Source organism: Helicoverpa armigera, chromosome 19 (assembly GCF_030705265.1).
Source record: "Helicoverpa armigera isolate CAAS_96S chromosome 19, ASM3070526v1, whole genome shotgun sequence".
NCBI classification, from domain to species: Eukaryota; Metazoa; Arthropoda; class Insecta; order Lepidoptera; family Noctuidae; genus Helicoverpa; species Helicoverpa armigera.
In genome coordinates, this window is record NC_087138.1 from 5989088 (window position 1) to 6133266 (window position 144179).

At 37.6% G+C, this 144179-nt stretch overlaps 13 protein-coding genes and 5 long non-coding RNA genes across 20 annotated transcripts in view; 6 read left to right on the forward strand and 12 right to left on the reverse strand.

Annotated features, from left to right (window-relative positions):
* Positions 1–8548: 8548 nt before the first annotated feature.
* LOC135118163 (uncharacterized) lies at positions 8549–11324 on the reverse strand. The gene has a single exon (XM_064039387.1). The coding sequence runs from the start codon at positions 11056–11058 to the stop codon at positions 10150–10152; it is 909 nt and encodes a 302-aa protein (XP_063895457.1). The 5' UTR covers positions 11059–11324; the 3' UTR covers positions 8549–10149.
* Positions 11325–16871: 5547 nt separating this feature from the next.
* Positions 16872–23369, reverse strand: LOC126055728 (uncharacterized). Its single transcript, XM_064039381.1, has 2 exons — positions 20966–23369; positions 16872–17334 (listed from the first exon to the last, which is right to left on the reverse strand). Exons 1-2 carry the CDS (start codon positions 22292–22294, stop codon positions 17173–17175), a joined length of 1491 nt encoding a protein of 496 aa, XP_063895451.1. The 5' UTR covers positions 22295–23369; the 3' UTR covers positions 16872–17172.
* On the reverse strand, positions 22775–25153 carry LOC135118242 (zinc finger protein 862-like). Its single transcript, XM_064039566.1, is given in 4 exon segments — positions 22775–22817; positions 23380–23870; positions 23873–24654; positions 25084–25153. Coding segments are annotated over 4 exon segments (1386 nt in total).
* An 11391-nt stretch (positions 25154–36544) lies between these two features.
* Positions 36545–38921, forward strand: LOC126053535 (uncharacterized). The gene is made up of 2 exons (XM_049835810.2): positions 36545–37052; positions 38012–38921. Exons 1-2 carry the CDS (start codon positions 36736–36738, stop codon positions 38886–38888), a joined length of 1194 nt encoding a protein of 397 aa, XP_049691767.2. The 5' UTR covers positions 36545–36735; the 3' UTR covers positions 38889–38921.
* A 2386-nt stretch (positions 38922–41307) lies between these two features.
* On the forward strand, positions 41308–48559 carry LOC135118162 (uncharacterized). The gene is made up of 2 exons (XM_064039385.1): positions 41308–46907; positions 47728–48559. Exons 1-2 carry the CDS (start codon positions 46473–46475, stop codon positions 48364–48366), a joined length of 1074 nt encoding a protein of 357 aa, XP_063895455.1. The 5' UTR covers positions 41308–46472; the 3' UTR covers positions 48367–48559.
* On the reverse strand, positions 46916–49670 carry LOC135118161 (DNA translocase FtsK-like). Its single transcript, XM_064039384.1, has 3 exons — positions 49171–49670; positions 48554–48679; positions 46916–47731 (listed from the first exon to the last, which is right to left on the reverse strand). The coding sequence occupies exons 1-3, from the start codon at positions 49417–49419 to the stop codon at positions 47006–47008; spliced, it is 1101 nt and encodes a 366-aa protein (XP_063895454.1). The 5' UTR covers positions 49420–49670; the 3' UTR covers positions 46916–47005.
* Positions 49671–62353: 12683 nt separating this feature from the next.
* Positions 62354–63564, reverse strand: LOC126055522 (uncharacterized). Its single transcript, XM_049844992.2, has one exon. The coding sequence runs from the start codon at positions 63541–63543 to the stop codon at positions 62491–62493; it is 1053 nt and encodes a 350-aa protein (XP_049700949.2). The 5' UTR covers positions 63544–63564; the 3' UTR covers positions 62354–62490.
* On the forward strand, positions 63544–64364 carry LOC135118243 (uncharacterized; the record flags this gene model as incomplete). Its single annotated transcript, XM_064039567.1, has 1 exon — positions 63544–64364. A coding segment is annotated over one exon (684 nt), but the record flags the coding sequence as incomplete, so codon positions are not given.
* Positions 64365–70268: 5904 nt separating this feature from the next.
* On the forward strand, positions 70269–72115 carry LOC135118218 (uncharacterized). The gene is made up of 3 exons (XR_010277435.1): positions 70269–70507; positions 70642–70840; positions 71120–72115. It is a non-coding gene; the product is annotated as an uncharacterized LOC135118218 (long non-coding RNA).
* Positions 72116–72150: 35 nt separating this feature from the next.
* LOC110380315 (putative nuclease HARBI1) lies at positions 72151–72963 on the reverse strand. Its single transcript, XM_064039569.1, has one exon. It carries the CDS (start codon positions 72910–72912, stop codon positions 72151–72153), a length of 762 nt encoding a protein of 253 aa, XP_063895639.1. The 5' UTR covers positions 72913–72963.
* A 2032-nt stretch (positions 72964–74995) lies between these two features.
* Positions 74996–76820, reverse strand: LOC135118244 (uncharacterized). The gene is made up of 2 exons (XM_064039570.1): positions 76727–76820; positions 74996–75565 (listed from the first exon to the last, which is right to left on the reverse strand). The coding sequence occupies exons 1-2, from the start codon at positions 76733–76735 to the stop codon at positions 74996–74998; spliced, it is 579 nt and encodes a 192-aa protein (XP_063895640.1). The 5' UTR covers positions 76736–76820.
* Positions 76821–80589: 3769 nt separating this feature from the next.
* Positions 80590–82453, reverse strand: LOC126053577 (uncharacterized). Its single transcript, XR_010277422.1, has 2 exons — positions 81466–82453; positions 80590–80715 (listed from the first exon to the last, which is right to left on the reverse strand). It is a non-coding gene; the product is annotated as an uncharacterized LOC126053577 (long non-coding RNA).
* A 12578-nt stretch (positions 82454–95031) lies between these two features.
* LOC135118229 (uncharacterized) lies at positions 95032–96456 on the reverse strand. The gene is made up of 2 exons (XR_010277446.1): positions 95992–96456; positions 95032–95912 (listed from the first exon to the last, which is right to left on the reverse strand). It is a non-coding gene; the product is annotated as an uncharacterized LOC135118229 (long non-coding RNA).
* Positions 96457–99484: 3028 nt separating this feature from the next.
* On the reverse strand, positions 99485–102431 carry LOC126054855 (uncharacterized). The gene is made up of 2 exons (XR_007511150.2): positions 100781–102431; positions 99485–99591 (listed from the first exon to the last, which is right to left on the reverse strand). It is a non-coding gene; the product is annotated as an uncharacterized LOC126054855 (long non-coding RNA).
* Positions 102432–102982: 551 nt separating this feature from the next.
* LOC110382559 (uncharacterized) lies at positions 102983–105922 on the reverse strand. The gene is made up of 2 exons (XM_064039542.1): positions 105712–105922; positions 102983–105492 (listed from the first exon to the last, which is right to left on the reverse strand). The coding sequence occupies exon 2, from the start codon at positions 105490–105492 to the stop codon at positions 103480–103482; it is 2013 nt and encodes a 670-aa protein (XP_063895612.1). The 5' UTR covers positions 105712–105922; the 3' UTR covers positions 102983–103479.
* A 17225-nt stretch (positions 105923–123147) lies between these two features.
* Positions 123148–125373, forward strand: LOC126054789 (uncharacterized). The gene is made up of 2 exons (XM_064039465.1): positions 123148–123282; positions 124408–125373. The coding sequence occupies exons 1-2, from the start codon at positions 123150–123152 to the stop codon at positions 125286–125288; spliced, it is 1014 nt and encodes a 337-aa protein (XP_063895535.1). The 5' UTR covers positions 123148–123149; the 3' UTR covers positions 125289–125373.
* LOC126054780 (uncharacterized) lies at positions 123275–125859 on the reverse strand. 3 transcript variants are annotated; one of them, XM_049841505.2, is made up of 3 exons: positions 125387–125859; positions 124040–124254; positions 123275–123826 (listed from the first exon to the last, which is right to left on the reverse strand). In XM_049841505.2, the coding sequence occupies exons 1-3, from the start codon at positions 125857–125859 to the stop codon at positions 123345–123347; spliced, it is 1170 nt and encodes a 389-aa protein (XP_049697462.2). In that variant the 3' UTR covers positions 123275–123344. The 3 variants fall into 3 exon arrangements, with proteins under 3 accessions (XP_049697462.2, XP_049697461.2, XP_049697463.2); XM_049841504.2 differs by having other exon boundaries at positions 123275–124254; XM_049841506.2 differs by lacking the exon at positions 125387–125859 and adding an exon at positions 124323–124460 and having other exon boundaries at positions 123275–124254.
* Positions 125860–141759: 15900 nt separating this feature from the next.
* LOC126053968 (uncharacterized) overlaps positions 141760–144179 on the forward strand; it is a 3239-nt gene continuing 819 nt past the window's right edge. The window contains exons 1-2 of the long non-coding RNA XR_010277409.1: positions 141760–142486; positions 143086–144179. The exon at positions 143086–144179 is cut by the window's right edge and continues 819 nt beyond it. This is a non-coding gene — a long non-coding RNA (uncharacterized LOC126053968). The remainder of the gene's footprint in view (positions 142487–143085) is intronic.

The following is a 144179-nucleotide window of genomic DNA, read 5'->3' on the forward strand; positions in this document are numbered from 1 at the left end:
CACGGCTTGGCGCTTTTAGAAATATTTTTTTTACATTTGATATCAAAATATCCACATCATTATATTCCATTCGAATTTGCTCAGAAACACGATGAAGTGCGTGAGCAAAACATGTTACATGTTTTAATTGTGGTAAATAGCATTTCAATTTTGCCCTGCAGATATCATATATGCTACACTATCAGTACATAGTATTAAAATATTATCAACTTTTTCTTCAAACGAGTTTTGCCATAGATTTTCAAGACACTGTATTACAAAGTTGGCAATGGTTTGTCCATTAACCACCTCTAACATCTTGCAGGCAATTAAATATGGCCGATTTGAGATATTCTCATGCAATGGTTTTATCAAAAAATGTACAATATTTCTACCTAAAAAATCTGTTGTCTCGTCTAATGATATCCACAATTTTTCAGTTTGATTTTTTTCATAAATTGTTTTGATTTTGTTAGTAAAAACTTTATCTAAATATACTTTTCGTAACAGCGACTCATCGGGTACTTTACGACTAGTACAAGTACAACAACAAACAGTACAGATATATTTCTGAAAAAACTCCTTGAATGCTGGATTTTTCATCTGCGACCAGGAATATTGCACAGAACCAGAAACTTGATCAGGTCGGAATAAAATTCCTCCGGAGGCCGTTTAAACGTTCCCTTGTGCACGGCTCCTTCGACATGTCTATTGATGTTACATTTTTCGCCGTTATATGGCTCTCGCACTTCGAGCAATATATTGAACGACTAGCGTGGTCGTATAACAGCTCTGGATATTCGGATATCCACTTTTGTACTGTTTCTTCCTTGATATTTGGCATTTTTGGCTTTTCTTGTTTATCGCCCTAAAACAATAGTAAACAGTTAAAATCTTTCCAATAAATAGTCGAAATAAAAACGGTGTGAAAAATTCACGAAAAATTGTTCCACACACAGTTGCACAATTGCACAGTAAGTATGAGATACATAATTCAAATGCATTTTGTTAGCCGATTAAGACAATCAGATAGAACACTGTCAAGCTCATGTCCGAAAATATTTAGGTAAGAGCAGTCAATAGCCAATGAAAATGGTTATTGTGGGAAAACGCGGTACTTGAAGGGGTGTGCGAGGGGGAGGACTTAGTCCACCTTGTATTGTAATTGACTTAGCTTTTAACACAAGATTATATTAGAAAAAAGCGGTCAGGTGCGTGTCGGATCACCTACAAGGTGTAGGGTAGCGGAAGAGCACAATTTACGTAAACAAGTTCCCTGCTACTCAGGTCACTAACGAAAAATTCCACTTCAAACTTTTGTATATCAAAATTGGCTGTGACAAACAGACGGACAAGGCAAAACTATAAAGCTTCCTTTGGAACTTCGGAAGCCTGAAAAAATATGTATTTAGCAGAGGACAATTACTTTACTTTTTCACTAAATGTCCTTTGTAGATATTATAAAAATAAAAAACACTTACCCAAATGTGGTAGGTAAATCAAATAAACAGTTTCAAATGTATCCAGTCCGCAAAAAACAAATCAAAATTCGTAAATCCAAGCCAAAGTATTCGTGTTAGTAAGATTCCAGAAACCAGTTAACAAGCCAACGTCAAATAAAATAAGGAACACAATAAATCACACGTGCGCACTCTACAAGCCGAAACAAAGAGTGAGTGAAGCCCGCTGTACCTGTATTTGTATAAGTGAGACAGCTAATACTTTAGACGTTTTAAGATAGAAAGAGACAAAAAATAAGCGACGAAAACAGCGCTTACGACGGGTTGGCAACATGGAGCATAAACATATAATAATAAAAGAGAGATAAATTGGTTTGTTCTTGATGTATCGATAACTTAGTGTAGCAGGAGCTGGTCAGGAAAACTCGTAGACTGATTTGACAATTGTGTATTACATTAATTACAATAAATACGAAATAACAAAATGCGGCGTCACCGCCGTGGTAAAATGAGAAGCGCCGTCTCGCTCGCAGCGGCGCAGGCGAGCGCTCGTGCCCGCCGATCCCGCGCCCCTCCCGCTGCCCGCGTAAACCCGGCGCTAGCACTCCTCGCTCCCCTCAGCCGTCGCGTACCTCCAGCCGGTGGCAGCGATATTATCTTTTTCTATTCTGTATTGTGTAGGCATTTAATATTTCCTTGTGCAGTAAAGTATATTTAGTATCGTTTCTAACAGTTTTACTTAATTAATTCATATTTCACGAAGCTACCTCTAACAACGTTCCAGGATCCCTGTGTGTGTTTATAAGTAAGTATATACTGTTTGGGTGCTCACCTACTACCTGCTCATAACTGCCCACTTACCCATATTAACTCACTTAAATCAATCGACAATTTCAAAATCCCGGGATTTCAGAGGCATGTCCATGTTAATATCAATGTTTGCGGTCATTCACCCCAAATAGCTCTACCTATTCCGACCACTGATAATAACGTACAAAATGAAAAGTAAAATTTGCGTTCTTTTTCATGACACCAGTAATTTAGGAATATTGGGATTCAATTTTAAAAGCCGCGACAAAACATGTGCCATAAACAGGGTGGGACAACGGTAGAAAACAGCATTGCCAAGTTCAAATAATTAATTTTCGTATTAAATTTATCGTAAAAGATTCAAGTAGGGTTTTAAAACATTGTCCAATATTTAAATTATCTTATAAAATAAAATATAATCTGCTTAAAAGTTACAGTCACACGTAATTAAAAAAATAAAATGTGGGACAACGTCAAATCGCTACCTAAAACTAACTAACCTAACTTTTCTAAAATTGCCCTTATAAGCTGTGCAAGCATCTACTTTTTTTAATGCGCACCACTTGCAACGTGACTTCCTAACATTTGTCTTAGCAAGGAAGTGGCTGGTTATTGGGAGCGGTTGTTCTATTTTTGGCGGGCGAAATCTCTATATGATTTCATCCGCCAACAACAGCCGAAATTGCCGCTGTGCCATTTTGACTGTCCCTGATTTTGAGAACATGACAAAGGCGTTGTGGATGGACACGTTGAGAAGCCGACGGAAAAGCTTCTTGTACCAAATTGAATTACGAACCCTTTCTATTGGAAACGCCTGCAAAAGTTGATCCTTTTTGTCGACGCCTCCCATAGCCAGGTTGTAATCTAATACTACTTTCGGTTTATACCGAAAATAGCCGTACTTCTCTTTTCTCCGCCGACCTCTACCTTATGGTATGTTGATATTAGTGATACCACATTCGTGTCTTTCCACACCGTAATAGTCATGTCCCGTGTCTGGCTAAATGCCACTTCATCAGACGGCATGTTTGCCTTATTTTTGTGGCGCAAAATGTCAGGCACAAACTCCCGATTCAGACGCAGGGTGCCCATTACGTCCGTCTTCTGGGCCTTGACCGTGCGTGCCAGTAAAGGACTGTTATAAAAGTTGTCCATTACTGGAGTGTGACCTCTATTAAGTAATGGACGAACTAACTTTACAACAGTTCTTGACGTCGCACCTTCAGGCTCAGCCTCGTTCTCATTACTCTCGACATTATGGCGTTCCTTCTTCCCAGTATATATTATCATCTGCCAGAGATATCCCGTCTTGGACTCACAAAGTTCATAACTTTATACCTACCTGAGTAGCTTTAGTTGCTATGAGCTGAGAAAAAGAGAGTCTGCCTTTCCACAGCATCAGCGACTCGTCTATAGCAATGTCCTGCTCGGGTAGTTATAAAGACCTAAATTTAGTGTTGAGGTGGTCAATTACTGGTTGAATCTTCATGAGCTTCGTCGGGATACCTCTGCCACACAAAATATTGTCTACAAAATGTAGACATCCCTTTATGAGCGAAAAACGATGGAACGCCATAATATCGGTGAATTTGCCCAATTTTAAGTAAGGCAAACAGGGGAACCAGTATTCCTTCTCCACAGGGAGTGGGATGTGACACCATTATTACTTTATTGGTGTCCATTTTCTCATACGAGAGAATTGTGGAATGGACGAGGAGACCAGATTCGCTGCATATTTGTTGGTCTCATCGACGATGAGGTTGATTATGTCTCCGTCCCAAATTTTCAAGAAAATTTGGAACAGAGACATACCCTCAATGGGGAAAGTTGGCCCCGCTGGTCCCGTAAAATTTTCTCGCACCCCAAAAAAAACTTGGGGATCGTGAGACCAATCAAATATCAGCAAATCCTCCTGACTCGATTCTCGTAGAGCACAATCATCCTGCCTGTCGACGGATCCTAAGACCTCGCGGAGCTCGCTGGACAAGTCTTCCACGGCGAATTCTCCAGCGTTCCTCCTGGAAGATCGAATACCATCCAGGCAATCCTCCTTCTCAACATCACTGCCAGGATTCAGAACCGCAGAGTGTTCGCACTGCAGAATTTCTTCCTCCGGATCCTCTTCGTAAATCGAAGGTTCTAAAACCAAATTATATGAGCCTTTATTTAACTATCAGCTGCTTTGAGCCCCTAGATGAGATGAGTTCATGACGCAACTAGATTATCATCACAAACAACATTGTTATTACAACAGAAATAAACATATAATATACCTGAGTGCCTAGTGTTTTGCAAGTTAACTTTCTCGATGCGTAAATTATCATACAACTTAATTAAGTAGTTTTCATTTTTGACATGTTTATTTCATAAAGGCTGTCATCGGCACTTGGTCGTACTACAAACGCGCTCACTTGCGAAATAGTAAACATCATTATCCGGAAAAATTAATGAACGTACTATATTCTAATCATGTCATGTAGCATACGACTCTTTACTTCAGCCAGGTTATAATTACGTATCGAGCGCGTAAACTTACAAAACTCGAATCAGCACTCTGGTCTTGTGAAAGACGTCAATGGCCCGGGCGGGAACCCAACCATCTCAATGTTGGCATCGACCAACATGTGCTCGTCCTCCTCTTGGCCTTCATCTAGGATAATTACCCCCGTGGAATGGGGTAAAAACCTAACTGATTTTCCCTGTGAAACATCATAATATTAATTCAAATCCTTTTGAATGTTTCGAATAAGTCAGGAGATTAAGTTCGAACTTACTTCGAGGGTGGCGGTGTGATGGCACCTTCTTCCACGAACTCAAACCTCGAAGGCCCACTTGCGTCCAACGCTGGATAAAAAGGATTAAAATATATAGGTTGGATCAGTCAATAAGGGATACGATATCCGGCAGACAATTTACACACCTGACTTCTGCAATTCCCATTGTTGAGGAATACGCGGGGGCGGCACTGCTGGGGTGCCCTGTACCAAAGGGCGACACTTTTCTGGAAATATAATATAATTAAAACATTTGTCGACCACCACCACGACTGCCGTTATTTTTAGCTGCTTCCATTTCTAAATTGTTAAAAGCAAAGCAAAGCTCGAAAACTCAATAAACTAAACAAAACAATATTAAATAATTGTTAAGCAATATTAAATGTGGGAATGTCTTCGTGATAACCCTCGGTAAACCTCCAGACAAGATTTGGTACCCTCGTGAAGACCCACAGTCAACCTCCAGGTGCATTGTATTATTATACTAAACCCAGTATAAAAACCAGTAAAAATATTATTATAACTCACCTGATTTTTTCTCGGAATCCTACGATGAATAAATTGCGACGCGATTTCGTGCCTCTTTCTGGCGAGATTTCTCTTCCAGTTTTCTGATTTTGCGTATGTAACGCTCAATTTTGTCACTGTTATCACAATGCTTTCTTTTCGGCATATTGTTGAAACAAAAACAGCACTCCGGTATGTAAAACGACACGAAAAAACAACTTTAAGGTTAGAATTATGTGCGTGCGCTGCCTCGCACAAAAAAAGAATGACGTTTGGCGGCCGTACTGCTAGGGATGTAGTACTAGGGAAAACTTTGTGGTATCGACTAAATAAATCGATATCCCTAAAATATGTGCGATGTGTGCCTGGTAGGTTGAAAGGACTACATGGTTAACTTTATATCTTCGAATGAAGCGACGAAGTATAATTGTAATTATTTTCAGCACACCATTCAACATACAACTTAAACATTCTCGAAAAAGATAAAGAAGGATCTAAATATTTTTTACTAGTACGTTTTCTAACGTAGTGAGACACGACAGGGGTGAAAGAATTAACTATGACAGTCTGCTTCATTTCATTTGATTTATGGTTTTTATGCCGACCTCTGTCATCAGTAACATCAGTAAAATCATTTATTTCTTGGTTTTTTCGTATTGCGGTATAAACAAAATCTTTACTTATATCGAACGTGTTCAAGAACATTGTTTTACAAACTTTTTGTAATGTGACGCCATTGTCAGAATTTATGTGAAGATGAAAATGCAAAGTGTGTGATCGACGACTAGATTCGCTTTCAAAATTAGTGATTTATTTTTTGTATCACATATTTGGCTATAATCTCCCATTGTTTCGCGTGATCACTAGTACTACTATTATAGTACTGCAGACGGCAATTGACACAACTGACTTTAATATTTCTTGCTGGTTTAGTTTTTCCTTTAGACGTGGAGGTTGGAGTATACCAATCCTATATTACACAAACGTTTTCTCTTTCTAGCTATCCATTCATTTTCATGTTTAAGACGTTTGAGACCCACATCATTCCTTTTTTTAGATCTGCGGTTAGTATTTTTTGTTGTTGAAGTTGAAGAATAGTCAATATCATTGAACGTTGCAAGCGAGGAAATTGAATTACATGAAGTTGATATTGCCGATATTGAATCTGTATTTATGGTGAGGCTATTATCCACATGCGAATCAGGAAGACTTTCCGGGGCGGATGTACCGATTTCAGGTGTCAGTGTTCTATCTTCAGTCTCTTCGAAGCAAGAAGTGGGCACCAAAGTATCGCTTAAACTTTGCGAAGATTCCGAAAAATCACAATAGGGTGAAGGTACGGGGGTATTATCTAAGCTGTCAGATGAATCATTAGTGATGACCGAAAACAAAGGTTCAATACTTGCTGGTTTTATTGCCAAGGGAGAAGGTTTTTGGATAAGAGACCTTTTACATATTACTTTTAATTTACCCACTCCTATAGCTTCTAAATTAACACCATTGTTAGCTGAACATATTCTAATAGGCACCTTTAATTCAATCTTCTTCTTTCTCCTGCCCTGTTCCCAAATTTTACTTGGGGTCGGCGCAATATGTCATTTTCTTCCATTTTCTTCTGTCACTCGTCATACTGACACTCACTCCCTTCCTATTCATATCATCTTTCAGGCAATCCATCCATCTTTTCTTAGGTCTTCCTCTTCCTCTCCATCCATCTACATTCATACTTAGCACACACTTTGTTGCATGCGTATCATCCCTCCTCATTACATGTCCATACCACGACAATCTTCTACTTCTCATCTTTTCTGTAACTGGCGCTACTTTCAAACTTCCTCTAATGTATCCATTCCTCTGGCCCACTCTCCCCCACCAGAACAATGTCATCGGCGAAAAGCATACACCAGGGTGCCTCCTCCTGTATATCTGCCGTAAGCGCGTCCATTACAAGCAGGAAGAGGTACGGGCTGAGAGCCGACCCCTGATGTAAGCCAACACCTACACTGAAGCTGGCGGTAGTGCTCGCTGCGGACCGGACTTCTGTACTGCATCTGCCGTACATCGCTCGGATCAACTGCACATACTTCCCTACTATACCTTTCACCTCAAGGGCCCACCACAAAACCTCACGAGGCACCCGGTCATATGCCTTCTCGAGGTCAACGAACACCATATGCAAGTTTTTGTGTGCACCCCTGTACTTTTCGCACAATTGGCGAATACAGAATATAGCGTCCGTTGTACCCCGATCAGGTATAAAACCGAATTGATTTCGTGCGATATCACTCTTTTCTCTCAGCCTCCTTTCAATAACTTTCTCCCACACTTTCATACTATGTGACATTAGCTTTATTCCTCTATAGTTGTTGCAATTCAACACATCACCCTTGTTCTTAAAAATGGGCACCAGGAAACTATTGCACCACTCGTCTGGTATAGTTTCCTCTTGCAACAACTTATTGAAGAATAAAGCCAGCCATTTCCATCCATCCATCTTTAATAATTTCCACACTTCCACTGGTATTCCATCTGGCCCTATCGCTTTTCCATTTTTCATTCCATTCACTGCTAATCTGACCTCATCCTCACATACATTTCTTACAAGGCCCTCGTTCACCGCTTTATGATGGAGCACACCGCTCCACTTATTTTCTTCATTCATCAGTCTTTCAAAATATTCCTTCCACCTACCTTTAATCTCCACATCATTCGAAAGGACCGTTCCGTCTCCATTCTTTACACACTTTATCTGCATACATCTTGTCATTTTTCCTAGATTTAACCAATCGGTAAAGTCTTTGACCCTATCGAGTCATACATTCTCGTGCGCTTTTGCCCTTGAAACAGCCACAATCTTTTCTTTCTTACATTCATCATATTCAGCCTTTTTGTTTCACTATCATCATTGTCTTCCGTCCGCTGCCATTCCTTGAATTTCATCTTTTCCTTTAATACACTCTGCACTTCTTCCCCCACCAAGTTTCCTTCTCTATCTCCATTCCCTTTTGATTCTCCTAGAATGCTTCTTGCCGCTTCCCTTTTACACGTCGCCATTCCACTCCAGCAATCATTCACATTCTTTTCATTCATTTCTCCCATTTCAATCATCTTATCAACCACTACTTATCTAAATTCCTGGGCTAATTCAGCCTTCCCCAACATAGCCATTTGATTTCGGGGGGCCGTCTCTCTTTGGCTTTTGGCCGGGTAGTTAAAATCACATCCATAACTAGGGGTCGGTGCTGCGAGACTACAGCTTCGCCTGGTATCACCTTGCAGTCTTTGATGTTCTTTAAACTGCTGCGTCTGACCAAAAAGTAATCTATTTGTGTGTATACGTGGTGACCGCTTTTATAAGTGATCAGATGTTCGATGTTCTTTTGGAACCACGTATTTACCACTGCTAGGTCAAACGCAGTAGCAGCCTGTAGCAGGGCTTCACCCTCGTCGTTCTGGCAACCGAACCCCCACCCTCCATGCACTCTTTCATAATTCCCTCTCATTCTGCCAACATGGCCATTAAAGTCTCCTCCCACAAATACCTGTTCATTCGTCGGCACATTCATCATTACTGCATCGAAATCCGTCCAAAATTGTTCTTTCACCCTGTCATCACAACCGACTTGAGGAGCATACACACTTATAACATTTATTATCAAACTTTCTCTAACTTAACTATCATTCACTCTCTTTACATCTATCACACTTTCTTTCAAGTTCTTATCTAACACAATGCCTACCCCTTTACTTTACCTTTAATTCAATATATTCTGTAAAATAATCTTTTGTATTTATTTTATTTAAACTATCAGTACATCCAGAATCAATATAAAATTCTTAATCTATAATATAAAAATGAATCGCAAAATGTGTTGGTAAGCGCATAACTCAACAACGCCTGGACCAATTTGGCTAATTCTTTTGTTGTTGTGTTTGTTATTGTCAGGAGAAGGTTCTTATGGGAAAAAAATAGGGTAAAGTAGAGAAGTCAGTTGACGGGAGCAAAGCCGCGGGCAAAAGCTAGTTATTAATATTATCGTGAGACGTGTTACCTTGCAATGCATTGCTCATGAATGCATTATGATCATAACCTGCTAAATTTGCATCACTCTGTTCCCTGGTCCAGTTGTCTCTTCTATTGCCATATCCTCGTCCTCTTCTGTGTCCATATCTCCAATGATTTCCTCTTCCTCGTTGTCTTGTGTCATGCCTTGCTTTGTATTGTCTTCTTGTCCGGTGTCCTGTTGTCCTGTACTGCTTCGTCTTCCTTGTCCTCGTCCAGTATGGTATCCTCCACGTCCTCTGTTTCTCAAATACTGGAACTTTAACGGTAATAATACGTACTAAATAAAACAAGAGATTTTTTATCCGCAACACCTGCGTATTTTATTTTATAATTTTTTGGCTTTACACAATTGTTTTCATCCTTTATTCTCCTATTTAATAAACTCTTAAAATACAATAACATTTTTATTTTAATCTTTGACAATGCAATTATAAATGGAAACCCAACTGAAATTAAACATTTTACTCGAAATAAAATCATATTTTAACAAAATTAAAAAATAATCAACTATTAATCAAGTAAGTATCTAAGTAGGTCTATAAAAACAATTCGATTAAAATTGCTGCTCCTCTGTCCATGGGTTTGCTAGCCACTCAGATTCTTTCATCACTGGCATCTGAAGCGCAGACGAAGACGGTGCTGGAATTGTTAAGACACTTGCATCAACTTCGTCTTCGTCGAGCCAGTCAGCATCCTCAGACGATGTTTCATAACGACGCATAATGCAGAGAAGCTCATTCGCCCTTCTGGCAGCAAGGCGCTGTGGCTGTACTCTAGTTTCACAATGGTCTGGGACAGTTTTGTCATGCACGTAGATTCCACAGGTTGGACATACTTTTTTCTTCAGGTCGAATTGTACAGATGGACAAAAGAAATCGTAAGGCATCTGCTTAAACTCTTCTAGAGGAGGTGACAGATCAACGGACAACCTCACAAGAAGTGGCGAAAACTTGGATGTTCCTTTGTCTAATAAACTGGGTACTACGAGCTTGCTTGGAGTTTGAAGTATTGGGCAAGGTGGAGGCATGAAAGTATCCGCAAGCACAGATTTAAATGCACTTCTCGGTGGTGAACAGCAGGATTCATTCGCGCATTTTATAACCTTGCGGCCGTTGGTGAACCTGGTAGTCAGGCTGGCCGACAGGTAGGTAGGTAGGGGTCCAAATAAAGTACACAATTTGGTAGAAATTGAGACTTTATTTAAGCCAACTTCTGTTGCCCTAACCACGAATAGATCTTGAGGTAGAAGGTACACTGGGAACACTGGCCTGAACCGTGGTGTAGCTCCAACGACGGCCCAGCTCCTTCCCAGGTTGCACTTCCAGGTCTCCAGCAGGACCCACGTAGTTCCAGACAGGATCAGGTCTGGTCTTTCACTCACCGCCAGGTAAAACGTTGCGTAGCAAGGATTTAAAGTAGAACGTAAAAAAAAATCCTGGAAGCGCAGAGACAAGGCTAGCATTAGCAGAGCTTGGGCCACGTTGCCGGGTCCAAAGGTCACAGTGTCCCAGCAAACAAAGTGAACTAAGAACAGCTGCTTTAGACAGAAATTTAGCAAGAAGAACACCTTACAATAGTATTAAAGCAATGCATGGAAACTTACCCCAGCGGGATTTCCGATTATAATTTGTCTAGCACAAATAAGTAGAAATTAGGCAGGTACGCAATAATTGAAGGTCAACTAAAAAAACGTGTGACACAGCTGTCACGTCTGATGCAATTTGGTCGTCTGCCTGCGTCTCCGGCCCGAATGCACTCGAGGCACCACCGTCGCAAGCGGCGAAACCAGTTCACCCGTTTAGAGATGCGTAGGCGCAATAGTTACGAGGACCTTTGTGTAAATAATTAATATTGGGTTCCGTATATGAATTACGTCAATTTGAATATTAGATTAGTTGTATTTATTTAGTTTAATTTAGACTTATTAATTTTAGAATAAATCTATTGTGATTATTTGTATTTTTTTTAATTTCTAACCTATTCTTAGAGCTAGCAAAGTACAACGTTACAACCTGTAAGAAGTATTGCGATTCACGGACGTGAACGCTATATCACGCCAGATTTGGTTCTGCTGGATCCTGCATGCTATCTATAGTCCGCCGAAACGTCGTAATTAACAATTTTCATTTCTCTCCACACTTCTGCAAGTATTTCCCCAGCGTGCTGAAAATTGCGTTTTTCCAAATCAGCATCCGTAGTCATTCCTTTGTCGTCGAGATGAGAACCAAAATGTTCATGAGGCAGAATGACGCCTGCCTGTCGTTTGCTGAGGGGAGCCATCCGACGCTCAACTCAGTTATATGCGCTCCGCCCAGGAGCATTAGTCGCTATAAGCAAGGCGTCCAAGTTGTATTTTTTAAAGTGTTCAATCGCAAAGTTCTTGACTTTACGATAACGCGGATATTCTGTCAATTTTGTCATTGACACCGACGTTTGTGTGTTTCGGCGCCGAATTTTAAACGAAAATCTAATTTGTGTGTTAAGGGGTCTACACACCAAAGCCGCTGACCCGGCGGCACAGCCCGGCGGCACGACTGCCGCGGCATGTGGTGTTCTAGTAATTGTTAAATACTCTATGAAAGCCGGCGGCATGGTTGTACAAAATACGGCCGGCGGGTTGGGCCGCCGGGCTGTGCCGCCGGCATCAGCGGCTTTGGTGTGTAGACACCTTTACAAAGAACGTGCGGTCATCATACAAGTGTACTGAGAAAAATGTCGGGACTTCATCATGTCGGACAAATTGTTCTGTTTAAAGGAAGCTAGGACTTAGGAGGCTAGAACTACTTGTTCTCGAGCCTTCATTTTTTCTCCTTGTTTTCTATCTGTTTTTCTGCATCTAGTTTTAATCGATATTTTTTTTTTGTTTTTCTCATATAGTTAGAAGATTTTTTAATCCTTTCTTCCTTTTTTTTAAACGTATTATTAAGTTTAGTACACTTTATTTTTAAATATTTCAGTTTTGAAGTTTCTGCCTTGACATTATCTTTTTTTTGTAATTCACTAGTTTCGTCTTTTTTTTTTTACTGCGTCCACTACAACAGCTTTTTGTTTTTTACCACGTTGCTTACGTTTCTGTTTAATCCACTGATCTCTCTGACTTTTCAATTATTTTTTTTTTCAAATTCTAGTGTTTGTCTGCAGGGAGGATCGATTTGACGAATGCCACGTCTTCATTAAAAGCAAGATATCTTGTTACAATGAGCTGAGGTTTGTAACGGTTTCCTTTGCAATTCTGTATCGGAATAGAATTTCAGTGTCATCCCATAAAAATGATCTTTGCGAATATTGAACTTTTTACGTCGACGCGTTAAATAACTAACGATAATTTCATCATCAGATGAACTTGAACATTCGCTGAACGACGACGAAGCTCGTGGTAACATTTTATACCCACTTTAATATCAATAGATAATTAAATAAACTCTATAAATAAATGCTGTGAAGGCAATGAAACACTACAACTTTGTCAAAATGACAGGGTTAGCTTTTACAGCCCCCTAACGAGCATTTACTTTTTGGCTTTACTTTGATGAAGAAACTGGCTGTAAATGTTTTATGTTGACTTTTATCTCTTCTTTTTTATGAAATATTAAGAAAACTTAAATAAATAGACCTATTCTTTGCTCTTCCATCTCTTGACCATGACAATTCTCAATTTCTCCTTGGGGTAAATTATTGTCCCTTTCTAATAAATTCCATTCGTCACTGTAGTGTTTTTTAAAAGATTTTGGACATTAGTCAATTATAGAATAGAATAGAAAGTTTATTTATTCAAGTAACATGACTCATAATGTTAGTAAAAGACTTAATTTTATGTTAGTAAAAAAAAAAAAAAAAAAATTATGCCTGGGCTACAGAAACTCCACAAGGCAAACGTTCTGGCTGTAATTGCGTTATTCTTTTACCACGGGCTAAAATACTTTTAGATGTTCCAGTGTCACTATTGTATGAGATTTCTCCTCTCACCAACATATTTGTGGACGTCCTCGACCGTATTATTATGATTCTCTTCACTGTACTGATTTTGAAATGCAGTTTATCTGGTTTTTTTAGAACATTTTCTGTAGCAGTGCGCCAATCAAAGACGGGTACTTCAGTACCCAGATGGCGTATTGTCTCATGTTCAGAAATATCTTGAGGGTTAGTTATATTTTCACGAGCACGGCATTTTTTTCGATGTAGGCAAAAACCCGATCTGGAGGCATAAATGAATGACCGATTACTACTACTACAATGATATCAGCTCTACTCGTTTGAACCACTTCATTAAAATACCAACATACCATCATTCTGTTTCTGAGAGGGTAGCTCCTAAAAAAATGAATTATATTATCTATGAAGAGACCGCACGGAGAATTATTTTGACCAATTTATTTTTCTAATTGCTCTATGGCGATTTTTTCATTAGCAATGCCGTGCTGCACCGACGAGACATGACTTAATTCTTTTTTATATAATATGTCTTTGACAAGGTTTTTAGCGCTCGTATTATCTTTTCTTTTTATTATTCAAGCAAAGTTTGAAGCAGTGATGAGACTGCGACGCAACTCCAACCATTCATTCGAATCCCTTTGCAAAATGGTATTTCTTTGAACTATCGCTTTTTCTTCACTAGTTCTTTCCAAACCGTTGAGGAATTGGTCTTTACATTTTTCAAAACAACTTCGGGCATGTCGGGTTTTTAGCAGTTATCACCATAGAGCCTATCCAAGTTGGACTTAGGAAAAAGGCGTCTCTTACTTTTCTTTTTATTTATGTTTTTGCAACGGTTTGCCTTTCGAGATTCAAGTAGTACTTTCGTACTTGGACTTCTGACTAACTTTCTTGAATACGATAACATTTTATTGTCGAACTGGTATCAGTCAATGCATTGCAGATTTTCCCGTCATCCTTTGTTAAAAACAGTTTGTGACGCATAATACTGCGACCATTTATTTCGTATGCAGTTGGTTACAATAAGAATTTGTGTATTAATATGGTCAAGTTCAGTTGTCTCATGAGTAAATTGAAATTTAATCGGACGACAATATCTTGTGGATGAAGGCCTCGGGTTACTCCAATACACAACTTGTTCTTTTACTGGGCCCTCGGGATCGCCCTATATAAGTCTCAGAGGTACAACTGATTTTTCCCACGCTATGCTAGCGAGAAGAAAAACACAAACAAACTCGCTAGCTAGCTCTGAGTTTCCGGCCTGAAGGGCCACTAAACCTAACTTCCCAGATAGGATTGCCTGGGGATGTGTGTGTACCCTCCCCGCCGGGTGTGGCCAGGAAGGTGAGTACCTAAGCTTGTAATCCCTCTGGTTGTCTACGTAATTATGGGTCAACGGAATCATAGCGCGATCAATATGGGATATAAAAGTTAAAAGTTTACACATAACCGCGATAGATGGCGTTGTTACTTTCTGAATCGCGCTATGGTTTCGTTACCGGCGATAGTATGGATGTCGGAGAATTTAATTTTTTGGTGTGAGCAGCAAGCACTGTGGTTTACTTTATTATACGCGCTTAATTAGTATCCCAGTGTTTTAATTAATCACCCTCTCCCAAGTCGACCTTCGTTCATGTTTTTTTTTTTTTTTTTCCTTCAAGGACTGTTGCTCTGTTTTTAGTAAATCAATCTATCTTTGACGTATTCCCCGACTGAGTCTACACGGGCCTCTCCTATTCGTCCTCTTTGACGCTTGATAACTCTTGAGACAACGGGTGGGACTTCGAACCCGTTTCCCTTTAAGAGGGCAAACCATGTGGATGGGTCTCTCCCGGTCGTGTCCAGCCAGATCTTATCTTCAGGGGTCAGTTCAAGAGGTCCTTGATCCTCTTCATCGTCTAATCCAGTTGAGGTCTGTTCAATATCTTTACCATAATCGACACCCCTTTCTTGGAACTGAGGGTTAAGTTCTCCTCCACGAGCAAATGCCCAGCATAGGACCACCGCATTGAGTCCGATATCCGCAACATTACCTTCGAAATTGAATCTAGCGTTAATTGACCGCTTATGACTCATTAATGACCCGAAAATATGAATCCAGTGAAAGATGTACGGATTAGCATTTGATGAATATGCCGATCTATTCACCAAATGGAAGTCTGATTGATAGGGGAAATACGACTCAGGGGACCCACTCTCTTGCCCTTCATGGGTCATCCTCATCATCTCATCTCCCATAGTTTTCACAAAGATCCAGTCTATCAAAGCACCTGCCTCTATGTCTAAAATGGACATAGCATAAGGAGAGGAGACCCGCGCAATCTCGGAATCGACTGCCTAATGAACCGAGGCGTAGTATACCATCTTCATGACTGCTGAAATGGTAAAGGAACATATCATAAGCTGCCTCAAGCTTAAGATAATTCCGGTCACTCACCCAACCTGCATACACCAGGGTAGCTCCGCTAAGCTTCATCCCACTTCCCCCCCTCAGCAGTGAGTTGCTGTTCCATTTTGGTTGTTAGCAGAGTTACTCCTGGTTCGTGATCCTCAGCAGACGATAAATACATAGGATGTATAATACAACAGTGTTGCCAGATGGTGATTTAGCATTCTCCCCAAATCTCACCCAAAATCCCCCCAAAGTTTTGAGAAAAAACCCCCAATAATTAGAAAAATATTTATAACAATTTAGAAATTTCTTCCATTACTGGATCAGCATCCTCACTTGCGTCGTCGGCTGCAGTTCCGTACATTTTTTCCAAGTTGAATCTCTGGAGCATCTTTGGAGTGACTTTAAAATTACTACATCCTTCCGGCATTGAATACCTTATTCTTAAAATAGATTCGGCCGTGTTGATGGCTAATCTATTTCTTAATTTATCTTTTATAATTACAACTTGCGAGAAAGCTCTTTCCACAACCGCGTTAGAAAAAGGCAACGACAAAATTCCTAATGCCAATTTGCTTACATGTCCGTAAGTTTTATCACCGACTGCATTTTTGAAGCCATACACTTCAACCCAGAACTCTTCAGTGTTCTGCGTGGATTTCCAGGTTGTTCGATGTAAAGCATTCCACTCTTGTACCACTGAATCGACATCATTGCAGACGGTCTTAAAAGATTTGGCTAAATTAGTAATGTCAGGTTTCATTTGAGACGTCGCATTTTTTGGGCTCATTAGCTTGCAACTTTCTAAAATTTTCATGTTATTTGGTAGTCTCATCTGTATTTGCTTGCAGATTTCTATAAGAAATTCTTTGCACCTTTGCTTCACATCTTTTAATTCGTGAGCTGTTATGCCTTCTGATGTTTCATTGAATGCATACTGAGTATTCTTCAATGAGGCACAGGTATTCTTGTTAAAACTTGTATTATAGGATTCAATAAATGGATTTACAAAATTGTGTATAAATGTGGCGACACGACGTCTTGTAGCGATGCGTTCGTAGCGTAAAAAGGAAAGTGTCATGGCGGCGCACTCGCCGCTCGCTGTACTCCCCGGCGCGGACACCGGGCCTTTGGCACGGCACTTGCGTTAACAAGCTGGCCCCCTTGGAGCAGGAGCAGCATCCTGGTCCAACGTAATTGGTAGTGGGCAGAGTCTATTCCAAGCTCTGCGTAAAGTTCCTGAAGTTGTTGCTACATCTGCCACCCGGTTGACACCATCAGCGCCAGGGTAGACGGTGGTGACACGGCCCAGCAGCCATCTGTTGGGAGGCAGGCGGTCGTCCTTGATGAGGACCATATCTCCTGGCTGCGGTTGTCCCTTATCTGTGCGCCATTTATTTCGGATCTGCAATTCTGAAACGTACTCCTTGTAATATCTATTCCAGAAATGTGTTTTTAAATACTGTAGCCTTCTGTATCTGGTAAGCGTGTGAAGTGGAGCCTGGTCAACCTGGGGAGCAGGTGGCATAGTTAATGTCCGTCCAATTAAAAAATGCGCTGGTGTGAGTGGAATTAAATCTGATGGATCAGATGAAATTGGAGTGAGAGGTCTAGAATTCAGTATTGCCTCAATCTGAACCAATACAGTGTTCATTTCTTCGTAATCTAGATGAGCCATTGACAAGATGTGATTTAAATGTTTTTTAATTGACTTAACCGACCCTTCTGCTACGCCGTTAAAATGTGGGCTATAGGCCGGGCTAAATTTGAAACTGATTTCATTATCAGCAGCATATGAAGTAATATCTTTAGATTGATTTTTTAGAAACTTAGCTATTTCGTTGCAAGCGCCCACAAAATTAGTTCCATTATCTGAATATATTGTCGCTGGCTTACCTCTGCGAGCAACAAACCGATTTAAGGCTGCAATAAAGCCTTCAGAACTCAAATCGGTTACGAGTTCTATGTGCACTGCTCTCACTGCTAGACAAACAAAAACAGCTATGTATGCTTTCTTTAACTGACAGCCACGACCCTTTCTGTTCGCTATCATGATGGGACCAGCATAATCGACAGCTGTATTACTGAAGGGATAGTCTGCTTGCAATCTTTGTATAGGTAGATTGCCCATGATAGGTTGGTAAGTTTTCCCTGCAAATCTAAGGCAAGATATGCAATCTCGAGTTGTTTTTCTACAAAGATTGCGACCATTAACTATCCAGTATTTATGACGTAATGTTGATAACAACAGCTGTGGTCCAGCATGTAATAGTATTTTGTGATAGTGTGCAACTAATATTTTAGTTATGTGATGTGATGCGTCAAGTAAGATAGGGTGCTTTGTGTTATAGTCGTAGTGTGAGTTTGATAATCTGCCTCCTACTCTTATAACATCTGCCTGATCAATAAATGGATTAAATTTTAAGAGTTTGTCTTTAGGAGACAATGGGCGTTTCTGAAGCAATTGTAAGTATTGTTTGCAATATGAATCACGTTGTACTTGCTTGCATAATACTTGTAAAGCTGAATTGAGCTCTTTGACGGTCAATGGACCTGTCATTTTATTGCTAGTATGTTGACAATTAAAAATGAATCTTTTGGCGTAAGCTACAGTTCTTTGTAATTTACCGAAATCAGAAAAATTCATGAAATAGTTAACGTCATGACCGTGTGATTCATCTGTGGACAAATGACATTGATGTTTAATTTCTGGCAAACTAGTGATGTTTAGATTTTTTGGTTGTGTAGGCAACTGCATGTTTGTTTGGTGTAGGAAGTGGGGACCTCCCCACCACAAAAGTGAAGATTGTAATTGTGATGCATTGAGCCCGCGTGAACCTATGTCCGCCGGGTTCATTTCTGTGGGAATATAATTCCATGAATTAGGATCAGAATTATTAGTAATCTCATGAATTCTATTATAGATAAATTGTTTTAAGTTTAATTTGCATGATTTAAGCCAGCCCAGCACAATAGTTGAGTCACACCAATAAAATTTTGAGTCAATTTTTAAACGTAATGAATTAACTACCTTATCCATTAACCTCGTAGCTAGAAGGGCGCCGCAAAGCTCTAACCTAGGCATAGTAAGCTTATGTTTTAGTGGCGCCACCCTGCTCTTTGAAAGTAGCAGTTGAACTTGTACATTCCCAGTATCGGAGACTGTACGTACATATACACAGGCAGAGTAGGCCTTAATGGAGGCATCGGAAAATGCGTGTAATTCGACCTTAATGTATGAATCACACAACACTCTACGAGGTATTTCAATTTTAGTAATTTCTGGTAAGTGTTCAATAAAATCATGCCATTGTGACTCAACTTCTGCGGGTAACTGGTCATCCCATGTGATGTTTTTAGCCCACAGTGTTTGTAGAATGAGTTTTGCCTGTAACATGCAAGGATTAATTAAACCAAGCGGATCGAACACTTGGGCAATAGTGGATAGAATTGTGCGTTTGTTTATGTGTTTATTTTTTGAAGTATTATTTACTGAGAATAGTAATGTGTCTTTCTTACAGGTCCAGAGTAAACCTAATGTTTTTGCACGATCAACCTTGTTTAGGTTTGCTACATCATCTGGTTTAGTGATTTCACTAGAGGTAATTTCATCAACAATAGACGGTTTATTAGACCGCCATTTGCGTAAATGGAAATGAGCGCCCTCTAACACTTGAATGACGCCTTTACATCTTTGTATTAATGTGTTTTCATCCTCATGGCCCGCGACATAGTCGTCTACGTAGAAGTCGTGTAAAATTGATTCACGTACATCTTTATCAGTGCATTCTTGGCCCAACTGAACTAGGCATCTAGTTGCTAAATACGGGGCTGACGCCATTCCGTATGTGATAGTATTTAACTTGTATTGTTTGATTGGCTGGCTAGAATCTGATCGCCAAAATATTTGTTGTAAACATCTTTGAGTATTATTTACATAGGCCTGCCGAAACATCTTCTCTATGTCTGACGTCACTACAAACTTATACTGTCGGAACCGAATTAATATGCTAAGTAAATCGTCTTGTACAGTTGGCCCAATATGCTGAATGTCGTTCAATGACTTGCCCGTGCTTGTCACGGCTGAACAGTCAAAGACGGTGCGTAATTTTGTGGTGGAACTATCCTCCCGCAGCACACCGTGGTGTGGCATGAAGTATGAAATGCTATCGCTATGTGGAGTTGTGTTTTCTGACATGTGACCTAGAGCTAAATATTCATCAAGAAATTGTGTGTATTTTTCTTTGAACTCTGGATTGCGTTTGAATTTACGTTCCAAAGCTTGAAACCGTATTAAAGCTTGCTGCTTGGAGTCGCCTAAAGATTCAGGTGATTCCTTGAATGGTATTGTGACAATGAATTTGCCATCTGGGTGGCGCTTCGTAGTTGTTTTAAATATTTGTTCACACTCACTCTCACCCTTAGTATGGACTTGTTGAGTAGTGGGAACTGATTCTGTTTCAAAAAACTTGTCTAATTTCTCTTCGATATTGTTTAAAAAGTGGCAATGGACTGTATGTGATTGGTTGATATTATTGTTAGATTTATTTGATTGTACTGAGCCTGTGACGAGCCACCCTAATGTTGTTTCAATCAAGGTTGGCTTGTTTTTACCCAGGGAAATGTGATTATTTAGGAGGACATCCCAAAAGATGTCCGCTCCAAGCAACATCTGCACCTCTGACGGGGTTGAGAAATTTGGATCCGCGAGGTGGATGCGAGGGGGAATGGTAAAGGAATTGCAATTAATTTGTGATGTAGGTATCAACTGGGTGATATGTGGCACAACGAAACAATTGATGTCAGTTGTGTAACCACTGGTTGTGAGTGACGATATAGTGACGTCACATCTTTGTGTAATTTCTGAGGATTGATTGTTCAATCCTTGTACTAATAGAGAAGTGGAATAACTGGGTATCCCTAATTGAACTCGCAATGTTTCTGTGATGAAACTAGATGTGCTTCCATTGTCAAGTAGCGCACGAACCTTGTATGTGTGACCATGCAAATCTTGTATATTAATCACTGCAGTGGATAAGAGTACTTGACAGTGGTGTATTGATGAGAGTGTGACACTGCTTGATTGTGTTTGTGTTTGTTCCTGTACTGTGGGTAAAACTACACAACCTTCTGATGAAGTTGAAGCCGTAGGAACAGTAGTATTATTGTGTAACATTGTGTTATGACGCTGCGTACAGAGCCTGCAGGAACTAAGCTTACAACGCTGCTCATCATGTCCTGAACGCAAGCAATTTGTGCATAAATTTAATTGTTTGACTTGTTCAATGCGTGTCTCAATCGGCATTGATTTGAACTTTGTACATTGGTAAATAGTGTGATGACCCTTGCACACAGGACACTTAAAGTGCGCTTGCCTTTGTGTTTGGCTAACTAGGAATGTCTTAGGACGATTGTGAGTGATATCGCCTTGTCTACGCTGTGTCTGTTGCTGTTTTTTGTGTGTAGTTGATTCTTCCACGGTTTCTAGTATGTCAGCACGATTTTTTAGAAATGTATTGAAATCATGTAAAGTGGGTAGGTGTGTAATGTTGTTACGTTCCTTTTCCCAATCACGTATTGTAGATGGATCTAACTTACTAGTCACCATGTGTATAATAATCATGTCCCAATGTTCAGTAGGTAACTTTAATGTTTTTAAAGCCCTCAAGTTTTTATTGACTGAATCTATTGTGTTTCTTAAGGCCCTTGAAGATTCTTCAACTACTGGTTGTATATTAAATAATTCTTGTATGTGATTGTTAATTAAAATTCGATCGTTGTGATATCTATTGCATAGTAAATTCCATGCAACATCATAGTTATCCGCAGAGAATTCTAATGATTTAATAATTAAAGCTGCATTATCCTTTAATGAATTTCGCAAATAATGAAATTTATGAATTTTGGGTATAGTTGTGTTGTCGTGTATAAGTGATTTGTAAGTGTCGTGGAATTCTAGCCACTCCTGATAGCGTCCAGAGAAGATCGGCAATTTGATAGTAGGTAATTTAATGTTTGGCCCACCCGGCTTTCCAGCGCTGTCACTAGAACCCGTCACCGATCCGGTCTCCTGCTCTGCAGAGGCAGCACTCAACAGCTCCTGTGCAACAGCCACGCAGCCGAAGTAGCTTGTTTCAAATATCTCCCGTTCCTTGTGCTCTTCACCTGGAATTTCCACAAGACTTTCAATGTCCGTTTGAATAGCATCAAACTCACTGTATAATTCCATTATTTTGTTTAGACGAGCTGTTGTTTCGAGAACTTGTACTTTATTTATAAGTTTATTAGGCAAAAATGATTCTATGTATGATTTAAATATGGTAAGCTTTGCTTTATGACTAGCTCTGGTTTTCTTTAACGATTTAAGATCCATTGTGCAAACAAGTCAATAAGTGCAATGAAACCAGTCTCAAACAGCCCAGCTGAAAGCAAATGATCATAACCCGCGATGAATTGAGTATAGTGAAAGAATAATGTTGTGCAATACTTAAATTTTTGATATAGCAGGCAAGAAAATGTTTGCAGGCAAGCAGCGGCAGAAACTGTGCGAAGCAGAGAGGGTGGGTATGTATGACGCGTGCGTCGCGAGTCACGTAGGCCGCGCGCTGTGGACTTGACCGCCCTCCGATCCGCTGGAATGTTGAAAACTGTTAGAAATTTACAATGGCTTGCACTGCATTGGCACAAACTGACACAACACAGTAAATCAGACCTCTGAAAAGGAAATTCACTAGCACATGATTGCGATGTATGGAAATTGTCTACGTGAAATTTTTTGGAAATGAAATGTTCTTGGAAATAAGTCGGCACACTATTACAATTAAATCAGTGCATGTGCACCGTTTACATTCATCTAGGTTATACTAGATGACGCAATATTGGACGTGGATATTTCTCTGTTGAGAAAGTGGAAATGGTTTTTGCCAGTACCAGGCATTAATTGACAGCGCTATTTTAAATGATTGGAACGGACTCACTTATACCACACAGCAAACCCTTCCTGGCCTTTTTTTTTCTCTCGATTCATCCTTGGAAACTCTTCAAGGGTTCTTAGTTGAATACAGCAGAACAGCACAGCGATTTTCTCAATTGTGTCCCAGCTAGCACCAGATGAGTCTCGCCTTGTTCGTTGATGCGCCACGTGTCAACCTGTGCCCGTGGAACTCCTCGTTAACCCTCCGCCTTGTCTTGCAATGTCGTAATAATTTCCCAAAGCGGCAAGGATCCGGCTCGAAACTTGAGTATTCTTCAATGAGGCACAGGTATTCTTGTTAAAACTTGTATTTTAGGATTCAATAAATGGATTTACAAAATTGTGTATAAATGTGGCGACACGACGTCTTGTAGCGATGCGTTCGTAGCGTAAAAAGGAAAGTGTCATGGCGGCGCACTCGCCGCTCGCTGTACTCCCCGGCGCGGACACCGGGCCTTTGGCACGGCACTTGCGTTAACACATACCCAAAATTCATGTACGATGCGTCCATGACGTACTTTTCAAAATCATAGTTACACAAACTATGTTTTTCTGCCTTTTCCAGTTGAGCTGGAGGTATTAAAATGGTCAAATAGGTCAGCAATAAATTATTAACATCTTCAAGTAACTTCAAAGGGTCTGCATCAGTGGCTTGAAATAATTTATTTGCCATGGTAATAGGTTTGAGATAAGTCCCAAGAAAAGTCATGTATAACAGATGTGCCTTACATTTGAGCATAGTGCTCAATTGGTCCGCAGTATAACAGCGTTCTCTAGACTTCGCCATGTCAAAATGTAGTTTTAACCCTTCCCATTGCTCTGAAATTTTGACAACAGCCTCGTACCTGGACAACCATCTAGTGCCAGCTAATTTATTTATTTTTAACGGTTTTTTTCCTTCATATAGCAACTTGTATATTTCCTTGTATTCAATCTGTCTTTTTGTACTGTTTGAAAACCAGTTGTGGATTCTTTGATAAGAAAATCCAAAAACCGGGGAAGCGTTTTGAATGCATTTTCAGCTGCCAAATGCAACGAATGACAGACGCACTTTATAGTTATCAGTTCAGGGATTGATTCCTTTAAAATAGAGGAAAAGGAGTGATGTTCACCAACCATGACGTTAGCGCCGTCGACTCCTATACCCAAAAGTTTGTCTGGGTTGAGGCCATCGGCAATCAGTTGTGCTTTGAATACATCAGTTAATGAAGTTGCATCTGCAGATTCTATTTCGATCAATCTGTAGAACTGAGTAATAATTTTATTCTGTTTTTCGCTGAAAAATTTGATAATCATACACATTACTTTTTTCGTGTCAACAGTAGTGGTTTCATCGACGATTATTGAATAACGGATGTCTCCAACTTCTTCCAATAACTCTTCTAAGTAGCAAGGAGAAATAACATTTCTAATCAAAGCAGTGCATTTTGATCTGTGTAACTTCAGATCCTTTAAAACTGGAGAGGTTGGGTCTAAATCTTTTATGAGTATACCAAGATGATCCACAGATTTGATACTTGAATGCTCAGCTACATATGCAGCAATTTTTAACTCTGCAACCTTTCGTGGCTCTTTTAAGGGCTTTTCGAAAAAATCTGACATTTTACTTGAGTGACCAACTATGTTAGATCGTTTTAGAGATTGGTCATGTTTTTTAGTTTTGGAGTGTTCTACCAAATCCTTCTTGTGGGCGACCAACGTGCACTTGCAGGCCTTGCACCACGCTTTTGTATCGTCGCCGATGCAAACTGTAAGCCACCCTGAAAATGGGGAAAAAAAGTAAAATGGCAACCCAAGTTTTGTGTACACACACATTCAAATCGTGCACGTGTGTTTCCAAAAACAGATCACATCCAACAAGCTTAAAACAAGCAACTGAGCACACAAGCACCCATCAAAAACGTCCACAATACAAAACCAAGGGATTGAATGAAATCATGCGATGCCACACGATAAATTAAGTGCACACAAACCCAATCCCAATTATAATGATAATGGAACTTACAAATTAGTGTATTCATATATTCTGATTAATACCTATTATATTATTTATTACATACGTGTTGATGTTTGAATCGTTGGTCCAAGTGGTAACGTTGGAACTATAAACATAAACTATTGTGAGACATGATTTCACTTAGGTTATACCTACTACAATAGATAATTACTCGTAGTCTCGAATTACATACCTTTTAATATTGGGTCACTTTCCCACTCCTTTCTATACCTTCTTACATAATTTTGTTTTGACAGTGCCATTATCTTCAGTGGCGGTAAAAACCTGTTTATAGTTATCGGCGCGGATAATATAATGAGCTCTCTCTCGGGCCTCGGCGAAAGAGTGGGGTTCGCTTTGCGCACTGTACACTTAAGGCATTACTGTCCCCCCAAAAATCCCCCGTGGACAGAAAATACCCCCAAATTTGGGGGGAATCCCCCCCATCTGGCATCACTGTAATACAAGGGATTTCGGAGTCCAAGTCGAAATGTCAGTCTGTGGTTGTGTAGACATGGGCATCACTCCCCCACCGGTTTACTCAACTGGCTGATACATCGTGCCCTCTGTGACATCGACCAGGTCCCAGGGAGTGATATTCTCGCCCCTCAGACCTATGGTGACTCCGAAACTGATCCAGTCTGCTTCACAGCTATCAATGAGGAGTTTCCCATACTCCCCATAATTCCCCCTCTTGCAGCTTTGTAAATCTCCTCTGGGGTGCAAACGTAATTATATGTCAACGGAATCATAGCGCGATCAATATGGGATATAAAAGTTAAAAGTTTACACATAACCGCGATAGATGGCGTTGTTACTTTCTGAATCGCGCTATGATTCCGTTGACCTATAATTACGTAGACACTGGTGAATGCATTTGTGTTATGTTGTACAGTATATATTATTTGTGTTAATTATGCATTATCAAATCATGTTTATGTCAATTAAATTAAATTAAATCTACACGTTGATTGTCTAACACTTCTTAATTGTTTCTTCTTAGTTTAGTGTTCAGTGGCTTCTCCTTATAACAGATAGGTTTCCTAGGCCTGAGCAAGCGTCCCCGGCGCCGGCATTGCTGTCGCAGCTGTGCTGACGGCTTTGTAGGCTATCGGCGTTCTGGCTCGGTAGCCTGTGGTGGGGGCTTTCGAGGCCACCTTGAGTGCGTTCGGAGTTTCCGCTCGCGACTTTTCGTACGCGTTTCAGACGGCCTTTATTCGCACCTCTATCACTCGAAGCCTGAGAACTGTGGCTTTTACAATAATTCACTATTTGGGGTTGTTCTACTGCCTAGTGCCTCTTCGGTAAGGGAACTTGATTCTGTCACTATGGCTTTTGAGACGGTGGTGCCCTCGGAGTCTGGTGCGTTGTAGGGCAGCGGTGACCGCACCCGGTTGGCCGAAGACCCGTCATTCAGGTTCATAATTTGTACTGGCACTTTTGTGCGCTCGCTCCGCTGCACCGTCGGAGAGGACTCCGAACTGCTCTCCGAATCTATAGTATCCAACTGTTTACAAAACTTGTTGTTTTTAAGTAACGCAACGTTGCTAGCTACCTCAGTTTTAGCATTGAAGACATGTTGAACAACATTCTCACTCAATTTATGATGTGCATAATCCAAGATGTCTGCTAGATCAGCTTGAATTTTTAAGAGCCTGCTTATTTCTGATCTTAATTCGTTCCTTTCTCTCAAAAAGGCCTGCTTTTCTTCATTTCACTGTTCAGCCACCTTTTTCCAAAATCTTATTTCCTTTGCTATTTCACGGTTTTGCCTCATGAGAGTTTTCATATCGCCTTTGCAATGCGCTCTTCCACAATCCATCCTTTTTCATCAGCAGTCAGGGAAAGGAGACGTTTCAAATTATTTACATTACAGATTTTATTATTTATCTACCCACAATATTCACGTGTCTTCACGTCACTTGACGTGGTCACAAACGCTACGAATCATTTCATCGACAAGTACTATTTTGTGACTCTTGTGACGACCTCGTTGATCCTCTTCCACGACTGCAGTACCATCATACTTTGACCAAGCAGTTTGTAATACTCTGCCACTTATGCCAAGAGTATTTAAAAACATTGTCTTACATCATACAATATCTATTTTAGCGCAAAGAGATTCGGACGTTATAACAGGAAGAAAATATTTATAAGTAAACTTACGATTATTTGGCTCGTCACTATTAATACAGCGTCAGTCATCTCCCACATCTGCCAACTAATTTCCTCTGTAGGAATGAATTCTTCCGTGTTATAATTCGGGGATTTAGTTTTACAGTCTATACACTATACATAAGTCGTAACAGTAAATGTCACAGACAAGTGAGTTTAATAGATCGGTCATATATCGGTCGGTAGTAGTTAAATACATTTGCTCTTTTTAAACTATGAAATTTAAAGTCAATGTTGCTATGTTTTTCGCACAAACAAGTGTCTCTATTTTTAACAGAGGGTGATAGAACCAAAAATGGTTTATATCTGCAAAACGAAGAAAATGACACCAGGTTGCCTTCTTGTTTAAATTTGTCATAAAGACATTTCAATGAATTATTAAGATATCTGATTTGCTTTTTCGTCTTATGTAAAGTTCTGCACTCTCTTTGGCCAGCAGTAGATCGGCTTATATCGTCTCTTAAGAAGAATTTTTCAATAGAATTCTTTATTCCCAGTATTTTGGCTGCCTTTTTTCGTTTTCTTATTTTTCCTTTTAAGCCAAGAGTTTTCTGAATGAATGATGACGCTCATTGTTCCGGCTCCATACATGTTCTGCCTAAGAACCGTTCGAATGGAAAGTGACTTCTATAAACTCTTAAAATTATATGGAATCCTATGAAATAAGTTTTCACGAACGGACACTTCAGGAAACTAAAATAATTACGAAAAAAGTTAATATTTTGAGGTTAAAATTACGTGAAAATCGAAGGCGGGGAAAACAGTATGGCGGTGAAACCCAAATCGTATTTCAATTAAATCCCTGCTGATGATATTCCGTTAGACACCAATACCCACTACAACTATTTGCAGCAATAAAGCCCACGTACCTTGTGAATCCAGGGACCTCACTTAGAACCAGCGAGATGTGAAGATGCCTCGTTCCAGGGCGCGTGGTCGTGGTAAGGGCTGCCGGCCGGCGAGCTAAATTTATGTTCATCCACCGGTGGACTGGTTAAAACTCGTGAAATCAGCACTGCCCTATAAGTCCACAATGTCTTCTAGCAGCAGGTTCAATTATTACACGAGAATCTTCAGGAAATCACATATAGGGAAATAATGACGCGGAGCGGTGTGTATTCGACACAATGCAAATGGCGGCGGGAGAAGTACTACGTCCGTCCTTGGCGGTGGCCAGACGCAACACTGGCTTGATGTGAGTATCTTCTAGAACACTCGATACGAACCAATGGGCGCTGCGGTAGCTAGTATTTTCGTTCGGATATCATAACCAGAAACTCAATTGGGTTATCATAAATATGAAAATGATCGAAATAAAGTTTTAAGTTGCGGGAAAAATAACTTATGTATTTAATTTATTATTGAATAAATATTTGCATTAAAAAAAGACATTGACGCTTCACCATATTCAATTAAAGGTTTTTAATCATCAATATTTCTCAATAATATATTATCTAAGAAATGAGCAGGGGGTTCAATTGAATTTTGGTATCTCGCCCAGCTTAAGTACCAGATAATAGTCATTATGTGGGCACAGCAGCCCACTGTTCTACGCCCAACGATACAATTGCAACAGTAATGCCTTATAGCCTCCCTCCCCACCTGTGAATTGTCAATTAAAATATAAATAAAATGTATTTTTCTTGATATGTGCCTGCTTTGTATTTCATTTTTGTAGGAGAAAATTATACTTCGTTTATTTCTGTGATGCTCATTATCAGTTCTCAAAGCAATAATTTGATGATTTCGTTTGCGTGATGGTAGGAGCTTCTTACAAAGTACACAATTGCGTCCAACAGTACAATTACGAAAACTATAATACTCGAATGCCAAGCTAGAAATTCGCGATTTAGCTTAAAAAATATAGAATACAATTTTTTTTCTAGCTAGTCAGTTTAGGTATTTAAATGAATAAAGTGTTACCAACTAATTTTAATAACCGACTTCGGAAAGGAGGTTCTCAATTCGATCCGTATTTACCGAAGTCGCGAAACCTTCCGAGACTGGCAGCACTGGCTGACGGAAAACATTTTATAAGGCATCAATAATTGTGACCCAACTTTTTATTTGGAATTTATTTATTTGAAGTGTCTGTGGAATACTAAAATATGTTTCAAACAATATAAAAATAAATGAAAATTATATAATTTATATTCACATTGGTTCTTAGGCCAAAATTGAACAATGTCCTTTAAATTATGAAAATACAGCCCTACACATGAGTATGATTAGGAAAGTAAGTAGATGTATCTACCTGTTGCATATAGAACGCCAGCAATATTCTTCCATGCTTGATCTATTTTATTGTGTCGCTGTACTTTGCATCACCAGGATCGTAATGGCGGCTGTACACACTCTTCGAGAGTCTCGGCCGATGAGTCTCGGCGAGAGCGTACGTGTACACACTCGCGTTTTCATTTGTACGGAAGATTTCTGTTGTTTGCCTTTGTGCTGTGAGTGCTGTATCTGTTGGTGGGCTCACAATCTCATTAGACAAAAGTATGGTATTTGTATTGGAAACGGCTGAAGAAGAACAAGTTGCTGACATGTCTGGTTCTGAGTATAAGGTACATGACGATTTAGGCCGTACGTAATATTATTGGTGATGTATTAGGATGTGATGAATCTGAATACGATGAGTAAATCGGCGAAGGCCGTGCAGAGTAAGTGGGTGTAGTATTTAAACACTTAATAAATAATCCATCAATTTCATACATGATTTTTAAGCTTTCTGATTCAGATAGTTTACGAAGCTTATTAGCAAGAATCTTGCCATACCGATCGAAACCGTCTTCTATCACTTTTGGTTTATTTAAAACTTTATGCAGTGAACTTATGGCTTCCTTCATAGTCTTGCCAGCTTCTTGTAGTTCAACCGGATTCTTTCGGCGCCGCGGTACAGTTGGCAATGGAGATAATGCAGTAGGTTCTGATTGATGATAATTTTGACCTAGATCATTACTGGCAATTCCACTGTCAGGCGTAGGTCATCATCATCATTTATCGTCATCTTCGGACGAGACAAGAATGAATAATGGACCTACCGACTATACCTTTATGTAAAAGTGGCTGTACAAAATCAAAAACTAGTTTTGCTGTTGCATTCGGTTTGAAAGTCAGACAAAGTTTGTTCCGTCTTGTTCAGTCTGTTCAATGTTATTGTCATCATCGTTGTCGTTATTGACATTATTGATTGTCGTCTTTGATTTGCCAGCATATACCATAAACTTCCAAAGATATCCCGTCGATGATTCGCATAATTCGTAACTTTTTAACACGAGGTTTCATAATAGGTGAGATTTTAAATACATACTGCGTTCGTCTCTTCCGCGGAGGCGCGTCGGGTAGAAGAACGGGTTTTGATTCAACCACCCGTTTCCGCTCCTGGTATTCTTTTTTTTGAGATTGAGATTATCGCTGCAAAAATAATCAATTATTCTAGCAAAAGGTTACTGGCAAGGGAAACAAGAGTTGATTAAAATATTTGTATTTTTTATGCGTAGCAGCTGATGCGGCTAGTGACAACTATGCTTGTCACTGAAAAGCTAAAAATAATAGTTTTTTTTTTTTTTATTAAAGGCAACGACACCTGCTTCACAACGAGCTTTGTATGCTCGTTTCAAAGAAAAGTTGACACGTTTACCGCCTACGAATTTCGCAACTATGCTATTGAAGCATTCTACACGGTTGCTGTCGGCATCGTTGATTAGGCTGCGAGATTTGGCAGCCACGGCAGTTACGATTGTTTTGATCCTAAATCAAACAAGTTTTTAGAGTCAAAGTTAGGTCTTCGCTGCTCTGGCAATAATAATCTTTTCGGGATTCGTGATCTCCAAAGGCATGATTCATTGAATTCATCACCGTAAAGATTGTTGATTTTATTGCGACTTTCGACTATTGTGTCTTCTCCTATCAGACCATCAGGGGTAGCTCCTGAAAAATGTATTACATTATCTATAAAGAGACCGCAAGGAAAAATTTTCTGACCAATTTGTTTTTCTAATTGCTCTATGGCAATTTTTTCATTAGCAATGTCGTGCTGCATCGACGAGACATGACTTAATTCTTTTTTATATAATATGTCTTTGACAAGGTTTTTAGCGCTCGTAATATATTTTCTTTTTATTATTCTAGCAAAGTTTGAAGCAGTGATGAGACTGCGACGCAACTCCAACCATTCACTCGAATCCCTTTGCAAAATGGTATTTCTTTGAACTATCGCTTTTTCTTCACTAGTTCTTTCCAAACCGTACATTACATTTTTCTAAAACATCTTCGGGCATGTCGGGTTTTTGGCAGTTATCACCATAGTGCCTATCCAAGTTGGACTTAGGAAAAAGGCGTTTCTTACTTTTCTTTTTATTATTTATGTTTTTGCAACGATTTGCCCTTCGAGATTCAAGAGTCTTTACTTTCGTACTTGGACTTCTGCCTAACATACTTTTCTGCAAATTATAAAGCGGTTTTTTGTATTAAATGCAACGACACCTGCTTCACAACGAGCTTAGTATGCTTGTTTTAAAGAAAAGTTGACACATTTACTGCCTATGAATTTCTCTATTTCATCTATGCTATTGAAGCATTCTACACGGTTGCTGTCGGCATCGTTGATTAGGCTGCGAGATTTGGCATCCACGGCAGTGACGATTGTTTTGATCCTAAATCAAATCGAACAAGTTTTTAGAGTCAAAGTTAGGTCTTCGCTGCTCTAGCAATAATAAATCTTTTCAGGATTCGTTATCTCCAAAGGCATATTTCATTGAATTCATTATATCACGGTAAAGATTGTTGATTTTATTGCTATTATCACTGTTGACTATTTTGTGACTGCACAGTTTATCACTTTTCTTAGTGCTATATTTTTTATTATATCCTTTCTGTTTTAATTTTTCTCATTTCTGTTGAAATCAACGTTTATGAAATGAAATTATTTATTTGCTATGAATGTAGGTACAAAAATATGGTGTTAAGTGAAAGTAGAGTCCAGTACATTCTACCATGAGGCATGCAAAAATTTTATAAAATATAATTTAAAAAAAAAATGCAATTATTTGTCTTAAATCAAATTGTGTTAAAATATTGTCCAAAATTCAATGTATAGTTCAAAAGTTCAATATATATTATACTGTATTAATTTACTTAAAATTAAAAAACCCGATGTTACACCGGGTTACTCATACGTCTACGCTATCGAGCTGAGTATGGAACGCAGGCGCATTGCGTGCCCGGCTGCAGCAGCCATATTTTATTTTGCTGTTTTCGACGCTTATGTTGTGCACGATGTCTGACGAAGATTGGGTATATGGACCTAGTAGTTCATCTGACAAGGAAGACGCAATATTACTACTATTGTGCCAGAATACTTCTGCGTGTGCAAAAAGAAAATGGGTCCATGATATAAATGAAAGAAGAGAAACACATAGTGGATATCACAACCTTTGCTGTGAACTCGAATCGTATGAGGATCGCTTTTACTTGTATTTCCATATGTCAAGAAGTTCTTTTGAAGAATTGCATGATTTAGTGAAATCACATAATATTTAAACTAGATACCAACTACAGAAAGGCGGTTGCAACAAGAGAAAGACTTGCAATTTTTTTTTAAGGTAGCTTTTACTTTTTCATTAAAATCTTTTCGTTAAATCTATGGCTAGAAAGACATCATCTTCTTGAGGTGGTTCAAGAGAAGTTTCTTCCGCTATCGACACAGGTTGCATCGGTTGTTGTAAATGCTCTCCTGTTGTTAAAACGTTTTCAGTAGATCCATCAGACGTTACAGAATATGCAGGTGAAAGGTACATTAGCGACGATGGTTGCTGGCTAGTTTGGTTTCGTCCTTCATTTGTTGAATTACTCGTATTTTCAAATTCGTCCAATTCAGCATTAGCAAACAATTTTGCTAATTCTGCTTTTATATTACCAGAAAATTCGCTATTCCGATTATTTGATATTAGTGTCAACTTTCAAAAACGAATGGTAGCCTTCGTATTTTATTTGAAATGCGTTCATGATTCAACTGCTAGCAATAGTGTGAGGGAATAATTTATTTATGTGGGACACATATAAAAAATAAATTATTAGTTTTTCCAATAAATATATAATAAGTTTAAATAATACAGCTACTTGAATATGATTCGAATGATTTTTGTGCTTTTTTGGTAAATGAAACTTAATAAAATTAGTACTTGGGACACAGTGAGGGAATGATATTAGGAATATTATGGTTAGGTACGCATTTTTATTTATTAGTGTTACGGCCTGCGCCGCCTGGCAACACAGTCGGGCGGCGGGGCAAAATGCTGGGGAAGCGCGGTACGCACTCCCTGCGCAATATCAATCATCAATCAATTTCAAATATTGAATTCCGCGGCTCTTCATTTTTTCTTATGGGTCCCCGCGAGACTACGTGCTTGACAATTTCACTTGACGAGGGACTTGACGCGACTTGAAGATCAGACAAGTCCACATACCGCAGTCGTTTACCTTCCTGAACTCAGGAAAGCGGTCGTCGCAGAAATTACAATGGTTTCCAAAAAATGGTTTGTTGAAGTTGGTTCTTAAAGCATTAATTTTTTTCTTCAATAAATCTTCGGTGTATGCAGGTTTATATACTCGAAGTGCTTTGACTATGCTTGATAAAGCAAGCGACCTTTTGTTTTTATCCGCATCTTCCTTACTTTTAATTTTCCACAATGCAGGATAATCTCTATAGAGAGATATTAATAGAAAGACAAAATCACGCTCGGTAATTTGGTCGGCGCTTGCCGCTTCGGTTCGTCGTCCGCCATCTTCGATGTTCCGGCAGCAAATGAATAAAACTTGTCAAGTCGCGTCAAGTCGCATCAAGCGCAAGGTAGTTCAAGTGCCGTCAATCAAAATTTTTGTCAAGTATGCTCCAGCCCGTAGATACTTGACGGGACTTGTCAAGTCGCATCAAGCGCAAGGTAGTTCAAGTGCCGTCAATCAAAATTTTTGTCAAGTATGCTCCAGCCCGTAGATACTTGACGGGACTTGTCAAGTCAACGCTGTAAAAATAAATTTAAAAAAAAATGAAAATATTCACTTATAATACCACAAGAGTGATTTTTCCTGAAAAACTTGACGACTTTATTTGTTTGCAGGGAACCTTGAGGGAAATGCCAGATAATTTTGAAGCTCGTGTGGTATTCGGGGGATTATTTTTCCGTCCCAAATGTCGGCCACAACCTGTCAGTTTGACGTAGCAACGACCAGAGAAAATATTCAAAAAAAATTATCAGTATAATACCATGTAGGTTGTACCACGTGACGTCGAATGGTGCAATTCTATTGGTCGATATTTGGGTCGGAAAAATAATCACTTCAATTAAAAAAATTATGGCACTCGTGTTGGATGTGCCTTGGTCACACACTGTGGCTAAAACGGTAAATCGAATAAGATGTAGCTGTTTTATAATTTTCATTTATTTGTGCGGCCAAAATTTCTTTTGGTGGTTTTGGTCATTAAGGCAGTTTGGAACGAGATATTTGACGACAGTTTTAATGCTTTTTGCAATCTCATTTTATATGAGATATTTTTTGTCTTTAATTTTTTAATCTCTTTTGCCAAATTTTGTTAATTGTTGCTGTCAACCCATTGTTTGGTAATTTCTGAAAACAAAAGCAAGCATTAACTTATGAACCAACAATGTGGATAAGGATTACAATAGTGAAGAAATTTCGTTCCCCGGAACAGTCAGGTTGGCGACTCACTTATCATTGTAAATAACTCCGATTTTAAAGAGGTAGATTGAATTTATTTACAGGTACTAACTAGTACATTAAAGGTATATTTATAATATAATTACTGAATCTATTTTTATACTCATACACCCGCCATTCTGACGTACACAAATGGTGGCTGTAAAATAATAATCTGAAACTGAAACCATAACCCTTCACACCTGATGATTAAATAAATTTACATTCAGAATATTTACATTACCTAATTCTTTCTTACACTTTATTAGAAAAGCAAGTAAATAATTTAAAACCAAAACAAAATACCACACCAGTAAAGTAAGTAGACTTAGACCACCCACACCAACCTTTAATATTATTCTTATGTTTAATAGATTCCGCATGCTTTTTCAAAACTCTTTTACCTCCGCCACATTTCAAGTCACACTTACAGACATTACAATAACAATAGTAATCTCCTTTGTTGCTTTTTTAATCCAACTGGAATAATTTTTGTCTTTTTCCCATAATTGTAAGTATTTTTGTTCATAATGCAGCTTTCTTTTTTTAGTAGGAGTAACATTCTGCTCTTCCTCACTGTCACTGCTTATTTCCATAATTGAATCCAATTAAATTGAGCGGGAAGTTGAAAAATAATATTTTTTTAGGTTATGCAGATTCACTTTGACACTTTGACGGTCACGTCACATTTCATTTTTTTTTATAATTTATGGCTCCTCCGTTTCAAATGAATGTCGCGACGTGTTGAGTGGCGAGGCGAGGGGTGTGCGTTAGTATGAAACGGAACGTTTATTATTATTTTTTTTTGCGAAAGTAAAGGTAATTATGCCCATTCAGTCTATTTTGCAAATTTGAACAATTTTGATAGGAAATACGTAGATTCTGGGACAAAAGTTCGTAGGTTCGCAAGAAAGGTTTAAAGTACGTAGATCTACGTAAAAAGTCGTAGAGTTGGTACCACTGGACAGCGGTCCGGCGAGCGGTAGGCATTTATCGCGCGCAATACGTCGAGGCCTGGTGATACCCTTTGACGGGCGGGGGAATACGCGGGCGCGCGGGGCTGTAAGCGCGGGCGCGCGGGGTGGTCAGCGCTGGCCGCTTGTTTTGTTCAATTGCTGACGATACTTGATGAAGCCAATGATTTTGCGTAGCGTCGTGATGCACCGTGCGGCGCCTCGAGACGCAGCCTACATGTACCGACGGGCGCCAATCCGTGAAAATAAACTTTTAATATAATACTTACCATATACTTTTTTATTTGTCTCATCCAAATTTTCAAAATCTTTATTTAAAATACCACATATTTCTTCCCATGCTTTGAGCGTTAAATTCTTGTACTTATATTCTTCTAAGCTCTTATCCCATAGAACTGGCCTTTCTTGCACCAAAGTAATAAGCATATCGACTTCAATATCCATTTTAAGTTTGTCGAACGTGACACAACACGTCCGATGCCGTAGGTCACTGGTGCAAAATAGCGTTGGATTTCTTCCCCGTCGCCCGCCGCCTCTGCGCCAACGCGATCGCCGGCCAATCGACCGCAGAGCGCGCGGGCGCAACCCGCCGAGGCTGCGGGTGACCGCGGCCCGCGCGATTCTACTAGTTGCCCGCCGGTGCAGCGGGACCCGCAAACAAACGCGCAGACTGCGGGCGTAAATCGCGTCGTGAAATCTGCTTTAATTTTTTACATGTATATCTGCATTCTACAGAAGCTACGGGCCCGCAGCCGCGGCGGGCACGGTTAAAAATCGCTCCGTGAGTTCTTAGAGCCCTCGCACATTACGGCCACCAGTCGCCGCCACTAAACGCGACCACCAGTAGTTCGGCTAGACCACTACACGCCGCCACCAGTGGCAGCCACTAGTGGCCGCATCAAGCCACCAGTGGCTGCCACTTGCGTCAGACACTAGCTGCAAGTATCTCGACAGAGGTAGACGTGTGTTGCCCAAGAATGGACGCACTCTTGATTTCGCTATTGTTGCTTATTATTCTAAAACGTAGAAAACGGCGCCGAATTCAGAACCATCGACGACCAATTCATCGGCGTCACTGGGTACATCCAATTCTGACATCACGCAATAAAAATGGACAGCACAAATTGCTGTTCGAAGAGTTAAAATGTTATCCAGATAAGTTCTTCAAGTATTTTAGAATGAGCGTGAACTCATTCAATGAATTACTTAGCGTTTTGCACGATGACCTCAAACATCAAGATACACGCATGAGAAAAAGCATCTCTCCAACAGAAAGGCTGGCTATAACTTTAAGGTAAGTATCATTCATTCGTATCATTTTGCTTCTATTAGTTTGCGACTCACGTGGATTCTAGAACGTAAAACAAACAATTAAAAAAGCCAAATTGAAATAGAAATTATTTATTAATGAGAATTGAAAAATCGCAAACTAAATCAAGTTACATATCGCAGATATACAGTTTTTATAACAAATACACATTTACTTTTACATAGTCAGTTGTCAAAAAGATGTTCATTTATATCATCTGACAAAACAGAATTCATAGTATTATCAGATGCAGATGGCGAGCTAACGGAAAAGTCATGCTCAAAATTTGATTGATATCCCATAGAAGGTGGACGCGAAGCCGATTGATATCCCAAAGCAGATGGACGCGGAGTCGGTTGATAACCCGAAGTAGATGGTTGCATAGTATGGTATGAGCGTGGTTCCTGAAATGATGATGTGAAATATCCATGTTGTTGATTCTGTGATGTTCGCATATACTGTTTATATTTTTTTAGTACCATCAATACATCGGTTTGAGCATCCAATTTAAATTCATTGGGTATTTGTTTAAAGTGCGGGACCAAGGACAAAGCAAAGTTATGGTCAGCGTCTTCTTCATGCTTGTTAGAATGACGAGATTGTAATTGTTCTGAAATACTAACAAGTATATCAGTTTCTGCTTGAATGTCTTCATTATTTGTCTTGTTCTTTTTTGGCCTTTTTCTCTCAGTCGCATCGTGTACCTCGTTCGGTAATGGGCTGGGATCACGTCGTGTGTCAGCCAAGTTTTTTAAAAAAGATAGTTGTTGATAATATATATACGGCTTGCGACTCGATGATGCAGATCCACTTTTAACGCTTATTTGTTTAGAGTGTTCTCTTTTGAAACAGTCACGAAGGCTTTTCCATTTTCGCTGCAACTGGGATGCTGAAACATAAAAATAACATAATCAAAGGTTTCTAATCTGTTCTTTTTGTTGCAGGTACCTTGCTACTGGTTGTTCATTTGGTGATTTTGAATTAGTATATCGATGTGGTGCGTCAACTGCGAGATTGATTGTAAAAGAAACATGTAAATTGATCTATGCATCACTTCAAGATATCTGCGTACCACAACCAACTGAAGAGATGTGGAGTAAAATAGCTAAGGGGTTTGAAGAATATGCTAACTTTCCAAATTGCTGTGGTGCAATTGATGGAAAACATATAAGGATTATTAAGCCTCAAGATAGCGGATCCTTATATTATAATTATAAACACTATTTTTCCATCGTACTTCTAGCTATCTGTGACGTGAATTATAAGTTCACATTTATTGATGTCGGCTCTTATGGGAAAGCTTCAGATTCGACTATCTACAAAGAATCGAAATTATTCAAAAAATTGGAAGACCAATCCCTGAATTTACCTGCACCAAAAGCAATTTCTAGCAGTTCTGGTCCTGTAAACTACTGTTTTGTTGGTGATGAAGCTTTTGGTCTTGCAGAACACATGTTGAGACCTTATTCAGGAAAACACTTGAATATTGAAAAAAGAATTTTCAACTATAGGCTTTCTCGAGCCAGGCGTCATATCGAGTGTGCCTTTGGGATATTAGTGAATAAGTGGAGAATACTACATCGACCATTGAATGTGTCAATAGATTTCGCCGAAGACATCGTGAAGGCCTGTTGTATACTACACAACTTTGTTCGTCAGAGAGATGGATTTAATTTCCATCATACATTGACTGTACCAGGACTTCACGATATCGATAACGCCCACGTGCAATCTCGTCGTTCATTAAACACCAGAGATATATTGAAAGATTATTTTATTAGCAACGAGGGAGCTGTACCTTGGCAAAATAATAAAATATAATAAATATATAATAATAATGTAAAATAAAATTGTCCAAAACTTACCTGCTTTGTTTTTCCGCTACATTTTTTTCACTAAAATTTGGAATAAATTTTAGGCACAATTCCTCCCAAGCTTCAGTTTTCTTACCCCTGTCGCTATACAAATCTGACTTTAAATCCCAAATAGCGGGTCGCTCTTCGACATCGGAAATAAAAGCGTCTACATCAAAATGAGGAATCGGATCCGTGGACATCATGCACGTGCATTCAGTACGCAGCTTACAACAAGACTAGACCCGGGAGACGGGATTGGGGAGCGGCGCGCAGGGGTGGGAAGAAGCCGGCAACTGTGGCCGTGTATGCGCACGAGTCGAACGACAAAACGCAGCCACAAGTAGCGAGCGCGCTCGACTCTCGCAGCTTGTGGCTCGGACGCGGCCACTCAAGCGCTCAGTGTGCGCCGATTCTATATAAAATGTATGAAGAAACGCGTCCGCAGGTTGTGACGGCCACTAGTGGCTGAAGCGTGGCCGCCACTAAGTGGCCAGTGTGCGGGGGCTCTTAGCCTAAAAAGTTACTTCCGAGCGGGCGGGCGGCGGGTCGCGAGTCGCGACTCGCGACTAGCGAGCGGTCGCGGGCGGTCGGCTGGCGCCTGCGACGAACGGGATAGTGCGGGTGAGGGGTAGGGTTGCCAACATTTCATCAGCGAAATATAGTATATTCCAAAATAAGGTGTAAAAAAAATATAGTACATTTTAAAAAAATATAGTATTTTATGGGAAAAACAAAAAAGAGACAAATATATATTTGTTAATTATTTATTTTTATAAAAACTATATTTTTTTGCACTTCTTGCACTGTGTAACAGTTTTTTGTTTAAAATAAAAGTGTCATATGCTTTGTCACACTCAATTTTTAAATTAACATAAATCAAAAGCTCATTTTTTATTAATGATATACTACTTCTGTTTCTTTCTTCTCGCCACTTCGAATTCATAACCGAAAATATCCTTTCTGTGAATGCCGAAGTGGCGGGAATAGAGAGCAGGAATGATATTACTTTAAATAAATTTGGTAAGTCATTTTAAGTTTTTTTTAAATATACTGCCATTTTTGGCCTGTAGTTTTGTCAGTAAAGTCATTACAGTCTTTTTCTTTAGCAAAGATTTTATTCAATATCGTGATTTCAGAGTACAGGTCGTCCATTTTGATACATAATTTTTCTTGTAAATTTAGAACTTCTAATATTGTCTCACAGTCATTAAATGAAACCTCCTTTTTTAAATTTATTTTTTGGATTTTACATAACCAATTGCTATCACCAAAATCAAACCATTTATTAAGATAGTCTAAACATTTATCAATAAATAACAAAAAATTCTTTTAATGAAATAATTGCATAACTTTCTGTAGGGGATTTTGCTTCTAATGACATGAATGGGTGGGGGCGCGCGGTGCTGCGTCTGTCGTCAACGCGCAGCCCCGCGCGCCCCCACCCTCACCCGCACTACCCCGTTCGTCGCATGCGCCAGCGCCAGGCTGGCGGGGCTGCGCGTTGACGACAGTCTGTCTAGCCGCCGCGCGCCGGCGCCGTCTGATAAGTATGGCAACAGCGTATGAAAGGCGCCGCCGCGCTTTTTGCGAAATAAATTGAAAAGAATTCGGTGCGGAGCGGCAACGCGGTAACTCCACTGGATGGATGGTTTTATACTAATAAATTAAGTCAAATTTATACAAATTTTGTTTTTGTATGAAAAAAAATATGACAAATAATCAATTATTTATCTTTACTATTGTGATCTATAAACGCAATACTACCCCCCATTCAAGTCCTGGCAGGTAATATTAAAGCACCTTATATAAGAAGGAGAAGCAGCATTACAGAGCCAGGTAATGATTCTTCACCATACTCTTGAAAACAGCAAGAGACTGTGCGCGTCTGATGGTCACCGGCAGTGCATTCCACAGACGAGTTGCCTGAACAACAATGATTTGCAATAAAAAGACTTTTCAAACTCATCGAAGAAGGCATCTAAGTCAGTTTAGTTTTTTAGTTTCAAATTTTCAAGCTTATAACGCTTTATTTGTAGTGATGTCGAGCCCTTTAAATACAACGAGTCAAATTTTGTAATGATATCGTATGCCGTTTCACATTCAGAAATGTATTCTAATTGTTTATTTGTAATGGCCCCATAAATATAATTCTTAGCTTGCACATCCTTTTCAACTCATTTGTCTTGGTCATCTGTACTTTGGATTTTTCGCATTATAACCTCTTGGCACTTTTTATACTGTAAATACTTCGTTAATCTGATCTTCCAATTGGCGTATTCTTTACCATCGAATATCGGTATCATTATTTGATTAGAGGCACGCTCCATTTTGATTTGGTTTCACACTTCACGTTGTACGGAACTTTTCTTAATCTGACGAATCTTTTTGTATTTTTTATTAATGACGCTCTGCTGCCATATTAAGAAAATGATTTAAAATGAAAAAACATTATTTAAGGTTTAACTTTACCTTTTTATTTACCTCTAAGAATTACAAAAACATTTTTATAGAACCTACTTTGTGCAAGCAAGGTGACAGACAGAGAGAGAGAGAGATGTTGCCAGTAAAATAAAAATATTAAATGTATACCATATCTCAACAGTTTTCAAAGTAAACTGTTTCACGTGCATATGTATCTATTTTGTTCGGAGGACACAAAAGGACCATGGGCAAAAATGTATGAAGCTTGGGCTCACCCACCAACAGAGATGAGACCACTATGAATATACTTGTAAAGCACTAAATATAAAGATTTAAACTCTTTCAGTGTGCCCACTTTAGCAGTTTTCATCATTCTTTTTTTCATTTTATCACCCTGGCCATATGGATGCTCTTTCATAGACCACTCAAAACATTTAACTTCAATTTCTTCCTGATCATCACTAGCTGATTTTTTTTTATCTGCGCAAATATCGCATTCTCCAAACATACATTCTTTAGACTTAAAATCACAATGAAAGTCTGAAGTGATGTCATTTAAGCTTTCTTTCTCCTGGAGAAATCCCTGTGATTTTAATGTATCCACCAAAAATTGCATATTTGAGTGCTTCACACAGACACATGTTTCACAGTTCCTTATTTTGGGAGGTAAGACGTGTAAAAGCGACGATGTTCGAGATGTTCCTTTGGAGAAAGTTGGTTTTGGTAATTGCAAAACTACACCTCTAACATCCACACTTGCTTTGTCTTCCAAAATTGGAAATATAAACTTAGAAGACATTATACTTAAATAGAGCTTCAGGAAACCTCCAATATTTATGTGTTCAGGATTAACTAGTTCTTCCCTGTGTTTCGGATGGCACGTTAAACTGTAGGTCCCGGCTGTCATTGAACATCCTTGGCAGCTGTTACGGGTAGTCAGAAGCCAGTAAGTCAGATACCAGTCTAACCAAGGGGTATCCGGTTGCCCGGGTAACTGGGTTGAGGAGGTCAGATAGGCAGTCGCTTCTTGTCAAGCACTGGTACTCAGCTGGACCCCAACATGATTGGGAAAAGGCTCGGAGGATGATGATTAACTAGTTTTTCATTAATTACCTCTTCTTCTGATTCCGACGGGGCATTTCGATGTCTTCACTATCACTATTCACTCGTCATCACAACTTCTTCTTGACTAGAATCGGAATATATTTCTGCAGGCAAAGAAGTCACTCTTTTTTTCTTTTTTGGCTCAGTTAATCCTAACAGATTTTTCGCTGACTTCAATTCTCTCGCTTGCTGTTTTGCTTTTTGTTATTCTCTTTTCTTTTTCTTTTCATTCAAAACTCTCTTCTGTTCAATGGCATTAGGGGGACAAATTTTGAAACAATACTCCTCTTTCTTCGATGATTTCACCCCTCAGGGGATAGTATTTGAAAGTGGAGGAATAGTGTTGACATTAAATTTCTTCATCAAGAAGTTCAGTTCTTGGTAAGACTCATCAAAATCTGTTTTATAGAACAGATTTCGCGATCCTTTGACAAACTGAGGTTCAAACACTGGGTTTAGCAAAAATGTGCTGAGGGCTGAATCATCATTTGTGTTACGCCGTGGAACTCGTTTCTTTTTCACCCATTGGTATGATTTTTGCACTTCGATAACGTCTATGTTCTTTCTACAGTTCGCTATAATAGACTTGTAGTCCTCGTAATCATAAACTCCATCTCGACGCCTCATCTCTTTTTCTATATTTCCGTGTACGCCGTCAGCAGACATGGGTATGGCCTTTAGTAAGAAATCTGAGAGTGATAGTATCAATATTAATGCACTCAGAATTAACAACCATTACCAGCGCTGTAAATAAAAACCAGTTTTTATTTTGTCCAGTGCAATAAACGGTATATTTGTTTTCTTGTTTTTTGAATAATAGTTTTTACACAACTTTTTATTATTATTGATAGCATTTTCGTACATACGCCGCAACCTTCTAATAGTTAATACATGCTTTTTGCTCATACATATATTAATAGGTGTTTTAGAGGATGTAGGTTCATTATTCTTAGTTTGGTCCTTTTTAAGGTCAGTCTTTTTTTAAAAATTACAAATTCCCAACTAGGGTCATTCAATCGCGGAGAATCTCAACACCGCGATTCGTGATTTGCATAAAAATGCACAACGCCATCTATGTTGACATAATGGAACTAAAATACTTAAACTAACATAGAATCTTGTACAACATGAATCATCTTAAAATTCTTCAAAATTTATTTCTCTTGAACTGGTGGCCGGTTGCAATTCTGATTGTGTCTCAGAAGGTGACAGGGCTATGGGCTGTACAGAATTGCCGATTTTTTGCGCAGGTGATGGCATCGTTGGAGAGTCCACATAATTAAAATTTTCATTTTCCTTGTCATCTTGTAAGGTTAACATCCTCATTGGCATTCTACGTGCATGTCTACTGTCCACAATTTCCGGTAATAAACACTTCATGTAAAATTTGACCAGCTTTGACTCCATTTGTGTCTTCCAGAAATTATCTACTATCCCTTTCGATACGTTCTGTAAGCAAGGGTTCATTTTCTCCACCCCAGATGCCGAGCAGACAAAATCGTCTTTCAGTAACGTGAAGCTGTCCTTGTATTTGATAAAACCAGTTTGATTTTTTATTTATTTCGTATTTTAAAATTTGTATCTTGTTTTGCTGTACTGCACTAGTTAGATTTTTTTTTACGGCAGTTATCATCGCCTACTAATCCGTCAGGAGTGGCTCCAATAAATGGATAACTCCTATCAATGAACAAACCGCAAGACATAATACTTATATTTTCTTGCTTTTCAAGTTGTTGAAGTGCTTGCCTTTCGTTAAGTATAATTGTGGATCAGTAATCTTCTTGATTCCCAATAATTTAAAATATTTGTATTAGAAGGAAGCAACGGTTCATTAAGAAAAGCAAGCAAACTAATCTGCAAATTGTCATTATGATTTAAATGCGGTAAATCTTGATATCGTTGCCTGAACTACGTTTACAAAAAATTGTCAAGGTGGAGGATGAAGTTGATGGTATGGGATCATCTGGAGTTTCATTTTCTGTTTCTCTTACACTAACGGTCAAATTTAACCTTAAATATCTTTGATAAGTTTGGACTAAATGGGCACGAGCTAATTCCAGCTGCTGATTTGACAACATTGAATTTACTCTCGGATCTAGATAAATTGCATCCAGAAAACATTCATTTTCAAGAAGAGTTTTCTCTCCTTCCCTCATACAAATGACTAAAAATATGGCAAATACTGTGTTTATATTTTCTATTTCTAGGATACATTTAAGCCAGGCAAGATAGAATCATTTCTCATCAAATCAGATAGAATCATCACTGAACAAAGATATTCAATTAGGTCAACATTTTATACTTTGAAAGTATTGAAATAAACTAACTATGAGTAGGTAGACTAGATCCATCAAACTACCTCAAACTCACCAGATTCCCTCTTTCTGCGCTTGTGACTTTTGACACCTGTTTTTGTCCCTTTAATGCCAAAACTTTGGCCGATTTTTGAACAGTCATAGTATTTGTCTCGTCAAGGTTATACACTCTAGTTCTGTTCGGAGCTCAGGTAGGTTGTATTGAGTGGACTGTATATTGGTGAATTACTGTTTTAATCTTCAAGAAGTACAATAGGTATTTTAGTAGTGTAAACATTCGTTGGTTGAACGCGAGACGCGAGTCGAACGCGAAGTGAAGCTCGCCGCCGCCGCTCGCCGCGTGCCGGCTTTCTCCCCCGCGCCCGCGCCTCAGCCGCCGCCATCGCCCGCCGACATGATCACGCGGTTGATGCGTGAACAGTTCCATTCTCAAACATTTCGTGTCGAGACATTGCAGTTTCTAGGTTGTCATAAAACATAGTGACATTATGTCTATTGAACGATGTAGCCCGACTAAGGCTACACCTCTCAGGTGTCCTTAAAGTGATGTTCGGATGCCTTTTTCGAAAACCATATAGCCATTCAACTCCTGCCTGCTTTGTATCATGCCATTTCTGAGGTACTTCTATATTATTAACGACAGCGGTTTCGTAAACAATTTCGCAAGCATATTCTAAAGTAGATAAACCACAAAATACTTTGCAACATTCTGCTATATATTCAGCCAGAATTTCTTCTTGGTCTGTGGTAAATATTTTACGCACACTGTAATTAGGTGTTAGCTTTTCCGAACTTAACGGATCTTCGTTGGTTGATTTTTTTTAATTTATCGTTGTATCTGACAACATTAAAGAGCAAGGCCTTAAGACAAAAATCCAGCTAATTTAATTTAATATGTTTAAAACAAGTGTTCAAAAATAACCTTAAAATTTATTCTCGTACTTACCTAATCTCGAGATAGTCGCCGCGCGGCCTCCCGCTTCGAAACACTGCGAGCAACTAGTTAGGCGCGGGGGGCACCGCTAGGTCATCAAACACACAAGCGCGTGAGTGTGTGCGTGCAATACATACAAAGTTATGCAAAGTGATTCACTGACTGTTACCCATCTTCCCCTAACATATTCACTATCTATTTGATCCGTTTCACTATCGAAATAATGTTTCTACTGCGTGGAATTTCCTTTTTGTAGGTTACGTTGAGGAGTCCGTACACGAAATCAAGGTGTTCCTCCTCTCTGTGCCTATTCGTCGGAAGTTGTGCTAGTAAAGCACGCTTCTCACACACAAAAGAATCTTATATTTTCTTTAGTTTGTTTTTTTGCGAAACATTCTAAATAAATCTCGTGCGGCTGCATCTTTGGCGCAAACGATGTTCTAATTGCGTCTAGGGCTTGGTTCCACTTTTTTATGTCACTTTTTACTCCGTTCCACAACGTAGCAGCAGTCCGAGTAAGCAACAACGTTAGGGTGCGTCCACATCTGGCGAATGCGCAGCACGCGAGCCGATCGCGAGCTGTCCGCGAGCTGCGCGCGTGCATTTTTGTTCGTGCGCCGCCCGCGCGCAGTTCGCGCGCGACCTAAGGCTATTAATAGACGTTCGAATATGGTGCGTTCGAACCGACGGACCGGACGGTGCGCTCGACACGCCACACCACCGCACCGCGTCAAAGACGGTCCAGTGCTTTCCGTGCAGTAGTGATCACGTCGACATGCCTCCAACGTTAACCAAACAAGCCAAAATCGCGTTAGTTGCGGCAACCGTTGTAGCTATTACACCTATCAAAAAGGAGAGAAAAAAAAGAAAAGAATGGGCAAAATTCTATTTAAAAGACAGAGAGTCATACAGTCATATGCGACTTATAAAAGACCTTGATGATGAAAATTTTCGTATATATCTTCGCATGAGTTCCGATTCATTTGGTGAATTGCTTGAACTTGTGAAACCATATGTAACTAAAACCAATACAGTTATGAGAAAAGCTGTAACAGCTGAAGAGAGATTAGTGGCAACATTAAAATATCTCGCGTCAGGGAGAGAATTCAGAGAACTCAAATTCGGTACAAGTATATCATCGCAACTATTGTCCGACATAATACCAGAGACTTGTGAAGCAATCTGTAAAGTGCTTAAAAATTATATAAAGGTATGTGTTTAAAAATAATAAGACTAATTCCATACAAAATTATTTATTTAGTCTTAAATTTTTAAATTTTATTTATTACATGTCATTTCGGAAAATATTTAATTTTTAAAAATCAAAAACTCTTGTATGTCATTTGGTAATAATACTGGACTCAAAGATTGAGAATGTGGGTCTGCTGAATGAATTGTTATCGTATCTGCTGGTGTTCGAGGTAGAGAGGGTGTCGATTGTTGGCATAATGAAGATGAATGTTGTAAGTAGTGAGATGATGATAATGGTTTAGGTGATGTTTGCGAATGTTTAGGTGATTGTGATCTTTGTGAATATTTGGGTGACTGTGATGTTTGTGAATATTGAGATGGAGATGGTTGCGAATATTGAGGAGACGGAGATGGTTGCGGATATTGAGGAGACGGAGATGGTTGCGGATATTGAGGAGACGGAGATGGTTGCGAATATTGCAAACATGATGAGGACGGTAATGAATGTTGCTGATATAAATGGCTGCTATGTGGTTGAGTGTCGTAGGATTGTGTGCCAGTATGTATGTTTTTATTTAAGTTTATTGAAGTATCTAAAAAGAGTTCTTCTAATTTAGCATAGAACAATAGTTCTCCAATCATTTTTTCTGCTATGTATCGCTGCAGTTTCGGTAATTCTTTTAACTGAAAGCTAACTGAGCGACCAAAAGCATCTGCTGATGTATCTTCATGCGAGCTGCTCTCTTTGATTAACTGTGTCGCGGACTGAATCAATTCTTCTTGTTTCTTGTATAGAGAATTTAGCTGCTTATTTGTAGGTTTTTCTTTTTTTGTTACAGGTTCCTGAAACAGAAAGTGAATGGTTAAAAATAGCAAAAGACTTTGAACAAAAATGGCATTTTAATCATTGTGTGGGTGCAATTGATGGAAAGCATATTCTTATCGAAAAGCCACCGGACTCTGGTTCAACATATTATAATTACAAGGGAACATTTAGCATAGTTTTGCTTGGCATTGTTAATGCCAATTACGAATTTATTTACGTAAACGCAGGTATAAATGGGAGTATTTCTGATGGTGGAGTATTTAATCATACATCGTTTCATGAAAAGTTGTTGTCTGATCAACTGAATTTACCACGACCATCTGTCTTGCCGTCATCAGATGTAGTTGCTCCATATTGTTTAGTTGCAGACAGTGCATTTGCCATGAATGAAAATCTTATAAAGCCATATCCACAGAAAAACCTGACACATGATAAAAGAATATACAACTATAGACTTTCCAGAGCTAGGAGAATTGTTGAAAATACATTCGGTATATTAGCTGAACGCTTTAGGGTATTCAAAAAACCCATCACTATTAATGTTAAAAATGTACCAATAATAGTAATGGCTTCATGTTTCCTGCACAATTTTCTGCTAAAAAAGTCTGCAAAGTACGTCACGAGGAATTGTGTCGATCAGGAAGATAAATAGGAAATAATACTTTTCGATCAGGAGATTGGCGGAAAAATGACATCTCAGTAAATCTCAATAGAACAGATAGACAACGTACCGCAGATGGTAATGCGGTTAGGCAGATATTTACAGAATATTTTAACAATCAAGGCCGTGTTGATTTTCAGGAAAGAATGATTAACGTACTAAATATTTAAGTACTTACTTGTCTATCGATTCCCTCTGATATCGGAATTGTTTTCTCGTGAAGAAAAGTTAAATACGGATAGTACCATAGTGAAGGAGTGTGTACGTCTTTCGACCCAGCACCAGTTGATTTGCTGGCTTCCACCTGCAAATAATTATACATTGTAATATTTATGATAAAAAAGCAAATAGGTAGTCTATTGCATTGATGTTGTAATTTGAAAATTTGGTGTAAAACATGGACTAAGACAGGGTGTGTCGTAAACTCGTAAATAGTGGTGCAACGTTGAGGAGTCGATAGAAGAGACCTGTGCCTTTCCCCAAAAAATATGAAAAGTCCTCACAATTTTATTTTTTCAGTTTATATGAAAATATTCTGAAATTCTAAGAATTTTTCATACAAGCTTCAAAAAACTTTTGGTGAAGATTTTTTTATATTTTTTGGAGAAAGGCAAAGGTCTCTACTATCGACTCCTCAACGTTGGACCACTATTAACGACACACCTGTATATCTCTGTAATATTATATTGTTTTCGGCATGAAAAGCATGTAAGGAACTGGATTAGTTAATTTTATTTAGGTATCACAAATAAAATATTAATTTTACTGAGTGTTGTTTGCTTGAAATTTACCTACCTTGTTTCGTTCACGCCTATATGCAGCTCTAAGATGTTCAATTTTTTTTCTTGACGTCCTCTGTGGTGGCACGTGGGTAACCCGTTTTCCATTTTGTAAAATTATTTCCCAAGCTTGACTGCGGGCATCTTTGTTACAGTATAGGTCGTGAGACGAATCCCACAAACATGGAAAATCTTTGTACAGTTCCAATACTTCCACAATTAATCTTTTTTCCGTTATATTCACGGCTTCTTCGTCTGACGCCATTGAAAACGTGTAACGTGTTCCTCTCTCGGAGGTACAATTGCGACTGAACCACTAAACGGTGCGGTGGTTCGTCCACACGAGCGAACTAGGTGCGGACCGCACCAAATCCTTTGGAAGAATCATCGAACCGAGCGCACCGTCAATAATAATAATAATGTGCGGCGGACCGCTGAACATACCATCGAATATGATCCGGAGCACACCAAGGTCACAGTACGGAGCGTACCATATTCGAACGTCTATTAAGGCTTTAACCGCCACTAGGGCTTTCAAATACCGGATTTTTTCAATTCCGGTATCAATACCGGAATTAGAAATTTCAATACCGTGATCACGTGATCACGGTATTGTCGGTCATGCAAATATTGCAATACTCCAGATATTAAAAGTCGTCGCTCCTTTATGCGTCTTCGAAGTACTTTTGCAAGATTTTATCTTAAGTCATTAGCTTGACCATCTAACTTCGTCAACATAAATTTTAGCGCAATATCCGCTTTTAGTAAATTGGCATCCCGTTTACTAATACAGTTACTTTGACTACAGAAAGGCTGTTGTAAATATTTTTTAATATTGTCAAATGGAATTCGTCCAATTCGAAATCGGAGTTTAATTTTAAATCGATTAAAACTTTTAAAACACAATCCTTTAGTTTCAAAAAGCGTCCAATCATAACACCGACCCTATGACTAAAAATGAGATTGACTTCATCATGACGAACAAGAAGCACATACTCAGAGAAGTCTCCGTGATCAATAGGTTTAATACCGGTAGCGATCACCGACTTGTCCGAGGCTCTCTGAATATCAACTTCAAGGCCGAACGTTTCCGTCTGATGAAGGCCAGGCTCCGACCAACACTGCTCCAAACCATTTCAGGATCTGAAAAGTTCCAGTCAAAGGAGATTGCCCGTTTTGTAAGGGAAGTTGGGTCCCAGTGAAAAATGTTTGTGCCCTGAAGATTTTTATTTTAACTAATAGGAAAAACATTGCATTTTCATAATCAGAAACCTTTTTTCATTTATTCACCCTGGTTCAAGAGATATCATTATTTTTCTGTTTTAAGAATATAGGTTATAATTAGAAATTGACATGGACTATAGATCACTATGAGCATAGAAATATGTACTGTAAATAGCAGTACCATGGAATTATGTCTCTATTTATGCATAAAGTAATGGAATTGTTATTATGTGTTTCCCGCGGTTACACCCGCGTCCCCGGGAACACCTTTCCATACCCGGATAAATTATAGCCTACCTAATCAAATCTTTCCTCTTTATAATATTAGTATAGACTCATAATTACCGTTATTGATAGTTATTATTATTTTAGTAATAGCAAGGGAAATAAAAAACAAAACATGAATAAACTATTTATTCTTCATAAAATATTTCGTCCAAAGATTGAGCTGGAGCACTCACATTGTTGAAGCGGCCCCAGCTTAAATACCACAATACTGTCATAGTATGAGCACAACACCCTACCGTACGGTTACCCACTAGACAGTTACAATAGTAAGCAATGATACTTTCTAAAGAATTTGCCCGATCTTCATCTCTACTTATCAACAAATAAGAGTAATATGTTTTATGGCTCACATGGCGGGACTTAATTCTAGTCCTAATTAAATAATTATTTTGACCCAATATTAAGGGCAAATCCTCTTCCAAGACATCATTGCTTACTTCAACATTATAAGTACCATTACTTCTTATGTGCTCCCCATAATAGGATCTAGCCTGTTTTAATTGGTAAGATCCCAATGCAAATCTTCTTAAATCATCTAAAGTTAATCTTGGAAAATGATCTAAATGGGGAGCATTGCTGTCTATGTTTTGGAAAACCGTACGTCTCCTATTGATGTTATCCCTTCGAATAAATTCCCCCAAATAATTACTACTGTTTAATCTCGCCTGAGCAATTTGCACATACTCTGCAGCGTCAGGTCTATCTTCAATTGTTGGGTGGAATTTATTCAAAAGGGCACAAACAATTTTAAAATCATCCATAAGGTGTGTTGATGCTCTGTTAAAATATTCTTGTCGAAACAGTTTGTAGTCTCTTTTGATGCGACCATTTACAATTTCAACTACCCATCTACACATAGTCACACACCTAGACTTGTTTGCTTGGTCAGTGGTCAATTGAAATTCACCTTCCAATAATGACTCAGGCATGTATGTTTTATAATTATAGCTTTGGAGTTCAGGGATCACGTCTCTAAATCCCTATCCAATATAAAGACATCCCCTGTCTAAAAATGAGCGCATTGGACCACTTTCATTACGAAATAGATCACTCATGATTGTCGAGTCATTTTTGTTGCTTCATATGGTCCAATGCACTCTAAAATATATCCATCACAACATGTGATTAAAAGGGTTTAACCAAATTATTATATTTGTGTAGACTATATGTCTGTTTCTGATATTTGTAGTTACTACTACTCTGTACATAAACATATGTACCATCACATATGACAATAGCAGGTTTAGAATCTGGAGCCATGCTACTGTCTCCGAATAGACCTTCAGGAATAGTCCTGTTACGTGAGGCCACATTTTGTATATTAGTGTGATTAACTCCCAAATGCATTGGTACAAAATGTTCTTTTAAACATTCCCTAACAATGTTCATTTTTTTTTCTAATGTAGATCGTGGCAATTGAAAAGAGTTGCCAGTCTTTGGTTGCTGTCCCCTGTCCTAAGTTTAACAAGAAATGTGCTTAATGCAAGGCTAGGATTTCTAACCTTATTATGTAAAGTAGGAAGGCTATTTAATATTTCATTAAACTGCATCTCTGTAAGTCCCAGCCAATAATGGCGTAAATGTGCATCCATTGCTGCAATATTATTAAAATCTAAACTTCTTTGAGAAGCTCTTTCCAGTATGGAAAATATATCATCAACTTGAAAGCTAGTAAAGTCATTTAGGTTGGTAGTCAGTTCATCCCACTGATTGCTATATAAATGGTGATGACAGATTCTAGCATTTAAAGGTATATATATATTGTACTGCAATAACAACAGTTCCTTTATAGTCATAGGTACTAAAAGACGTTCATCATTATCACAGCCTACAAACATACAGTGACGAGAAGCTGCAGCAACTCGTTTATACTTTTGTGAGTTAATCTTAGATTGAACTCGTAATGCTTGTTGTGGTTGAGATGTTGGAGCTGGCATTGGAGGTGGTTCAGGTATCTCGGGTCTTCTAATGAAGATAGAGCTGCATCCATGACCCTTGCAGGTCTGTTTGAATCTTGAACCTCCAAACGTCTCGTCTCCCGAGTTGCTGCTAACCAGCAAGGAATGCACACTTTTTGTAAATGTGGAACCTAAAATGAAATAGTTGGTATTAGTGAATATCAGAATAGGTACCAAACCCTATATTGTTATTGTGCAAGCATATGAATAAAAATAGCATCAATTAGAAATAAACTATGCAGCATTTTTTCTGAAACATTATTTAGAAAATGTTAAACACAATTGCAGGGTATGAGATCTCAGGTTCAGTTCCAGGATTGGGTTTCTGGGTATTTCCATTAAGATTTCATGAGTAGTAACCAGAAGAGCCTGGAATACTGGGTTTGTGCCTGGTTGATTGCATGGTCTCACCGTTATTACTTAGAACATAACTGACAAAATGTATTGTGTACTGTTAGGTACACCTCTGCCTAATCGTCGTCACGCTTGTGATTGGGGATTATAGGCGTGATGATACAGAATGTTATTAAATAATACTCACCAGATGTGCTAAAGTCCATCTTAAAATCATGCTACGTTGTGGACAGTCTAACTCAACTCTGTGGGTTCTCCGACTTGCAACAGAGATACCACATCCATAACAAACATTTAAGTGACCATATGCAGGTGATATATCCTCGTGGGATCCAGTTATATTTGACAATATCCTTTCTTGCAACAGCAAATAACATTCAATACATAGGATATCATCTGACGTTACCTGGAAAAGATTATATTCTATACTATTCTATATTTATAACTGCTTAAACTTGTAAATACATAAACTCTCATAAAGAACTAAGTTTACAGTGCTAAGTTTACTCTAATCAAATGTTATTTTGAGTTTGCATAATGCATTTAACCACTATATTTATATTGTCCACAATAATTATTATTGTTTATGCACACGATAACTTACAGGTGTAGGCGTTGTCCAAGTTCGTAGAAGAACTGTCATTTGCTCGTTCAACTCCTCAACTGTATACCGGCGTAAATTAGACGCTAGTAAAGGGAACAGTTAATACAGCGTCGGTAAGACAGGCGGTGTGCCCGACTTCTGGCTGGGGTAGACATAGTTCTGACAAAACAGTTCGGGAGTTCAATATCACACAAGGATTTCACTAAGAGTCAAATTGTTCTCCAAGAATAGCACTTTATCTCACAAAGAACAGCACAAACAAGAGTCAAGCACTTAGAGTCAATATCTCACAAAGAGGAGTCAATTATCTCACAAAACATAAAGTAAGTACGCGAGGAACTTATTAGCTCAACTCGGTGGTAGCAGAAAGGCACGTATCGTAAATAATAACTAAGTAAATACGGAATTCAAAACTCAACGTATTATACAAAGCAATCACGAACACACAACGAACGAACGTCAAAGTGATGTGACATGCGCAAGTAAATGTTGCCAGAGCAATTATATTTAATCATTAATAAATCGATTTAAGTTTTTAAATTACGTAAGGCTTTTATTTTAATTTAAAATCGCTCTTATCTTATCTATCTTATCTTATCTGTTCAACAATATAGACTTATCATGAATATAGTTAGAATAATAATTAAAAATAATTGTATTTTTTTATTTTTAATAACTGTTTTGTTTTGATATCGATTACTCTATTGATTAAAATACGTAATTTTCAATAGTTATTTGATATCTGGCAACTTTTTTTTGTTTACCAATCAAACGGATGTCGACGTAATGTTTAACTATTAATTAATTTTAACTTTATTCCCAGGGTGAAAGAAATTGTATAAAAAATAATTTGGAAACAAAAAAATAAACAATATTTTTAGGTTATTATTCCATTCAGGCACACGATACCACAAAAGGGACCTGCCCCGTGGCAATCTCCTTTGGAGAACCGATTTGCCGCCCTGGAAACCACAACGTTAACCAGAACCACGAATATGTGGTTCGGATCCTCAGGGAGGAAGGTTCGAGATTCTGTAACATGCAGAGTTATGGCAAGAAATCAAAGCTTTCGGAAGAAACATTGGGGCTTATGAAGAAACGACGTGAAAACCCGCCTGTCACTTCGTCAGCTAAGCGGGCTCTAAACCAAGAGATCAACAAGCACGTACGACGCGACCTCCGGTGCTCCAATACTCTTGAAATTGAAAGAGCAATTGAGCTGAATCGGGGTTCAAAAGTGTTCGTACAATCTCTTGGAAGAAGCCACTTGACGAAGCTGACCACAAAAAGTGGAGAAGTCATTTCTTCGGTGCCGGCAGTGCTTTCGGAAGTGGAAAACTTCTATGGCCGGTTATACGCATCGCATGCATCTCGACCTGATCCCGGAAATAAGGATTCTAGAGCCACATTAACACGCCATTTCACCGAAGACCTGCTAGAAGTCAGCAGTGGCGAAATCGAGATCGCTCTGAGACAGCTCAAAAATGGAAAAAACCCCTAGCGAGGATGGCATTACAACAGAGCTATTAAAAGCAGGTGGTAAGCCCGTACTGGGGGAGCTCCAGAAGCTTTTTAACGCCGCCCTGTTTGAAGGGAGAACTCCAGAGGCGTGGAGTAGGAGTGTTGTCGTCCTGTTCTTCAAAAAGGGAGACAAAACCCAGCTGAAGAACTATCGACCCATTTTCCTCCTAAGCCACGTATATAGGCTGTACTCAAGAGTGATCACGAACCGACTTACGCGAAGACTAGACGAATTCCAACCACCGGAGCAGGCTGGGTTTCGGAGCGGATACGGCACCATAGACCACATCCACACAGTGCGACAGATTATACAGAAGACCGAAGAGTATAATCAGCCCCTGTGTCTAGCATTTGTGGACTATGAGAAGGCCTTCGACTCGGTTGAAATCTGGTCTATTCTGGAGTCTCTGCAGCGTTGCCAAGTAGATTGGCGATACATCCTAGTGATGAGATGTCTCTTTACTAAGTACTGACTAACAAAACAATAACGCCGTTTGGCTCGCTGGACCGACTAATCCGATCGTTTAAGATAGGAGCGGGCGGGTATGCTGGAGATAAAAGTTGGCGCTTAATACACAAGTGTGAAGTGTGAGACTAATATGAGTACATAGGTACATCTTAGGAGTATGTAGTTATTTATTTTATTTAATACAACTTCCTGCTACTTATTACAACAAACCACAATAATCAAAATTATAAAAAGATTGTAATACCGTAATCACGGTATTGGCTCGTCAATACCGGTATTGAAATAAGACCAAAATATATCCGTGATCACGGTATTACGGGATCCCGTAATACCGGTATTGAAAGCCCTAACCGCCACCCATGCACAAGCAAACACATACACACCTCCCGCCAACACGACCGTGAATGACGAAGTAACCAGCGCGCGGGCAGCGGTAGCGCGGAGTGGGGCCCGCGTACATCGATCTATCTATTCATGAATCGCTATTCTTCTAAATATTGCTACGTATTACGTTCTTGGCACATTATAACTTCGAAAATAGGCTTCATAAAAAGAAAATAAATACACCATTAGATAGCTCTTGTTATTCTAAATTAAATACGACAAACAAATCATCATTTCATCATCATGAGGATGATGAAACAAAAAAAAATTGATACATTTTTACAAGTAACTATGTTCTTCGGATAGGTCGATATGCCTCTTCATGAATTTGCATATATGGATGACACACTTGTTTCTATGTCGATTCAATTTTGATCGTTACTCGGATCGGACAGGTAATTGAGGCAAGCCCCGTAGTTTTTAACACGCTTTTTTATTATTCTTCACGTAAATACCTTTCTAATGATATATCATACGTTACTGTTGGAGCGGGTACTTAATCATGGGATTAAGTTTGTACGGACAAAGTGCCCATTGTCCTTTGCTTGCAGTAAATTATTTCTTATTCCTTTTCTCATAAAAGGAATGTGAGAGCGATCGTATAAGGGCACTACTTCATCACCATCTGTTTAAAAAAATGTTGTTTTAGAATTCTTTACTATTTCTTGCATAGCTCATTTTAGTCTCATTTATTAGCCAGTTTATGGCACTTACATTGCTTGTGCCTTGGTTACAAACTGTTGCCAATACTTTTAAGCCTTTGGACTTCAGTTTTCTAATAATTGTTTTAATCTGACTGACTAATTCCATAGCTGATGTTGTAGAGGCACAAAATGTATATTCCAAAGGCTGTTTATAATTTCTACTAATCCCCTAATCATAAAAAGCAATGCATGGTCATCTATGTTTCTCATCCTGTTTTTGCCATCATCAATAAATCCAGTTATAAACTGTGATCCAAAGTGTGGTGCAAGTGCTACTTAATCAGAAAGTAGTATTCATTACTCGTCATATTTCTTCATTTTCTCCACTTTACTTCTTAGCTGTTCAAACAAGTTATCTTATCATTCAGCAATGGCTCGAGAGCTGCTCTGGTTATCATACGACTTAATGTTAATGATGAGGGTAAAACAAAAAAAAAACTGAGCCAGCGGTATGACCTAGGACCCTGGTTGATACAGCAACTATACATATATATTGAATTGAATGTAATGTAGTTTAATTTTGTAATTTTAAATTTTAATTTTGTAATTCTATTTTGTTTAGTAAATCTTTCAGTGTGCCCACTTTAGCAGTTTTCATCATTCTTTTTATTTTTTTCATTTTATCACCCTGGCCACCCTGATGCTCTTTCATAGACCACTCAAACCATTTAACTTCAATTTCTTCCTGATCATCACTAGCTGATTTTTTTTTTATCTGCGCAAATATCGCATTCTCCAAACATACATTCTTTAGACTTAAAATCACAAAGAAAGTCTGAAGTGATGTCATTTAAGCTTTCTTTCTCCTGGAGAAATCCCTGTGATTTTAATGTATCCACCAAAAATTGCATATTTGAGTGCTTCACACAGACACATGTTTCACAGTTCCTTATTTTGGGAGGTAAGACGTGTAAAAGCGACGATGTTCGAGATGTTCCTTTGGAGAAAGTTGGTTTTGGTAATTGCAAAACTACATCTCTAACATCCACACTTGCTTTGTCTTCCAAAATTGGAAATATAAACTTAGAAGACCCTGCTTTATTCTGAGATATGATACTTCATATTCTGTCACATTATACTTAAATAGAGCTTCAGGAAACCTCCAATATTTATGTGTTCAGGATTAACTAGTTCTTCCCTGTGTTTCGGATGGCACGTTAAACTGTAGGTCCCGGCTGTCATTGAACATCCTTGGCAGCCGTTACGGGTAGTCAGAAGCCAGTAAGTCTGATACCAGTCTAACCAAGGGGTATCCGGTTGCCCGGGTAACTGGGTTGAGGAGGTCAGATAGGCAGTCGCTTCTTGTAAAGCACTGGTACTCAGCTGGACCCCAACATGATTGGGAAAAGGCTCGGAGGATGATGATTAACTAGTTCTTCATTAATTACCTCTTCTTCTGATTCCGACGGGGCATTTCGATGTCTTCACTATCACTATTCACTCGTCATCACAACTTCTTCTTGACTAGAATCGGAATCTATTTCTGCAAGCAAAGAAGTCACTCTTTTTTTCTTTTTTGGCTCAGTTAATCCTAACAGATTTTTCGCTGACTTCAATTCTCTCGCATGCTGTTTTGCTTTTTGTTATTCTCTTTTCTTTTTATTCAAAACTCTCTTCTGCTCAATGGCATTAGGGGGACAAATTTTGAAACAATACTCCTCTTTCTTCGATGATTTCACCCCTCAGGGGATAGTATTTGAAAGTGGAGGAATAGTGTTGACATTAAATTTCTTCATCAAGAAGTTCAGTTCTTGGTAAGACTCATCAAAATCTGTTTTATAGAACAGATTTCGCGATCCTTTGACGAACTGAGGTTCAAGCGCTGCAAATAAAAACCAATTTTTATTTTGTCCAGTGCAATAAACGGTATATTTGTTTTCTTGTTTTTTGAATAATTTTACACAACTTTTTATTATTATTGATAGCATTTTCGTACATACGCCGCAACCTTCTAATAGTTAATACATGCTTTTTGTTCATACATATATTAATAGGTGTTTTAGAGGATGTAGGTTCATTATTCTTAGTTTTGTCCTTTTCAAGGTCAGTCTTTTTCGCTTTCTGTCTTTTTTTCTGTTCTCTCCATTTTTGCCTCTGGTTTACCTTTTCGTTTTCTGATAATATACTAATATTATAAAGCTGAAGAGTTTGTTTGTTTTGGTTCGATTTGAACAATTCTTTCGGTGTTAGATAGCCCATTTATCGAGGAACTCTATAGGCTACTTTTTATCCGAGTTCGTGCAGAGGTTCCCACGGGATGCGGGTGAAACCGCTGGCAGAAGCTAGTCAAATTATATATTTGGTGAACACAAAAAATTACAAATTCCCAACTAGGGTCATTAAATCGCGGAGAATCTCAACACCGCGATTCATGATTTGCATAAAAATGCACAACGCCATCTATGTTGACATAATAGAACTAAAATACTTAAACTAACATAGAATCTTGTACAACATGAATCATCTTAAAATTCTTCAAAATTTATTTCTCTTGAACTGGTGGCCGGTTGCAATTCTGATTGTGTCTCAGAAGGTGACAGGGCTATGGACTGTACAGAATTGCCGATTTTTTGCGCAGGTGATGGCATCGTTGGAGAGTCCACATAATTAAAATTTTCATTTCCTTGTCATCTTGTAAGGTTAACATCCTCATTGGCATTCTACGTGCATGTCTACTGTCCACAATTTCCGGTAATAAACACTTCATGTAAAATTTGACCAGCTTTGACTCCATTTGTGTCTTCCAGAAATTATCGTCCCTTTCGATACGTTCTGTAAGCTAGGATTCATTTTCTCTACCCTAGATGCCGAGCAGACAAAATCGTCTTTTAGTAACGTGAAGCTGTCCTTGTATTTGATAAAACCAGTTTGATTTTTTATTTATTGTGCTGGTGCAAGTCTTTTTGTTGTATTTTAAAATTTGTATCTTGTTTTGCTGTACTGCACTAGATTGATTTTTTTTTACGGCAGTTATCATCGCCTATTAATCCGTAAAAATGAACAAACCGCAAGGCATAATACTTACATTTTCTTGCTTTTCAAGTTGTTGAAGTGCTTGCCTTTCGTTAAGTATAATTGTGGATCAGTAATCTTGTTTGATTCCCAATAATTTAAAATATTTGTATTAGAAGGAAGCAACGGTTCATTAAGAAAAGCAAGCAAACTAATTTGCAAATTGTCATTATGATTTAAATGCGGTAAATCTTGATATCGTTCCCTGAACTGCGTTTACAAAAAATTGTCAAGGATGAAGTTGATGGTATGGGATCATCTGGAGTTTCATTTTCTGTTTCTCTTACACTAACGGTCGAATTTAACCTTAAATATCTTTGATAAGTTTGGACTAAATGGGCACGAGCTAATTCCAGCTGTTGATTTGACAACATTGAATTTACTCTTGGATCTAGATGAATTGCACCCAGAAAACATTCATTTTCAAGAAGAGTTTTCTCTCTTTCCCCCATACAAATGACCAAAAATATGGCAAAAACTGTGTTTATATTTTCTATTTCTAGGATACATTTATGGTCTCTGTACACAGCGGGCGCGGCGCGGCGGGACGGGACGGCGACGCGACACAATGTACTAGATCGTAGCGTCGCGTCGCCGTCCCGTCCCGCCACGCCGCGCCCGCTGTGTGCAGAGACCTTAAAGCCAGGCAAGAAAGAATCATTTCTCATCAAGTCAGATAGAATCATCACTGAACAAAGATATTCAATATTCAATTAGGTCAACATTTTATACTTTGAAAGTATTGAAATAAACTAACTATGAGTAGGTAGACTAGATCCATCAAATACGAATACAAATATTCTTTATTGTGTCAAACTACCTCCAACTCACCAGAGTCCCTCTTTCTGCGCTTGTGACTTTTGACACCTGTTTTTGTCCCTTTAATGCCAAAACTTTGGCCGATTTTTGAACAGTCATAGTATTTGTCTCGTCAAGGTTATACACTCTAGTTCCATTCCCAAACATTTCGTGTCGAGACATTGCATTTTCTAGGTTGTCATAAAACATAGTGACATTATGTCTATTGAACGAGGTAGCCCGACTAAGGCTACACCCCTCAGGTGTCCTTAAAGTGATGTTCGGATGCCTTTTTCGAAAACCATATAGCCATTCAACTCCTGCCTGCTTTGTGTCATGCCATTTTTGAGGTACTTCTATATTATTAACGACAGCGGTTTCGTAAACAATTTCGCAAGCATCTTAAGTAGATAAACCATAAAATACTTTGCAGCATTCTGCTATATATTCAGCCAGAACTTCTTCTTGGTCTTTAGTAAATATTTTACGCACACTGTAATTAGGTGTTAGCGAACTTAAAGGATCTTCGTTGGTTGATTTTTTATTTTTTATTCTTATTAAAATTTACTCTCGTCAATTTTAATTTCATTCATTACATTTAATAAAGGATTAATGTCACATGCAAAATCATCATTATTCGAATCATCAGATTTATCATCAAGCAGATTTATAATTGATTGAAATGATTTATTAGAATCATCTTCACAATTAGCTCCAACAGAATGCACAGAATTAAAATTATTAATCAGCAAAGTTTTGTATGCATTGGTAAATTGATTGCAATTTGGATTCACATTACGCACACCATTACTCCTTATACTTCTTAAGAAATTTTCCAGTGGGTCTTGATTGAAATTTCGGGTTTTATTTAAATATTGCCACATTTCCTTAAATGTACGTATATTGTGGATCCAATTTTTAACAGACGGAACTGATTCATGTTTAATCAACACAGAATTATTTTTTCTAACTACTGATTCAAATTTAATTGATTCTAAAATCGGCAACATTTCATTCCACAGTTGGAAATGGGGTGAATAATTTGTCAGGCATTGCTTATATTTCTTAGGTGATCCTTCATAAGAATGACCATTAATTAAATGAATCAAATAACTTGTCGAAAATTAAAAGAAACTCTGCAGTTTCTTGGCCTTCTGTAGGAAGTATATTGTGTTCTGAAACAAAGAGTGAATGCTTGTTTTAACGTAATGTAATAATCGAGAGTCATTTACTAAAAATAATAGATTACTAGTAGCATAATCGATGAAAACTTTTAGACTATCTTTCATCCCTAATTATATTAGAAATGTGAAAGTAATTTTATCTGTGTGTTACGTAATCACACTTTACAGGCTGAACCAATCGAGATGAAATTAGGCACAGAGAGGGATTGGAGATAGACACTTTTTATTCAGGGGACAGAAGTAGCTCTCCCGGGACACAAATGAAACCATGGGCGGAAACAAATATAAATTTGTGACAACAAATTGTATTTATCAAATAATGTAAATTTATTGTTTACTAGCTTTTCTTCACGTCCCAAGGTAATTTCTTCCAGTACCCGGGTAAAAAGTATCATATCTCAGTCTATAAACTAGTCATCAATCAAATTGATTTCGCCGTTTTTGGTGTGATAACATAACAATTTCGAATTTATAATCACCTTATGTGAGGTGGAGACGGGTCGCTAGTAACAAACAAAATATACATTATTTGAGTTTATTATTAAAGAAAGTCTTATATGCATACTATTAACATACTTACTTGATGAAAATCGTAGGGCGCTAGACACTCTCTGGCTGAAGACTTGGGCTGCGTATTTGACCTGCATCTTTGGGATTTTGTTCTTGATAACATGTTTTCTGTTATTTAAATAAAAGTACTTTTACGGATTTTATCGCGGTTATATTATATTATTTAATCCCGACGTTTCGGATCCTTTACAGCATCCATGGTCACGGGCAGACTAAGGTGTTGGTCGTCTTGATATATTAGTTACAAACAGCTACCCTACATTTTGTTAATTATTATTGACAATCCGATTCACGCAAAACGAGCTAACTGTATCCTTAGGTCGAGCAGTTGTAGGCTTGGATTTTGATTTAATAGTTTCTATGATGGGATTCCAAGCAGGTGGTATGACCCAGCCATCTTCTCTATTGAAATTTGGATGTTTTTTAATTTCAATAGCCTCGCGAATCATCCTAGGTAGGAATCGGTTTTCTTTTGCAAGGACTTGTGGTTTATCAAATCTGATGTAATGCTGGGCCTTGTCTAGTGTGTGTTCACAAACTGCTGACTGTCTGGAACGGCGGTGTTTGACATCGGCGATGTGTTCTTTTACGCGGGTCCCTATGCTTCTTTTAGTTTGGCCTATGTAAGAGAGACCACAATCACATTCAAGCTTGTATACACCCGCATCTTGTAGAGGTATGTGACACTTGACAGGTGGTAAGAATTGACTAATCTTCTTCAGCGGCTTGAAGTAGGTTTTGATTGAAGCTCGCTTCAAGATGTAGCCAATCTTGTCTGTGACTCCTCTTATGTATGGAAGAACAGCAGGTAGACGCTCAACTGTGGCTGGTTTCACGCGGGTTCTGCGACGAGGGCGCGGTACTCGGAGCTTGTTGTCGTGCAGTACTTGCTTAACATGTTGAAGCTCAGCACCCAGGTGTTGTTCATCGCAGATCCCACGTGCTCTCTGAAACAATGATTTACCAACGGTAGATAACTGTGTTGGGTGGTGGTGGGACTCACCATGAAGGTATTTGTCTGTATGGGTTTTCTTCCGATACACAGTGTGACTCAAGGTGTTATTAGGGTTACGGATAACCAAAACATCTAAGAAAGCTAAGGAGTTGTTTGCCTCTGACTCCATAGTGAATTGAATTTTGGGGTTTATGGAGTTAAGATGATTTAAAAATGCTGTGACTTTGTCAGATGGTAGTATTGTGAAAGTATCATCTACGTACCGCTTGTAGAATTTGGGTGTTATGGGTGCAGATTGCAGGGCTCGCTCCTCAAAATCCTCCATGAAGATATCAGCAACAATGGGAGATACTGGGGAGCCCATTGCTACACCATCCACTTGCGTGTAGAACACCACCTGGGTGCTGAGCTTCAACATGTTAAGCAAGTACTGCACGACAACAAGCTCCGAGTACCGCGCCCTCGTCGCAGAACCCGCGTGAAACCAGCCACAGTTGAGCGTCTACCTGCTGTTCTTCCATACATAAGAGGAGTCACAGACAAGATTGGCTACATCTTGAAGCGAGCTTCAATCAAAACCTACTTCAAGCCGCTGAAGAAGATTAGTCAATTCTTACCACCTGTCAAGTGTCACATACCTCTACAAGATGCGGGTGTATACAAGCTTGAATGTGATTGTGGTCTCTCTTACATAGGCCAAACTAAAAGAAGCATAGGGACCCGCGTAAAAGAACACATCGCCGATGTCAAACACCGCCGTTCCAGACAGTCAGCAGTTTGTGAACACACACTAGACAAGGCCCAGCATTACATCAGATTTGATAAACCACAAGTCCTTGCAAAAGAAAACCGATTCCTACCTAGGATGATTCGCGAGGCTATTGAAATTAAAAAACATCCAAATTTCAATAGAGAAGATGGCTGGGTCATACCACCTGCTTGGAATCCCATCATAGAAACTATTAAATCAAAATCCAAGCCTACAACTGCTCGACCTAAGGATACAGTTAGCTCGTTTTGCGTGAATCGGATTGTCAATAATAATTAACAAAATGTAGGGTAGCTGTTTGTAACTAATATATCAAGACGACCAACACCTTAGTCTGCCCGTGACCATGGATGCTGTAAAGGATCCGAAACGTCGGGATTAAATAATATAATATAACCGCGATAAAATCCGTAAAAGTACTTTTATTTAAATGTCTAATATTCGCGTAAGTGTCAGAAATCAATATGTTTTCTGTTAATTTATTGACAAGTCTTATTTCATCATCCCCTAATCCTAACCATCCAATCCAATCCTCCCATCATCTAATTCTAACAACATTTCTATGTGTTCCCATTTAGCCTTTTTTTGTTTCCCGATTCTGAGTAAACTGAGCATTTTTTCTAACAAATTATTTCTGACTCCCTTGAGCAAATGTGGCGTATCAAATAGAGGAAATATCTTTGAATTTTCAATTTCAAATTCTTTGGAGTTATACTCCATGCCTTTCCTCAAGTATTTTTCTCTGGTTTCAATCCAATTATCAAAACACAATCGTGAGCCGCCAGTAGTCCGGATATCTTGCCAAGGTCTCGCGAATGGAATAATCGGTGTCCAAATTCAAAGCCAAGTAGTAACAGGTATGCTGGGATCTCACACCCGTATTTATAAAGAAGTAATTACTTGTTGCTAAGTAATTTCTTAATTAAGTCATTACTTATGGTTAGAATTCTTAAATACAAAATCTCATTCTATAGTTGAGTAACACACGTTACTTACTTGAGCAAATGCTTAAGTAATAGTCGACGCTTGATGGTTGTTTCTGTGTGGCAACACTTCGTGACCACGTTTCGTTGCATAAAATAGCAAACATAAGGTCTAGATTACTTGTACAAAACCTTGCAATAATATTTTTATATTACATTATTTTACATTCATAATAACAATAGCGTTGTATAAAGTAGTTTGAATTGTAAAAAGTATATTATTGTCATATAATTTTGTTGGTACAAAAACAGGAATGCTTGGAGAAACAAAACGTTTGACATGGTATAACCCTACTAAATTTAAATGTTTACTTTTGACACATGGATTATATGCCGACTCGTGAACTTTTACTTAGACAGATAATACGTTCAATTCTGTCAAATAGTACCGGTCATTGTATAAACCACGGAGGACAGAAGACTAGCGGAGGTGCCCTAACGTAAAATCTCCTAACAAAGCAACGCGCCAAAATTCGGGTGAGCGGGGGACGAGGAACGTTACTGGCTCCACCCGTGCTCCACCCTTATACGCCTTTTATGGGAAGCCACCCATTTTTTGTAAATCCATCTAGTAGTAGGGGAGGCCTAGAAGGGATTTCGGGATTTACTCAAGCGCGGCAGATTAGTATATAGGGAGGTACCTATTACCCCATTTAACACCTCCACCAAATATAAGCCCTGTATATGCAGCCGCGCCTCTAGAATAAAGGATCAGATTAGTAAAAAAAAAATTATCATCTGACATTCTCCAGCGCGTCAGATTAAGATAGGGTAAGTTAGTTATATGCTAAAAAGTGTATATTCCACTAATCTGACAATTTGCGGTTGACGATAAGAAGTAGGAAGGTTACAAACTTGTAAAAAAAAAACGTCATCTTGACTTTCTCGAGCGCGGCTATTTTTTTTTTTATTTTGAAGGGAGTAATTCAACGTTCACGAAAAATATAAAATCTGACGATTCCCGTAAGCCGAAGTAAGGAAAATTAATCGATAAAGTTTAAAGCGTGCAGCTACGTGATGCCGGTATTCTCCTCCCAAGTTTCTATTCCTCTCTCTCTTTTTTCAATTCAATTCATTTGCAATAAGTGATAGTACATTTTGGGTCTTAAATAATCTACACTAATATTATAAAGCTGAAGAGTTTTTTTGTTTGAACTCGCTAATCTCAGGAAGTTACTGGTCATGGTATGCAGATATATTTTGTTTTTAACGAAGACGATTCATTTTATTGGATACTTTTGTTAAATACGTGTGCCTTCCAGTTGCATTGTTTGTCTATCGTGATACCGAGAAATGCCGTTTCGTATACTTCGCCTTTTTATACAGGTCGTGGTGGCCTAGTCATCCGGTTAACATTGGCTCTACTCTGCATAACGTGGTTCACAAATTACGCGCGTAGTGTCGCTTCATCAATGAAAGCAACTGCTACCTCTTTCTATCTGTTCTGCAAGAGTGGCAACGCGCAACTCTACTGGATGGTTTTAAACTAATAAATTAAGTTAAATTTATACGTATTTTGTTTTGTATGAAAATAGCTGGGAAAAAGGCTAGGCAGAGTATTTAGATTTTAGATTTATCTATGTGTATTAAATTGAATAAAAATAGTTTTTGTAAGATTTACGCGTAGATTATTTCCGTCAAGCCATGTTATTATAGATTCTATTGTATTGTTTATGACACATGTATATTTATCAATGTCATTATAATTAAATGTAATTATTATAGAAATGTATGTAATGTATGAGCAGATTGGTACACTCCGCTAATAGCAATGTCATATACATATATCATTGTATGTGCCTTCTTATCGAGAACAACCTTTATTATAACAGCTTTGTTGAAATGTTTGTCCGTTCTGAGATATAGATCAAAAAGTGTGTAAAAGTTGATAGTACTTAGAAGACATACTCGTAGTAGCACTTAGATATTCCTTTAAAAACTTGAGATATCAATGGATTATTTAGTTTTAACTTTTACAAACTTTTTGATCTATATCTCAGGACGGGCAAACGTCAACAAAGCTGTCATATTAAAGGTTGTTCTAGATAAAAAGGCCTAGGTATACTATACAATGATATGTATGACATTGCTATTGGTGGAGTGTACGAGGTTCCGTATATTTGTGTCCATTGTCCTTTATGTTTTTCATACTTATTTGCTTATAAATAAAAGTTTTGTACTTCAAAGAATAGGTACATACTGGTTTATTTACTTGCAATTTTTTCAGTTCTTCAATTTGTTAAAAGGTTTGCAAAATAACTTTCCATTGTCAGATTAAGCGAATTCCTCCAGATAATCGTCAGATTATAAGATGATTACGTTAAGGGTACATAAATGAACCATATATATCTTAATCTGACGCGCTCGAGTATTTCAAAATGGCGATTTTTTTTTGCAATTTCAAGTAATGGCCACGAGTTTAGGTCACGTCGAAATCGTCAGATTATTGCATAAGAGCCTTCGTTTTGGTTCACTTAACACCCCTTTTGATAATCTGACGCGCTCGATAAAAAAATTTTTTTTCCCATTTTTAACCCTTACCTACTACCACCCCCACCATGGAAACAGTCAGATTAATATACGTATGTTTTCAAAATGACGTAGGACGTGCATGCTATTAATATCTGACGCGCTCCAGTATGTCCATGCAACTGTTTTTTTTTACATTTTTGAAAGTTTATAGCCGCTCCACCCACCGATGAAAGTGTGTGTATGTCAGGACATTTTTTTCTTCTTATCATCTAAGCTTCGCAATCTAATAGGTCTCATTGACGCTCGAGTCACTCCCGATTTAGCACTCTCGCCTCCCCTACTATAGCGTGGAATAGGACAATTAAGGTCTAACCCTAAACTAACACCGACCACTAAAAAGTGAAGTAAATACTCAAACTTAATAATTCTTTACATAGTAATTGAATTAGAAAGTTTGAAGAAGCATTCATTTGAAATGACCAAAGAAAAAGAGAAAGATAAAAAAAGTTAGAAAAATAATACTTATACAAGTATTATCGGGTGCAGAGAACTTGCCCCACAACAATTCATTTACCCGCTCAGAAATGAAATAGGTATGATTCTACTCATCCTCCGAGCCTTTTTCCCAAACTATGTTGGGGTCGGCTTCCAGTCTAACCGGATTCAGCGGTATTCGGTATGATTCTACTAGGAACCATTAAACGGAGACTCGATTAAAAATCATTTTTATTCACCACGGGTCTAAAATACCCCCATGGTGTTACTTAAGTATCAACTTATGTCATTGTGTTAGTTCGTCTACTAGCCACTATGGCGTCACAAGCACGAAAATTTGTTCTTTTTGTTCTAGAACCTTACTGATGATGACTGTTGTTCTTTTCGATGTTGCCATATTATGAGATTCACCAAGAACAATGAAAATTTTATTAAACATTTTAGGGACAGCGTTATTCAAATTAAAATTTTCACAACTATATCATATTGACGCATCCACTAGTTGAGGTATTTGATGTGCGTCGAATGTTATCCTGAGTAAAAGTACAGTCAAAAAGTGTGTAAGGGAAGAGAGATATAGGTTAAATATTGCTGAGGATCAAGATAAATAAATGTGTAAAAATTTTCGTAAAAAATTTTATTTAAAATAACACAGTAGGTATTAACAGAAAAATATTCTATAAAGCGATAGACAGGAACATCCTTGTTCATCCATCATAACAAAGATATTCATATTCACTTATCGAGTAATCTTCAACAAAAACATGTTTTTTAGATAAAAAAATAAAAGTTGTGATAATTTTTAAAATAATTGTAGCTTTCAAATAAAACCTCTTTTAAGTATGGGTGATTGAATTTTCTACGACTGGTAACACTGATAAAACTACATCTGTAGTTTTGAACGCATAACCATCAAGGTGGCTGAACCACTTGTAAAGGTAAAAAATAATAGTTTAAAAACTATTATTTTTATTTTTCATACCGAATTCATAGGGCTGCATTTCATTAGCCAATCCGCCACTTTGGGACGGCCGCCATATTGGATTTAGGTTACGTGATTATTATTTTTCGTAAAATAATAAGTCTCCACCTGCCATTTTTACGTGTGCAAATATCGTTATCGGCAGGTGCCATAGTACCATAATTATCCCCATTCCCAGTCCATTAGCATCCCATCCCAATAGCCCTAGTAGTTTTATTCCATAATTAGCAATAGTTTAACACAGAACCGGGGATTGTCCTTGGGTACATTTCTATAGTGTATACAGGGATAATCGTCGGTTTTGTGTTGCCATTTCATTAAAGTTGTCTCTAAAGGGCTTCAGCGTGTTGGCTTTAGCCCCACGTTCGCCTTCCAAAAATCAGTTTGTTTCATAGAAATCAGTTTCTTCAAAATGTATGGAACATATTTTGGAATATTTCGTAGGTATCCAGTTTGGTTTATTTATGATGCGTATCCATGTGTTTCTTATATCATGGTTAACGGGAAATCTAAAAAAGGAAATAATAATTAATTTATGAAATAATATTTTCATAAATTAATACTTATTATTATTGCAACGTGGTCATGCTTTTACTGTATGTATCAATACATACAAATTGTAATACTATATTATTTTTAAAAAGAGTAACCATGGAGTTTCTTGCCCGTTCTTCTCCATAGGAAGCTACTTTTGGAATGGGCAACTAGAATCAAACTTAGTTATAATTTTGACGTTCATAAGTGCTTGTAAAGGCCTAAATGAAATAAATGATTTGACTTTGACTTTGACTTTGACTTTGGTCTATCTGGCCTGACGAACGCAATTTTACTTCAAATATTAAGTCAACTACTTACCGAAAGATGGCGTATTTTAGAAATTTTTAAATTTATGGTTTTTTATTTGTTTTGGTTGGTAAATAAGGTATAAAAAAGCTTTTAGCATGCAAGTAAAAATGAAGCTGCTATTTTAGCCAAAATTGGTACTAATAGTATGCATTGATACGAAAATAATACAAATTCACTAAAAACTTCTAAAAATTCAGCTATTCGACGACAGATGTCTCTAGCAAAAAATATGTTTTAGAGTTAAAATATTACTTACACGTGAAATGTTATCCTGTCAGTATGTTTGAGTTTGGATCCTGAGCAATTTCTACAATTTATAACAGCACACTTCATCGTTTTTATCAAATAAAAAATAAAATATATTCAAATTGTGGTAAAATACGACTAGATGACAAGATGTCAATTTGAAGTGAAGGACGGTATGTGGGCGTTGTCCATCCACGCCTGCCGTGACGTAGTCGTGACGTATTTGACCTACCTGAAGGCGCGTGACCTACCTGCTTTAGGGCATCTCCGCTAGTCTTCTGTCCTCCGTGGTATAAACTTATACAAGGCTTTATTTTACTCTGTGTATTTATTTTGTGAATTTCAAAATATAAATGAAGTAGACATGAAGAAACCGTTCTCGAGTTTGGAAAAGGATTTATTTTTGAATATCATACAAAAATATGATACAATCCTAACCTGCAAACAAACAAACGCTACGAGTGCTTTAAAAAAGAAGCAGTCATGGGAGAATATAGCGAGGGAATTCAATGAATCCTGTATTGTTACTCAAAAGGTAAATATAATATGCTTTGTATACTTTTATTATTTACAAATATGTAGTTTCATTTGTGTACCATGGTCTTTTCCTATGTGTCATTTTAGTATTATGCAGTTACTTTTCTAATTCCATACGTTTCATTGTTTCAGGCATCTACAAAACAATTAATAAAGCTATGGTATAACATGAAGGCAGAGGCAAGGGAGTCTAAAACAAAAGAAAATATTCGCCACTTAACAGGAGGTGGGCCATCTTTTATGGATATGGATCCTATTGATTCCTAAGTCATGGATATAGATAAAAATATCCTTACTAACATTGCTGTGGATATTGACAGCGATATTGATGGTAAGAGATTAAAATGTATAAATGCCTTTTTATTAATAGTCAGAAAACTTTGCAAACATGCCTACAACAACTGCCCAAAATTTCTTTTGAATTGGTTTCTATGTCTTACAGCATAAATAACCATATCACAATAATATAAATGCAATAGGGGTAACTTATAAACTGGATTAACACAGGTTACTTTGGAACCCAGAAAAGTGCAGTGGAATGCAAGCAAAAGCTAGTAGTAGTACATGCATCTATCATTTTATTCTGTGACAATTATTTTTTGTTTTTCAGGGAGCGTAGTCATATTAGGGGATACCAATAATGAAGCTTGGTGTAAAACAGCAGAAGCAACAATGCAAGTTACTCAAGAGGAAAAGGAAATAGAGTTCAAAACTCCTAGCAAAAAGAGTTATGAAAATTTGAGAATTAATAAAATAGATTTACTGAAGTGTAAAATATTGGAAGAAGAATTAGAATTTAAGAAAAAAATGCATGAGGAAGAACTCAAGATTAAAGTTATAGAGAGGGTTCACAAAGAAAATTTGTTTTAAACTGAAATAAAAATAAAACAAAAAGAATTAGAAAAATATGACAAAGAATCAATATGAAACCCTTTCATGTACTTTGGATTTTTCTTGTAAATAAATAAAATATAATGTAAGTGAAAATATTGGTTTTATTTTAAAATTCATTTAAAATGTGTAATAGCGTGAAATTATATTCGCTCGAAGTACCAAACCATCACTGGTACCTGTTGTGCTTGTCGTTGTTGTGTTAGAAGGCTGATGTGCATTATTGTCCACGGTGTCATCAAATTCAAATATGTCATTTACTTCTACTGCAATGTCGTGGAGCACTGCACAAGCCATTATGATATTGGCTGTTGATGAAAGTTTGGTTGCTAAACCGATTTGTAAGCATGGAAAACGTCTTTTCCAAACTCCAAATAAACGTTCTACTGAATTTCTTGATTTTATTTGCACTTTATTATCGCTCTCCTCTTGTGCAGTTCTAGGATTTGAAACTGGAGTCAGTAAATGTCTGAAATAAAGAATGCTTTATTGTTAACAAATGAGCGGTATTGCAGTGAGGTATTTATGATACTTTGATGACCACATGGCACATAGTACTCATACAGTTATAAACTAATATTGTTATGGGATATCTTCCATGATTGTTTTTTTTTATTTTGAGTAAGTAATAACAATATTAGTTTAAAGTTCAAACCGTGAAAGCTTAAAACAGTTCCATACAGTTTTAGTTTTATTGTTTATGAATAATAATAAAATATTACTATACTATTATTTACATATATCCTTGCACTAGGTAGTGCAAGGATATCCTCCATCAGCAAGTAACACCCCATCAATTTCATTATTGCATAACCTTATATTTAAACGCGAGTTTCTATAAATTCGGCTATCATGTGTACTGGCAGCCCAACGTACTACTATATCATATATCATCAAATTAGGGCCACCAACTACTTGCACATTCAATGAAAAATATCCTTTTCTGTTCCGGTACTGCTCTGTATGAAGAATACCTCTAGGCCTGGTGATTTTAATGTGGGTGCAATCGATTGCTCCTACAATATTTTTCAGTCCAGGTGCTCTGCCAATGCAACCAAGGTTTTCGAAATCATCCTTTGTTTTCCTCAAATTTGCAGGAAACTTGATAAAATCTGGCATTAGCAATGCCAATGCTCTACTAACTCTCTTCACTATATTACACACTGTCGATTGAGAAATATGCATGATATCTCCACATACAATCTGAAAGCTTCCAGTGGCATGAAAACGTAAAGCAGTTAGCAACTGACACAGTGGAGTTAAAGGAAGCCCTCTTTGTGTCTCTGATTGTAAAGTGTCTTCAATTCTCGGTAAAATAACATGTCTCACAACACTTTTGGTGAAACGAAATCTCTTTTTAAAACAATCTTCCGAATAGTCATGAAATGGATCCACATCACGAAAGTAAACTTTGGGATTTCTAGGTTCAGCAACTTCTATCTCCTCTAATATATTATCATCTATATTGTCTACAACAGCAAAAACCGCTTCGATACTATCCAAAGTGTCCATTTTTATTCAAATAACGTCAAAGTAGTGCTTTGTCGTAAAGGAAATGGTGACTATTACTTGGCTGAGAATTCTAACTTTTGACAGTTCTAAGTTTGAGCAATTACTTAACAATAGAAGACAAATCGTTACTTAAGTAATTACTTTTACTCAAGTACTTACTTTTACTTCTTTATAAATACGGGTGTCAGAATCCGTAGGAAGAAAGCCAAGTCGTCCAATTTTCTTATCCAAAAGCACTTTAACATCAACACAACACAGCAACGAAAACAGCGGAACAGAAAAAAAACGGTCAAGTTTGAAAAATCTGTCATCGACAGACTCATAGAGTACTATAGACGTATTAGTGTATTATCTATGCTATAGACTTAAATAAAATTTCTTTATTTTTTAATTACTCGCATTCATAAAGGATCATGCCCATATTAGTATGGAGACAAAAGTCAGCAACGCCATGCAATGCCCAAATTCCAGTTCTATGTCATACGATAGCTTTACAGCCATATTTGTAAGATATCTAGATTTAATATTATATAAAGCACTATATAAAGCGATTCAAAAGATATTGGACATTAAACATGATAAATTCCCACTGGTTTTTTATACATTTTATCGTTTATAGACAGCATTGCTATTAGTTTTTCACTAGGAACTTCATGATCACCATGAATTCATGACTTAATTGTATGTTATTAGATAAACATGTCAGTTATTTGAATATATTGTATGCATTAAATGAATATATACATGGGCCAAAAGACGAGATTCCAGACCGTAATAAATAAAGCATGATTGAAACGATGTCATGTATTGCAATATCAACAAGAATGTCTTATTTTTTTATTTTTTAACCGGTGCTTTTTAAGACTTCAAATTATCATCATAATTCTAGTTTTTATTTAATAGGGTTATCTTGTAATATACTTTCTCTGGGCGTTACTGGGGCACAGATGGCCATGGTCCTTTTTGTATGATTATTTTAGAAATATTTTATTAATTACGAAAAATAATGCCGTATATTAATCATTTTCACACCAAATATTGTAGCTGCTGTCATCTGTTGAAAAAATGCGACAATACTCTCTTAATAATGTTTAACCTTAATCACAAGGTGGCGCTAGTTTTGCTACAAATTTTTGGTACTGTGATTTGTATGGAACTTTCACCCCCCTGGTAGCGAGTGGTGTCTTCACGGCGAGCGTCGCCTTCTAAAGGCGCCCGCTTGATCGCTGTGTGGGTGGATCCGCTGTTTTGATTCTTTCTTATTTATTTTGTTTTTTTTTTTTTTTAAATTGGTCGGAAATGCGTGCTTAACACTAAAAATAATCAGTTTTTATAATACTCATCACAAAACTACTAAAGGCACTGAAATCCAACAAAAATATCAGAAGTTATCGATTTTCAAAGTTATTCAACTGAAGCGGTAATGACGTATATTATCTGGTAATAGCCGCGTACCCACCTAGCGTACAGGCTCGCGCGGCAGCCTCGGTGTCCGGATCGCGAGCGATGGCTCCCTCGGCAGCCTCAGTAGTTTTGTTCAATTTACACGAGGCCGCCTCGCGAGGCAGGCTGAGCCATCATAAGTCCGAGAGTATTCGTAATGGACAGTCGTGTATTTTCAGCTGCAGCTATTTTCCTAGCTGCTTATTGTTTAAAGAAACGAAAACAGTCACGTATCAAGAAAAAACCTAGACGCTTCTGGATTAGAAAAATTTATGAGCGTCGCCACCAATATGGAAATAGATTACTTGGAGATTTAGTATATGATCAGACTGTACATAATTTTACACGAATGTCCGTACAAGAGTTCGAAAATTTGTGCTCATTGTTGTCTGATAAAATCAATAAGTGCGATACAAAATACAGAGAAGCAATCACTGTGAAGGAACGAGATTTAATAACTTTAAGATTTTTAGCAACCGGAGATTCTTATAGCAGCTTGCAATATTTATTTCGAGTATCGAAGCAGAGTATCTCAAGAATGGTTCCAGAAGTTTGTGACGCTATTATTGAAGCCTTAAGTGATTATGTAAAGGTAAATAAAAATAATTTGACAAAATTAAAATTCAATTGTTTATTTTAATTACAATTCAGTGATAGTTTCGAATCCAACATTGGCATCTGGTGATGGTGTAATGGCATGAGAAGACGTAGCGGTATGTGATGCTGATGATGAAGTGCCAGATGAGTCCATTGTAGAGGAATTACTGTACTGCTGTGTATAGTATCCTGTATTAATTTGTTGTTGCGCGTATTTCCCTATATCGGCTTCAAAAATTATATTATTGATAGCGTTCTTAACATTCGCTAATGTGTGCGGATCATATTTTCTTAGCTCGTTGGCTATGTGTCTTCCAAATGAAGAGTATGGATCGGTGATGTCGATCGAAGACTTTTGCAAGCATTCAAGGGCTTCTGCGAGCATGATATCTGCCGAATCTTCCTGTGGCTGCGTTTTCTTTGGATTATGTCGTTTTTTTTTACGAGCAGGTTCTGATGGTGAAGGCATGCTAGCTTCCGAGGCTAGGTCTTGTAGTTGTGGTGGTGGCGCTTCCTCGATGCTAGCCTCCGGCAATTGCGACTTGGTCGGAGCGTTTTCAGTCTCTGTGTGTCTCTCTACGTCAGAAGTTTGTGAAGATTCCGGTATTGCCTCCTGAAAACATAATTTTAATTAATAGATCAATTTGTGGTGCAGTGTGAATGTGTATATAATTTGGCAGGACCCTACGTTTAATCCGATTGGAAGCTAAAGTTTAACGTCCGTAGTATTTAATACTTTCAAGTACCTTAGTAGCGATATCTTAAATATTTTTCTAGAAGGATTCTCCATTGCTTGAACGTCTTCGGACTACCACTAAAAGAGGCCAAATATGGAGTGGTGTATAGTACCCAATACAACCACTCATAGGGGCCAAATACGTTTAGTCTGAATACTTTCAAACAGCGGAGGGTCCTGTCATGCTGAGTACTCTATAATTTTTTTACAGATCCCATCTACAGAAGAAGAGTGGCTTGCTATATCAAATGAATTTGAAAATAAATGGAATTTTCCCCACGCTATTGGAGCGATGGATGGAAAACATGTTATGTTGCAGGCACCGATTAACAGTGGCACTGATTATGATAATTACAAACAATTTCCAAGGATCGTGCTTTTTGGATTAGTTGATGCTAGCTACAATTTTTTGTATGTAAATGTTGGTAGCAAAGGGCGAATCTCTGATGGTGGTGTTTTTAAAAACACAACGTTGTATAAAAAGCTAGAAAAGAAAGAATTGAACGTGCCTAAAGAGAAGATATTGGAAATACCATATGTAACAAAAGTTCCTTATTTTATTTTATCTGATAAAGCCTTTGCACTCAACGAATATACCATGAAACCATTTGAGGGCAACCCAGAAAATGGTTCTAAAGAAAGAATATTTAATTATCGCCTTAGCCGAGCTCGGCGTGTCGTTGAGAATGCATTTGGAATATTAAGTGCCATATTTCGCGTTTTTAGAAAACCTATCTTACTAGAGCCAAATAAAGCAACAAAGGTAGTCTTAGCAGCTGTATATTTGTACAACTACATCCGAAAAAATACTTCAACTAATCTTATTTCACCGGAATTGTTTGACAAAGAACTTGATGGCGCAATGATTCCTGGCCAATGGAGAAATGAAATAAATGAAGTTACATTCGCACCAATTGCAGCGTGTCCAAGGCGTAGTTCTAATAACGCAAAAGAAATACGGTTGCACTTGGCAGAACATTTTATAACTAATGGTTCTATACCATTTCAAAATCATTATGCATAGTTAAAAATTCTTACATTCGGCATCGTTTCCCGAGTGTCACCAGTTTCATTTTTATCCTTAAGAAAATGGAAATAAGGATATCCAAACCACTTTGAATTATAAACATCTGCAGCGCTTGAAACAGAACAAAAATAAAATTTATATTTCCAAAATTTAAAATATTTTAATTGTATAAATACATTTCCTTAAATTTAAATCCAAACTTCCAAACTAATATTATAAATGCGAAAGTAACTCTGTCTGTCTGTCTTTGCTTCACGCCTAAACTACTGAACCGATTTGTGTGAAATTTGGTACAGACATAGTTTGGAACTTGAGAAAGGACATAGGATAGTTTTTATTACAAAAATAAAATAAAATTTATTCCGGACATACAGCGCCATCTATTGGTCAAGAGTGCCGATTCTTGACCAATAGATGGCGCTGTATGTCCGGAATAAATTTTATTTCAATCAATTCAGTCACTATTCCACGCGAACGAAGTCGCGGGCAAAAGCTAGTAGTATATAACAAGTAATTATTTTATCAAATAATTTGTAAGTTCATATTTTTAAGTATAAAAATGCATACCTGAACCTGTTATACGACTTTTTTTCTCCCTGCTTTTCTCTCGACGATAAGAACCACACAAGGACACCATTTTGTTTTTCACTTCCTTGACAGGCATATTAATTTGAGCAGATATTTGCCGCCAACTGTCTTCCCGCTGATTTTTGTTTAAATATTTTGGATCTTTGGGGTCCCAAAGCGCATTGTACGTGCTGTACAGTTGTATTAAGCGAATGGACTCCTCCTGACTGCCCATGATATCAAAATAACAGAAGACAAACACGGCAAGAGACAAAACTTGAAGCAGCTTCGCGCGCGAGCCAAAACACATCCGTCCCCACCTAACGCACAGCGCTCACTGAGGCACCTTTGAGCGCGTCAAGTTTACCGACAACAGATGGCTCGGGGCCGAGCCGTGCTCGGTCGAGCAAACGCGCGCCCGAGGCAGGCCGAGGCACGTCCACACCAGCCGAGGCATTTGGCTCGCGAGGCTGCCGCGCGAGCCTGTGCGCTAGGTGGGTACGCGGCTAATGACTTTTCTTTTACGAGAATGACAATATGATAATGGGAATGATGAAAAAGACTAAATAACACATCTTCCGTTTCGAATCACTATAATATAATCATAAAAAATATCAAAAATTTACGATTGACAATTATACCCGATCGAATATATAAAGATAACTTAAAAAAATTCTAACAAAACATTTTTCTTCTTTGGAAATTAAGTAATTCGTACTTAGTTCGTAATTAATATAGTTAATAAGAATTATGTTTCATTACAAAACAAATTAGACCCCCTTCACACTATTGTTTGTCCAGCGTAGGCGTTCGATAAACGTATACGCAGCCAGAAACGCGACAATTCGGCGCAGGTATCACGTAGTTACGGCTTCTGACTGCCAGAAGCCGCGACAATGCGGCGTTTCCTCTGTCAGTCAATTGAACGCTAATGTAAGGTATTCATTTACCGTTGCATTAACGCTGCGACTACGCGGCGACGGCGGTGCTCGCGTCGCGGCGCTGCGCATACGTTCATCGAAAGCCTACGCTGGACCAAGGTGGATGGCCCTAGGAATCATCGTAACAGACAAGTATTTCTTTTATTGATGACAATATGAATAATCCGACATTGTTAAATAAAAAAAATTAAAAGTAGCTTAAAAAATGCAAATTGAAATCAACTATTCCTCGACAACCAATTTATATAAATGAGATCGAAATACTGACACTTTCTACTTCTTACAATACTTTTCATTATTCTGTCATTATAATTCTTTTATTTTGTAAAATCTTTATATTAGAAGGTCTAGCAACTATTGATAGGTACATTAGCTTCAATCGGTGTGGACCTCTGCATAGTGTTAGTAATATTTGCAAATACTTCATTACCATAATAACGCTTTGTAGCTATGAGAGGTGTCACTTTATCAGTATCAGTAATAGGAGACGAGCTCAAACTTTGTGGTATGTCCAAAAATCCAAGGTGTTTCCCATGGGCGCATATGATTCCGCAGTCACATTCAAAGCAGCTTGCATTGCGTAATGTTAACATAGAGAGTCCCTTTTTCCACAAAACTTGATGGACTTCTAGAGTTCCCCTAAATGGTAGCAAATTCTTTGGCATTTTATTTTCTTTATCAATGATTTTATCTTCAGGTACATCAATTAGAGTAATATTTTTTATATTTTCTCGGCACACCTGCATAAACTTGTCATAGCTGCCTACATCAATACCATGGTTAACGCAGGAATCAACTGTCCTTTTTATTGTTCCCCCGACACCATCGGCAGCACCCTTGCCGTGACCAGTTTCAGTATAGTTCCATGTTATTGTATTTATTTGTGCGAATTCTTTGTGTATTTGTGTTATCATATGAAATATGTATTTATTGCGATATTGGGAAGTCGGTGAATCTGTTTGGATATGTAACGTGTCTATAAATAGGTTATCGGTGATGGTTTTTTGTATCAAAGGAACAAAGTGTGCCCAAACAGCTGGAGCGTCATGTCTCAAACAAGAACTCGTTGTACAAATAGATTTTGGTCTTGCTGAACTAGTTGCAAAATCAAAACTGTAGATTATTGCAGTGTGAAGGCTAATTTCTTTTCGACTTCCACCAAAATGCATGGATTGTACTTCTTTATTAAATTTTAATCCATAGTTTTCAGAGAAGTCTGCGTGAATTACAGCACAGTTAACAGGCGTTGAATCCTTTAATTTCTTCAGGCTTATACATATATTGATTATGGATTTTGTAAATATGTTTAAAAAATGCTGGTAGACTTGCAATCAAAACATTAATTAATTCTCTTGGCGTGGCTTTTACCTCTTCTTTTTTCATGACTGTTATAACTTTTAGGCCTTTTCTTGTTTTAACAGTTTCTCTCGCACGTATCCATTTACAATAAGTAATATGATGATTATCCGAAAATTCCTTGAATTGTACAAGCTTATCTTTACAGTATTGGCACTCTCGTCTCAGACATTTCTCTTCGTATATAGAACAACACATATTCTTTATTAATGCATCGCAGTCTGGTTCGTCTATTATAGAAGATATTTTCAATGCTTTTATCATTAGGTCTATGTTTTCATGAATGATGCACTTGCATGTGTCCCTTTGGGCACTCTTAGGAGCCAACACCCAAAAAGGTCTATGTTTGCAAAAGAAGCTATAACTCACTTTGATTTTATGTTTAGACATAAATTTCTCATGCAATACTTTTTGTGTCGTTGTCATATACCGTTTTTGCTTTTGCATTTTCAATCTTGTTATATACTCTTTTTTTCCTGCTCCGATTGAGCTGTTTAAGTCGTCGAGATAAAAGTTGCGCACTTTTCATACCAACTGTCGAATTCGACTATCTTCTTTAGACTTTTCTTTATTTATCACTCTTTTGACTTTTTCGGTTGACTCTATCTTATTTTTTTCTTTATTTTGCTTCTTTCTCACACACTTATTAAGCTTTACTTTTAACTGATTGTTCTCCTCTTTAAGTTTCTTAATTATTGTCATAAGGTACTTTCTTTTCTTCTGTTCTATGTATCGAATTCTTCGAATTTTTACATCAGCTTGAGGAGATTGATTTAATTTTAAGGGATCTTCAGACATTGCTTCTTTTTCTTTGCTGTCTTCAGTTTCTTCTATAGTTATATCAATAAGAACACTTACCTCAGGGACTGTTTGTTTTTTAGACTCTTTTTTCTTATTTTCTCTGTATTTTTTTGACGCTTCGCACCATTTCTTCCTCTTTTCTCGTTGATCACGAGGTGATAATTGATTCACGCTTTTAATTTTCTTTTGGTCTTTTCTTTTCTGATACCTTCTTTTTTCCTAGCTCGTAGAGAACTGGATCTGCCTTAATTTCAGCGTATCTTATTCTTCTGGCAATCTTTTGCTTCTCTAACCGCTTATTTTCCTTGGAACTCTTTTTCCTGTCCATGATTTAACTAAAATAATAAGCAAAGTGTACATTAATATTTACATGTTCACTGAAAATAAATAGACATACTAGGCTGCCATGCTTGTTGCCGCCCGCATGCAACGCATGCAATTTTCACGTTGCTGGCAGTACGCATGCATGCCTGATCCACATAAGCAGGTTAAAGGCTGACCCCACATTAGGCGTGCTGCCCCCACGCAAGCTGGGGCATGTGAAGAGTGCGACACGATCGCGCATCGTGAGCGTCGCGTTTTGCTGCCTTGCGACGTGTGCAGCGAGCACGCGACGCTCACCTTAGCGTTTAACCCCCTTCAGTCAAGTCAGCGGGCGAAGAAATCGGGTAAGAACGCGATTTGAGTGACGCGTAACGCTGTACACACGGCGACAACAAGCGACGCTTACGCAGCGCGCTCGCGTCGCGCACGCGGCCCCCGCGTCTCTCACAAGCCCATGGAACGCGCGCGTATAATGTGGGGGTGGCCTTAAAGACTTGTATAATAAAGTAACTATATTATTTGAAAGCGAACATATTAAATGGGACTTATTAACACAAATTATGTAATTACCATTCACATATTATCATTACCGTTAACACGGAAGAAAGGGTAATGATGACGATGGTTATGACGTTTAAGTCTCCTTACGATTTTTGTACCTAAACATATCACTGCAAAGAGCACAATCAACCATTTTTATGTTTAAGTACCTAAAACACACAAATATGCATATTTAAAAAAGACCTAGTATTGGTGCTTACCTGATTTCCTGTGGAAGTGGTGATGACATAAATAACTGACACACTGTTCACAAACTACTGTTAGTCGAAAAATTTGAGCGGTAAAATTGACGTGCGCTCCGCTTCACTGCGTGAGACTGAGGGGACTGAGGGAAGGTGGGCGTGGGTTCTCGATCACGGTAGGTAGTAAGAACGTTCGAGAAATACAACTTTGACGATGCCGGAATGGTGTTGACGAATTTCTGTGACAAAATTTATATTATTTTTTATTATATGTTATTTGTTGTTAAATCACTTGATGGTTTATTATATTACTTAAGATAATGTGTTCTTTCGAAATACGAGGAAAAAAACGGAAACTACATTGACATTTTTTGATAAATAAATAAGGAAGTTTAATACTTGTCTTTTTTCCGTAAATGGTGATTGACGTTTGGTGCGTGTTAAATGAAATAATAGATTAGATAAAGGTGGTAAATTATTAAAGAGCGCGGAGCCTTAAGTAAAAATATGTAAGAAATGTCATTTAAAGTAAATTAACAATGCAGATATGATATTTTATTTATTATTATCATATATTTGTCATAAATGAATTTCCGCGGATTGACCCGTGTACGTCAAGTGTAGGCATCGGTGGCGCTGTGTGCGTGAAGCGTAGGCGCTGTGTGGTGCTCGCAGATTCTCCACAATCATGGTAGGTGGCGCTGGCAGTCGCATACGTACTATGGCTTTGCCGTCTCGTTACAAGTATTATTAGGGTAGATGCCCCACTTTTTCAAATATGCTTATAATTTAATAAATATTGGTTCTACATTAATAACACCTATGAATGTAAATAGTTTAATCCTTTATGTTTATTTGTGATTTGTCTTTTTGGACCTATATACTACACGTTTTGCAGATTTTAGCTTTTTGTAGACCTCAATTTTTGGGGATAGATGCCTACCCCTATGGATAGTTGCCCCACCTTGAAAATACTAGCAAGGATAGATGCCTACGGTGCGGGATAGATGCCCTTCATACTGTTTAAGCATATTATATCAATAATATTTATATATATTTTGACTTTAATTTATTTGAAATGAAAAGTATTTTGCAGTTTTTTAAATGTCTTTATATTCATTATCAGATTAATTAAAATTAACACAATAAAATTCTAAAAGTATTTGTTCAACAAAAATAATGCTTTCATATTTTAAACCCTTATTATAAAATATTAATTATTTAGTTTCAACATGCAAAATCATAAAAATCATTCTTTCTTAAAAACTAAAATAAAACAATACTTAGCATCATAATATTTAACCGGACAGTGCTTTAAGTTTTCTACGAAAAATTCTAAAACGTATACAGGTTTCATGTAACCAGCACTGACACATTACACATTGAATCCAGTCGGATTTAGACTTTGTTTGTTCATAGTTTTCAAAGCATTATATGCAGTTATTTTTATTTGTATCTTTAGGCTCATCCTGTCCATCTCTTTTAGTCTTCTTCCCCGGCAAATCTTTAGTTTTCTATTCCTTAACTTTGTTCTTAAGTGAATTGTCTTCATCTTCACTGTTTGAACAGTAAATCATTCGTAATCAATAAAAAGTGTAAATACCTATACATAAACACATGAAAAATATAAAAAATATATATTCAAAGCACTTATAATACATTCAGGGTACACGTGGTATATGGAGGGATAGATGCCCCTAGGGGCACCTATACCGTAAAAAATCAGGGCAACTATCCTTTTTGACAGAGTTAGATGCCCTAGTATTTTTTTAAATAAATAAATACAATAGAGCAACTATTTACATCAAAATGTATACTTTATGAAACAATATACATACGTAATAAAAAAATTGATGGAATTAATATCTACTTATAAAGTTATACAACAGCAAATACTCACCTTTAAAAATTTTACGCTCGCTGTAAGTTCGCCGCGGAGATGAATTCACACACGAGCGAAACGCGACCTCACCCCTCGATGGCGCGTGGCTAATTTAGGTGCGGGGTGCTTGTGGCTTCTAGTTAAAAGGTTGTTTCTTAATGGCGAAGATGGGAAGTTAGGTTTTTAAAAAATGGGGCATCTATCCCACTGCGGCATCTATCCCGCCTTTACCCTATCCATTATTTACGATAACTCAAATCTTTAACATTTATCGTATTAAACGGCTTCGCGCAAAACAACTGTGACAATGACAATAATACTGACATTGTAGACATTATGATAATTGAGGTTAGGTTGCGTTCAGAAATTATTTAAAAAGAGTATTTTCGTGTACTTTATTGTTTTCATAAAGTATAAAGTACAATTACTTGAAATAAAGTACAATATTTTATAATAAAGTACGGGTGGCAACCCTAGCCACGGGGCCGCCTCGACCGATCCACCGACTCCCGAACTGCTCAGTTAAGTACTCACGCACAGTGCTGTGGTAGTGCGGAGGCGCGCCGTCTTGCTGGAACCAGATATCTCTTAAATTGGCTAATGGAATCTCATCCAGCATTGAAGACACCATATTCCGCAGCAAAGTTAAATAACTTTCGCCAGTAAGGCGCCCTTCTATGAAATACGGGCCAACAATGTTGTCGTTCAGAATACCTGCCCCGACGTTAATGGAAAACCTGTGTTGGAAAGAGTCCTCCCTGGTTAACATTGCATTGCGTATTGACCACCAGTGTTCATTGTGTTGATTGAACAATTCGACACGCGTAAACATGCACTCATCTGAGAAGAGGATATTTGCTTCTGTGTTGTCGAGTATCCATCTGCACAATGTCATCGTTTGTTCGTAATCCACAGTGGTCAATTCTTGACCTTTTCTGTAGTGGTATGGATGATATTCATACGAACTAATTATATTTTCCATGCACAGGACTGGCTGATGTTAAAATGGCGAGCTGCGTCATTTGTACTTCGCCGGGGATCTTCTTCTAAGTAGTCCACGGCATCGTCGTACAGATCCTGCGAATACGCCGTTCTTCGCTCGCGTTTTCACCACACAAAAAGTATGCTCGTATCATCGCCGTATACTCCCGAGATGTAAATTGATAAGAGTATGGCCGCCAAAAATTGTACAATAACAGTCGTGAAAATGTAACACTGTAACATACGTGAATGAAAGTAAGAGCCCTCGCACATTACGGCCACCAGTCGCCGCCACTAAACGCGACCACCAGTAGTTCGGCTAGACCACTACACGCCGCCACCAGTGGCAGCCACTAGTGGCCGCATCAAGCCACCAGTGGCTGCCACTTGCGTCAGACACTAGCTGCAAGTATCTCGACAGAGGTAGACGTGTGTTGCCCAAGAATGGACGCACTCTTGATTTCGCTATTGTTGCTTATTATTCTAAAACGTAGAAAACGGCGCCGAATTCAGAACCATCGACGACCAATTCATCGGCGTCACTGGGTACATCCAATTCTGACATCACGCAATAAAAATGGACAGCACAAATTGCTGTTCGAAGAGTTAAAATGTTATCCAGATAAGTTCTTCAAGTATTTTAGAATGAGCGTGAACTCATTCAATGAATTACTTAGCGTTTTGCACGATGACCTCAAACATCAAGATACACGCATGAGAAAAGCATCTCTCCAACAGAAAGGCTGGCTATAACTTTAAGGTAAGTATCATTCATTCGTATCATTTTGCTTCTATTAGTTTGCGACTCACGTGGATTCTAGAACGTAAAACAAACAATTAAAAAAGCCAAATTGAAATAGAAATTATTTATTAATGAGAATTGAAAAATCGCAAACTAAATCAAGTTACATATCGCAGATATACAGTTTTTATAACAAATACACATTTACTTTTACATAGTCAGTTGTCAAAAAGATGTTCATTTATATCATCTGACAAAACAGAATTCATAGTATTATCAGATGCAGATGGCGAGCTAACGGAAAAGTCATGCTCAAAATTTGATTGATATCCCATAGAAGGTGGACGCGAAGCCGATTGATATCCCAAAGCAGATGGACGCGGAGTCGGTTGATAACCCGAAGTAGATGGTTGCATAGTATGGTATGAGCGTGGTTCCTGAAATGATGATGTGAAATATCCATGTTGTTGATTCTGTGATGTTCGCATATACTGTTTATATTTTTTTAGTACCATCAATACATCGGTTTGAGCATCCAATTTAAATTCATTGGGTATTTGTTTAAAGTGCGGGACCAAGGACAAAGCAAAGTTATGGTCAGCGTCTTCTTCATGCTTGTTAGAATGACGAGATTGTAATTGTTCTGAAATACTAACAAGTATATCAGTTTCTGCTTGAATGTCTTCATTATTTGTCTTGTTCTTTTTTGGCCTTTTTCTCTCAGTCGCATCGTGTACCTCGTTCGGTAATGGGCTGGGATCACGTCGTGTGTCAGCCAAGTTTTTTAAAAAAGATAGTTGTTGATAATATATATACGGCTTGCGACTCGATGATGCAGATCCACTTTTAACGCTCATTTGTTTAGAGTGTTCTCTTTGAAACAGTCACGAAGGCTTTTCCATTTTCGCTGCAACTGGGATGCTGAAACATAAAAATAACATAATCAAAGGTTTCTAATCTGTTCTTTTTGTTGCAGGTACCTTGCTACTGGTTGTTCATTTGGTGATTTTGAATTAGTATATCGATGTGGTGCGTCAACTGCGAGATTGATTGTAAAAGAAACATGTAAATTGATCTATGCATCACTTCAAGATATCTGCGTACCACAACCAACTGAAGAGATGTGGAGTAAAATAGCTAAGGGGTTTGAAGAATATGCTAACTTTCCAAATTGCTGTGGTGCAATTGATGGAAAACATATAAGGATTATTAAGCCTCAAGATAGCGGATCCTTATATTATAATTATAAACACTATTTTTCCATCGTACTTCTAGCTATCTGTGACGTGAATTATAAGTTCACATTTATTGATGTCGGCTCTTATGGGAAAGCTTCAGATTCGACTATCTACAAAGAATCGAAATTATTCAAAAAATTGGAAGACCAATCCCTGAATTTACCTGCACCAAAAGCAATTTCTAGTAGTTCTGGTCCTGTAAACTACTGTTTTGTTGGTGATGAAGCTTTTGGTCTTGCAGAACACATGTTGAGACCTTATTCAGGAAAACACTTGAATATTGAAAAAAGAATTTTCAACTATAGGCTTTCTCGAGCCAGGCGTCATATCGAGTGTGCCTTTGGGATATTAGTGAATAAGTGGAGAATACTACATCGACCATTGAATGTGTCAATAGATTTCGCCGAAGACATCGTGAAGGCCTGTTGTATACTACACAACTTTGTTCGTCAGAGAGATGGATTTAATTTCCATCATACATTGACTGTACCAGGACTTCACGATATCGATAACGCCCACGTGCAATCTCGTCGTTCATTAAACACCAGAGATATATTGAAAGATTATTTTATTAGCAACGAGGGAGCTGTACCTTGGCAAAATAATAAAATATAATAAATATATAATAATAATGTAAAATAAAATTGTCCAAAACTTACCTGCTTTGTTTTTCCGCTACATTTTTTTCACTAAAATTTGGAATAAATTTTAGGCACAATTCCTCCCAAGCTTCAGTTTTCTTACCCCTGTCGCTATACAAATCTGACTTTAAATCCCAAATAGCGGGTCGCTCTTCGACATCGGAAATAAAAGCGTCTACATCAAAATGAGGAATCGGATCCGTGGACATCATGCACGTGCATTCAGTACGCAGCTTACAACAAGACTAGACCCGGGAGACGGGATTGGGGAGCGGCGCGCAGGGGTGGGAAGAAGCCGGCAACTGTGGCCGTGTATGCGCACGAGTCGAACGACAAAACGCAGCCACAAGTAGCGAGCGCGCTCGACTCTCGCAGCTTGTGGCTCGGACGCGGCCACTCAAGCGCTCAGTGTGCGCCGATTCTATATAAAATGTATGAAGAAACGCGTCCGCAGGTTGTGGCGGCCACTAGTGGCTGAAGCGTGGCCGCCACTAAGTGGCCAGTGTGCGGGGGCTCTAACACGCGTGATTTTATTAAGCCTAGTGTACATTAGACACAATGTTAGAATTTGTTTTTTTTTTGGGTTTTTTGTTAATTTTACTGTAAATTAATTAATTTGATAAAATTAGATTTAAACTCAATAAAACAAAATATATATTAAAGAAAGTTTTATTTTTCAAATAAAAATGTTTTATGTACATCTATTTCAAATTAATAGAATAGAACCATACACCTTATAGGTACTTACGTAACTGATCTGAAGTACGAGATCCAAGTACGAGTTATTATTATATGTATGTAGTAAAAAAACAACTAAGAAACAGTCTTCTATAAAAAAACAATAACAAATCAAATATTTTCTTCTTTGTTTACCATAAAAATGGTAGGTAAGAAAAAAAAGAATAAAAGTCTTTGTTTCGCCGCATGGCTTTCGTAAAAAAAAATTGTAATATCTATCTATATAATCATTCGAAAGTAAAACCATATCTTCCTAGATAAACCGATTGTTATAAAATTCGATACGCAAGTTATACTTAAAGATCTAAATCTAAAATAAACACATTTAAGAAATATGTATATTATGAAACTATGGAATTTTCCGTTTGCATAGAAAACTGAAATTGACTGTAAGATCTTTTTAAAACACTTTTTTGAAAATAAATTATATAACTGGTATTTAGATCTATATAACCTGCTAATTTGTACCTATACCAAGTTTTATTAAAAGTGTTTAGGTAATTCGTTTTCAAGATCAATAAAAGTTTGTATAAAGCCATTCCGCGTAAACGCTTAGCATAAAAAAAATAATATTAGAAAAATATTTTAAAAAGTTATCATTAAATTAAATTTGACTTCGTATCGTTCTAATTAACTTATATTTGAATATGGCGGATATAAGTCAAAAAGACTAACCTTTTATAACAATATCAACATTTTTGGGAAGTCTTTTCTTGTTTTCTCGTAACTTTAAGAATTACATAAGAATTACACTAATCAATCTTAAATCTACCTAATTTTTACCAAATAAAACTCAATCCGTGACAGACTGTACGTGTAATGCCGCCTCCACTCATTCGTCCAACACCCCCAACAGTTCTTCCAAACTTCCACAAGTGGAACGTAGGCGGCATAAAAATGTACGTTCGACATTAATTAGACATGACATAGATTAATAATTAGTTACGAAAGACAATAAATTACGTTCACAGATTATAGAAAATATATTTGATCTGATGCTCTATTCTTTTTACCACACTTAATTCGGGAACAATATCACGATCTTTTTTTGTAGGTACAAATTTTAGTGTTGGTTTATAAATTGTTTTTAAAAACAGCACAGAATAACCTACAGTAACATCAACTTCTACCCTTTCTATAAAACCAACATAATATTTCCAAGATTGTCTTATAAAATACCTCACTAATACACTATCACCTACACTTATATTATCATCTTTGGTGTTTGGGGAATCACACTCTTTGTCAGTTATCTTGTTTATATCAGTCTCTTCTTGAATATTGTGATTATTTCCTGTTTCTTCTTCAACTGTTTCACGAGTTATAATAGAGTCAGAATCGGGTATAAACTGTTCGTCATCTGAGGTGTCATGAACAGAAAAATCATCATCGTTTTCTGTGGAGCTTCCACTAGAATCAGCGATATTTTGCGTCTCACGAAATCTTGTCTTTTTGAGTGTAATATTTTGTTTCTCATTTAGTTCTGACATGGTCGACGTGGATGGAGTCGGATTATGATATATATCTATATTTTTTTTATATGATAAATTTAATGTATCACACATGTCAATATTTATGAGATTCGGTTTACCATTATGAAAACGTTTGATACAGAAGGCACGATTTTCCGGTTTGTACCTCACTTCTGATAATAGGGTTACTTTTTTTTGTGTCGTTACCAGTCCTGCCAATCTTCTCAATGTCATTCCTGTTTTCTTTCTCTTCTTGCTCTGAATCAGATATTTCACTTAATTCTGATATTTTCCTTTTTTATCATTCTCTTTTGCTTTATTCCGATCACGATTATTTATTGTATCACTGTCTTTTTCAGATTCTTTGTTTGGTATAAGTTGGTGGTTTTTGACATCTAAACATTCACAATGACCTTTTGGGAACAAGACATCACTACAAAAGCAGCTCAAACATCTGAATTTAATGACATCTGCTATCTCTGTGTTAGCAATTTGATGAAGAATCATTGTCTGTGGTACAGGCGTTAGAATTTCTGATATTGTGTAAGGATTTTAAATGCTGTTTGGGCATTTCGTATATCTATGCCCTGTGACACATAACCATCGAGTCTGCGTTTTAACGCGCCACCAACTCCATCAGCGGCTCCCTTTCCATGAGAAGACTCACTGAAATTCCACGTGGAGTTAGGGAATCCTAACAATTTTGTATGTTTTGAAAATATATAAAAATTCTTCTTTTGTTTGTATTGGCTAGTAGGGCATCAGAAAAAAAATGAACAGCGGACACAGTTGGAAATTCCTTTCTAATATGGTTAAGATGGGCCCATATGGCCTCTGGACCATGTTCATTGCTTGGTGATAAAAAAGCAAATGCTTGTGGCTTGGTTCCACTGGTATACAAGATACCAGTATGAATTGTTATTTGTGGTTTAGATGCACCAAAGTGCATAGATTGCACTTCTGTTGCAAGTTTGCATGTGTAATTTTCGCTAAAATCTATATGAACAGCAACTTCAATGTTTTTCAAGGTTTTTATGCACGATGTGTATTGGTTATACTGATGTTTAATGTTGTAAATATGTTTTTTTATAATATTAAGTTCTATGTTAAATTTCTGTACGGATGATGGGTAAAATTGGCCGGTATATCCAATGAAAACCATTCGCATATCAAATGATAGCTTATACCCTAAGCTTCATTTTTTGTTATGGGCACAACCTTGTAAACCACCGGAGAACGAAGATATAACACCTGATAACATAGGACAGCCCATGGACTTGAACCACCTCAGTGCGTATGGGAGGGATGTTTAAGTGCATTATTATTGTCAATAATTGTCAGAACGAGTCACAGAAGGTATCTGTGCCCATATTTTCCAAGTTTATTGAAAAAAAAAAAGATTATTTAGCAGGTAGTATTTACAACGTATGGTGTACGTATTCCGCCGTTCTGGTGAGTCTAACCGGTAAATCCAATAAAAACCATTCGCATATCAAATGATAGCTTATACCCTAAGCTTCATTTTTTGTTATGGGCACAACCTTGTAAACCACCGGAGAACGAAGATATAAGGGCTATATTTCACCGGGACACCATGGCGGCGCAACCAGTCGCCGCTGCCAGCAAAATGTATACAGCTCTATAGAGAGTTACTTACCTGGTATCCGTTTAGTTGCGCAACCAATTTGGCGGCGCGACCAACTCGGACGCGTGCATAGAATGTTACTGGTTACGCCGCCACGCTGGTCGCGCCACCACTAACTACTATAGCGCGATATGGTGTCTCACTCACTCGGCCGCCAGTCCGGCCGCCAGTGACGCTCCCACCTCATTGCATGCAGCACGTGTCACAGTTATGTTTTATTTTTTAACTGCTTATTTTAATATCTGAGTAGTTTGTTAACTGCATACGATGGATAATTTCGATACAGAAAGGTTTATTATCGAAATTCAAAGTAGACCATCAATTTGGGATAATTCCTCGTCAGATAATTCCGATAGAGATTTGAAAAAGGAATGTTGGGAGGAAGTTGTAGATTTATTTGGAGAACAGGAGCAAACCGTTGAACAAAAAAAGAGCTTTGGTAAGTAAACAACATTTATTTTTCTGAATGAATTTGTCAATCAATAAATGTTCATGATGCTTCTGGTGTAACATGGAAAGCCAAAAGCTCGTTGTAAGTTGTGTATGTATTTATTAATGAATATAATTATTTTGCCATGGAAGTGGGTTTTCGTTTACAAAATAATGTGTAAAATTATCTCGAGTGGTAGTAGCAGCACGCCCTCCTCTATTGAAATTTTGCTGTGTTGTTGTTTGAAAGCCCATTATTGTCAGAGTATCGTCATATGAATATCCATCTCTAGAACGTACAAAATTGTGTAACACACAACATGTTCTCACAATGGATTTTGCTAATTCTGTGTGGACATTTAATGGTCTGTGGAAAATTCTCCATTTATTTGTTAAGATGCCAAATGTGCACTCGATGTAACGGCGAGCTCTCGATAGTCTGTAGTTAAAAATTTTCTTTTCGGCACTGAGGTTGTTTCCTCCGTATGGACGCATAATATTTGTGCTCAACCCGAATGCTTCATCGCCTATAAATACGTAAGGGAAAAGCGTTGGGTTATTTTCTGAAATTTGTAGGGGCTCTGGAATATTTAAAGTATTACTTATGAGTTTCTTATACAATTCAGTTTCTTGGAAAATTGCTGAATCGCTACTTTTCCCATAGGCACCGACGTCTATATAAATGAAATTATAATTAGCGTCACATGCAGCCATCAGCACCAATGAAAAAAAGTGTTTATAGTTATAATACATCGAACCAGAATCAGCAGGTTGAATCAGTCTTATGTGCTTTCCATCGATACTACCGATGCAGTGTGGAAAGTTGGCATGTTTTTCGAAACCATCTGCTATTTTCATCCAGTCATTTGCAGTAGCCGGAAGTGATAAACATGTTTGCAACTTATCCCAAATCACAGCACACACTTCTTTTATTATTGTGCTTAATGTTGTTTGTCCTAGACGAAAGCTGTAATGCAATTCTCTCATCGTACATCCACTTGCGAGGTACCTGTAATTAACAAAAAGTAATTCTTCTTAAATTTAAGAGCCCAGCTCTTGTCGGTGCAGCTCCTTCCATTTACGCCTATCTAGCGCCAACTCCAGAACTTCCTTATACGTAAAAAGTAATAAGTGTTATAATTTTATTTCCAGGGTTAGTGTTGCAAAAAAGGTGGAAAAGCATCAGATCATGCTATGCGCGGGAAGTCAAACGCCAAAGAAATGTTAAGTCCGGGTCTGGAGCCACTAACCGCAAAAGCGAATATTTATATTTTAAGCAGTTACAGTTTCTACAAAAAGTAGTAGCTATCAGAGAAGAAGGTGAAGAAGAAAAAAATTCGGAGAGCACTGAAGTAGGCGAGCGACCAAAAAAAGTTACAAACAAACGTAAACTAGCAGTAGACGATGATCCTTTTATTCAAGCATTAAATAATTCAATTGAGCAAAGACGCCGTGAGACAACAGAGCAGAGACTACGCGAGACAGCTGAGGTTGACGAAGATCGGCTATTTTTGCTTTCATTGTTGAGCACATTAAAAAATCTACCTCCTCAAATTAAAATGGCTACCAAAATAAAGATGCTAACTTTGTTGAACGATGCGTCAGGTTTTTCTGGTAACAGGACGTTTGATTATACTGGTCCGTCTTTTCGGAATTCTCCAGAAATTAATCCAGGTGGCAGGATGATGAGTCATGACACCTACCATCCTGGTTATTCGACGCAACGGCAAGTGATTGCTACTGAATATCCTGGACCAAGTTATAGGACAAACACGAATTATCAGAATGAACCTATCACAAGTAGTCCTAATTCCCCATATAATTCTATGAATACAATGACATATGCAAGTTCTCCAAGCGACACAAATGATTCACAGGACTCAGAACCACTTATGGATCTATATAGCACTTAAACGTTCATGCTTGTTTGTTAGTCTACATTTTTTAATAAAACTTACTTTAAAAATGTTCATAGTTTGATTTAACTTACCTTAATGTTACAAACAACTTTTCTTCAGGACTGATTGATTTTCTTAATATTGTGTCTTGCTTTAACAAATCATTTTCACACAAAGTCAGTAACTCATCAAAGGACCTCACGGACATCCTCACATAATAACGTATATGTTGACGAATTGTCCTTTCTTACAGCGATCGGCTAAATAAGGATGAACCCACCACTGTTTCTTTTTTCTCTTGAACTCTCTTCTCCTACGTACATACAGCAGTAGTGCTGTCTCTTCAACGTCCATTTTGATACTGTCTCAGTGTGGTGTGGCGACTCTGGTGTCTGTATGGTGTCCAGTTTGGTAGCTTACGGACACCACGGTGGCGCAACTGGTTGCGCCGCCATGGTGTCCCGGTGAAATATAGCCCTAACACCTGATAGCATAGGATAGCCCATGGACTTGAACCACCTCAGTGCATATGGGAGGGATGTTTAAGTGCATTATTAGTGTCAATAATTGTCAGAACGAGTCACAGAAGGTATCTGTGCCCATATTTTCCAAGTTTATTGAAAAAAAAAAAGATTATTTAGCAGCTAGTATTTACAACGTATGGTGTACGTATTCCGCCGTTCTGGTGAGTCTAACCGGTAAATCCAATAAAAACCATTCGCATATCAAATGATAGCTTATACCCTAAGCTTAATTTTTTGTTATGGCCAAAACCTTGTAAACCACCGGAGAACGAAGATATGACACTTGATAGCATAGGACAGCCTATGGACTTGAACCACTTCATTTTGTATGGGAGCGATGTTTAAGTGCATTATAATATTGTCCATATTAGTCAGAACATATCACACGAGGAAATGCTATCTCCAATAATGGAGATAATATACGGTGGTAGAAGTAAAAGTTTTTATGTTTTGTTTTGCTATTAAAACAATTATGCCTAGTTAAGACCGATTTTAATTGATAATCTACCCTAGGCTTATTTAAATAAGTGATAAGTTGACGAAAATACATCATGCAATGAATTTTACTACTATGGATATTATTTTAACAAAAAAAAATGGTGCAGTTAAAAGTATACAGTAAATTACTCAATTAATTTAGAAATTAAAAGATTTTACAGGATATATTACAGTTGTAGGTACCCAATTTTGTGACTCCGAAGTGTAAAATGTCTAGGTAGGACACACGACTCGTGTATGGAAACTAAAATAAACATATTAATAAAAAATAAAATGGAGCTTGTTTAATACATTCTAAATGGGTGGAAACTATTTATATTAATACATATAATACCGCGAACCTGAAATTATTTAAAATCTACCATATCTTCTGTGTAAAAATATCCATAAGTTATAAATTAATGACAAGGACAATATATTTTTCTCAAAAGTACAATTTTTGGCGGCCATACTCATAAGCCATCGCGACAGTAAAAACGTAAACAATTAAAAATAAAAACGCGCGCACCCGCTCGAAAAGGGATCGCTGGCCAGAAGGGGGCGTGGCTTGACCTTAGACGCGAGTTTGCTGGGATCTATGAATGGCATTCAAAACGAAATAGCACTGCGCGTAGTATTTTCTGGTAGGTAGCAATTGTTTGGTAGGTAGGTACAACTAATTCAATTATGAATTTACCAAATAAGACAAATTTTTGACTCTGCAAAACTGCTCAATGTGAAGCTTGTCTCTAGCAGCGATGCTCAACAGAACTAGGGTTGCCACCTTTTTTTAAAGCAAATAGAGTATATTTACTTTTCAAGGTTAAAAAAATAAAGTACAAGATCTGAAAATAAAGTATTATTTATTTAAATTGCTATTTTTTTTCCATACATATTTTTTGTTCCTTCTGGCAACATCTAACAAATATTTATTATCAAAGAACGTCTTAACCGCATCTTTACAATCTATGTTTAGATTGAAGTATATAAATAATTCGTTTTTTATTAAATTTAGGGACGCTCTGTTTCGTTCGTCCCGCCACTTAGCATTCATCAGAGAAAAAACTCTCTCTGTAAATGCTGAAGTGGCAGGAATGGATAGCAGAAATGACACGATTTTATATATATTTACGAAATCATTACTACTTTGAAAATTTTTTTGCCACTTCTGTGATGTAGATAATTCCAAAAAATCTTTAGAATGATTAACTTGTGCATATAACTCTTTTAATAAAGAAACTTCTTCATACAGGTCATCCATGTTAATATTAAGTTTTTGCAGTTTCAAAGTTTCTACTAAGTGAGAAAAGTGTTGATATTCAACATCACTTTTTAAATTTATGTTCTGTTACAGAACCCAGATCGAATCGTACCTGCTTGTGGGGGAAATAGTCTCATTATAATCCAAGCCCTTGACTTGTGTGAACCCTCGTGCACACAGTCGTGCTTTCTATTGTACTATTTTTCCATCTCTATTCTTCTTTAAAGAGAACACCCATTTACACGATACAGGCTTCTTCTAACTTTTATCGGTTAGTATCCACGTCTGATTTTTTTTATGTGACTGAAGCTCTTCAGCTACACTTAAACTTAGTTTTTAGACTAAAAGCCGACCCCAACATAGTTTGGGAAAAAAAGGCTCGGAGGAAGACTGAAGCTCTTCAGCTACAGCTTTCTTCCACAGATGAGAATTAGGACTTTTCATTGCTTCTTCATAAGTGTTTGAAATTCCATATTCTGTGTAATTAGCTTCTAGCCTTTTGTCTCGACGAGGACGGAAGGTGATGGTTCTTGGTTCCTGTATCAAAGAACAATGTCAGACGTCCATAGTAACTTAGGGTCAGTAAAAATATTTCATGGACAGTGAAAATTCTTACAGTTTTTTGTGTAGTTTAATGTCAGAAGCTTTTCTATGTTTTCCACTTTTGCATTGAACTTCTCAAAACCAAATTATTCAGACAGATTACAATGTTTACATTTCGCATTATAAATATTTTGGGGATCTTCAGTAATCCAGCCATACTCTCTTTCCCACTCCGGTTAAAATTTTTGGAGTCTTTTTGTAATTTTTCGCTTTTTAATTGGCGTTAGCGGCGCACTAGAATTTGACGCACTTTCGTCGTCACTACTACCACTTTCCATACTTAATTTATTTAGGATTTCAACTTTTTAAATGAAATAACAACAACTATAAACAATTCTGCCGATATATAAGTATAGCAGTCGTTCGTTTGACGACGTCAAAATTGACGTCAATTTGACATTGACAAGTTCGTTACGGAAGCGTTCGGATACATGGTATCGCCTATCAGGTACTTACTTTAAAGGCGCGTTCTTATTTTTTTTTTTATGAAGGATTTGGTTGTTAGTTTTTTCGGTGTTGAAAATCATCATCCTCCGAGCCTTTTCCCAATCATGTTGGGGTCGGCTTCCAGTCTCACCGGATTCAGCTGAGTACCAGTGCTTTTACAAGAAGCGACTGCCTATCTGACCTCCTCAACCCAGAAACCCGGGCAACCCGATACCCCTTGGTTAGACTGGTGTCAGACTTTCTGGCTTCTGACTACCCGTAACGACTGCCAAGGATGTTCACTGACAGCCGGGACCTACAGTTTAACGTGCCATCCGAAACAAAATACATAAAATACATATAGTATTTTTACGTATTATATATTTTTTCAACAGTATATAGTATGCAGACCCGAAATATAGTACAATACTATATATGTATATTATAGTACGGTTGGCAACCCTAGTCGAAGGTATAAATTAGTGATGGGCGACTCGAGTTATCTAACTCCCGTGAGCGAGTCAGCCCGAGTTAAAATATCTGCAAACCGAGTTGACTCGGAGAACGCGCGCGGCGAATCGAGTTGGCGTGCGCTGCGAGCGGTGCGTCGCGAGTTCCGAAAGATTCCGAACAAGCCCGACCGAGTCAGCCCGACGACCCGAACGTACGACTCGGAGCCGCGAGGGAAAGAAATCGTTCTCGTTATTGGTTTCTTATCAGACGGTTAGTCAAAACTGATGAGTTTTGAAATAGCCAGCTCGCTTATTTTTGTTTTGCTTACGTTTTTCTTATTGTTATTGTTACTTTGTTTTTGTTCGTTGTTTATTGTTTTGTTGCAGTTTTAGTACTTTAAGTGTTGTTTGTTTTGTTTAATAAGTTTAAAATGTCTCCTGGAAATAAAAGAAGTGTTGCGTCTGAGTTTTTTTCGAAAACTGAAAACAGCCACTAAAGTAGTTTGTAAGTTATGCTCCTGTGAGTATAAATAAAGTGAAAATACTACTACTTTAGTGAACCATATAATTCAATATAGTGAAACCGTTGGTGCAAAACCCAGAAACGAATGTGCAAGTAGTGAGCGTGAGGTTTCGAGAATTAACTTGCCAATGCCTTTGTCCAGTGTTTGTGTGTCGGAGAATCGGGAGGAGAATAATACCGTCGATTCTGTTCCTGAGCCTCTTCAGCCACCTCCAAAGCGGGCGCGACAGATGCGCTTAACTGCTCCTTATAAAATAAACCAAAAAGCATGTGATGAAGCCTTACTAGATCTAATAACTAATTGTTGAAAATAAGGGGTTTTATAAAATATTCAAAAAAATCAAATCCTGATTATTTATTACCATCAAGAAAAACATTATCTCAAATGCTGGAAGAAAAATAGAACATATGCAGTTCTGAAATAAAACAAAAATTACAAGATGTAGAATATATTGCACTAACAACGGACATTTGGAGTTCAGATAGTCAAAAGAGTTATATAGTGTTACTGCTCATTTCATTTAAAGTTCAAAATTACAATCGCTTGTTATATCCACATCTGAACTTGTCGACCAGCATACGTCGTTAAATATAGCAAAAGCTTTGCAAGCTATTTTAACTGAATGGAACATTTTTGACAATATAGTTACTATTGTGACTGACAATGCCTGGAGCATGAAAAAGGCTGTAAGTGTCTAAACACACTATGCCGAGAATACGCGACGGAAGTTCGGCAAGATTACGCCTGCAATGCTATTTGAATTACTGGCGACACATTATGCCGAAATTACGTTGCGTTATAGCGTACTGCCGAACTTCAGTCGGGCGTAAGTTCAGCTGAAATTCGGCGGCAACGTATTCTAAAGAACACACATTATACGCGACCGAAGTTCATACACACAAAATTGCGCAACTGAACTTCTGCTGCGTAAGTTCGGCACTTAGGCTGAAGCCAAACGAGCGTAATTTTATGAGTTGTGAGTCGCGTATTTTCGGTAACTTATTTTACGTTCAACTGAATTTCTGTTAAGCTGCCAGACGGACGTAATTTATTCAGTTACTACCGAGCGTTGGTACAGGGTGTTTGTGTTGTCAAGTGCGATGGATCCATTGAAAATATTGTGTATTTATGAAGCATATTCAGAAGATACTTATTCAGAAGATGATACCAGAAAAAGAAGCTGGGTAAACCCACTCAATAGTGAGAGGCTGATATGGGGACAGTTCCATATACTATATGAACGTGTATGTGCAAATCCAGATATGTTTAAAAACTACTACCATATGCCATTACATGTTTTTCAAGAATTATTACATCACATAAAACCTTTTATTACTAAATCGGACACAAATATGAGACTAGCCATCAGCCCAGAGGAAAGATTAATAATAACACTCAAGTAAGTTTTAAAGTATTTTAATTATTATTTTACTTAAGTATAAAGATTAACAAACAAGCTGCACAGTGTTCTATGTTTCATCATATTCATTTGTTTCATTGGAGTGATATTCATTGGCCTGTGTTGTGTATCCTCTATTTACTGGTGTCGGGTAGTATTGATTACTGCTGTTGCTGTGGGAATCGGAAAAGGGTGATGAAAAATGAGGCCAGTTTGATTGTGTGTGCTGTTCTGGAATTTGATACTTGACTTTATTTAATGCTTTCATAACTTCCATGCGAAATTCGAAATTCTGTTTCTCTGTCATTTTGGACATCTCCGGCAAAAAAGATAATAAAAAATATCGATTAGGATCCTTATCATCATTATTCAACTTTTTGAGAAGAGATTCTTGAAACAGTGTCAGTGTTTGTTTTTTATTTTTGGTTCCGGATACAGATGGTTGCGATGACACTGTCTGCTTTGACGTCGACGGCTGGTTTTGGTACACAGGTGTTTGCATTGACGCTGGCTGGCTAGTAGACGGTTGATACAGTGGTGAGTCCGCTTCTGTGGATCTGAATTGTTCATCAAGATCTTCATCGTCATTGTTGCCAGTTATATTACTGTCATCGTTATCAGTGTTTTCAGGAGAAGTTACATTTGAAAATGAGTTCCTTGACAGTTTGGTAACTTTTAGAAACTGCAATAAATCAAAATACGGGCAAACTTTCTTCTTCTTTGCTGCGCTACCACTTCTTTCATCGTTTTCTTTTTTTTTTCACGCATGTAGTAATCTCTTACGGCTTTCCATTTTTTTAGCAGAAATTGTACTGAAAAGCAAAAGATTTAAATTTTAATAGGATGATTATATTATTGATTTATGTACCTAATAAAATTTAACTTAAGTTTTTTAAATTGTGTTCAATTAATTATTTTTACATTTTGTTTCAGGTATCTTGCCAAAGGTATTGATTTAAATACAATAAGTGAAGACTTCTTGATTGGGCGTTCTACTGCGTATGATATCGTCAAACATACCTGTATACAAATATGGAATGTACTTCAGCCTAATGAAATACCAGAACCAAATGAATCTATTTGGAATTCGAACTCCGAGCTTTTTTATAAGAAAACTAATTTTCCAAATTGCGTTGGGGCAATAGATGGTAAACACGTCAGAATAAAATCACCTTCACACAGTGGTTCGAATTATTATAATTATAAGAAATACTTCTCTATCGTGTTAATGGCTGTGGCAGATGCAAACTGTTGTTTTACAACGATCAATGTTGGTGATTATGGAAAAGAATCGGATAACTCTATATTCAGAAAGTCTACATTAGGTCAAAAGTTTTTCAGAAATGATTTAAATTTACCGGAAGACAAAAATTTGCCCAGTTATACAAACGAACCCCAACCTTTTGTTTTTGTTGGAGATGAGGCGTTTGGTTTACACAGAAATATGATGCGCCCATATCCTAACAGAAACCTAGACAGAAACAAACGTATTTTTAATTATCGTCTTAGTAGAGCACGACGATGTGTAGAATGTGCTTTTGGCATATTAACAAATAAATGGAGGGTATTCCACTCTTCAATGCAAGTTAACCCTGACTTTGCCATTGATATAGTTAAAGCTACATGTGTTTTGCACAATTTCGTGCGAAGGAGAGTTGGAGCTAACTTTGACGATGAGTTTCTGAAGTGTCCTTTACAATGTGTTCAACAAATTTCAAATGGAAGAAGGTTGTCGAGTTCTGCTATAGCCACCAGAGATTTTTTTTTTAAATTACTTCGTTAGTGAAGTAGGAGCGTTACCCTGGCAAAATCGAATCAATTCTGTATTCTGATCTTAATATAACCTTAATATAGAATAAAGCATATAGATACGGCCGATATAGATGATATAATATAAATCATAAATCATCGTTTATTTGCACGAAATGTGGGTATAAGCAAGTTGTTACAATATATCAATAATATTTTCATGTTAATAAAAATATGGTAAAAAATACTCACTTTTCATTTCTTTGTCTTCGTTGTTCAAATTGTTCCAATCTTCAAAACAATTCTCAGCAACCTCTTGCCTCTTGCCATGCGTAATTTTTTTTTTTCTGTAAAGACGATATGTGCTCATTAATGACTCTCGCTTTTTCTTAAATCTTCAATTGTGAAATTATTTCCCATATTATGTTGAATGGTTCGCCGTGCATCAGCTACTAAATTTTTATTTTTTGTGGTCTTTACATATTATGGGGTGTGCTTGATATAATTCTAGAAATTGTATCACTTTCTCATTTGTCCATGCCGGTGGCGATTAGCTGGATGAGGAAGACATTTTTACTTGACGTACGCACTCGCTGCGTGTTGTAAGCAGAACTGAGCAAAGCGCCAACGTGTGGACAGATCGCCAACGTTGGCGCGCAGATTCCATTGATAAAACCGACACGAGACGGCCAACTACCAACGCTCGCCCCAACGTTGGGACCAATGTCATTTTCTAGATCCACAAGTTGGACGAATTGCGTTGGAACGAGCGTTGGGGCCAACGTGTGGAGCCGTCGTTAACATATTGGTCAGGACCTATAAGACAAGTATTTCTACACACCTCAGTTGAAATATTGTCATCTCTGATTTCATTTGTTGGCAATGTACAACCTTTATCTTCTTGAGTGGAATCCTGAGATGTTTGTAAAGAAGTAGCAGCATTTACATCCAGATTTGTCTGTATTCTGAGTCGCTACAATATCCTAGTAAATAAATAAAAATAATGTATTTTGAGAGGCGATGACTTCTATAGACTTTGCAATGAATTTCAGAATGAGAGTTATTATGACAGTGAATTTAAATTTTAAACTTACTGTATTGGTAAAAATTTCTATATATTTTTTTGATCCAGTTAGTGATCTATAAACTGAATATCGGAATCGTAGGGATTTTCTATTCAGTCTAATGTAGGTCCAAGTAGCACTTTCACTGGTCCTTGTGTAGAGGTCCTGGTGGTGGAATATCGGACCTCGTTTGTTGACCGCCGTGTTTGTTTACTTTAAATCAGTACCGGACAATAATTTCGTGGTGAAGTGTCGCGCTCTGTTTTAATTGCAATAAATACGTGATTACTTAAATGTAAAGCGTCTTTCTGTTTTAAATTAATATCTATAAAGTTAATTGTATAGATTAAGAATAAAGTGTCATCAAAATACTGCAAAAATGAAAAAGATTGTTTTGAAAAATCCCCGAGCTGAGTATAATATATGTATATTTATGCCTACGTACTTCTTGGTTGGTAGAACTAGGTACCTTCTGGATAGCTACCAGAGCTATTATTAGGAATATGTATGATAATAACAATAACACCGAATAGAATTTCAATATGACCTTGGGATAGTCTTTATGTTGCAATGTACCTTAAGCGTTGCTCCTCCTGTATCAACGTTGCATACAAGTGATTTAATCTCTCGATACACACAAGGAAGCCTAAAAACCCAGTTTTATTTTTTGATTCCACAACTTTTTTCTTTACAATCTGCATTGTGATGCGTTTACGAAGAACTCTTCTGTACTTTATAAATATGGTCAATCCCAATATATGTATATTGTTTGGCTTTTTCAAGATAAGCCAACACTTCATTTACATTTTGTGCAGAAAGTGGCTTTTTTAGGCCATACAAATTGGATGCTCTCGAGTTCAATATATCGAAGTGTGTCGATGTGAACTTATGGATTGAACAGTTTATTCCCGAGTCATGGAAAACTCTAGTGTAATACCTATTTTAAAGACAGATTAGCCTCCCGATAGTGCTAATTCCTACCGACCTATTTCATTATCATCTTTTCTAGGTAAAATATTTGAGAACATGATAAAAACTCGGCTTGACTGGTTTGTTGATTACAATAACATACTACCAAATGTTCAATATGACTTCAGACGAGGGCGAAGTTGTGAAGACAGCTTTGTTTCACTTGTCTCCGATCTGAAATATGCGAAAAATAGTAAATCAAGTGTAGGGTAGACTGGGTACGGTTGTGACAATTTTCAAATGATTGACTATAGCTTTTTATTTATGCTATTAATCTGAACAAAAAATGTATTCTAATTAAGTTTATTCATTGCTTAACGTATAAACATGAAAGTATATGTCTAAATCAAATGGTTAGTACATAAAATGAAATTTAAAAAGAAAAGGTAAATTGTCACAACCGTACCCACCCCAAGGGCGGTTGTGACAGTACTGGGGGTCAATAGTGACACGATGAAAATACTGTAATATGATCACAAAATAAGATAAAAATACTCTAAAATGCCAATAAAACACTTTAATTGCAAAAAATATTTATTTATTTTTATATAATAATCAACTAAATTATACTTTCCTAACAAAAGAAATAAAATCTTTGAACATTTTAATTTCTTACAACATATAAGGCACTATAGGATCTTTGGTTACAATCAGTAGTCTTCATTAGTACAGTCAGTCTTCATCTATACCCACTATTTAAGTACCTTAAAGTATTTATAACAGTCTGCACTTAAAATTAGTTAAAGCGGACTTAACAAATATAATATATTAATCATGTTCATAATCACATTAGAACTTAATCTCTATTCTATTTTGAAACTAAACTCAAAACATAATAAAATCTTTTAAACAGGAACTCAAATATTTTTTTAGAAATGTAGCATGTGAAAATTTATAAAAGTAAGTTTGACAACTAATCTAATCCGACTCATCACAGTTGTGACAAATATAATACCGACTACCATCTGTACAGTCTACATGGGCCCAAAGGTTACACTTTCCTTGGCATTTAATCCATTTTTCGCCAGGCCTACTTTCAGAATATGGACCAAGGCACACCAAACAAAAATATTCTTCTTCATCTGATATTGACGGTGATTGTTTCCTTTTCGTTGCTTTACCTTTTCCTTTTCCTTTCGGCTCATTGAGATTTTTTTTGATGCCCTTTGCCTTCAGTCGTTTTTCTTTTGCTTCATATTCTTGCCTGACTGCCTCTTTTTCAGGCGTGTCCGTGTAAATCGTAGACTTCTTGGTTCTAGGTCCTCGCGTTTTTCTTTGGGAAGCTTTTGGAAAGGGCCGAACAATTTCAGGAGAAAAAACTGATGGTATGGCAGAAGTAGATGGTTGAACATTGCTAAAATTTTGGCTTGGTGTATTGTCTAATATAGAAGGTGAAAGTGGTGGACTTTTATTATTAGGTCCAAAATTCTCAGTAACAAAATTTTCTTCTTGAATACAGTCAAGGTTGGCAATATTTACTAAAAATGGTGCTATGGGAGCATCCTCTTGATTGTCAGGGATTGGTCTGCTTATTACAGGTGATGGTGCTGCAGGAGAAATATCTTCAGTGTCTGTTCTGCTTGTTGTGTGAGATGGTATTGCAGAAGCATTATTTTCAGTGTCAGGATTTGGTCTAGTTCTTCCAGGTGACGGTACTGCAGGAATATTGTCTTCAGTATCAGGGTTTGGTCTGTCGGTTACGAAAGAGGGTGCAAAGTCAATATCTCCGAACAGATTACGGTTGTATGGATAGATCCCAGTTTTCATAAAACCAGCCTGTATGTTCGCCTGTGTAAGAGCCAGAGGCATAGCAATTTTGATGATACCTGGTATATCATATATTGTCATCGTTTTACCAGGGTGGCTTCGCATCCATCCATCGCAAGCAGTGTTAATAGCTTTTTTTAAAGGTCCGAAGACAGACCGGTCGAGAGGCTGAAGCTTGTGAGAGCAATGTGGGGGAAATGAAAGTAAAGTGATCCCGTTTTCTTTACAATAATCTAAGGTATTAATGTGAATGTGCGATGAATGATTATCAAGCACGAGTAACACTTTGTGAGTTAGTGAAGCATTACAAAATTTCTTAAAATGTTTAAGAAATTCTAAGAAGGATAGATCTTGCATCCAGCCGGAAGGGTTTGCAGCTCCAACAGATCCAACTGGTCCGTCCCTCACAAAGTGGTCGTGGTAACGAACACGAGGGAAAATAAAAAACGGAGGCATGGTATTTCCCAAGGCGTTCACTGCAAAAGCTACCGTAACTAACGTGCCCCGTTCAGCAGAAGTAACGGCTCCCACTTGCCGCGTACCACGTCTTGCAATGACTTTATCAGGTTTTTGGACCGTAGTGACGCCTGTTTCGTCGACATTGTAGATATCCTGTGGCTCGTAAGGATGTCTATCCATAACAACTTGCAAGTTGTCGTAAAAAGCTTCCACATTTGTTTTATTGAAACTAGTTGCCCTTGAAAGGCTTGTAGCTTGAGCTACTCGAACAGATAGAGAAGGATTTCTATTCAGGAAGGAACGGAACCATTCTTCGCCTGCCATCTCATTCTCAGCCCAAGTAGCAGGTCGCTTTAGGTTATATTGAGTTGCAAGCTCAAAAGCCAACTTCCGCACCTCTTTTGCAGTAAGTCCGAAATAAATGTCCGCGCAACGCTGTAAATATTTTGACAACTGCTGCTCTTGTTGTTCGGAAAATACTTTATTGTGAGCAACATACCCCATGCTAATGCTATTGTTTTCATTATCGCCCGTGCTGGCATTATCGCGTTTTCGAACATACCTTAATAGTGACATGCGATTAACATCATGCATTTCCGCAGCTTGTCGCAAAGAAGTCCCGCGTTTAGTTTCTTTGTAAGCATCTTCATACTGATTCAAGCTGCACTGTGCTCTTGTAGTCTTTCGTTTGCGTATTCTAGGCATCTAAAACAATAAACAACCGCTTTTACTTATGTCACAACCGTACCCACAGATCGTTTTAATAAAAGAAACACCACCACGTCAAAACAAAATAACCTACAATAAATGTAACCACTGATATTACACTGCTACTATTTGATTTATATCGATGAACAACACTCAATACCCTATCAGTATACATGTTATAGCAATTACGAAATAATAATGAATCAAAATACTTACTTTTTGCGTTCAAAAATCAAAATGTGCTCCTGGTCACGTACACTCTGCGCGTCGGATGACGCAACACTGTGACACAGGTTGAGACGTGCAAGGCGCTCGTCTTTCCCCTTGCACGCCCCCCGCTAATCCTTATATTTTCGACAATACAGCGACTGTCACTACCGTACCCTGGCACAACCGTACCCAGTCTACCCTAATATGGGTGTTGTTAGATGTTCAGGGAGCCTTTGATAGTAGTTTGATAGCCAGGAACACAATAAAACAAATCAATTGAAACTGATAAATCTTTATTGATAATGGTGACATGGTTTTTACACGCTTTTTATTTTTTACGTAATATCGTTACTACAGCTCAAAACAAATTAAGTATATCAATAATACAAATGGATTAAAACTAACAACATACACTTCCTAAATAATAAACAAACTACATAGTAATTAGGGGCCAATATCACTGAGCCTACTGGACTCCAAGCAAACAAAAAATATTCCGGAAATATCATGATAATGATGATGTTACGCTAATGATAACAATATCGTTAAAATCTATCTCTAAATGGTAATTTGCGAGGGTAACGCAGATCTATCAGCTCTGGCAAAACACATCGGTGGTAAAAGATATTCAATTTAGACATTTCGTCTGGCGTCCAAAACTCATCATCTCTTTCAATGACATCAATTTCGATGCCATTTGGCGTCCAAACAACAAAGTAACAAAATTTTCTTTTAGTTAGCTTTCAGTTGGCCTTGCACTTGAAAATAATAATTATGCGTTTTTTTTAATTTAATTCCATTAGCAGTCTCTAAACAAAATTTAATTTTTTGTTGCCGTACTGCTTCTAGCGGTGAAAGACCTGCTGCAGACGACGGGCACTTTATTTCTACAAGTCCGTCTGTCCCTAATAGGCCGTCTGGACTTGCACTAAGGTATGGTTTATCCATACATACGAATAAACCACATGGTGTTATTTTTTTTCAATTTTATTTTCTAAATCTGCAATTGCAGTTCCTTCATGTGCCCTACCGTATCTCGTTGCATCGTTACCAGCAAATGTAGAATATAACATATTTTTTAATGTTGCACACGGCGCGGCGTAGAATTTTTCAATTTACATATTTGGCCGAACAAAGATGCGGTTATTCGTTTTTTGCGCTCTACAACCCACAAATCTGAATTAGACTGCGTGACAGTTATTTTTGAGAAAATCATATTTCTTTTTTTTCAAAAATATGAAGTCGCATATCGGGCTCTTGCTCTGTTACCTCACCGTAATGTTTATCGGCCACTGTGAAGCGCTTAGCTCTTTTGGCTCCACGTGCTTTGTATAATGCATTCCTAGTTCGTTGCTTTACTAATTTACTTTTCATTTTATTTATATATTTTTCCGTATATGGATATGAAGTTTCAGGACAGACCTTGTTTGTTTGTTTTAGAAGCAAGCTTTCCGCATTTTGTATAAGCCACCCAAGATTTTCAAAAATATCGTTCCACAATCCGCTAGATTTGAGTTGTGGAACGAGGTTTTCTTCACCTACGAACCTTTTACAGTAATATGGCTTACAACTGTCATGCAATCCAAATACGTGGCATGGCCCATTTCGTATATCTTCTACAAGCACGCTAAGCTTGTCTACTGTTGTGGGCTCAAGCTCTTGTGCGTGTGCTACTGCCCTAGTAACTGCGTTGTGTAAACGTCGTATTCTACTTAGAAGCGCTTTACGTAAAGGCACAGGTACAAAGCCAACTTATTATGTGTTTTTTTCCAGTTTTTCTTAATTTATTAGAATTATTTCGTAATAAATGATTGGTGCATTCTATTTTTCTTATATTTATATTTGGACCATACACCATTGCGGCCCTAATGCGGTTCATGACGCTACTATCTGCATCACCAATTATCTTCGCGAACATAACTCCGTGCATCTTCATGCTTGCTTTGAATCCATCTAGAATGACCGACGACGTCTCGATTTCGGTAGATGACCCAATCCAATTTTTAAAACACGTATGTGTTGCTGCAAGCTATTTTTTGTTTCGAGCCGTAGCACATACGCTACAATAAGAATTTTTGACCCCAATGTACAGAATTATCTTTGTCCGGTGACCTATTATGCAACCCGCATCAGAAAGTGAATTAAAATTTGTGCCGTAGCTGCGTTTAGCCCATGAGCCGTCTGTTACGACGGTCACACATGGTACACCTTGTGTGACATCATTAGCTTCTAAAGCAAGGCGCCTTTCTTCTGCACCTGCTTCTAACATAAGCTGCAGAGCTATGCCTTTTTGAATTACAGCTAACTTTTTATTATATTTAGAATAATATGTTTCGCTCATATTAGGCATATTTAAACTTGCACATACTTCGTCAAGCTGGCTCTATCCATTGCCAGTTTGAGATATACCCTCTATGACATTAAAATTTATCGGAATGTCTTTTTTTTCTTTATTCCAGTCCTGAGAGTAAATATTTTCTATTTTGTTACATAATTTACATTTAGAAATAAATTGTGGGTAAAACCCAATTCTTTTTTCTTTTATAAATTCTAAATGCTGAAAATTGCATTCGAATGGTACATGTCTGATATTTTGCAATTGTTGAAATAAGTATGCAATATTTATTATTCTGTTCCCTTCTAAATTTGCACAATCAGTAACGTTATCGAAAGATATATTGAAGAGTTCTGTATCATACTCGGAGTCACTGGATTTATTTTGTTCATATTGTTCATATGTCGTTGACATCGATTTTTTCTGTGTAGTCCTGTAAGCGCATATAACTCAATCAGAATACGTAAAACCTAATAAATTGTATTTTACTCTAGTTGCTCACAGTGATTTTATACTTACATAATCGGTGTTTAACGAGCAAAATCAACGTCTGTTTAGATGATATCCCAATCAGTTTATGTTGGAATAACCGTAAAGCCTGATAAGTTTGATGGCACGGATCATTTTGTCCAAGTACATTTTTAGGTCTTGACGTGGGTATTTCATGTATTTGAGCTTGTACGACGATTTGTTTAAATTACTCTCGAGGTGATCTAAAAAGAACATCAGCCTTACTTATAAACGTGAATTAAACTAAATGTAAAAGTGACTTCCGTATCAAAGATGCTCAGGTGCAAAGGATTATCATAAACAGTATTGATAAGAGAGTAAAAGGCCACATAATTAATTGCAACAGTGCACGTGAAATGTACATAAAATTATGTGAAATATTCGAAGGTTCTGAGCAAAGAAACAAAGATCCTTATTACAAGGGTTTTTCACATATAAAAAACAAGACAGTCAATCGCTTTCGCAATTAATAAGCGAAATTACAATTTCGTATAAATCAGCTAGGAACAAAAATAGATGATGAAATGGTCATATCCAAAATGCTAAGCTGTTTACCAAATAAACTATTTTATAACTTCTTGGGAATGCATGGCAGACGATAAGAAAACCCTTCCAAACTTAACAAATAGACTTCTGGCTGAAGAAAATCGTATGTTGAAAACAAAAGAAAGTGACAAGCAGCTAGTATTTCAAGCTACATCTTCAAAGAAAAAGTTTAATGCAATAAAATGTTTCAAATGTAACAAAACACATGAAGAAAGACTGTTGAGCCTGTAGTATCTGTAAAAGGGACCACCATGAAGATAAAGACTGTAAGTTTAAGAATAAACAGTGCTCAATCTGAAAAAAATCTGGTGGTTGCTCCTCATTCATTTTACGACAGATGTTGTGTAAAACAGCTGTAGCCACTATTATTGCTTGCACATGTTTTAAATTTACTCTTAATTTTGATCCGATTGCAGGAAATCTTCGTTTCCAACAACCAAATGTCCTCTCAACCACATTTCTAGTTCTTATTTGGCTTTCATTATAAAGATGCTCTTCTGCTGTTGTAGGGTTCGCTAATGGCGTCAAAAGAAATGACCTCAAGGCATATCCTCTATCACCCAAGAGCCATGTATCGCCACTCTCCATCTTCCATTCTACCTTTGATGTTGCTTGAATCAAATATGTGACTATCGTGACTTCCGCCAGGCCATCTTGCAACAATATTCTGTATGTAGCAGTTAGCATCAGCAATTACTTGGACATTCAGTGAAAATGAGTCTTTTCTGTTGCGGTAAGCATTTTTGCCACCAGGTGTGATTGTATATAGATATGGGTACAATCTATAGCACCTATAACTTTTGGAAATCGGCTTATGTTTTAAGAATTGTTAACAGTGGTTTTTCGCTCATCTTCATTTCTTGGCATATAAATAAAGTAGGGTCTTAGTTTTGCTAGATCCTTGCTGACGGTGTGAATTGCTCGACATGCTGTTGATTTGTGCACTCCTTTAGAATCTCCCACACATCTGAGAAATGATCCAGATGCGTAAAACTCTAGGGTTAATAAGACTTGGTCTGAAGTTGTAATTGCTTCGTTTCTGAAAAATGTGAATAAACATAGATCATTAGTTGCTACCTAGTACCTAATGTGTATATTAATATTTGTGGATAAAACTTTACTCACCTCCTTGTCAAACGTTTGAGACGAGAATCTAATAAATTTACAAGCACTTTAGCACAATTCTTCGACACCCTAAAGCGTGCTCTAAAATTTACTTCCTCCTATAAATAAGAATCAGTTCGAGGGCGAAAATTTCTCTGCCTTTGTGGTACAAATTGTCCAAATATGAATTCGTCATCAGAAGGAACTGTCCTCGTTAATTAAATATGAAAGAACATGCTCTGATCCCATTTTAACGTTATTTGCAAAGAAATACAGTAGACTCCCGATTATCCGGATCAATTAAAACCAGGGGTATTCTGTATAATCGAAAACCCGGATAACCGATTTCAAAGCAAATCAAATAATATTTAAGTTTTAATATTTTTTTATTATGTAATGGGTTTTACTTAGATAATACGATATATAAAAAACGAGCTATAACGATAGATAATGAATTACATAATACCTATGTAATTTAAAATTTTGGTTGGAAATAACTTGTTATAGATTTTTGACGTAATGAATCACATCTTTTTCTCGCAGCCAAGTCCCTGATGCGCTTCAGTTGTAACAACTGTATGGGATCCGATTCGTCCTGTCTTTCAAACCACTTAAAAGCAACATCTAGAGCTTCAAAGGCTTCTGCGTGAGATGGTACTTGACATACATCCCCAGTTTCAGTCTCTTCTTCATCTTCTCTCTCGTTACTGTTTAAATCCTCAATGATTTCTTCATCAGTTAATATTTGGAATCCAGGGTCTTCACTATCGCAGTTCAGCCACTCTATAATATTCTCTTCATCGCACCCTTCACCAATGCTAAGAATTTTCATTGCTTCGGTTATTTCTTTAAAATCGTCGTGCGGTTTAATTGAAGAATCAGATAGAGTTAATTTTAATAATTTGCCCTTTTTAATGTTTGCAATTCCAGCACCCCTGCGATACGCCGTTTTGTTAACAGCTGATTCAATTTTTCTGCCCGACTGTTTATTGGATTTAATTGCAATTGTTTATTTTAATACTCGTATTGATAAATAATTATTAATTGTTTAAATTAAGTTTACGGTACGGTCAAAAGTGAATTATTCAATTTACAATTATTTTTAAACCATTTCATAGAAGTAGGTATAAATTCTTACCTTATTTACAAAAGATGCTGGAAGTGTCCACCATTTTGATCAATGCACAAGTGGGCTTGACGTATCACATTGTTTTTTACCGCGATTAATGTGTCTCTGTCACTTTTAACCACGTTAAATGCACTCACTATGCGGGTTTTTAATTCGTCCACATTTCGAATATTGTTACCACTGTGTCCATACACTAAGTCTTTTACACGGCCCCAGAGATAGAAATCTAGGGGTGTAAGGTCGGGTGATCGAGGAGGCCAAGCAATAGGTCCTCCACGGCCTATCCAGTGGTTAGGATAGGTAGCGTCGAGGTACGAACGAACTGCTCGGTGATAATGTGCAGGAGCTCCGTCTTGTTGGAAAAAATGGTGCCTTTTTTCGGCAAGAGACACATCTTCCAACATGTCTTGCACAGACTGAAGCAATCCTAAATATGTTTCACCGTTTAGGCGTTCTAGGAAGATAGGTCCGAGTACCGTCTGACCTATGATTCCAGCCCATACGGGCTGGTACTGGTACGGTACCGGTTCACTGAGAACCGGTGCTGAAAATGGTCTGGAACCACAGCGTGCGGGTTTTCGTACGACCACCAGTGAGCATTGTGGATGTTGAATAAGCCCACTCTACTAAACGTGGACTCGTCCGTCCATAAAATGTTCCTGCTAGGTTCTTCCACCAACAAAATGCCAGCCTCGGTTCAAAATCTGTAGGTATGAGTTCCTGTACTCTTAAGAAGTGGTATGGATGTTGGCCTTCTTCACGTAGAATGTGCCAGGCAGTAGTGTGACTTATGCCTAAGTCCCGACCTGCATCACGTGTGCTCGCGTGTGGGTTATCACTGAAGTAGTCCAGTACTCGTTCTTCAAGGTCACTAGCGATGCGTGGCCTCCCGGTATCGGCTTGATGAGGTCGAAACTGTCCGTTGTCGAGTAAGCGCTGGTACGCTCCCAGGATTGTTTGAATCGCAGGCACTCGTCGCTGGTTACCGTATAATTCACGGTACCGGTTACGTGCTGCGGTCAAACTTTCACCGGTCACAACATAGCACACTATCATGTCTAAATACTCGCGATTTGAGTACGTAAACGGCATTTTAGATATTTTACACGGAATTGCGTGAGCGCGGGAGTAACGGCACAAAACACCCTTCTAGCGCGACCGATAACGGACGACTGCGGAGAGCGGGCGGGCGCACGGTGGGGCATTTATTCAAATTAGGTGGCCAAAATTGTTTATTTTGCTTTATGTATTCTAAATAGTTTATTATTATTTTATATCAATTATAAAAGCTTTTGGTGAACACATATTCAAGTAAAACACAATTGTTGATGAGAAAATTACGGTTTATTGAAAAAAAAAAAATACAACTTTTTATTTTTCAATTAAGAGTCTCGCGTCTCTTCCAGATTTTTCATCTATTCGCATTTTAATCTATTTCATCATTAGTCTCTTCTGCGGCCGTTTCCTCATCCGAGGAATTCTCTTCAACCGTGTGGGCCTCAGCAGGCATAAGCATTTGTATTGCTTCTTCACTATGTGGCGTAGACCTCTTTTTAGGTTTTGGTCTGATGCTAGATATCAAGGGATCTGAGCTGAGCAATAATCTGTTCATTACATCTAAATTGCATTGCTGTCTAGAAAATTTTCTAGCGTAATTTTGTCGGTACAGTCGAATATGCTTGTTACGCGCCTCTGCTGCTTCTTCTGACAGTAAACCAATAGGCAAAAGTGCATTTTCCATGACAGTTGCGCCATGAATTAATATTTTATGCATTGTGGGAGTCATCGGATGCCAGGGATATAAATCTATGTACATCTTCGCAGTCTCATACCCATATAGAGCAAACTTTTTTAAATCAACTTTATGGGAGCTGGATATGACTTCCAAAATCACTTTCAGGCGTTTTATTAGATTTAAATCCACACCGGTGATTTCAGCAGCAATTTCTGGATTGGCAAAAAATCTTCTACTAGTATTTCCATCATTGGTATTGCCAAAACCAGCTTTCGGCACATCAACTAGTAGACCCATTTGCTCTCTAAATTTTGTTTGTATTTCTACCTTTTTCTGTTTAACAATACCTTTGTCATTTTCAGATCTTAACTGCCATTTTTGTACAGGAATCTTGTATGCCAAGTGAAGTATGGTTTCGAAAAACCGAATCCTAGCATGCAACACAGATAGGCCAAATTGTATTGCGTCAATATCGACAGTTTTCTTGATGTTGAGGTCATTAAATTCTTTTGATGTCGCACCACAGATGTAGCATCTCATGGTTGAAATCGTCGAAATTGCAGCGTTACACACTTTTGCATCAACCATAGTCAGAGTCATAACGTGTTTTATACTTAAGAAAATTTCGCTCATTACGAATTCACTGGGTTTCAAAGCATTTATAGCCTCTTCGACATTTGCGATTTCAAGCTTAGTGATATCCACTGTTTCTTTGATAAATTGGATCCTTATTGGTCGACAGAATCGTGGTGAAGAAGGAGTTGGATTTTGCCAAACCACTTTTTTGTTTGACCTGCATACTAACTGTAGCGGAACAAAGCAGCTTTGGAAAATGTTACTGTCACTTGCGTCCAAATCTTGCATTTTTTGTTTGAATTGTGATTGTTGAGACCCGTCACATCCCCATTTTGAAATAAGGGTCAACGATTGACGCTCTTCTGGACTTAAGTGTTTTAAAACGTCCTCTAAATATGTTGCCAAGCGTTTAGCTGTATGGTCCATTAGATCCTGCAGGTTAATTTCAGCACATGTTTCAGTTATCCGATAGGCATCTTTCGCTGGATAACAAGTCTGTTTAGCTTGCTGTAACAATTTGTAGCTCGGATAAAACTTCTTGTTGCTATTTCTTATTATTTCATATTGTCGCCGTGAAAGATCAGCTTCCACAAACATTGAAAGGACGGTTGTTGGATCTTGTTGTGATGGTTTTTCACACTGCTTGGTTATTTTGTATGCTTTTTGATATGCTTGAGCTGTTTGTGGAGAGTTGGTAATGTCTTTTAGAATATTGGATGCAATTCTCTCTCCCGAACTTTGAAGGCATGTCTGAGCAGCATGTATTAACAATTCTTTATCAACAGCACTGCGTACTTCCTGTGTTTTTCTGCGTTTACTCCTTTCACTTGATTCCAAAAATGACTTTGTTGGTCGACCAGAAGAACGCCCTTTAACTCTCTGTATTTCGAATGTTCCTTGTAACCACTTATCATTCTTTTGAAGGAAAAGCTGTGATTTTTTATGAGCTTCTATCCACTTTTTCTTAAATTGAGACTTCAAATAGGATAATTTATGCTTTACTTCCTTCTTTTCTTCCTCACAATACTCATCTTGTGATAAAACAAATCTCTCGAGATAATTCAACTTTTCGTCAAAACTATGCAAGTTTTGTTCCTGCATTTTGTTAAAAAGGTATCTACGCGTTACTACTCGCATCCCTGAAGTACCCCCAGCTTCTGGAACAAAAGGAGAACTCACTTAAACAAAAATTATAATAAATTGCAAATTCGATGAATTTGTACTATATCATTCATTGATGTTGCACCCTTTGTTTTCACGGGAGATCACGGCTAAAGTTATCGTTTTCAATTAGCTTAAATACCCTTTTTTATACTACAATTGACAAAACCGATGGGACAGACCCTGAAGTACAACAAACACTAGCATGTTTTTGTAATCTGCCTGTGCGCAATATTTTCTTTTACCCTTGGCTTAAAACCTATTAATATGTATGAACTCTTACCCGTTATACTTGAATCCATCACAATTTTCTTCACAACACACTCCAAAATAAAAATATTCACTTTTAAAATAACAGTTTTGCACGAAATGTCTAAAAGCAATACGAACACTTAGAGCGACGATCAAGTTTAGACTGGCACACCTTGGCGCGCGCTCCGAGTGGGGAAGCGGGTTGGGTCGCCCATTGTTCTACGGTTATTTATCAGTCGCAGGTAGTCGTTTTTTTTTACCTGAGACAAATTTTATGAATTGTATTTTTGGCCGCCTAATTGGTTGAATTGCCCGTCCGTGGGGCGGCCGGCGCAGCGGCAACTTTAGGTAGACAGCGCGGCGCCGATCCGCGAGCGCAGCCCTGGTACAGCGCGCATACAAAAATTACCCTACATTATTTTTTTTCTGTAAAAAAACAAAAGTGCTCCGATTCTCAATTTTTTTTTTACTATATTAGTTTTTTGATTACGAATACGTAAATAATAATTTGAACATTACTTTTTTTACACCTTATATAGATGAATAAAATTGCTCTTTTAAATTAATTTGAGGAGCTTGTGTAGTGGGTACAACTACAGGTAATTTATTATCTTAGAAGTAGGGCTACTATCTACTTTATGTGCAGATGAAGCTCCAGATTTATTAACATTTTGTACAATTTTGTTTGGTTTGGTTTGGTTGTAATTATATTATTATTTACAACATGTTTTGTTTTTTATTTACATTTTCAGTTACAGTTGGAAAATTCTGTTCATATTTCTTTGTGTCAACAACATTTGAGTAAGTAATTTTATTGCGCTTTTCTAACATTTTTTGAATTTTAATAGGACCAGATCTAGATACAGCCAAATGGGCTCCCCTACAGTTGGCACAGCAGAGTTCATTAGGCTTGTCACATTCTGTGTATAAGTGCTCTCCAGCGCAACATACAACGTTGCTTAACATTACACTCTAGCCGAGTGATTAAACTTAAAACAGCGGTAACATTGCTGCAGAGGCGGAACATAATTAAATAACCTATACGAGAATAGATCATACTGTACACTATCAGGGAGATTATTAGACAAAAAGGTCAAACTAACAGTTTGTAGAGGAACGCGCTGCTGCCCAACCTTCTTTGTAAAACGTCGTATTGCAATAATTTCAAAGTGAGAGGAAAGCTTGGAGTATAATTCCTTGGTGGAGATGTTAGTAGGTACAAAACGGATTATTCCTGTTTTCTCTATTTGGGCTGCCGCGCCGGTATAAATGCTTTTAAATTGTACTTTTCCAAAAAAACAGAGTTGGCTATAAAGTTCTTAGCTGTGTTCGCCAATTTAAATACAAAAACAATCTTATTCGCGTTGACTCTCTGCGGAGTCACCACACCCTTTATTTCTGTTGTGAATATATGATTCAGGTAAATTGGACTCTTGTTTCCAATTAGCTCTTTTTTATCCTGAGACTCAACACAAACTTTAAACTCAGTATTGGTTGAATGTTAATGTTTGATGGCGACTATGGCCCCCTTTCCGGCGAGGACAAGCGCAGGCGCGGCGGCGGTGGCGGCTGCGAGGGGCTCACGACATCAGCACGCGAGCCGTTCGTCTCGCGCGCACCTATTTATTTTCTTAGATCATATGCCTTTTAAAGTTTACATTGTAGTTGTTCAACGAATATCTCGAACATCCAATTACCAATTTGTCTAATTATTTTACCTAAAGTCCATATTTCCTTTCTAGCTATGTACCATTTTAACCATACTCTATCCCCAATGCTAATTCTACGTTTTTATTTTTAAATTTTCATTGTTTGTATCAATTATCTTTGAGCAATGAGTCCAATCTGGATGTTATATTTCAACCAAGCATAAGCTTTGCTGGGCATTCGCCCGTTGCACAATGTTGTGTCGTGCGGTATTCAAAAAAAAATTCTTATAATTTTTCGTTAGTTAAATTTTGCGAATTTTTATCGCTAATGATACATTTTATCATTTTCTTGCCTGTTTTTAAAGAATTTTCTGCCTGTCCGTTACTGCAAGAATGATGAATATTGGAGATGTCACATATCGCATTCCGTTCATTTCGCAAAAATGTTTAAATTCGGTCGACTTAATTTTTACAGCATTATCTGAAACTATGACATTAGGTATACCAAATCTTGAAAACAATTCTTTCAATTTTGTTATGAGCGCCCGAAAAATCTTTTTTAAATCGGATATCTCTACTGGCCATCGGACCATTGTTACCAAAAGTCATCAGTTAAACATGTTCTAGTTCTAGCGATTTTTTCTCTCTAACGTACTTTTCGATATTTTGAATTTTGTAACAAGTCTGCCCGGTTCAACAGTTCTTATTTTAGTCAAGTATATGCCTAAAGCGGTTGCAGGCTTATCCTCGTACGTAGAAATGGATCCAGTCCAAAAATTCAGTTCACCGTCATCGATCTCTTCAATATGTTCGAAATCTAAGGGGCTGTCTCCACGAGCTAAAGAATCGCGACGAGTCCGCCCTTATATCGTCGGATAATCTCCACGAACGAGCGATAATTCCGACGCATATTGTTATCAGTCTTTGCCTGACCAACAACAACAAAATACTGTGGACGATTTGTTATCTAATGAAAAAGAAGACGATATGATTCATGATGTGCAGGATTTCACGCTCGCTGATATTACGAACACAATTGGGATACCCCGAAAAAGTTTCTACGATACTGTTTATGGCTCAGATGAATCATCTGATGAACCTTTGGCCACGCTTAAAAGAAAAGATCCAACTGATCAAACTGCCGTTTTTGCTACTTCTTACCAAACACTCCAGCCTAAAGACATTTATCCAACAAATATTAACGAAGGAGTACACGTATTGGTTAAAGTAAGAAGCGAGAGGAACATGCAATACACTTACGTTGGAGTAGCAAAAAGTACCGTCGATGATAGTGGAAGACAGTTTAAGTTGGTGGAGAATGACGTATCGGATGTTCCTTTTGATGATGTAATTAAAGTTTTACCGGCTCCGAATGTTATTAAAAAGGGAAAGAGACAATGACGGATCAAGACGATGACGAAGACAACGTCGGAGACCCAGTACTGGAGCCAGTACTGGAATTGGGCCCGCCGATGCCCCAGTTACGGCGACGGAGCAGCCACGGGGTCTCCTGCAATTTAACTGGAGAGAATTTCCGAACCCTCCTATCTCACCTGAATCGAGACGGGAAATTTTCTCCATAATTAAAGTCGGTCCGACAACTCCACATGCCGACCCATATGACATTTTTATTGAAATATGGGATCGGCAAATTATGGAGCACATTGCCTCGGAGACAAATAGATGCGCTCAGCAGGTGGCATCCCAGATGTTTGAAAACAACTGGGGAACTTTTCCCCAGAAGCCGCATTACTCGTTGGCATGACACCACGGCCGACGAGCTATATGTTTATTTCGGCCTAATTCTCGCCATGGGGATTGTGGTGAAGTCGCGGTTGGAGGAATACTGGGGTGCCACCCCTGATGTATTCTATACTCGGGGTTTTAGCGCACACATGTCTATCGACCGATTTGTCATGCTTAACAAATGTCTTCATTTCAATAACAATGATGACATGTGTGCGCTAGACCTGGACTACTCCGAGGCGAGGTTATTTAAGATTAACCCAATTCTTTTACACCTGAACAAAAAATTTCAAGAGACGAAAGTCAGCTCATGTGGAAAGGGTGGTTGGAGATTTGCCAGCTGATACCCAATAAAGCTGCAAATAGGGGCATAAAAATTTACGAGGTTTGTAAATCTCAAACCGGCTACCTATGGCGGTTTGAGATTCACGCTCATAAAAAAGCTCAGTCTCACTCTCAGCAGATTGAAAGTCCACTGAACGCGTCTACCCCGGCCTTAGTGCTAAAACTAGTTCAAGGTTTGGAACACAAGGGGTACTGGCTGGACAATTTTTACCAGTCCCCATGTCTGGCTCGAAGACTTGTGACTGTGTGGGGACTTTGCCGACAGACCGCAAAGGACCATGAGACAAATTGGGCTCATTGTCCAACAGAGTTATAGCATATGCCGTTGTGAAGGTTTTTGTTTGTACTAAAATTGTTACTATGGGCACTACCTTCAATTCCATGGCAAAAAAAAGATATGCACCTAAATAGGTTTTGTAGAAAAAGACGATTGTTAGGAGTCGTAGTGCGCTTAATTCGCAGGATTTATATTATTAACCGACTTCTTAAAAAGGAGGAGGTTCTCAATTCGTCAAGATCTTTTTTTTTCTTTTTTTTTGTATTTGTTCACCGATTACTCGGAGACTCCTAGACCGATTTGGCTATTAAGAGGAAGGATATAGTCAAGACATGTTCGTGCACGTTCATATTACGTATACATTCTGGTTAACAGAAGCGAAATGTGTCGAGATGCCATCGCTCAGTATTACTGCTCGTGTCTAATAGGTAGACGCACAGTAGGAAGTTGTGCTCATATCATTTCAATAATATGATATCTAGGGTTAGGCAGGCACACACAATTTAATCCACCGGTAGGATATTTAGATGACATTATTATTGATATTGATTGAAATGTTAACAAAAATATTTTTAACTGATAGCAGCTGTTTTTTTTTTCATGTATACATTAAACCTGGAATTAAAACTAGTTAAAGGCGTTCAATAACAAAACCTACAATGCCATAACAGCACAACTTTTTGCAGAATATTAGTTTATTTATGGTCGGAGAAAAATATTTATAGCAAAATAACCCCATGGATTCTTCTCAAAAATGAGTTTAAATCTTTATATTTAGTGCTTTACAAGTATATTCAAAGTAGTCTCATCTCTGTTGGTGGGTGAGCCCAGGCTTCATACATTTTTGCCCATGGTCCTTTGTCCCGCAGGCTCTAAACAACCTCACTAAGAGGAACATGCGACAGGGCCAGATCACTGGTCTCACCTCTGGGGACGTCGATGTCATGGTATGGAGAGATACCAATAGGGTGGCTATGATCTCTACATACCATGGCAACGGCCAACAAACAGCCAGAGAGTCCACCAAACCCATCTCGATATTGGATTACAATATCATGATGGGTGGGGTGGATAAAAAAGACCAGCTTCTGGCCATGTACCCTATTGAAAGAAAACGTACAAAAGTGTGGTACAAAAAATTATTTAAGCGCCTTCTTAACGTATCTGTATTAAATGCATATATAATCTTTCAACCCAGTTCTTCCGACTCTCATAGAAATTTCCGCATAAATCTTATAAAATCTCTTCTTTCTAAACATTCTACCCCTCCGCAGATTCCGCCAGCACCGAACACCACACAGAACAAAGCAGACGTAAGCCACCGTTTGTCTGTGTATCCCAAAGGGAGACATCAGCACATGCGGCGGTCTTGCTCTGTTTGTAAAAAAAAGGTGATTACGTTCTGTGTTGCGTGCCTGTCCGTCGTATGGAGCCCTGTTTCCTCTGTATGCATTCTTAACCAAAGAAACGATTACAAGAAAAGTTAAAAAGCAAATACGCTTGCTAAACGATTCATTGCTCAATTTATTAAATCTAATAAATAATATATTAAATCTACAATAAACCGTAAAATCTCTTATTCCCTATTCTGATGCTATCGCCCTTTTTGGGTAATTACTCCAAACGCAAAACAACGCGATACATGTTATGCATTCATCACGCAAACATGGATCTATTAACTATGGCATTAAAAACAGCCAACGTAATCAATGAAAATATCCTATTAGCTCCAAAACAATCTGCTGTGAAGGTAAATTAAAAGAAGAGTTTATAATTATTTTTTAATTTATCTTAATTTATTTTATAATTGAGGCCATGAGAGCCAGAGTGACCTAACTGTAATAATACAGATTGTATTTGTTAAAACTGTTCTAAACGGTAAAAGTCATCGCCACAGTGGCTTAAAATTTAGTTTCAGGCTCTGAGTATTTGCCAACAAGATCGCCATCGCCAACTGCCGTGGATCTACTTGACATTTTAGCAGATAACCAGCAGGACCCAGGAAGCCCTCAAAACGATCAAGAGCAACGGAAGCCAAGAAAGCGAGTTCGACAGCCAAGTAAGTGGAAAAGGTAAAACGCGCTAGAGGGGAGGAATATGTGAATACGAAAGGTAAGAAAATAGCGGCTGCAATGGAGCGCATGTTTGACAGTTATGACTCTGCTCGAGATCCCACTTACAACCCGGATCCTGACTCTTTATTACGACTAGAGGATTTATTCGGAGAACAATGGGTGAATAATAAGAATGAGGACTCCGATAATATGGTCCGATTCCCTGAAAACGATAATTGTTTTGACGAAGTAATTCCACCTTTTGACGGTGACGTGTTGATTCCACAGGTATTGCCAATATCTGATTCACATCAAGCCGTAATATCTCTCTGGGAACTCTTATTAAGGAGTATTCGATGCAACTCGAAAAATAAAACGTTGCTTGAATGAAACCAGAACCTGAAAATTGGAAAGTAAATATCGCGATGAAAAGGCGATCAGAGGTTTACCTTATTCTACGCGAAAAAAAGAATGGAGTGCTAAAATACCGAAAGAGATTAACTGCGAGAATTTTTTTTATAAATGTAGTATTATCCCTCAAGAAGAAAGACATAATTTATGTCGTCACTACTGGAGTTTGAACTATACCGGACGAAAGAATTTCATTCTTGGTAACATAGAAGTTGATACTCCGAAGAGAGTTATTGCTATTCGTGGGCCAAAGAAACAGCAACAACTTCAACTTCAACTAATCCTGGATTTTAATAATATAGAAACTATGACAGATGAACTTAGTCATTATTGGATTGGGTTGAGCAAAGAACAATTTTGACAACTGTTTTTAGTATTGCCAGAAATATAAAATATTCGCCAAAATAAAGTGGCACTTGGTGCCTATCTAGTTAAATTGCGAACAGGTGATAGTGATCAAAGGATCTCAACACTTTTAAATGTACCTCGCACTACATTAATGAGGTTATTGGGTCAAGCTCGAAAAATAATAGAGCGTGTATTTGTTCCTAACGACTTAGGAATCAACCATATATCCAGGACACAAATATCAGAAAGCAATTTGATAATACCTTATGGTTTATTTGGAGGTGAAAATAGGCAACCTATTGTTATAAGTGATGGAACATATTTGTATGTACAAAAATCCTCAAATTATATGTACCAAAAAGATACATATTATTCATTACACAAGTATAGGAACTTGATGAAGCCTTTACTTATGGTTTGTTGTGATGGATACATTATAGATTATTAGGCCCTGATCCAGCTACAACATCAGATGCAAATATAAATGAATTTAATGAAGAAACAAAACCACTAATAAGATATTTCCAAGCAAGTGATGTATTTATTCTGGATGGGTTTTAGAGATTCTGTGCCGCTGCTGAGAGAATGTAATTACATAACACATATGCCTGCATCCTTACAACAAGGTGAAAATCAATTGTCAACCACTGCTGCCAGTAAGTCGAGAGCTGTCACGGTTTGTAGATGGGTTGTTGAAGCTGTAAATGGCATATTTAAGCAATCATTCAAATTGCTTAGGCACGAATTTTTAATCGAGCATCTAAACATGCAATAACAGATTTTCGCATAGCAGCAGTTCTAATAAATAGGTTTCACCAGAGAATTAGAGGATGCAGGTCAGATACTGGAGATAATAAATGAAAATATGAATGTAAATAACACTCTTGCTGATTTTGTTATTGAAAATAATTTAAATAGACGGCGCACAAATTTTCTCTCAATAAGGCTGCGTTTCCACCAGAGATGTGCGATGGAAATGTGTCGTGCGAGGATGTCTAGCTGTGCTGTGAAAATGTGTGGGTGTTTCCACCAAAGCTGTGCGATGATAATGTGCCTACGAGGATGTGTAGCGGAGCTGTGAAAATGCGCATTAATGTGTGGCGCGAGGATGCGTTGCGAAGCTGTGAAATGTGTCGACGGGGGTGCGGTGTAGTGGGAGCGGAGTAACGCGAACGCCTGCCTGCCGCTCACCGCGCTGCGCTCACGTCTCACTTTGCTGTCGTAAGCGCTTGTAGTCGTACGCATGTCGTACGGTTGCGTGGCATAATGGACGAAAAATTAATTGATGCCGTTCAAAAGTTTCCGTGTTTGTGGAACACTTCTTTGTCATTTTACAAATGTAATGAAACTAAGGACGCTGCGTGGGAGGAAATAGTCAAAGAAATACAATATAAAGATGGTAAGTAATAATCATGTATTAAAATCAGGTATATTAAAATACAAGTTACAATATTTGGGTATTTATTGTGTGCGATGAATTCGTGACGAAATACGAGTATCTTGCCATGACACTTTTCCTTGATTATTGAAATAAGAGCAGTATTTCTCTCTTACATCATAACTATCACTTGACACGACGACGGAAATGCTAGGAACCGATACAAGAGTACTTGTATTTGTGTTATCAATGCAATCCAAATAATTACTTTGTCTTTCAATTAAAAAATTATGCATTACACATGTGGCTTTTACGATTTTGTCAACCGTTTCCACTCTGCATTCAAAGTCTTTACGATACACATACCACTTTCGTGCCAATACACCGAATGTAGCTTCTACAATGCGACGTGCCCCCCTCGAAAGTCTATAGTTAAATATACGTTTCTGTTGGTCTAACTGGTCCCGCGGATATGGGCGCATGAAATTTTCCATCAAAGGAAAAGCCTCATCTCCAATGAATACAAATGGTACTGGTTCACCTCCTTCATATAATGGTTCAGGTTCTGGAAGATTCAATCTTTTTTCTTTCAAATATTTTCCAAAAACACTATCATCAAATATTCCAGCATCACTAAATCTTCCCATGGATCCCACATCAACCATTATAATCTTTCTCCTAGCGTCAGCTAAGCACATAAGCACTATAGAAAATCTTTGTTTGTAATTAAAAAAAGAGGACCCAGTGTTTGCAGGACACATTATATAAACATGTTTACCGTCTAGAGCCCCCAAACAATTTTTAAACTGCCATAGCTCTTGAAAATCCTTTGCTATTCGCTTCCAGTCGTCTTTGGTAGGTTTTGGAATAACAAGAGGTTGTAAAACAAGCCAAAGAGCATTACAAACTTCTGCCACAATTCTCGACACACTTGCTACTCCAATCCTAAAATTTTCTGCCAATCGTGTGAACGACGAGCCCGTGGATAAATACCTGCAAAAAAAGGAATGTTTATAATAATAGTAAGAAAAATAATTAACAAATAAAAAAGTACTCTTTACCTGTTACTGATTTTTTGCGATCTGTAAGACAACATGCTTGGTATAAAAATGTTATATTCCTAATCATAATTTTCTATTATTTCAGTGAAAAGCGCTAAGTATCGTTGGAAACAACTACGGGATAGCCATCGGGACGCGCTAAAGAGGCAGAAATCTAAAAAAAGCGGACAGGCTACAACCAAAACACGTGAATGGAAATACCAAAAATTGATGGAATTTCTTTTACCGTACATGGCCAACAGAGATAGAGAGTCAAGTTATAAAGAGGATATTTCGTCACCAAATAATGAAAATGACTCTTCGCAAAGCACTCAATATTCATTAAACCAAGATGACTCTTCGCAGAGCACTGAACATACACCAAATCAAGCTGACAATCCCAACAATCTTTACGAAATAGCCTCAACTTCAGGCATTTCAACAGATTCGGTCACCCCGTCATCATCAAAGAAGAAAAAAGGCGATGAATTATCAATTTTAATACAAAAACATATGAAAAATCAAGAAGATTTTCGAAAAGAAAGGCAAGAATTAAGAGAACTTTTAAAACCAACGGACTGCGATGATACTGATCATTTTTTTCTTTCAATGGCGAAAACATTTAAAAAATTACCAGATTACATGCAAGTTCCTTTAAAAAGGAAACTTTTTAATATGATTAGCGAAGCCGAAGAATCTTACGTGCTGTCGTGGTATAATCAAAATATTGGTTATTCTTCAAGCTCTGATAGCAGTATAGCAGTAGGTAGTAATATAGCAGGCCAGATGGATTTGCCGCCTCAGCTGGATCCTGAACAACTTGGTTATTCTTCAAGCTCTGGTAGAAATACAAATAAAACAGTGGGCCAGATGGATTCATCTTTCCAACTGGAAGCTGTACAACCAGCATCTCCGGGAACACAACATTCAGACCTACAAACGCCAAATACTTCAAACAAAGTAGGAACAGAGCCTAATTTGCCATGAAAAAGAGGAACTTGTTGTCTACTTATTTTGCAGATTATGATTACTTTTCAATTAATATGTTTAATAAAGACAAAATTGATTCAAACTATTTTACTTACTTTAAACATACCGCCAATTTTTCCTTGGTGCTGATGCATTCTCTGTAGTGAGTGTCTTCTTTCTTGATAATGTTCTCAATCAAATTGTGTAACTCATAAAAGTTACTTCTAGATACTCGATAAGAATTTTCGAATATTTCATCATCAGCCGTATGAAAAAAGGTAAAGAATTCTCCATGTAATCGATGATATTTAATATGGTTACGTATCCAAAACCTGTGTGTTCTTGTATTGCTCAAAATTATAGAACTAATAAACTCCGTATCTTCTGCTTCCATTTCTTCATCACAAATTGTTAAATATAAAAGTATTTTCTTTTTCCAATTATCCATATTATTATCTATTTTGCGCACTTCTACTTCCAACAAACTCCGTCTATGGACTGGCTGGTACAGTATGCGCAAACCTCGCAACACATCTTTCTCAACACACATTCCTCGCACACTTCCCTCGTACACATCCCTCGCACACATCCCGCGCTTGTTTTGTATGCGCAAAAATCTAGCTCCGCTGAGCCGTTTCCACCAGAGCTGTGCTGACCGAGGCAAGGTAAATGAAGCGATCCTATTGGTTCTTTACAAACACATCCCTCGCTATGCATCCTCGCACATCTCTGGTGGAAACGCAGCCTAAATGTAAACATAGATTATAATGTATAATAGCCGAGGCTGGAATATAATTGCATGTGGAACATATCAATTAAAACAAGCACGTTCCTATTACGGAGAACACGTAAGAGGCGATGGTTCGCATACAATTGAGTTGTGTAGAAATACTTCCAGCAGCCTACTGGAAGTAAACTGCAGTGAATGGCGAATGTGAGGCATGCAAACTATCCAAGTTGGATTATCACCTTGCAGAAGGCCAGGCAAAGGACAATGGGCGATTCCGGTCCAAATGTCCACCACAAACGAGACCTATATGGCTGGATAGCCCGTTAAATATAGAGCATTTTTTGTTATGAAAGTAAAAAAAATATAATTCCAGAAAAAAGTTATAGCAAAATCAAATAAAACATTTTATAGATTTTTTCAATTTTATTATTTTTAATTACTTTTCGTGATGTTCGATTTTAGTACTTTCTGTAACTTCTGAAAAAATAGAATTGTTCATTATTAGTGTGAAGACACCACCAGTTACATCGAACTTTCTTAGATCTAGGCACCGCTGAGTATATTCAAGCACTTCTGGCGCCTCAATTGGTTAGTGATTCGTACATCCATCGGACAAAAAAATATGGGCTGTTTATATGCAAATGTGCCTTAGGCACTTGTCTCACCGGCAACGATTAACGAGTAGAGCTAGAACTAGAAACGAGTTAGTGAGACGCCGGGAGCGAGTGCGTAGTTCCGATATTTGTGTAGCTCGGCTATAAACGAGTGTGCGAGTGAGGCGGGCGATTACTCGCATCACTCGCTCGCGGCAGTCAAGCGTGCAGTCAGTCTTGCAGCCTCATACGCGATACACGTGTTCCCAATTTTCCAATAAAAATGGATGAGTTTTTTATTGAATGTGTTCGACAATATCCGTGTCTTTGGAACACAAAACTGATTTCATATAAACAATTAGACGTGAAGGACGCAGCTTGGAAAGACATTTTAAAGAAAACAAACATAGAAAGTGGTAAGTTTTTTATTTAACATCTATCTATACTCCATCGGTTTAGGTAGTTAACTAAAGGTAAACAATCTTGGTAGAACTTTTTATACAAATACACATGAAACAAACTACTGCTTAAAATAATGGTTCAATTGATTATTTAGTTGTTATTTTTGTATTTACATTAATTTTTAGCTGCATTTTGTTTTTAAACTGTGTTTTTAAACAAAAAGTCATACCAAGATTGTTTACCTTTAGTTAACTACCTAAACCGATCGAGTATAACACAACATATACCTATAGTTAAATCAATATTCATTTTGCAGAGTCAAATGTAAGTTATGTAGAACGCACGGAGCCTTTACAATTTTTTTGGCGGTACTTATTTTAACATCTAATGGCCTAAAAAAGATACGCCATTTGTGCACCAACATACCAAATGCACTTTCTACCATTCGGCGTGCTCTGCTCAGTCTATAATTAAATATTAACTGGTCTCTATCCAACCTTTCATGATCAGGATATGGTTTTAATAAATGTGTCATCAACGGAAATGCACAGTCACCAATAAAAACATAAGGCTGAGGCAAACCTCCTTCATATAGGGGTATATCTGCGGGTAATCTCAATCCATTGTTTTGCAACACATTGTAGAAATTACTATCTGTGAATATTCCGCTGTCACTGTATCTGCCCATTGATCCAACATCGATCATTATAAATCTTCCATGAGCATCAGCAATTGCTAACAGTACAATCGAAAATGTTTTTTTGTAGTTAAAGTACTGTGATCCCGATTTTCGGGGCGAAAAAATTACTACGTGCTTGCCATCAATTGCACCAAGGCAATTATTGAAATTCCACAAATCATAAAAGTCTTTTGCTATAACTTTCCATTCGGGTTCAGTAGGGAGCTTCATTACTTTTGGCTGCAACTTGATCCATAAAAAACAAAGCGATGCAGGGACATTCCATTACTCTAATTTGAACCATTTAATTCAAAGTAATAACTTCAATGAACCCCGTCCACGATACCTACCCAGATCAGATATCATTCTACCAATGGTTTTTATTGGAGATGAAGGATTCAAAACCTATTTGATGCGACCTTATCCTCAAAGCGTACTTAATGCACAAAATGAGTTATATAATAAGCGATTATCGCGGGCTCGAAAGACTATTGAGTGTGCTTTCGGAATTTTGAGATCCAAGTGGCATATTTTCAGATCACCCATAGAGACAAACAGATGTCACGCAAGATTACTCATCAAAACTTACTGTTTGTTGCATAATATTATCCGAGATAAGGACGGTAATAATGATATTGCCTATATTACTGTCAATACGAATCAACAAAGAATACAAACACGCTTACGAACAAACGCCCGGACGTCTCATCAAGCACAATATGTACGTGAAAAATTCAAAGAATATTTTGTAAATAATCGCACTAGTTACTAATTAATTTGTAAAACATAATAAGTATTGTACCTATTTGACATAATAAATCATTATAATTACCTTCAATATTCAGTTCGTTTTTTATTTCTTCCCATAATTGGTTGATTATTCTTCTATTTTTATGGTTCACATCTTTGCTGTTCCATATGGGTGTCCTCTCAAAGATTAAAGAAATAAGTAGTTCTTGCACGTCCAAAGACATTTTGATAGGTACCTACGTCACTAAAAAAATGTACAACTACAATGTGGACGCGCAACGCGCTGTCGGCGGTCACCGCTTGACTGGAGCGCACCGCTCGTTGCCCGCGCCCGCCCCGCTCCCGCGCCGCTGTATTCGAGGGTTTATACGCGTTAGATCCTGCCGCTCCCGCGCCGCCGCCGCTGCCGCCCCGCTGCCCGCAAAATTCGAGGCAGCGGCCTTACTCATCTTAGTTTTAGATAAAGTGCGGAAATGGAATAAAATAAAAAATAATAATGATACATAACATATACTACCGAAAATTAAGAATACATTTTTGGCTATAACTTTTTTTGGCATTGTTTTTTTTTTACTTTATTAGTAAAAGTTACTCTAAATTAAGTGGACTATTTAATTATATAGGTCTCGTTCGTGGTGGACATTTGGACCAAACTTCATACATTCTTGCCCAATCTCCTTTGAGTGCGAAATGGGTATAATGGGAGCGTGAAGACTACGAATATAAGAAGACTGAGAATGGAATTTCCAAGACTGTAGTTACAAAAAAAAAAAAAGTTACTCTAAAGTATTGATGGAAGGAAGAATTCGCACTTTAAGTAAAAAAATTGAAACCAGCATTCCACAGTTTAAAAAACACTATTACACCTGCAAACATCAGCAGCGACAATACCAAAGTCAAAGACAACCGAATGTGTTTTAGTATATCGTCTGTGGTGTACAAATCCGTGAAAAGGAACGCAAAAAATAAATAAATGTCTCTGGTTTTTGCGTTAAGTGTCATTTGTGATCCGCTTCGCGATTTGTGATGAGCTGTCATTCCGTTTCTCTTCGAGTTGCGTCAATGTACTATGATGTTATTTCAAATAACATCTTATTTCTCGTAGTATGCACGAGCGAGCGAAGCGAGCTCGCGACTTAGGGCACCCCCGACTCGAATAGGTTAGGTTCGAAGGGGATGGCGCGGGGTCTGCAAGACCCCGCCATTCCCTTCGTGGTTATTTTATTTTAAATGCATATTTTAAATGCCCTCCCCCCTTTTCCTCCCCCTCCGCCTGCCAAACGATACTAAATTTTTACCAATTCAGGACTAAATGTAACTACGGATAATTTATATATATTCAACAATTTATATTTTATATCTCTTCAACTGGCTCATTCCTTGAATTTGTGGAACATGACACTAGTTGGAACGGTACGAAAAAATAAACGGTTTCTTCCTCCAAATATGCAAGCACACAAGGAGATGGTGATTTATGCTTCTAACTTCGCCTTTAGCAAAGAAGCAACTGTGTGTTCGTATGTACCCAAAATGAATAAAGCAGTAATAATGTTGTCATCAGTGCACATGTACCAGTGATATAAAAGGTTGCAATGCAGTGCAATGTAATATGGTCTTGGTGTGAGTGAGACATATATTGCTTACTCTCTCTATCTGTAATGGCGTTTTGGTTGTGTGTTGCTAAAAGTTAGTAAATGTGATTATACTTTATGTATACTTTATCTGGTTATGGGCCCAGATAAAAAACTAAAACAGAACATTATAAAAGTTTAAAAGGAAAGTAAATACTGTAGTGTAAAAGTACAAAAACCGGCGAGCGTCGGCGGAAGAAATTTTGAGGTTACGTGAAGGAAATTACCTGTTTGAAAAAGTTCAACAAGGCAGTAAAGTTTATAGGAAGGAAGAAAATGGAGTCTATACAGAACAATCATTTTACTATAAAACTAGAAGGTGCCAAAAATTGGAACATATGGAAATTCCAAACGTCTGTATTACTGCGTGGTCAAGGCGTCTACAATATTGTGGATGGAACTTCGGTTAAACCTGAGGATGAAGCACAACGAAATCGTTGGGAGGCTCAGGATGCGAAAGCTCAAACGTTGTTGGTCACAAGAATGTCGGAAGAAGTCATGTTACATTTCATTTCGTGTGAGAACTCAGCTAGTATGTGGCAAAACTACTGAGTGTCTATGAACAGAAGTCTGAAACCAGCATCCACATACTACAACAACGTTTCTTTCAATTCAAATACGATGAAAATTCAGATATGTGCGTATTTTTATCGAAAATACAGGAGATGCAAAACCACTTGAAACAGCTTGGTGAAGCAATATCTGATAAGTTTGTTATAACGAAGATTTTGATGTCGTTACCGGAAGATTATAAGCATTTTGTCTCGGCATGGGAATCCGCTCCAGATGATAAGCAAACCTATGATAATCTAGTCGCTAGGTTGTTAATAGAAGAAGAGAGAATTAAAGAAAAAGAGCTCGCAATCATCGGCAGCGTTTGTGGCTAAAAGAAACAACAGGAAAACTGCCAAGTGTTTTAAATGTAATAATTATTAGATGCACAACTATCTCAATAATGTATGGAAAAATAGTTGCTCACCTTATAGGTTATGGCCCACAGTCGCTGGTTGGATCTCCTGCATTGTTGTGGAGCGGTCTGGCTGTCCCCTGTCTGTTTCACAGGCAACAATAAGTATTTAATTAATTTTGACATAAATGCAATTTCTGGTTATTTTATATTATTCTTATTTTCTTTCGGATTTTTGATTGACATTGTTTCTATAGTAGGTTATTTAGAGTTAGTTAATTGTAGCATTTCTTACCTCGGTTTGTGTCGATGGAAAGCTATGCACAAATTGTACTGTATGTTCTCCCGCTTATGTTACCGGATAGCCATAGCCTACTTGTTTTACACCCCATGAACGTATTTCGGTCAGTGGGTCGTCTTGTCGGTCGGTTGTGGTTTCAATAAAGAGATATTATATTTAACAACAACATAAACACTGCATTTCATTACATCACAATCACTTCCCAATCTATTACTATACACTGTATTCACAATAAATAAACTCAACACATTTGACACTTCAGAGCGCTATTACAAAATCGAATTGCTCAGTTGTAGGTAAATTAGACGATAGCCGGCAGCACTTGCGCATGTGTGCGTCTAGTCAATACGCAACGCACACCTGCGGACCGCCACGCGGCACAAACAAACTTGAGACTTTGCCACTTTTTTCCGAAATAATTTATTGTTTTTATAGTTTATGAAATATTATTTGTACCGATGAATTTTATAACCTAGAATAGCTCGATTGAGTTACAATAAACAAGTAATCGTTTTCAATTTTTAAATTATTTAATCGACAACCAAACTTTTCACCATGTTTATCAATTATAAGTAATTGATTTATAAAAAAACTAAAATCTATAATTCGTCTTCCATGTATTGTATCTTCATTTTCCTGCAACAATGAAAACTAGGAATGTAGATAGTTTATTAAAACAAATATGTCACGTATACCTTTTGCGGGTGACAAAAAATACTTACCATATTATTTGTACTGGTATTCAATTGAGTCTGATAGTCTGAATTAAATATGCTTTCATTATCCTGCAAGAATCAAAGAAGTCCAATTACATTATTATGCAATAGCGAAACTAACGACGATGACATTTACGTACATATTTCTTTATAACCAACAGAGAACAAAAAGAGAACCCAATCTATAACATTTTCGAATTAGAATATCATGGCCTAATACTTATGTATATTACATTTCAATCAGATCATTATAACTAATAAATAAAATAAAACTCACTAGTATCAAAACGTGTTAGATGCGTAGGTTGCGCTATATTTTTCGAACTCCGGCGAGTTTACGCGGCGCAACAGCGAGCGATACGTCCCTCCTCGGTAAGCGCCTGGCGCTGACTAAAGTTGAACACCGCGCGTCACAAGATTTATATTGATTTTTGCATTGCAAACAAAAATTATTTTAAAATATTGTTTTACTTTTAAATAGACCAATTTTTTTTTCAAGCTTTATAACAATACCACCTTAATTATTTAATGTTTTTTATTTGAATTTGGATTATACTTTTACAGATAAAAAATATAGTTTCGTACGGAAAATTGTCAGTAACTCTCAGTTTTATAGAATTATTTTTGGTGTAATACTGTATGAATTGTAATAAATTGATTTAAGCACTTCCAAGTACAAGATATAGTTGTATCTTGAACATTTTTATAAATGGTTAAATTGCTATATCCTCGGAGTACCGAAGCATCAAAAGATACCCAAAAGCAACATTTTATGAAACATCCTTTGCAGAGACAAAGATTTTACTGATGTACGTGGACAAATTAAAATATTTATTTAATACACTTTCAAGATAAATGATCAAACTTTCTGAATCTTATTTTTGTTTTTTTATTGTGACTATATCCAAAGCATCAAAACTCGTATAAAACGTTTAAATTCGCGAAAATTTGTGATAGCCCTCTTCACACTTATCGTTGCCGCGCCGCGCCGCAGACAAAACACAACAAAGTGCCGCGCTGTCTATGGTTTGGTTGTTTTTGTTTTTTAATTAATTTTGTCTGCCTTTTTTGTATTTTTTTTTTTTTGTAATAATACTTTTGTTTTTATTTTATATTTTTGTTAAACTTTTTTGTAATATTTTGTATAATTTGTATTCATGTTTTTAATGATGTCCCTTGCCGAAACAGAGTTAAGCATGTCCAGGGTTGTCTCGGAACTTATTAAATTTCCGAGGCAAGGACACGCGAGTCACCGCTGAAAACCAGCGCTGTTGTCTCGTGCCTGCGTGCGCGAGGCACAGCATTTATGCTGAGCGCTGTCCCTTTTTCGCAAGGTGGCGCAAATGCAGCGTATTTAAATGTTTGTTTGTTCTGTAATTAGTTTTATTTGTTTTATTGCTTTTGCGTCGTTTGCGATAATAAATGGTTTTTCTTTCTTTCTTTCTTTCTTCTAATAAACTAGGACATTATACAAGTGAGTGCCGATTTAATAAGACTGATGATTTTCGTAATTCCAAGAATCATCATTTGGAAGTGAGATGTTACTATTGTAATAAGCCAGGACTTTAAGTATTTTTTTCTGTCTTCTTGTTGTGTTCAAGAATAATTATTTTTTTGGTTTAATTGATATCAATATATTAGGGGTTAAAGTATGAAATTGCCGTTTTATTCTAGTAGGTTTTTGAATTGCCATAGAGTCTTCATGGTTTGAGGTTTTCGAATGAAACTTTTTTCACGTGGTTTCTGTGATGTTCTTCTTTTAAAAAATGTGAAACATTTGATTATCGATGTTCAATTGTTTTTGTTATTCAACTTAAACAAGAAAGATGGACACTGCGAAAATTTGAGTAATTTTTGAATATGAGTTCCGACGCGGAAGTAAACGGCAGAAACAGCCCGCAATATCAATGCTGCATTTGAAGAGGTGTCTGCTAATGAACGCACCGTGCGATTTTGGATTAAACGCTTTCGTGGTGGAAACTTCGACTTGAAGAACGAGCCATGAAAAAGACCGCCTGACAGGTGATTAACGAGAAATTAAGAGAGACGGCGAACGCCGATCCTAGTTAAACTACCCAGATACCCAGCCGAAGACGAATAATGTTGAAAAAATTAGCAGTAAAACAGCCACGACTCATGAATCGACCGTTATTGCTCCATGACAACGCGAGGCCTCATACAGCAAAAGAAACCGTTTTAACTCTTCAGGAACTGCAGTTGGAAACTATTCGTCTTCTTCCATATTCGCCAGACCTTGCTCTAACGGACGACCATTTTTTTTTGTGATTTGGACAATTATCTGCGTCACAAGAAGTTTCTTCCCAGGAGGCAGATCAAAATTCTTTCACACAGTTTGTGCAGTCTAGATCCTCAGAGTTCTATCGTAACGGCATAAATGACCTTCTTATTAGATGGCCGCAATGTATAGATAATAATGGCAACTATTTTGATTAAATAAGTTTGTTAAAAATTAAAAAAAAATACAATTTAGATTTTCAGTACAAATCGGCAATTTCATACTTTAACCCCTATTATGTTAACAATTATCGCTTCTATCAAATTTTTGGTTATTTGTAAACCAGAATTATTTTGAATATAATCATTTCTGTTACGTATGGCGTCACATCTGTCATCGTCCTTTTATATTTTTGCCGATTTTCTCGTAATTAAAACATAAGTTACCTCTGTGACTAATTATTTTGTTAATTATTTTTGTTACTAAACACATTCAATCTAATAAGCATATGAAAATCGAAGTTCTTTTTTTTTTCATTTTATTTTTTAACCCAAAAGTAGAATGACCCGTACGTATGAAGCTGTGACCAGTCAATATGACCAGACAAGCATGTTATTTCAGGCGATGGAGTACTTCCTCAAGAATGTGAGGAAACAGCTGCACTGCTCAAGTTCTTTGATGAGTTGTTTCACTCAATTAATGGAAGTTTTGATAACTTTGAAAAGAGAAGACGAAAACTACTGCTGGGCCCAGTATCACCAAGTTTCGGTTTTGAGTTCCATGAGGTTCCAAAAAAATTGTAAATCAGTTACTGTACCTTCAGTTAAAAACTGGTAACACAATAATAATTATATAGAATATCTTGTAGACATATTACAAAAACAATACAATCTGACCTCTCTTTTGCGCCACTTCAACCAAGACTCATTGGAAAATTTCCGGAAGCATAAGAAGCCATGGGTGCCGTAATATTTCTCCTTCTTGGGCTTCCTTTGAAGCAGTTTTTGCCTCACTGCCAATTAATAATATGAGCAGTGTACATTCACCAGGGTAAATGTGTGTCAAGTTAATTCCTGCATTATATTTAAATAATTAAAGAACATGTTTTTTAAGACGAATGAGAGGTCAGTTTGTACAACAGAAGTCGAATTTGAAGACGTTGATAGTGACCACATATTTAAAGATGTAGAAACTAAAAGGAGTGATCCAAAAATAAGATCACAAATTGACTACGTGTGCGGATATGTGCTGCGCAAGTAAAAAATAAAGTATAATTTTTGTCATAAAGACACAATTAATAGTTCCATTAAGGTAAAGGAATATTAAAAAAAAAACTTGCTTCACATATCCATCACCTTCATTAATAAAAGAGTATATTTATGTATTTAAATTAGTATATTAAGAAAGAACCCCATAATCGACAATTTAATGCAATACATGAAAACGATATTATCACTAGTTATTGACTACAGTTTCATAAAGTGCGAGGGACACAAAAATAAGTCATTTAAAAAACTGAATAAATCAGCTAGTGCAAAAAAAAAAAACAAATAAATTATGAACAGGGTCCAGAACTGATTCTGAAGAAAATTATGTAGTTCAAAAATTAGCACTTACGTACATTATAGATATTTGTATCATATATTTTGTTTTATTTCAATTTCCTAAAAAATATTAAATAAAAAATAGGCACGGTGAAGCCCAGCGGCAAGCGAAAGTACCTTGCACAAAGCACCAGACGGCGCCATACTATACATTCCTCAAAATGACCTGAGTGACCACTCTATACCCTAATAAAAATGTACTCTGTGATACACACGCATCCACATACCCCTGTGATACAACATACCAAACTGGTGACCCCGTGAAGAACCATGGGAGGGAATGTAATGCCCGGCACTAGTGACGGGGCGATGTCGAAAAAAGCCTGTCGGGCCTTACTGTTCCTGATGATGTTTTGAGGACGATATGGGTTAGTCGCATATCACATGGCATCCAGACATAGTTCGCAGGTCAGCCAGTGACAGCTACTTTAAACTCTATCAGCCCGGCAAGAAAGCAGGAGAAGCAACTGTGTTTGACTTGCGTTGCTTTGAGTACAGAACTAGCGGAACTATTTACATAAAACAAGAGTTCTCCGAAGAATTGAACAATAACGCAAAAAAAAACAACCAAGAGATCCAGACTCAATGCCTCGTCTGTGTCTGCCTCGTTTGCGAATTTTGTATGAAAATTATTGGTAATGGCTGCAAGAATGCTTTTAACCGAAGGAGCTTTTCGTGAAGATCGTGTACAGCGTAGAAGGAACCGGCGGCGGCGGCGGCGGCGCCGTTTGCGCAATCAATTAAATATTAGTGAAATTCCTGACGTAGAGTTTGTAGGAAATTACAGACTCAGTCTGCTATTATTTGAGGAGTTGTGCCAGGAATTAGTGCTTTTACTACCTCCAAAGGCAAAGCGTCAAAGGTGATGATTTTTGTTTTTAATTTTTCTATTAAAATTAGCATATCAAACTTCATAATCCTCGTCTTTTTCAGATCCTTGAATTTTTATTTTCGAGGTTGTTCCCAAAGGTCAGTGGGACAAAACTTAGACGGGCCCTTGGCACAACAGACTGTTTCTCGTTGTTTGAAGGAAATCTCGACTGTCCCAAATGCACCCCATATAGAAAGGTAGTACATCAAATTCCCGCAAAATATAAATGAAAGGAATCTTATTAAGCGACAGTGTGTACCGTACCCAACATGATTATTTTATTATGTATTTAGAATGAATGATATATTATCATTATTATAAATATGGACTTCCTGGTGTGATTGAGTGCTTTGATTGCATGCATAATGCAATTGTTAGACCTTCTGAGCATGAGAAACAATATTTTAATCGAAAACATTTTCATCCTCTTAACATTTATGTTATGTGACTGTAGGGCAGTGCGGTAACGTACGTAACTTACACGGAGTGCACGTACGAAAAGCGTACAATCAGAATGGCGGCCGACAAGGAACGCGAATTATAGAAGTCTACATATAAAGACCGACCTCGCATGTGGGATAAAAATAATACAGATTATTTTAACCGCGACATGAGGTAGCAAACATTCACACTAATGTTTGAAATTTTTGGCTGACATCTTTCTAATATTGAAAATATTGAAAAAAATATTGAAAATATGCGGACATCCTTATTTCGGGAGTTAAAAAAGGTACGTATTTATAATTAAATTATATGCAAAAGAAATCCAATCGGCCGCAAATCACTATTCACACTAGTGTACTTTATTTTTTGACAATGCTTTGCCACGTTTAATCCGAATCTCAGACATGATACTGCAGCTGTATGGGCTCATATGGATCCCATAATAGATTACTTAAAAGTGCACATGCATTTTTTTATCTGAAAATAAAAAATTGCAAAACGAAAAGTTCCAGTTAAAAACAGAAGTCATTTGTATGAAAAAACTAAAAAACCATTGACAAAAGTAACAACGTATGCTGAAGAAAAATGAGGAACAAATCGAGAAAGTAAACAAAATGAAAACTATGTTGATTTAGCTAATAGAGCCCCTATTGCTAGAAACAAAATGACGCCTATAACAAAATCTGTAGATATCTATGAATGAAAATTTGCCCAGCATATCAGCAGTACATAAAGAAAAAGTTAACAAAAGTATTAGCTCACAATTAGACATTCATTTTAAACAAATACGCGCTGGCTGAGTTTTTTTCCAGCTATAGAAAGGATTTTACAAATGTTTGAACGTCTTAAGTCGTATTTCCTAACCTTTACCCCTTCTACCTCTGTTTCTGTGAAAACTATGATTCGTACTTCAGCACCCAAATCATGGAGCAAAAACAAGCTTCCTGATGAGTTTCATACGTCTAGGCGGCAATCCAAAAAAGCGAAGGAATTGGTAGAGCAGATGGGTATTTCATCATCACCTAATCCAAGAGATGGCCGGGCTGACAATTATCTGGATATGTATCTTCAGGCAATAGAACAAAGAACTCTAATAGATTTTGAAAATATTGACGAAATAGCAGTGGAAGATTTTAATTTCTGAACTGTTTTAAATCACAATCAATTCAATGATCTGCTTGATCAAGTAGAGTCCGCGTAGATGTTTCAACATCAACATATGTACACCACGTACAGACTATAGGAGGTATTTATCTCAGCAAAATGAGGACTGGTGAACCGAGCATACGTCTGTGTACAGTTTTTAACAAGTCAAGACAAGCTATTGACAGAAAAATTATTTTGTTCCCCTGCATCTAGGACTCGATCACAGTACACGGAGTGAAGTCATCGAACGAAATAGAGGTTTACCAAATCATATTTTTGGGAGTGGTGACACACCTAAGGCTATTTTAATATGTGATGGTTCCAAAAGAGGTCGAACTTCCTTTTTCAAAGATACAGAGCTTGCATAAATATCAAAACTTGATAAAACCATACCACCCTACAATAGTGATGCACCCTTAGGCTGTAAATGTGAGTACATAACTGAAACAGAAATAGAGGCTATAAAAGAATGTATACCTTAAAACTATAAAAGGAACACTGAACATCCATCAGGTTATAAGCGGGGCATCGATAAGATTCAGTGTCGTATATTGAGTTGTTTTTGTAGTTCAACTAAAATGTCTTGTACTTGCTATGACCTAATTAAACATAAATTTGAAGATAAAAACAAATGATTTACCGCAATATGTTTTGCATTAAAATTGATTTCGTCTAAATCGTTGTGACACGTAAAAACGTTGTGACACGTAATGCCGCATTTACACTCGCGCGCGAGTCGCGAGACGAGTCGCGAGCCGAAGCACGAGACGAGAGTGTGAATAGACACTTGCGGCTCGCCACGTGTATCGTCTCGCGCCTCGCAGCGCTCGCGTCCGAGGCGGTTTTTTGGGCACGAGTCAAAGGACCTCGCAACGTACGCGAGCGCAGTGTTTACATTCGCGCGCTCGCTCCATTCGAGTTTCAACCTTGTGCCGCGCAGGTTGTGGCTTGCATATTACCGAAATGGAGTGGTCGCAAGAAGAAACGTTTAGATTTTTGGAACTTTTCCAAAAAGAAAACATTATCTGGGATCCCAAAGACAAATATCATAAAAATAGTCAAAAAGTGAATGATGCTTGGGAAAGGTTAAGTGTACAAATGGGTAGACCTTCAAGTGACTTGAAAAGTAAGAAAAATTCCCTCATGGCAACATTTCGTCAGCATTTGCGGCGCAAGAAACAATCATTGACATCTGGTGCAGGAGAGGATGATGTTTATAAACCAGTATGGCTGTATTATGATACCATGGAGGCATTTCTAGCATCTATTTACAAATGCCATACCACAATCAATACCGAAGAAGGACTTAATGAAGGAAAATTTTTTTAGCAAAAGTAAAAGTGTGAGCTGTAAATACTTTTGTGTAATGTGCACTGATGGTCAATCTTATTTTGTAAACCATGCTTATATGCCAGCGTATATGATCATTATCCTTATGATGAGTGCCAGTGCTGAAGCACTATTAGATATATTTTGTAGTTTTTCTAATCACATATACATACAGTGTCTATGCTGTTTTCTTTTCTATTTAAAATGTTTATATTATTGTTGTGTATAATATTGCACGGGTGCAAATCAACAGCTTGTATCGGTACTTGTAGTTATCTAATTTTTTATCGATTTTCATACTTGCGTACTTAATATAATATCTAACTTCTAATACTACTTATATAACATATCATTATATACTTCTAATAATATTTAAAAAATATGATCCAACAGACAAACTATGTTATATACAGTTTTGTTGGACATTTTTGTACTTTTTATAATATAAAATGTACATTTTAGTATTTAAATAAATAAATAATAATAATAAACGAAAATAATGACATTTCAAAACACGTAGATGCACCTGACTATTGTGATAGTGTCGACAGCGTTAGAGATCCGGATTATGTTTCACGTAGTAAAGTAATACATATAGATGAGTCGACAACCTCTTGTTCGTCTTTTAATGATAGTGTAGATAATGAGGTAAGTAAAAATAAGAAATTTCCATTTCAAAAGAAAAGCTCAAAAATGAGGGTATACCTAGGGCTAGAACTTAACAACAATGAAGAATCAACAGAACTTATTCCATCTATAAGTGACTAAGATTAACCATCTAATTCGGGAACTGGTAGACCGAAAAGGGTCGTAAAAGAATGAATCCTCAACTTAGGTCTGAGAGGAAATATAATAAATACAATAATTTAGAATACACGACCACTAAAAATAAATTAGTGAAACCAAAAATCGTTATTGAATATAATTGTAAATGTTAAAAAATTGTGGTAGCTTTATTCCAATAGAGAAAAGAAAGGAAGAATTTGAAAAATACAAGGGTCCTACAATGCACAATGTTTATACTTAGGATCATGTATTAAAGGAGAAAAGAGCCTGAAGATACACTTTGGCAAAGTCCACAAGTTGCAAAGTGTATCTCAATGTCCCTTAACCGTCACACCGTCAATAAGCCATGTACTTAACTGCAAGAACAATTAAAAACTGAAAGTGATACAAGTAAACGACAAGAACTAATGACTATTAAAAGAATTCAAACTTAAATATGAGCAGAAGCACACTTAGCAAATATATATAAAAAAAACAAGAGATGTAATGATGACACACTTTGAGCCACAACAATTGGGGTTGGAGCACATTTCAAGGGAAGTAGTTGCAGAAAGGAAGTAATATTGAGGAAAGAAAAGCCATAGTAATATTGGATGGAACATACATTTATGAGCAAAAAAGCAGTAACTACTCGTATCAAAAAAAGACTTGTTCACTTCATAAATATAGAAATCTTGTTAAACCGTTTGTCTACGCCGGAACGCAACCCGGGTGAAACGGCGACGTGTGCGGGGGGGTTCCGGTGAACTGAACTGCCATTTCTTCTCTCGAACGAAACGCATCGTTATTTTACGAAATATTGTTCCTTTTGTAATTATTGTCGAAATACAAGCGTTAAATTACAAAAGGTCGGTTTCATTTACCGCCCAAAAACCGTTCCTTGTGGTATGTTGTGTATAAGAATCAATCGTGCAGACACTGAGTGCCACTGTTACGGCCTGCGCCCCCTGGCAACACAGTCGGGCGGCGGGGCAAAATGCTGGGGAAGCGCGGTACGCGCTCCCTGGCAACACCGAGGTGCCCGCCGCGCATCACGCCACCTGCGCGCGAGCCAATCGCAGGCGGCGGTTCAAACGGCGCGCCAACTACGTCCTGCATCATCCAATGGGAGGCCGCCACGGGGACGCCGGCGCGCTGGAGAAGGGGCGAGGACGCGCTCGTCCACTTACTTCACGGGCCATCGAGATCAAAAACTATAACCAATAACGTAACGGGTCCATCGCATCTCTGCAATCTTATGTTAATAATCTCATCTCTGTAACTTCGTGTTAATAATTAATGTTAAAGTTTAATAATATAAAACAGTACTAAGTTGTGTTACACATGTTTATTTGTCCACGTAAGCGCGTACAGCCACCTCAGACTAGGGACACGATATCGAATCCGATACTTTACTCATATCGCTACCTTTTGATTCGATACTAGTATTCAGAAATTCGATACTTCCTTTCGATACTTAGTACTCATATCAGTACTTAGCATCTAGTATCGATTCCATAAAAAAAAAATGAAACGAGCAACTAACTCATAAATACCAATTTAACGCATTTTAACGTTCCTACATAGGTATTCAGAACACAACGTAATTTAAAAAAACATAAAAATAAATAAACGCAATATAGTACTGCCAACATGACGGCAAAGGCCTTATAAAACGATGAAACGGAATGGGCAATACCAATACCAAGTAGTCACATGACTCACATCCATGATCCATCTATATAATCTGTGGTAGCCATTTTGTTTTATTGTCAATCACGCAAAACACGCATGTATCGACACTCAGAACAATAATTGAAATTTGCATTAGTTTCGTTCACGTATTGATGATAATTATTTCATTTGGAGAACCTGCAGTGAACGGAGTGAACCTTAGTGGGACTGTGATGAGATTTATTTGAAGTTTTATTGAAGTAATTGTGGACAGTCTAGTTTACACGCTGCAAGAATGGCGCCTCCCCAAAGCGAGATATGGAAATATTTTAAGAAAATAAGTAATGAACAAGCGTCATGTAAGACCTGCTTTAAAATAATAAAAACAAGTGGGAATACGTCTAACATGAAAAAACATGTGAAGCAGCACTCAAACAGGTAAGGCGTCATAATTATTTTATATCTATTTTCATTACTATAGATATAGTAATAAAAAAGTTGGTTTGCATCTAATAGGCTCTGTTGTAGCTACACTACATACTAGACCGATTTGAAAAATTCTTTCACTATTGGAAAGCCCGTTTATCGGGGATTATATCACATCACGCCCGCGACTTCTTTCGCGTGGTAAACGCGGGCCAAGTCGCGTGCGGGTGTGGCTCATGAAAAGTAGGTAAATTAATAGTGATGTAGTTGCAGTCGACAAAATTATCGATCGATGTTTATAAAGAATATTCGAATTTAAGTAACACACGATAATTCATGAATACGCGATATTTGTGTAATGACATGACATGACAGTATATATAAATACCTAAATTTTTTTACAGTATAACCAGTTTGTTGCATTCGATAAATTTATTCAAGTATGCACGCACATATAACTCACGATTTTTGCTCTGCATGATTAGCAAATGTTTTATATTGAAAATTTGTGAAGAAATAATAAACTTTTTCATTTTCAGTTATGTGTAGTAGGTTAGGTAGGTACATAATTTGTGTACTTGACTTTATTTGTTCTATTTCTCTTCTTTCAGTTCCTTGGACGAAGTCAGTTCACCTAAACCTCGGTTACTGCAACAGCAACTGAAAAGGCATTGTACAACAACTGCAGATTCTGCTACAGCTGCTACTTCTTCCACTTCAACAGATAATTCTCTTCCTTCAACTTCTTCCACTGTTGATTCTATATGTAATACAATTTCTTCTGAACAATTTGACAAGGACACTGCTGAAAACATTAAAATTGCTTCACAAGTCACACCATCCCAGAAACAAAAACAAATGTCAATCACAGAAACTTTGAATCGTAAAATGTTATACTCTGAAGGAGGATCTAGGCATTCCTTATTATGTAAGTTACTTTTATACTTTATATGTGTCGACAAAAGACCATTTGATATCGTCAAAGGAAGAGGATTTCGCCGACTCATAAAGCAATTATGCCCTACTTTCAAAATTCCTAGTGTAGATACACTTAAAAGTCGTCTAGATGACTTATACGATGTGATGGTGTTGAAAACTCGACAAGACATAGAAAATGTAGGTTACATATCCCTTACATGTGATATTTGGACTGAAACAATGACCATGACAAGTTATCTTGGTGTTACTGCACATTACTATCATCAAAATGAATTAAAAGCAAAGGTGTTAGCTACAGTCGAATTAGATGAGAGGCACACAGCTATCTACATAGCTCACAATTTAGATAATATTTGTGATTCTTTTAATATTACAAAAGAAAAAATAACTAGTGTAGTAACAGACAATGCCGCAAATATGATAGCAGCAATCAACATGTTTTTGGACAGATCAAAACACCTTCCTTGTTTCGCACATACCATTAACTTGATTTTTGAAAGTATTATGAAAATTGAAGAGTTTGTGTCCTTATGTAATAAAATCAGAAAAGTTGTTAAATTTTTTCGTGACAGTGTTATACAAAGTGACATATTACGATCAAAACAAGGTGATAATCCTCTAAAATTGATTCTTGATGTAAGCACACGGTGGAATTCGGTCTATTTCATGATAGAAAGGTATGTAAAATTAGCTCCAATAATTCATCCAATATTAGTTATGAATCCTAAGGCGCCACCAACTCCATCTGCAAATGACCTAGAAAACT

Coding starts and splice junctions, on each gene's coding strand:
- LOC126054789 (XM_064039465.1), top strand. CDS start 123,150: ATGGACGAAAAATTAATTGATGCCGTTCAAAAGTTTCCGTGTTTGTGG. Junction 123,283..124,407: donor AGAAATACAATATAAAGATG/GTAAGTAATAAT, acceptor CTATTATTTCAG/TGAAAAGCGCTAAGTATCGT.
- LOC135118161 (XM_064039384.1), bottom strand. CDS start 49,419: ATGGCGTCAGACGAAGAAGCCGTGAATATAACGGAAAAAAGATTAATT. Junction 48,680..49,170: donor ATAGGCGTGAACGAAACAAG/GTAGGTAAATTT, acceptor AATTATTTGCAG/GTGGAAGCCAGCAAATCAAC. Junction 47,732..48,553: donor CAGAGGGAATCGATAGACAA/GTAAGTACTTAA, acceptor TTTCTGTTTCAG/GAACCTGTAACAAAAAAAGA.
- LOC135118163 (XM_064039387.1), bottom strand. CDS start 11,058: ATGCTAGCCTTGTCTCTGCGCTTCCAGGATTTTTTTTTACGTTCTACT.
- LOC126054780 (XM_049841504.2), bottom strand. CDS start 125,859: ATGTGTGCGAGGGATGTGTACGAGGGAAGTGTGCGAGGAATGTGTGTT. Junction 124,255..125,386: donor AAATTGGCGGTATGTTTAAA/GTAAGTAAAATA, acceptor CTTTTTTTGCAG/GTATTTATCCACGGGCTCGT.
- LOC110382559 (XM_064039542.1), bottom strand. CDS start 105,492: ATGCCTAGAATACGCAAACGAAAGACTACAAGAGCACAGTGCAGCTTG.
- LOC135118162 (XM_064039385.1), top strand. CDS start 46,473: ATGCCTCCAACGTTAACCAAACAAGCCAAAATCGCGTTAGTTGCGGCA. Junction 46,908..47,727: donor TGCTTAAAAATTATATAAAG/GTATGTGTTTAA, acceptor TTTTTGTTACAG/GTTCCTGAAACAGAAAGTGA.
- LOC126053535 (XM_049835810.2), top strand. CDS start 36,736: ATGGACGCACTCTTGATTTCGCTATTGTTGCTTATTATTCTAAAACGT. Junction 37,053..38,011: donor AGGCTGGCTATAACTTTAAG/GTAAGTATCATT, acceptor TTTTTGTTGCAG/GTACCTTGCTACTGGTTGTT.
- LOC126055522 (XM_049844992.2), bottom strand. CDS start 63,543: ATGGGCTCCCCAGTATCTCCCATTGTTGCTGATATCTTCATGGAGGAT.
- LOC126055728 (XM_064039381.1), bottom strand. CDS start 22,294: ATGGATCTTAAATCGTTAAAGAAAACCAGAGCTAGTCATAAAGCAAAG. Junction 17,335..20,965: donor CATCAATACACCACTGTCAA/GTACTCTTATCC, acceptor AGTACGTTTCAG/AATTGCAGATCCGAAATAAA.
- LOC110380315 (XM_064039569.1), bottom strand. CDS start 72,912: ATGGACACTTTGGATAGTATCGAAGCGGTTTTTGCTGTTGTAGACAAT.